Raw genomic sequence first — 144179 nt, 5'->3', positions numbered from 1 at the left:
ATGCACATGGTAAAAATGATAGACTCACTGAGAGTAATGCAGGGTGCATCAGGTGCATTTATTCTCAGAGGACAACATGAGAATGTGTATATTATCAGTTGCATGAAAAAAAGATGTGATCAGCTGTAGGCTGGATGTACTCAGTTGAAGTACAAGTTGTGTGCCGCCCAAAAGGGTGAGGCAGCCAACAAATGAGTCATGCTGCATTATTGCAGCTGTGGGCAGACATGCATACCGTTCCTTTGACTTTATCAGGAAACGTTTGATGCAAAACATATATTTTGCATGGGCTTTAGATCTGCCAGTTACAGATTCATGGTGTCAAAAGAGACTTTTTATCCTTCAATTATTAGAGGTGACATGAACAAAGCCACATGGTGCAAAATATAAACCCTGCAGTTATAAGTTCATTGCACTTTTTCAACCACTTTGAATCTAATTAGATAAAGTCAAAACTCATAAAAAAGTAGACTGCTTTATTACATAATTCATTGGTGACTTTTTTGTTTACCCAATTCATATTTTTCTTTATTGCGGTTCTAATACCATGTAGCCGAGATTAATTAATTCACATGAGTTGTATACCTACCATTTTAATGGAAAGTAGGCTGTGGTTACCACATATTGTAAGGGTGTGTCTGAATGGACACGCCCACATTTTAAAGTACTAGCAGGGATTTTGAATAAAATCAATTATAAGAACTGTTAGACTTTTTATTATTATTAAATAAGAACCATTAAAAGTCTACATCCAAATTTAGCAAATAAAATGTTATTTATTTAGCTTGAAGTTTTTATTAGCCTATTTATTCTGGAAAAGTTCCGCGCATGATCAAAGTGTCTGCAAAGTAGCTAAAGGAATAATGGCAACTATATATTTGTTGTAAATATATATAAAGAGTGAACAGTAGTGTAAAAGCGGTCTGCAGAACTCCACGTCCGCATTTATAATGAAACTTATTTCCTGTGATTCACTTTCCGTCATAAAGCTGGGTTCTGCGTAGGCTATAAAATGCAAGAAAAAAAAAAAAAAAAATCCTCTACCGTGAAACACCCCATAAAGACTCCAGAAAGTTTCATATATATATAAAGTGATAACCCAGATAAATGCATAGTTTATTCTGAACTTAGCTGTCTTTCGGAGACTCAATAAAGTAGCCTAGCCTACGAGACTAAAAGTGATGGTTGTTTAGTTCTCTTACCTTCCTGGTCAAGAAAATGCGCAGAAAGCGATGAAGAACAGATCTGGGTTGAGAAGCTGCTCCTGGTTTATTCCAGATTCAGTTTCACAAGTTTCAATGGATGCAAGCCGACTTTAAATGATCTGCCGTATTTTTAGGGGAGAGGCAGATGCGAGTCCTCAGCCAATAACACTCTCTGTTTCTCTTCCCCTTAGGCTAAACTCTAAACCCACATTATGCAACTTTATGGCACGAAGTCATCTCACTCCCCTCAAACCAAATCACACCATAAACCAGCATTATGCCTTATTCTTTCTTCTTATAGGCCTATAGACACAGAACAGTGCAACAATTAAATGCATTATAAAAACTATGGTGGGTGCAGAAGGCAGTTTAAAAAAGTCAATATAGGCTACTTGATGCTTTTAGATTTTGGGTTTAAATTGATGTGAATGATAAAGGGGATATATTTGTATATTGTGTATATTTTGGGGTATGACTGGTATCTTGTATTATTAATAATAATACATATAAAATGTTTTGCAAAATGCAGTTTGAAAAAATGTGGTCCGATGTTCCATACTTTAAATGGCTCATCACCATAACATAAGCATAGATAAAGTTCAATGTTTTATTTTTATTTTTCTTGTGCATTCCATGTCAATGTCAAATGCATTCTTCATAATGTTGACAATGCAAAATAAATGTAATGTACTAATTATTTGAATGTGTGATTCATGTCATCCGGTCTGAGGTACGGAATTGTAAATGTCTCAAATGCTGTGCAAAAACACGTCAAATATTTTAGTGCATGCAAAGGACAAAGAAAGGTGTTCACCTCTTATATTTTCCTTTTATTTATTGACATGATGTGCATTATGTGTTCATTGTACAGTATCATTCAACATTATTTTTGCAGTTGGCAGTTAAAGTGAAGCATTGTTTTCCAACACATATTTCCAGTGAGATGGCATTCTCTCATCAGTGAAAGTGAGACCACACCTTTCATGTAATTACAGCTCCAGTCAGGTTTACTTGTTTGTGCTTAATGCACCTTAAATTCACAGTACAGCTAACAATTCCCTCTTCCCCAGTCGCACCACAACGCTCTCTGACTATATGCACCGCCCTACCCTGATCTTGCATTTGCCTACACTGTACACTCCTCCACCCAGCCCTCATGGCTCTCCAATGTCATTACAATCTCAAAGCTTTCTCTGAGCTCTGCTACACCTGCAGACCCGAGAATCTTTCTCACAGAAGCTGGCAGAAACAAAAAGCCTGTGATATTTACTGTAATATTCTAGAGAATCTGAAATATTCCATCAAGACACCAAGGAGTGCCCAAGCTTTCTATTTAATATTCTCATCAGATCCGCCCTGTGATGCCCTGAAGCTATCAATAGGATTTCTCAGGCATTCCATAAAGTGAAGGGTAAAGAAATCATAGGCGCATCACTTGAGTTTCGGAAAGCTCAAGGTAAAATCTGCCTAAAGATTTGCTCAAAGGCCTGTGGATTTAAAACATGAAGGTCTGACATGAGGACTGAAATGAGAGAATAACAGGAGGAGTGGCGTGATCTTGAGTGGAGTGAGTGAGTCAGAGTGAGTCAGAGTCACAGGCTCTCTGTGCTAAAGTTAGTCTTGTAGTGGTGTTTCCTCAACTGTCTATGGCTTTTTTCCATAACAGAAACATAGTGCTCACAATTATGCATAAAACAGATTTTTGTCTACAGGGCCAAAACTATGGGCACATACTAAACTTGGTAACATTTTATTTCTATGTTCCACTTTAGACATTCTACTAACTAACTATAAGAAACTTTGCAACTACATAAGTTTGTCACACAATTTGTCCAACAATGTCTAACATTACATGCATCACAGGAGCATTTTGCTATTGTTGCCATTCTGAACAAACAACAAATATAATTTTCACTATTATGTTTTTTTTTTTTTTTTTTTTTTATCATATTCTGTCATGGAAATGATGATGAAGGAAATTACTTTAAACGTGTCAGACTAAGAAAGTGCACTTCCTCAAGTCTTACCTTGAATACTGGTGTTCCACAGGGATGTGTGCTGAGTCCCCTGTTATATGCACTCTTCACTCATGACTTCCTACATGCCCATGTAACAAACACCATTGTAAAATTTGCAGATGATATAACAATCATTGGCTTGATCACGAACAATGATGAGTATGCATACAGGGACGAACTACGAAATCTGACAGCATGGTGTTCCAACAATAATCTCATTCTTAACATCAATCTCATTCTTCCAACATCAATCTCATTCTTAACCCTTCGGGTAGGAGATACAGTTTACTCTCGTACCACAAGACTGAAAAATACCTTTTTTTGCTAGAGCTCTACAACTATTGAACACTTCCTGACTGGTTTCCATTACATTTGTAATTGCACTACACACTTTAAAGGGATAGTTAACTAAAATATTTGATTGAAATTCTGTCATTAATTACTCACCCTCGTGTTGTTTCAAACCCCCCACCCCCCACGCCATAGACTCCAACATAATTGTCACTTTCAAGGCCCAGAAAGTTATAAGACATCATTGAAATAGTGAGTGGTTTAACCTTAATGCTCATGTGAACAGGTTTTTTTCTAGATTTTAAAATGGTACTATTGAATACAGAGGTATGGTGACATAGTTACAGTAATGACAGTAAATTATTACAGAATGTGTAAGACCAGTTTTAGACTCTCTGTAACTTATCTTTAAACATCCTGTTTAAGGAAGCTGTGACATGTGTCTCTTGAAGCTGCTACTGCAATGATACAAACTTACTCTAACCACAGGCACACAAACAAACGTTTCCATTGACTACAATAGAGGGTGTAAACAGAGCGGTTGTAGCATTAATAAAAGTAAACCTACAGGTATAACTGCACTTTTATAGGCTACATTATGTTGCACATTGTATCAATGAATAGCAGACATATTTGGTTAGGTTACACTTTATTTTAAGGTGTCTGTGTTACAGTGTAATAATACATTTAAGTACTGAGTAATAATTATTAACAACAGGTGCTTACTTTAGGGTTAGGTTGTCACTTTGTTAAATGTCACTTTAGTCGATTAATTGGTATTTAAAGGTGGGGTATGTGATTCTATTTTTTGTCCATTTTTTAAAAATCACTTGAAATCCTATTCCTAACCCACTTACAGCCACTGAGCTAGAAGCACTGAAATTAAAATTAAGCAATTTAATCATCGGTGGAACAGGCAGGAAGTCGATCATCGACCTACGGCCTAGGGTGTCCTGGTGCCACGTGCACTGATGGACACCCTTATGCTTGAACATGGTGTTCGTTATGGACAAGCTGTAACTAGCACAGAAGTCCAATAACTGAACACCGCTCGGGTTCAGATCAGGGGGGCCGTTCCTCCCAATCACGCCCCTCCAGGTGTCACTGTCGTTGCCCACGTGGGCGTTGAAGTCCCCCAGTAAAACGGAGCACTTTCCAGCACCCCTCCCAGAGACTCCAAGAAGGCCGGGTACTCTGCACTGCCGTTTGGCCCGTAGGCACAAACGACAATGAGAGACCTATCCCCGACCCGAAGGTGCAGGGAATCGCTTCACCGGGGTGAACTCCAACACATGGCGGCTGAGCTGGGGGGCTATAAGCAAACCCACACCAGCCCGCCGCCTCTCACCATGGGCAACTCCAGAGTGGTGAAGAGTCCATCCTCTCTCGAGGAGTGTGGTTCCAGAGCCCAAGCTGTGCGTGGAGGTGATCCCGACTATCTCTAGTCGGAACCTCTCAACCTCACGCACAATCTCAGGCTCCTTCCCCGCCAGCGAGGTGACATTCCACGTCCCTAGAGCTAGTTTCCGCGTCCAGGGATCGGGCTGTCGAGGCCCCCGCCTTCGACTGCCGCCCGATTCTCTAAGCACCGGCCCCTTACGGTCCCTCCTGTAGGTGGTGAGCCCACGGGAAGGCAGCCCCACGTCGCTCCTTCGGGCTGAGCCCGGCCGGACCCCGTGGGGGGAGGCCCGGCCACCAGGCGCTCGCATATGAGCCCCAACCCCAGGCCTGGCTCCAGGGTGGGGCCCCGGCTGCGCCATACCAGGCGACGTCACGGTCCTTGGATTTAATTTCTTCATAAGGGGTTTCTGAACCGCTCTTAGTCTGACCCGTCGCCTAGGACCTGTTTGCCTTGGGAGACCCTACCAGGGGCATATAGCCCCGGACAACATAGCTATAGGGTCATTCGGGTACTCAAACCCCTCCACCACGTTAAGGTGGCAGTTCAAGGAGGGGATAAAGAATTTCAATTAATAAATATTTTAATAGACTCATTTATTTCATTTTAGACATTTATAAATAGATTCATTTATAACATTAAATAGAATGTCCTTTGTCATTTCGTTTAGTTGTCCAATGTTTTGTTTTCAGAATCGTGGGAGAGCTGTGATCTCTATTTAAAGGCACACTGTGAAACTTTTCAACCTTCATAATATATTTCCAAGACCCTTGTGATGGTACATCGACTTACAATAGGTTGAATGACACGTCTGCCATAGCCTGACGGGGTCTGTATCGCTTTTACTGGCACTATGTAACTTCGGGGTTCGGGTAGTAACCAGAGCACAAAAAGAACTACAAAATACGACTGCTTTACGGGCATACGTCACTTCCCCCACCACTTGTCAAATTTGGATGTGAGAGGCCAACCAGCGTTTGTTTTCGGCTTTCGTGCGTATGTTTTTGTCATGGGGCTGTTTACACCTGGCCACTTCATGCATTTTCTCAGATGGGATAGCTATCCGATCGTGAAAAGACCAGGTGTAAATGCCCTCCGAAACGCATTCGAGACGGATTTGAATCCGATCCCTCAAACCACTTCAGGAGGAGGTCTGAGACGCATTCCAGACGAAACTGGACAAGTGTAAATGCATCTGGTTGTTGAAACCACATATGTAAATTGTACTCCTCTCAAAAATGCTAAAAATAAAAACGTGTGAGAGCGTGTTATAGGCTATATGTTATAGACAGATATGACGATGCTACTGGAACACGCATCACCGCAGATGAGCAACTGAGCATAGGCTATTCATCAAGAGAACATGCAAACTATCGCAAATCAAAGTGAAAGTAAGTCGCAGACGCTTAACACACAATCATCATCATTAAAAGTAAAGAAATGAAGTGATCTTACCAGGGCTGTTACTGCTCTCTCTTATTGCGGTCTTTGATTTTGAAATTTTAGCTGATGATCACTAAAATGCCGTTCATATCTGTTGCTTTCGGTGACGTGCACTCCATTAAATCTGCATATAGCGCGAGAATTGAAGATCGAATTTAAATCCGTTTCGCAAAAACACATTTATGTGACCAGGTGTAAATGGAATTGTTTTGATAAATCAGAAATCCGATCTGAGAAAACGCATGAAGTGGCCAGTAAATAAATCTCTTATTTGTAAACTTGTTTGCATTCTATGTTGTATGTTGTTGCGCTTGTTTGTAGTATGTTTTTTTTATATGCTGTTCATTCATTTATTGCTGATAATTAGACCAGTCCAATAATTTACACATATGTCTAGCTAGCTTTAGATTATCAGAGCTGTTAACAGACTTGCTAACAAACACTCATTTCTCTTACGTGTTTTTTGCGTTATGTTTTATTGCCTAGCTTGCCTCACGAACTAGTTTGCCAGCTGAACTCAGGTGTTGTGAGGTGTATTTATCACGTAGTCCTGAGGGATATCAGACGACGCTGTTGACGTTGATTCTTGCGATTATCATGAGAACAGTTTTTAATATCTCACATAATTATCAGGACATAAATAAGCCTAACGTAGAGATTGTAAATAGTGTAAACGAGTACAATTTGCAAACTATTATGATAAATTGCAATAATCATGTCTTCGGAGTCTATCTGTGCCTATTCCATGCCCGATGCAGGTACCGGTGTACAGGGTGGGAGGTGGAGGGTGGAGGGGTATTTACGACAGTGCAAGTATTCCATAGCGACTCTAGGGGTCGCTGTTTGACAAAAACACAATTCCTTCACAGTGTGCCTTTAAAGGGATAGTTCACTTTGAAATAAATTTTTGGTATGTTTTAGCTTACCTCAAGGGCATCCAAGATGTAGGTGTCTTTTTTTCCGCAGAAGTTTCAATTTTGATATTTTTAAGTCAAACCGTTCTTGTCTGTCAGTCATATAATGCAGGTCTGTGGTCACCACCTCAAAGAGCAAGCACAGAGTCCAAATTAAAACAATTCCACATCGTCCAAATTAAACAATTCCCCATCGTAAGTACACATTGATGGCCTAAGACACGAAACGAGCGGTTTGTGTGAGAAAACGAACAGTATTTATATCGTTGTTACCTCTTGAACACAGCCGCGTCCAAGTGATCTGAGGGCGCGGGCGGGTATAAAGATATACACTAGATTTCGCCTTGGCTACGGTTTCGTTCCAATGAACTGCAGTAGCCAAGGCGAAATTTAGTGTATATATACCCGCCCGCGCCCTCAGATCACTTGGACGCGGCTGTGTTCAAGAGGTAACAACGATATAAATACTGTTCGTTTTCTCACACAAACCGCTCGTTTCGTGAACGGCAAGAACGGTTTGACCTAAAAATATCAAAATTGAAACTACTGCGGAAAAAAAGACACCTACATCTTGGATGCCCTTGAGGTAAGCTAAAACATACCAAAAAATTTATTTCAAAGTGAACTATCCCTTTAAAGAAAAAAAGAAAAAAAGAATAATATCTAGAATCATAAAATTAAGCTTACAGTAGGCTAAAAGAAAATCTATAATATATCTGGCATCTAACTTATACTATTAGCACTGTTTCTAATATTATAATGTACAATCGTACAGACTAGGGTGAAGTCTTTATCTACATTAACAAGAATTTGGGACAATTAATGCATTGCAGGATTCTGAAATGAGGAGAACTAAGGGCTTAAATACAGAAGGAGTGGTAATGAGGAAACGAAATAAACAGCAGGTAAACGTAATCAGTAACTTAGGGAACAAACTGGCACACACTAAAGCTGTGTTTGAAATCGCCCGCTATACCCTCATTTCCTTTTCCCTATCCACTAATATAGTTCACTGAAGGAGTGAATGGAAACAAGTGAGTGAATTCGGACACTTCGGAATTTTGCGTAGTTGGTGCTTGCTGTTTAATTTGAAACGTAGCAAACTGGCAGCTCCAGTAGTAATGAGGTTTATCTCAAACTCTGTCATGGAAACTAGCATGTTAGCACAATTAGCACCTTAATTAAACCATTTAATAATTAATTAAAAATGAATATATACCTGTACGTAATGCGCTAGTAAATGAAACATAACACTGTAAAGTATTACCTAATATTTTAATAATTTTTTAAAATTTAAATATATATATATATTTAAATAGTTTTTTAAGTACAAATGCTATGATAGAAATAGAAATCATGTAGAATATAATATCTGTGAAATCTGCAAAATTTCACGTGTCCTTAATATTGCTGTAGGTTACTTTTTCCCTGTGGTATTGAACAATATGTTTTTCAAGGTAGGTATTGTATCAAAGTTAGAAATTCCAGTATCGTGACACAACACTAATGTGAATTAGGCTTTTTTCATGAGAAGCTCTCCTATTCGTATTCAGTAAATATGAATAATCTACACAGATATTAGTGAATGACACCCATTCTTTTTATTTCCAGATTTAATTTAGATTTGTAATCGCAGATGTTCAAAGTGTCTTCAAACTTTTGGCAAAAAGTGATTTGGTGGATCAGATTTGTCTGTATCTGTCCTGTTTTTTGGCACTTTTCACTTGCCTGTCTGGCAGAGGAATGCGTGCACCTGCATGGGCCGGACCCTCTCATGACTAAACACTAGGGGGAAGGGCTGCAGAATCCCTAAGCCCCTCACCGCAGCCTCAGCATTTTCTACTATTGTCTGCCCTTTAAACACACTCGCCCTTCATACAAGATCACACACACACAGAGGTACATACCTGTACACATGCTTGCACACATGTGTATGTATACACTAAGACACTGACACACACACACATACACCTCCTGAAGTGATCAGTAACACACTCCGGCTGCCAGAACTTACACAAACCCCTTTCACGCAGATATTCACAAATACAAAACTGTGCTCCAGTGCCTAACTGCAACAAAAGACAGGGATTTAATGCTATTGTCTTCAGACCGGAGGAGTGTGAGCAGAGCGTGCCTTTAGGAATGTGGATGAATCAGGCTTTATATACGATTATCCAACAATTCTGATGGATGCTATTTCAAACTAATCAAAAATCTTGTTAGATGTACCAGTTTCAGATCATCATTATATCACAAACTGGCCTGTGAAGCGACTAAACGTCCAATTTCATAAAAGATTTCGAAAGGATTGGATGTGAATCCCTGAAGAAAACGTTTATTCTCTCTGCATCGCTACATTTGTTCCTGGGCCAATGGAAATTTACCCTGGCTCCCTGTCCCCCCCCAAAAATGTACCCCCCTGCCACTGCTGGATTTGATAATATTGTCCATCTCATGTAAAAGAAAATTTAGCTCAAATACAAGACAGCAATGACCCTCCCTATATCGATCCAAATAAATAACGGTTGACCTGTGAGTTTTCAAGTGCTCTGTGTCCTTGTGAATGTGGATCTCAGAGAGATTTGGGAGCAACACGTGTGCGGAATGGCCAACAGATGCTCCAGCACTTTCATTTCCTGTTGCTCATTCGTGGATCTTACGGAACAGCCATACTAATGCCACCAGACTTCACGGCATAGCCATACTAATGCCACGTCTCACTCACACGACCGCCATTTGAACATGTGTGAACAGATAATATGCTGTAATCAGTTCTGACTAGAAATGGAAAACTACTATGACTGTAAAGTTGTATTTTTATTGAGTTCACTAGTACAGGAAGCCTAATTGGTTATTTATGAGGTATTTTGTCAACAAAACAAGAATGCACTCATAAAACATCTGTGAATAATTGAACTATTATAATGCATTGTAATAGCAATAGCAACTTTATATAGCACAATTAAATCAACACAAGTTGACCAATGTGCTTACAATGTCACACAATAAAAACAAGCATCACACAAGCAACACATAATAAAATTGTCACTGATTAAAAGCTATTGAACACAGATGTGTTTTGAGTTGTACTTTAAAATTCTGTACAGTAGCACCGTCTCTAATATGTTTAGGCAAACTGTTCCAAAGTTTAGACGCTGATACAGCAAAGGCGCAATCTCCTTAGATGTGTCGTAGGAATGCAGTCTGTTTACGAAAAATCAAACCATCTAATTAAATGTAAACAGTTATCAAAAGGGCTGGGAAAAGGCTGCTCAAATGTATGACAGATTGTGTGGTTTGTTTTGATGCTAATCTGAGAGACACAAGACCTGTGATCCTACATCTCTTTTCTTGTTCTTCTATAGAACAATTGTATGTCTATTTTGAAGAAAACATGCAACAATGGCCTGATTGTGATCATATGAAGTCACATAACCAAAATGTCTTGGGTCTAAAATTTAGAGTTGTCTTGGGTATTTAAAACCAAAACCAAAACCAAAGTCAAACAATAAACATGCTCATCCACTGGCCCCAAAAAGTAGTTTGACACTTAAGCCCCTACTTGCGTACTGTATGAACGCCACTGCATTTGATACAAAATATCAAAATAACAAAGTGGTATTTGCAAACAAATGATCATAATCAAAATAGCCATTTTTTGCAACATCTACCTAATTGGCCTAAGGTAATTTTAGTGGATGTATGAAGTAGGACACAGGTGCACAGTTTTTTTATGAATATGTAAATTAGCCCCGCCTCCACTTATTCACACCAGCTCAGAGATCCACTCGGTCAACTTTACTCAAGTTACAGCAGTAAACGCTGCACAATGGTATATTGTAACGTTAATTAATATGTTTAGCCTTTTGCTTGACTATGTTATCAAACAGCTAAAAATGTGTGGTAATAATAATTTACACATGGTTAACTGGTCCCATTGACTTCCATAGTATTTTTTTTCCTACTATGGAAGTCAATGGGACCAGTTAACTGTTTGGTTACTGACATTCTTCGAAATATCTTCCTTTGTGTTCAGCAGAAGAAATAAATTCATACAGGTTTGAAACAACTTGAGGGTGAGTAAATGATGACAGAATTTTCATTTTAAAGTGAACTATCCCTTTAAAGCAAATTTAAAACACCACATAGACATATAAACAACATTAAAAAAATTAAAAACTTTTCACCACAGGGGGTCTTTAAAGGTAGAATAGGTAGAACTTCGGAGAGGCTAGCAATAGCAAGCTAGCTTTGAAATCATAAAATCCCACCCCCTCCATTCAGAGCGTCTTCAAAGCCACGCCTCCTCCAAAACACAATCATCGCACAGCCAGAGAAGAGTCTGCAAAGCTCCACGAGAGATGGCATTAAATTGCCTCATGTCTCAAAGCACATAACATTACATCTAGATAGTAAAGTTTGTAGACAAACTTTGATGTTGGCTTGAGAAAGACTAGCCCAAAAAATTTAAGTAGTTTTAACAGCTTTAAGTTTTATGGTTTTAAGTTGAAAGTTTTTAAAATAGTTAAAGTTATTTAAAAGTTTTTAAAATAGTTAATTGCGGCGTTGATAGTATTGCTATAGAAATGCATAATTTCGAGTTCGAGGACGTGCTCAGAGAACAGCTCAGAGTAGAACGTCATTGGTTATCATCTCATAATTACCGTAATTACGACATGGCGTGAACACAGCATGAGCTTAGTTCAGGAGGAACTGTAAAAGATGGCTGCTGTTTGTTTGCGGCGCTCTGTGACTGTCTGTCTACTTCTGCAGAAGGAGTGGCTGCATTGTTCGAAGGCCACATTTGAAGGCCAGTTGTAAGTTGAAGGCACAGCGGTGCGACGAAGGCTGTCCCAATTCGAAAGCTCCTTCAAACGCAGCCTCCAAATGCATCCTACGTTTCCCGTGCAATGAAGGATACAACAGATGGATCCTTCACGGCCTTGCAAACCCCAGAATTCATTGTGTGCCAGTGACGACAGAATTCTTTTTTTTTTTTTTTTGGCACTTTTAAACGCAAGTATTGGGTTTCAGCTTACATAAATATCTAAAAAAAAGAAAAAAAAACTTTAAGCCTTTCACGTTGACATATCTTACTAAGATGCAATTATAAATCGTTTAAACTCTTTATCATAGAGAAATGTACCATGGTGAATATATTTAGACAGTTTGTGAACCAAGTCCCAGTACAAGCTGCCACTCATCAATGGCAGCTGTCACAGGTACTAGGCGACAAGAACAATCCTCCTTATACTAGACCGTCCCATTTAACAACGCTCGGTCCGACCTTCGAAGGATGCAGCCTCTGAATTGGGAAAAAGGTTATAACTATGCATAGCCTTATGGAACGAGCTGATGACATGTGATGTCTGCGCGAGCAGGGCGTGCGGAGGTATGGAAATACAGGTTGACAGGCGGGTATGGACATTCGAATGCAATGCGACCATATTTTGGTCCTGAGACTTCCACAGAAGATATATGCATTTTACATTTTACATTTTATATACATTTTTTTTTTATTTATATATATATTTAGACCACTTCTATTAGTGATTGCTATCAGAATGTGAAGAGAGTTTCAACCAGTATAACAAAAAGTGTTTATGAAAAACATTGCCTATCCTACCTTTAATGAGTCTGAAACCCTTTATGTATGCCAATTGGATTAGGGCCACCATTGTGAAAAAGAAGTGCACTTAAATGTTTTGAATACGTGTCCTTTAAATTTTAAAAGTGTATTTGCACATAATACAACATTAATTTAAAAAAAAGGCCACTTAATTGTGCTTAAAGATAGTACACTTTCATGACTTCATTTTTTTAACACATATACACTCAATCTGAGTCCTTCAGCACATCCACATTAAATACAGCAAACCACACAACATTTCATAGGTGCACTGCAGTGTTGCTTATCAGATATGTTTTAGTGTACACCTCCAATGAAAATTCTTTTACAAATATAGATAAACATTCCTGCATGGTTTTGAACATGTATCAGCATGAATAGTGTCTGGTGCTGCTAACACTGTGTGGAGGCTTTGGATGGTCTAGATTTCTTTCTTTTTTGGAGGCCTTTCATTGTTTGCATGTCCTCTTCCAAATGTTTCATCTCACTCTTAAATCCACAAGACAAATTGATTTACAGTTTTTTTTTTTTTCCCCCATTGTTTTTAGCTATGGACCCAACTCTTGATCAAAAGCACAAACAAATACTCATAACATTATTATGACAATGATGACCATAAAACATTTGATGGAGACCATGGTAGGAGTAGCACATGCAACAAATTATTAAACCCATTATTATTATTTTTAATAATAATTATTACTGGTTTAAAAGCATAGCGTTTGATTTGCAAGAAAAGATCAGAACAAATTTTTCAATATTTTTTTCAAAACATTACTAAAATATTAACAAAGATTATTCAGAATTCGTAAAAATATTAGTCTGAGACAATAGATTGCAAGTCTGAAGTGAAGTTGTTTTAATCAGAAAAAAAATGCTCTATAAGAGTGAGATTTTTTTTCCAGCAGTATAAGAATTAAAGTCATTCTTATAGGAAACTGAAAGATGGGAATGATAGAGGGTGAACAACAGGACTAGCTCCTTGAAACTCTAATTTGGACAAGGCCAAACTGAACATTGCCGCCCTGCTAGCCAGTATATAAATTTATGCAAGGTGAACAACACCAAAACCATGCTTCTCAAGGATTTTTTCTTTTATAATATCAGACTATTTCCTTTCATCACCATTATAATTACAACAAAATAAATAAATAAAATGGGCACAAGTGGCAAGTTACCTGAGAATGACCCAAAGTTTCCAGTATATTAATATTCCATTCTCTAAGCAGTGACCTGAGAGGGTTTAGAGAGTTTGATTTAAATAAAGCACCTGAGATTTTAGTATATATTAATAATATTATGATGATATTCACTTACAGGCCATCCAGAGTTATGTACTTTTGATGCTTATCAGCTAACAGATAAGCTGATATTCTGAGATTCATAATGACCTGCCAGAGGGAAGAATCCTGAAATAGGCATAATGGAATTTATGTAATACTAAAAATTCAATTTATGTAGTCCAAAAGATTATAATAGTTGGATTCATCAGTCCATGATCTCACTGCCCTGCACAACTGTACAACTTAGACCTCATCTGAGCACAAATCATATGCACGTTTTTGAACAATTAAAAAACTACATAAATAAATATAACTTAGAACTATTGAGTCTTGAGAACATACCTTGAATTCATTTTATTTATATATTTATTTTTCATATTTGATTTAAAACTCACTTTCTGGATACAGTTATTGACCACCTGAGTTGTCAGCTCCAGCCTCCAGCTCAAAAACTAATTAATCTTTCCCGTGTCATAAGACTGTTCAGTATTTCACAGGGCTTTATTGATGTCGCTACAAGAAAATGTTATCTAGTGACATCAATACTTACTCTTTCCCAAATATTCTTTTGAGAAAAAACATGGTTTTCAGCTTTTTGTTCAAAATGTTGCTTTTTTAATTAAACTTACCCACATTCAAGTGTTGATAAAAAAGAATGCATGAAGCTAGAATAAAACGTTTTTTAAGCAGAGGGTTAGTTGTTTGTTTTGATATATTGCATGTTCAGATATTCATTCAACAAAATATTCTGGGGACCATTACATTTTTGTGAAAACGATTTATTTTTTTAAATTCATGATTTATTTGTGATGGGCATTAAACTATTGTCCGGTTTCACAGACAAAGCTTAAATCTAGTTCCAGACTAAAATGCATGTTTGACCTGTTTTAACTAAAAGCAACTTGCATTGACATATCTTAAAATATGTCAGTGCCTGTTTTGTCTCGATATGCACACCAAAAAACATTTTTAAGGCCACGTTTATAAAAGCTAAATGTCCTAATTGAACGAAGGCCTAATCCTGGTTTAATCTAATGAATATGTATCATGCAAAAGCAGCAGTTTTCAGATACCAACACCATTGTAGAAAATGCACTTTTCAAAGTGAACCAAGATTAATTCAGTCCACCAACAAAGGCTGGTCTCAACATGTCGACCCCCATGAGGTTACCCGCTCTGTGCAAAGTTTATTAAGCCACTGATGACTGAAGCAATTACTGCAACCATTGCAAGTGAGTGTACTAGATTTGAAAAATATTTGACAAAAAATGAATTAATTTATGTGTAAAACATTTTTATTTATTTTTTAATGAGGGGAAAGTACCATTAACCTTTCAACACAAGGCAAAGTGAGGACAGGTCAGTGTGGTGTTATATCTCTCTATAGCAAGAGTGGAATGAGGCCACAAAGTATGAGAGAACTTCAGTCAAAGCAGAGGATCTGAAAAGTAGATTTAGGATTGAATCTTCTACTAAAGCTCCCGAAAGCAACATGAAAAAGTGATCTTTTGGATATGGGGAGGAAATCCACAACTGAAATGGATATAATGTTTCTGTTTTCTTTTCATAAAGTACAACCTGGAGGACATTTCAATATTTTAATGAACAAAATCATGAATACACACAGCCTTTAAAGTTTACCTGCATTAGTGAATTGGTGCTAATAATGTTGAAACAGCATGTTTAACATTGCAGATCATGTGAAAGTTCACAGGAATAAACCTTTAAATAATAAAAAAAAAGGCAAAAGCAGCTATGAATATAGGTGACTAAGGCATTCATATCAAGAAATGGTGGACTCATTTGCCACTTTCCTTATACTACAGATGTAACAAGACATTATTTGCAATCTGTTGTCTTACAAAACAAATCCTGTGAAGACATAAACTAAAACAAGACGCCATCATATAGTTAATTAGCACAATAAAATGTGTCAAATGTGACAGGGTGTGAAACTGATTTGACAAGTTAACATGGCATTCCGTGGATGTCTATACTTAAATGATCAATTATGGTTTAAGGCTGCATTTCAGTGAAAACAGGATATAAAAACAGGATGCCATGACATCCAAACAACCAAATCTTTGGAGGGTAAACACATGCCCTTTAAATAATTGTGGCATGCTTTAATTATCCAACAGAGATATTACAACAGCATCTGGTTGCACAGGAATGTGTGAACCAATGTGAAACATTATGTCATTCTGGATGTGCAGTCAAACAAACATTTCAGATGAACAGTGGTGTCTTCAAGTCTTCACGACGAGATGAACTGAAGGTGGAGGTGATGTCTCACCTCAGCCCTTCAGCAAGTTTTTGCATGGCTGCTTCCCGCTCTTCTGATTTCTGCTGTGAGCGTCGCAATATGTTGCGCAGTTCCTCCAGGTGGTCCAGCGTGCCCTCGAGCTCACCTCGAACCGTCTTCATCTGACTCTCCAGCAGCTGTGTGCGGTGGAGGGAGTTACGGCGGTCTCGCTTGCTGCGCTGGACCTTCTGCTCCAGATCTGACACTAAGACCAGAGCAAAAACAAGAGTCAGACTCAATACACATTCATTTGTCCAAATGGAAATCATTTAGCTACCAAGCTAATAAAAACATTTCCCCACATTTCCAGTAAGTTTAAAATTCAAAATGTCCAGTTTATTAAAGACATCATGAAATCAAAATGGACAATTCTTATTTTTTATGGAATATTGTCCATCTCTTCTCTGACGATGTGTTTACTGGCATGAGGGCGGGACAACCTGTCACTCACATGAGATTGACCAATAGCAAACCACAACGATCCAATCCTTTTCACTCGGATATGCGTCACAATAGGGAAGGAAAGACTATTGCAATCGACTATTGTTTCATGACGACTTAAAAAAAAAATAAAAAAAAATCTTGGTTATACGAACATTAACGGAACATTCCATATGATAATTTTGCAAACATTATGGGAAAGAAACTTTTACATGGTCTCAGAGCATTCTGAATCAAGTCATTTTAAAAACGTTAAACGAACGTCCGGCTAAAACGTTTCAGGAAAAAAGTTCCATGGAAAATGTATAAATAATGTTTTTGTGCTAATGTTTTGAGAACATAAAAAAAAACATACGTTTGAACAAATATTTTATTAACATTATTGGAACAATGTTTGCTCATAACTTTGAGAGAACTTTGTGAGAATGTTAGCCAAAGTTCTGAGAACGTTCGCTGTTAGCTGGGTATTAAGAGTGGAATGCAGTGCAAAAATGGTTTTTAAATAACGTACATCTTGCTTTCTAATAAAAATATGGAAACATAGCCTACCTAAAATAAATGTACATAAGAAGTAAAACAAATATTAATATATAAGACATTAGAATTTAGAACTGTTGAGTTTGTAATAGAACATGTTTTGAATTCATTTGATTTTCTTATTTCTTTGTGTTTTTGTCTTATTTAAAGAAAATGTGTTTAGAAGTTTTGTTTAAAAAGAGAAACAAATGTAAAATGGATAAGAACAATAAATTCAAGATACATTTTCCAAAAACTGATTATTTTACAATGTTGAAATTTTTCAAGAATGTTTATACATATCATATTGAAATTCAAGAGAATGTATCTTGTTTTAACGATGTCTACATATTTATACTGTAAAACAAGGTACATTATTTTGACTTAGTAATGCAAGGTTCACGTTCAGGGATATTACATTTGAAGATATTCAAAAACACATACCCATAGTGTCACCACATGCTTTGCTTTCTGAATCTGCCTCTGTCTTCTTCTCCAGCAGGCCTTTGGTTTCTTGCAGCATCTTCTCCATATGAGCCAGCTGAGAGGCGTTGGCTCCGCTGGCCCTGCGGATGAGCAACCGTTCTCTCTCTTTCTCACTCAACTCTTTCTTACACTTACTCATCCTCTCGTCAATGCTAAGAGAAAGAAGAAGCTTCCAGATGGATTTAAACTAAATCGTGACTTATATTAAACCTGATTTTCCTGCTACTTCGCACAAACTAATACAAGAAAAACAAAGCCATGCTGTTCAACCAAACACAACCTTGTCATTCTGTTTTCTGTTGATAGTTTCCCATTGCATTTTTTTTTTCTAATGCTTGCTTATTTCCCCTGTCTTTTAGTTCATCTAAAGTCTTCTATATCATCCGCGGCAGTTCTGTAACTGTAAGTATCCTCTTTGATAGAAGGAGAAGATGGTGTTCTTTTATACTTGCTTTGGAGAGCAAATTTAGCCTGCAGGCAAACAAACAAAGAGTGAACAGCAAGTTGTGGCAGTCATGAGACCAGCCTGATTCACAGCCTTCAGCAACACGGCCTTTTACACTTCACCACGCACTGAGGGACAATACATTCTGGTTAACTCAACATTAAAAACACTTTTGGTCAATAAATGCTCCTGCTACATGTCAATACCAGGAGGCAATGATTGACATGTGATGCGAGAGACTCACTTGCACAGCACTTCTCCATCTACTTTCGAAGACATTTCTTCCTCGTTTATTGATCATAAACTCTATGTGCAGAACCTGATTTCACCAAGTGCAACATGGTCCTGGAACAACATTCCAATCAGCCAATCAGATTTGAGGGATAAGTTTACAGTTTATGTCAAGTTTAGGCTTACAACTGCAGGGTTATGTGCTTCTACACCTATCATTTCCCTCTGATTTCAGGGATAACTTATGGATAGGGTTAGGTTTGGGGGTATAGGGATATGGTTAGGATTAAATTTTCGGACAGGTATGTTGTTCCAGGATCAACAAATATGCTGACCCAGGAACACGTCCAATTCGGCAAAATCATGCCTGTCAGACATCGTGAACAGAAGAAAAACCAGACCTTTTGTCTGTTCTCAAGAAAGTTCATAAGAAAGATCATCATGATTTAATGAGGATTTTAAAATGTTTAAATATACAGTGCTGGTGTGTCTCTCACGTACAGTTCTTATGAAGATCTGAACAGGACTTTAAGGCTCTCTCATCTACCCGAGGGCACCACAGCACAGACGCTTTTCATGTCAATATGAACAACAAATAAATGTTCTTAACCATAGGCTATTTATCAAAGAACGCCCTGGCTCTGTCGTGCTTCCCTCTATATTCGATCTCTTATTGAGGACAGTGTAGTCAGTAATAAAACAGTCTTGTGATGAATCACGAACAATGTTGATAGCATGGATGGCCAGCAGGAGACAAAGGATGGGTGTCCTCACATGCTGGGACAATAATTTCAGTATCTGGGACAGCACGAGCACTTTATAGACTTATGTAAGTAATGGCTAAATAATACAGTTTAATAAGTGAATCAGGGGTTTATGGAGCTCTGCCATACTTTTGTTAATGTGAATGTAAAAGTTGTGTTTACTTACTGTGGTGTCAAGTAGACAGGGGGTGTTATTGTTAAACAATTTTCGGTAATTGAAATAAAATAAAATATTAGATGAAAATTTTGAATGAAAATTAGAGTAGGCTACTAAAATGACATTTTTACTAAAAATAGTTAAAGCTATAGTAAAACATTAATAAAAATGAAAAATATACTAAAACTTACACTAAAATTTAAATAAATCTGAAAATATAGATATAAAAGCTAACTCAAATTTTTATTAAACATTTGATACTTAATACTTTTATTAAACACACACACACGCACGCACGCACGCACACACACACACACACACACTCAAACACAAACACACACGCACGCACGCACACACACACACAATAAATTAGTCAAATATAAAATAGTCAAATTATTTCAGGCCTGCCAGAGCTGTGGGTTATTCTGGCTTCCTGATATGAACTGCAGTTGTGTTTGTGAGCTTTTGACTTCTGTGACTCAAACACACATGGACACAGATTTACCTTTAGAGCCATAACCATTCAGATTAATTTCCTTATGGGTGATGATGATAGTTATTGTTGTCCATAAGCTAACCTAAGAAAATGTTGAGAGGGTGAACCAATAAATATTTCTATTCATTCCGTCACACCCACTGAACCCACACTTGGCTTTTCAGCTGAACACTAGGGGTATTATGCCATCACAAATGAGATCTATGATTAAAGGAAAATAGGCAAATTTAGATCAGGGCCTCAGGCTTGTGCTTTCCTGTAAAATGCTGCCTTTATTTACTCTGATAACATTGTAATATCAGTCCTAGTTAAAAGTGGCTGCACATACATGGCAAAACATTTTGAGATGTTGTAAACTCATATAAAAAATAAATATATTTCATAGTTTAACATTGACCAATCAAAACAGTCATGTGTCCAATCTATAAAAGTCTCTCCATTGAACACACCTAGTAATTTCTCATCCTTTGTCGACATCGCAGCTGAAATGTGATTCTTTTGAAAGAACTTGGTTTATTATTTTGGCATTTTCGGAACTTTCTGAATGAAAGTGACTTTTTCACTAACAGGAAATGAGGGATGAATAAGGATGTCCACTTTATTCTTCTCAAGCTAGACTGCAGCTGCTCCAAGCCCGACCTTCACTACATCTTTATTCCATCTGCTCTGTTTCAGGCTCAATTCCTCCTGACAGCGAAACAATGTGGACTTCAGAAACTTCACATGCAATTAAAAAGACAAATGGGTTCAGCCGAACGGCAGCGGGTGTCTCAGTCTTAAAGAGGATTACTGTGTTTTACGAGAGAACAGATCAGATGGAGATTATGTAACTTGCACCATCAGCCTCCTCAGGTGCTCCTCATATTCGGGAATCGGGAGGTGTCATTACATTCAATTATAAATCTAAGTTCTTTCAGGAGAAAAAAATGGATAAAAAGTTGATCAGCGACACTTTAAATTCTATTGTTGCACAATAAGAACATCCAGTTTATACACTGAATCCACTGTGACTGAACGATTCCACTGAGAATAATCTCTGCTATTCTCACCAAAAAGCATTTTTTAACATTCTGCATACTCTTGCAAAATAACATGGGAAGGTCTCCATGGATATCCTAACATAATAACTTTGTTTTGAGTCATTACACTAGATTTTGGATAAGCACATGGATTTTTCCCCATTAGTGTATAGTTAAAGCATTTTTCTCAAACTATCTGTCACGGGCTGCCAATCTTGTGGTCTTCCTCTATAACTGTTAGTAGTAAATAACTCCACTAGGTGGAGGCAAAGTTATAAGACCAGATAGGTAAGGTCACTTTACAGTTTTTTTCTGAATGCTTAAATCCTAACCGTGATTCTTATAGCACAATTTCTAAAACTATTAATACTTATAGCAAAACCACTCACTGAGTTTGCAAAACTAAAAGCACAAACACTGCTTTGCACTCAGTTTGCAATTTTGTAACACACACTTTGCAAAACTGTAGGCCCATAGGTACAATCCACTGCACAGCACTCTTTTTGCGGAACTGTAAGCACAACTCACTGCTTTACACTCAATTTCCAAATGATCAACACACTCCTAGCAAAACTATACAAATGTATGGCTATTATTTACACTATTTTGCCAACTGTCTGGCACACTGTCACATGTGAAAACTGTTTTAGTTAATTAGTTCACTTTGCAATCAGCCTAAGCCACAGGTAAGCTGTCCGTGTGGAGTACAATGGAGGGAGCAGGAAGAGTGAGAATTAGAGGAGGCAGAGGAAGAGGACGTGGAGGTGAAAAAGTAGGAGGAAGAGGAGGAGGAGGAAGAGGACGCAGAGGTGAAGAAGTAGGAGGAAGAGGACGCGGAGGTGAAGAAGCGAGATGGAGAGGACGACAAGGAGGTGAAGTTAGAGGAAGAGGACAAGGAGGAGCAAGAGGAGGACGAGGAGGGGGAAGAGGAAGGGTAAGAAGAGTAAGAAATAGAATTACTGATAACATCAGAGCTACAACAGTGGACCATGGAATGACCCTGAGGGAAGCTGGCCAACGGGTTCAGCCTAACTTGAGCCGCTACACTGTAGCAAGCATCGTAAGGACATTCCGAAATGAGAATCGGTTAGTACAGTCACTTTGCACTAAGTTTTGTAGCACTGCCATACTCTAATGAGAACCACAACAATACCATACATGTAAAAATACTGAAATTGTTACTTTACAGAATTGCTAGACGTCCAGATGCTGGGGTCAGAGGAAGAATGTTCACTGCAGAACAAGAGACCCATATAGTCAATATGGTGATTGCAAATAATTCCATAAGGCTACGAGAAATACAACAGCGCATAACTGAGGATGACACCACCTTCCAAAACACACACAATGTGAGCATTTCTGTATTATGTCGTGTACTTGCCCGCAACAGAATCTGAATGAAACAAATCTACAGAGTCCCTTTTGGAAGAAACAGTGAACGTGTAAAACAACTGCGTTATGACTATGTGCAGGTAAGCTATAGTATCATTGGTATTGAATCTGGAAGTGCATACTGTAGTGCTGTGCATGGGCCTGCTGTGCTGCATTTGTTTGGTCTTGTCCAGAGAGTGATGGAGCTAGAGGCAGATGCCATGGGTCATGAGCTGCTTTTTGTGGATGAGGCAGGTTTTAACCTCACTAAAACAAGGAGACGTGGCAGGAACATTATTGGACACCGTGCCATAATCAATGTCCCAGGACAACGTGGTGGTAACATAACTATGTGTGCAGCTATAAGTCAAAATGGTGTTGTTCACCATCATGCAACCCTAGGCCCATATAACACTGCACACATTATTACATTCCTGGACACCTTACATGACATGCTCACTAATGTTCAGAGACCAGAGCAGACCAGATACCTCATCATATGGGACAATGTTAGTTTCCATAGGGCTGCTTTGGTCCGCAACTGGTTTACAGATCACCCACTCTTCACTGTACTCAACCTCTCCCCATACTCTCCATTCTTGAATCCAATTGAAGAGTTCTTCTCTGCCTGGCGCTGGAAGGTCTATGACCGTCATCCCCATCAACACATAGCCCTTTTACAGGCAATGGAGGAGGCATGTGGGGATATTGACCAGGCATCATGTCAGGCCTGGATACGGCATTCCAGAAGATATTTTCCCCGGTACCTTGGACTAGAGGACATTGCATGTGATGTAGACGAAATTTTGTGGCCCGACCCAGAGAGACGACACGATGTAGACTGATTTTTTTTTTTTTTTTTTTTTACTTGGGGAAAAAACCACTTGTGTTTGTTTTGATGTGTGTAAATAAACACCAATACTTGAAGTTTGGATCCCTGTATGTTTACAGAACTATGACAAAAGTATGACCTCAAACTGACGTAGCTTGTGCACAGAGAAAGCAAAAGCCAGATGTGTTTTTTATTCATACCATCAGTGTGTAGTTGGCGCATTGTGTGCTTATTAATGTGATGGCTTGTGTTAATACGATACGAAAATACCATTTTTACGAAGGTTTGAAGAGTTAAGCAAGGTTTATTAGCTTTTGCCAGAGAACTACAATGTTTTGCTGATTTGGTGAAAGGTTTTCTTATTTGTGTGTAGAGTTTTGCAAAAATAGCCAATAGTTACAAAAAATGTGCTTAAGCCATCAGAAAAAACTGTAATGTTAACCATAAAATGGACCCGTTAAAAACATTGCATGTTTGAAATATAATATAATAATAATATAATATAATATAATATCCTGCGCCAGTCGAAAAGTGAATAAGAATGCTTTCTGCTGATTTGTGTCTATTTACAGTAAGGAACTGCAGCTTGTCCAGTTTCAGCAGTGTTTTTGCAAATTTAGACAAAAGCACATATACAAATTCGGTAGGAGACATTTCAGCAAGTCTCCGTCCGACCTGATTATGTTGTGAGTAATTAACTGTGTAGTCGAACAACATGTTTGATGTTGTCTTTTACTTTTCCTCTGCAAGGACACAGAATGATTTTCCCTTCAGCACTTCATCTGTCACAGTCAGCTAATCTTAGCAATGGAGAACAGACTCATCTTTTTTTGTCCTCAAAGTCCAGTGTCCTAATTTAGCCAAACTGTCCAAGAGATACAGAAATACACCGGCCTTAAAATGCCATTTTCATGTTCAAAGTGACAAGGTAAGATTTTGAAGCATTGTTAGAAGAAGATCTCTGTATAGCATTATTGAAATTTCTGTTAATTTTATCAAATTGAAATCTTCTAGCTTGGGTGTTTTATGTCGTGCTTTTATTTGATGTCACAGAATAATGGAACTGCAGATTTATTTCCAACTCTTTCCCATAACCTAAAGGTGGTCCAATTTATTTTTATAAATTATAAATTAGGTTAAAAAAAAATCAGCAACACTTTATTTTAATGGTCCCTTTTGAACATTTAGTTGACTATGAGTAACTTTGCAACATGTCAATGTCAACTAACTCTCATTATAGTATTAGTAGACTTTCTGCTTAATATTAACTAACTATTTATTATGATGGTTCTCCAACAGACATTCTACTGACTATAAGCATCTTTGCAACTACGTCAACTTATTCTAACCCTAACAGTCTACTAATACTCTATCAATACTCTAATGATAGTTAACAGACATGTAGGTGCAACTTTACTTATAGTCAGCACAGAATGTGTTAAAGGGACCATCAAAATAAAGTGAAACCAAAAAATCTAATAAAATGGGTTATAAATACATCAAACCATATAAACCCATAACACAAAATGTCATTGCCATTCTCTTTTAATGGTTATAGTCCAAATGTATGTGTAATCACAGCTTCTTATCCTTATGCTATTCGTTTTAATGTACATTCAGGATGTTGGGCTCTGCAGAGCAGTCCAGACCAGGCAATACAATGTGATTTTGTAACATAGCCTAATAATCTAATTTAAAAACAAACAAAAACAAATGTAATGTCACTCACTTTATTAACGTTTTTACTCTACATTTGTGCAGTGTTGGGGGGATTTAAAGGACAACTCCAGTGAAAAATGAACCTAGGGGTAATTAACACATGGTTACCGAGTCGATCGTTCCCTGGGATGCGATTTTCTGTTTTCATGAAAATCGAATGTAAAGAGTTTTATCTTTAAAAACAGATTAGCTCATAACACTAGTATATGGGGCACAGAGTAAGTAAAAGTAAATCGCTAGTTAATACCACTAACAAGTGGTAGCCTACATTACGAGTCACGAACGCTGTGCTACGTTAGATTTCACAAACGTAATTCCTATCAACAAGCTCACTTAGCACGGCGTTCGTGACTCGATTAGTCGAGACTGTTTTCCAAGATGGATCCTGTCTGTAAACGCGTAATGTACTGTCTTTATAAAGTCTCTTCTTATTAAACTGTCTGTACACTAACAAAGTTCTCAATGCTTCGGTTTACATGTAGGGACCTTCATTATGCTACCGTGTTAGTGTGAGGCTATTTTGAGCCTTGTTAGTGGTATTAACTAGCGATTTACTTTTACTTACTCTGTGCCCCATATACTAGCGTTATAAGATAATCTGTTTTTAGAGATAAAACTCTTTACATTCGATTTTCATGAAAACGCATCGCAGGGAACGATCGACTCGGTAACCATGTGTTAATTACCCCTAGGTTCATTTTTCACTGGAGTTGTCCTTTAAGTTTTTTGTTTTTTTTTCATGTATATAAATATATAAAAATATATTTTTAAATATATGTTTTTTTTTTTTTTAGATAAAAATATGTATACATTTTTTTTATGTAAAATTCACCATAAAAATCCACATTTCTCATTTTCATTCATGGAGATAACATGGACAATGTGCCATGTGTAATGGAATATTGCTGCCATCAACTGGAGAACAAACACTTTTAAAATTAAAATAACATGAAATTTCAAATACAGATGCTTTAAAGCATTACTCAATGCCTCATTTGCCATTTTCTAATGGGTATACATCTTTTATACACATCAAAGTTTAGCCTTTTTTTTTTTTTTTTTTCAATTATGAGACATTGAAGTCAAACCTGAACATAGTGTTATATATGTGTTTTGTGTTTGCATTTGTTCTTCATCATTTGTTCTTCATTTGTTTTTGACAAATTATGTAACAAAATAAATTTTTTATGGTTTCCAATTTATGTCTATGGCTGATTTTTGGGTGGAGCAGTTTATGTGGGTTTATGAGCACGAGCATTCCCCATTGTGGATGTACTATAGGGTTGCCACTTCACTTCTGTGTATTTGTGTTCTGTGTTGTGGCTGATTTAGTTTTTTTTGTTTGAAAAATATAAAAACAAGTATAGATTTCCCCATTCATCCTATTTAAAAAAATATCATTTACTATTATTATTTAAGTACATTAAATCCCCCCAACACTGCACAAATGTAGAGTAAAAACATTAATAAAGTGGGTGATAATATATTTGTTGTAAAAAAAATACATTATGTTACAAAATCACATTTCATTGTCTGGGGTGTCGGGAGACCCCGAAACATCCTGAGAGGGACTAACATCAGGCTTTTTTTTGTAGCAAAGGTCATTTGGGGTCAAAAAGACCCAGAATAATGGATCTAATTTACTTTGATTTATTGCATGATTATTTATAAAACATTTCACCATTTAAATAGACTAAATTATTGTTTTTCTATCCGAAACGATATAGGCAGATAAAAGTAATAAGATGTATCAATCTATTACCTTTCAAGGAAAAAAGCAACAAAATTCAAACAACACGGCTTTTATTGTTTTAAAACAACAAATGTAAACCAGAACCACTTACATACTCTCTACACTCTGTTCAAAACATTTTAGAAGCGTCATCATTCAGAGACAAAAAGAGCAACAAGAAAATGCATTTTTTGGTATTCTACAAAGATTCAAGCAACACCCATCAAGTAAACAATATAACTTAGAAAATTGCCCACATGCAAAACAACTGCACTGAGGTCATTATTCCAGTCCTTCATATAGTACCTGTACAATGAGTACAAAAAGCCATGTAACTTCGCTCAACTTAAGCTGCAACTGATCTGTCTTTCTCCCCAAAACAAAGAAGAAGCACAGAAAGAAGGAAATGATGCCATAATCCAAAGAGTCCTATCAAAACATTGGCTGTATCCCAGTCCAGGATGCCATCAGTGGTGCGTTTCCAGCTCCACGATAGTCCACTCGCCCTGTGGAGAGGCAGCGTCCTCGGGGGAGAAACTGGTCACAGTGATGCTGGTGGTGGAGTCCTCCAGTGGAGAAATAAGCTCGGCCCAGCGCTTAAACGTGTCCTTTTCGTGATACAAGTAATCCTGTTCATTCAAGCAGTCTCGAGACAAGGACAGTGTCTGCTTTATCAGGTACTGTGCAAGGTTTAAATCCTCTGGGACTGAGTTTATGATGCCCAGATTGGACTCTTGGTCGGACAGTAGCTGTCGAAGCAGACTCCAGTCTTTCTCTGCAAACTTTCCAACTTCATTGTCCACTGTCTCTACTTCTTTACCATTCCAATGGGACTCCTCCTGTTGGGGATCATTGCTCTTGTCTGCATCCATTCTTTGTTCGAGGGCTTCTCCCAGGTCCATCTCGTAAATGGGGGACAGGGCTTTAGACGACCGCCGGTCATGTGTGCAGGTTTGATCCAATGTGTCACAACCATCAATGTCCCCTAAAAATAATTGACAATACTGCACAATGACCAAGTGTTTTATCCGTATGTGGGCTTTAAAAACAAAAAAACAACAACATTTTCTTGAAGACATGCGTTGTTTCTAGCTCCACATGATGTACAGAATCACCCCTAGTGCAACTGTGTCCTCCATGATGCAGTTAAGACAAGCTTGAAGTATGAACCATTTTAAAGACTAAATAGATGAAAAAATATATTCTGTCTTAGGCAGTAATAACTTACAATTGAATTGTCATTAATCAAGATTTGATTCAATGACGCATGCATTACAATTAAGCAGATGTGCAAATCCAAAGTTTTCCATGGAGCAACTCTTGACTTTCCATGAAGTTTCCATGTTATCCATGGAACAACTTCTGAATTTAGGATAAGGATGGACAGATGCCATAAAGGTGATGCACAGAGGAAAACCTACACTGAATGTGTCTCTTTTGTTCACAAGTGCTATAACAGTAAAAGGCATGTTTTTGCCAGCCATTGCATCTCCAGCATAACTTCTGTTTTGTTCACACACAAAATATATGAATTCTCTGGTTCTGATCAAACTTGAGCATTTTCTCTTAAATATACACACTGAAACGTAAGCAAGCACGAGAGCTTTTTAGTTTGTTTCTTAATTTTTAACTTAAAGCTACACTGAAAATATGAGGGACATGCTGGCAAAAGAGTGCTTATTGCTTTACCTGGCAAACTCAAGATATGCTTCTTGTCAAGAAAAACTCAAGCAAAAAACCATTAACAGTGATTGGAATCATAATACAAGTGTGAAAAAAGAGAGACACGAGGACCTTTTTAGATTTTTTTTTTCTTTAAAAACACAACATACAGAAAAAACTACTAATTCTACAGAAATACATTGAATAAAATGAAATCTACAATGTAAAAATCTAGAGTTGCGAAAATTACTACTACAGAACTACAAATGGCTTGATAAATTGTGGATGAGAAATAAAAGAAAAAAATAACACACACGAAGATGGATACAAACATAGATGGGATTTGAACAAAATCAATAACAAAGTCTAGCATTAGCATGCAAGATTCCCTGGTTTGGATGACTAAACAGACAAGAGTCTTGAAAAGTAAGACAGCAACACTCAACATCAATATTGAGTATAAAAAAACATCTAGATCTAACACATTCAAAGCATCATGGCCTCTATAAGGTGTGGTCCTTTATGGGCAGTATTAAAAGGAAGCTTAGCTCACTGTATGTTTGTGCATATATATATATATTTATATATTTGAAGGCCAAGTCACATGGTGCTTGTCTTTTGCGTAAAGATCTCTTATGGAGAAGTCAACGTATAAAGGACTTGGCCTATGAGGAAGAAGCTTACAGCATGGATAATAACAAACAAACAAAAATGATTGAGAACTTGGGTGCCTATATATTAAGTGCAATGGTACAACTGAGACTGCCCAGCCACACCGCATAACAGATGTTCTACACGACAGGCATATCGATATATTAATGTAAAAATAAAGCTTGTAAACTTGTTTGTTGAGTTACTAAAGAGCCTCAGAGAAGCCATTTTAGTTGTGTTTATAGCTTTTTGAAGTATTAGATAGCAAACAATGACATTTAAAGAAAAGGATTAAATGAAGGGAAAAAGGGAGGCAGTAGTGTGCTACTTTCTAAATCAATGAACTATAAGGATTTACCCCACTGGATCTACCTCATTGAAAAAGAATTGTCTGGAAATTTGAGTTGAATGTGTCAGGATGGGAAACTGAGTGGATGTTTCTGAGACTGCAGTCAGGGGGGATGGGCTCTAACATTATACATTACCTGCTGGAGAGTGTGCAGGTGAGCTCACATTCAGCTGCGGCTCAGGTAAGTCTAGCCGCAAGTCAGCTTTCCTGCTGTCTATATGTTTGGTCTGGAGATTGCCATACTGTTCTGCCAGCCGGAGGTCCAGGTGACTAGGACGCTCCTGAGCAGGAACGTCACTGGTGTCTTTATCTTGCACAGGGGCATCTGATTGATCATATGCACAATTCTCCTGTGGAGATCCCCGGACCTCTGTCAGGAATACCACAGGTTTGGGCTCCTGTTCCTTTTCTTGGTGGTTAGATATCACTGTGCTTGTGGATTGCTTGGAGCAGTAGTCTGTCTGAGAATTGTGAGGTTCACTGTCAAAGACATCACCTGTCGAAGTCTGGGCGCATCCTTCTTCGCATCCAAGCTCCTCACACTCATCCACCGAGAGCAAAACAGAGCGACGGAAGTTAGAAGCTGACTGGTACTCTGGTTGCTCATTCTCTTGGTCCGCAGGATCTTCAAATGCGAGGTTGACAATACCTTGAAACTGTGGAGGTTCGTTAAGTGGGGGAGCCATTCCTCTCGGTAGCACCTCAACTTCCGATCTTTCATCTTCAGTCTCTTCCTCTTCTTCTTCCTCCTCCTCCTCTTCTTCTTCTTCCTCAGTGGAGAAAAGTTGGTGGTCCTGTACACTCTTCAAGTTTTTTAATGCGGAATCCATTTCACAAGGTTCCTCCTCCATTGGCACTTCATCTTTTCTAATCCACGATCGTGGTCTTGGACGCCCTACCTCTTCTTCACTTGTAGTCTCTGCCTCCCGTCCTCTGAGCCGTACCTCCACACGTAGTCCAGCCCCGCTCTCGTACATCTTGAGCTCCTCAGGTGTGCTGGTGTCACTGCTGCTGCGGCCCAGAAAGTCAGGGCAACGCATGGTCCCACACTTTGAATTGCCACGCTCATGAGAGCAACAGTCATCATCCTGTGAGCCTCCAGCATCATAATCCTCCGACCGTGGCTTTATGTCATCAGAAGAAGTGGTGGCACTGCCAGTCTCTGACTCTGGACTAACCTGGGGATGAAGCCCATTCCACGAGTCCTCTAGGGGTGTCTCAATGCTCCCTAGACTGCAAGGTGTATCAGGAGGGAAATCCTTTGAAGAGTTCATGGAATTGAGGCCCCGGTCTGATCCAGTGGTATGGGGTGGAACGGCATGGGCTGTGGCCAGTTTACTCCCACTCACCTCACTCTGTTGAGAAGTATATGTATGCATGTCTGGAGTTAGAGTCTTCACCTCTGTGTTACATAATTTACTCACTGGATCACTGTTTTTCTCCATATCATGAACCTTAGTGGAAGTTGCTGATATACCCTTGGGAACCACTTCTGGCTGGTCTAGTATAGCCGGGCTGACTAGTGAATGCTGCTCCTTGGACAAAGGAACTTTGGAACTCTCCAGACAAGATGCAACTACTTCCTTGCTTCTTGTCTTACCTTCGGTAGAAGCTGGATTCTTCGGGGTAACCTTTTTTAAGTGTTTGGGGCTAGATATTGAATCTTTCACAGCAGTGCCTGGTTTTTTAGAGCCAGCAGGAGTTGAGTTTTTGACTGCCCCAAATGATTTAAGAGATGATTTTGTTGAAAGTGTTTCTGGAGCCTTCTGTTTAGGTCCCGTTTTGTTTGGGGCAGCAAGCGACTGCTTAGAGGAAGATGTGGAAGCTTTAATGCTTTGCCTTGATTCTGAGATGGCCTTTGTTGTCTTCTTAATAGCTGAAGGTTTGGATATATCTTTCTCTACCTCTTTTCTTGGGGAGGCAGGCTTTTTAGAGCTAAGGGCTGAACCAGGTCTAGATGAAGCTGTTTAAAAGAGGGAACAGAAAAGACTCCCATTAGTGTTAATAACAGTTTACCATTAGATCCATTCTGAAACCTGACTGTTTCTTACCGTGGTTCTCTGAAAGGCCTGACACAGTGCTCTTGCTCTTTGGATCTGAGCGGGATGCAGGAATTACAGGTACTGCACGGCTAGTTGTGGCAGGTTTAGTCTTGCTTGATTTATTAGTGGGGCTGTAGCAACACAATGAAGGACCAAAGATTGACTATCAACTGGAAGAAATTGACATAGTAAAAAAAAGTGTAAGGATTGCAGGCTGGTTGCGTTCATAGAACAACTCACCTGCTAGTCTTTTCAGTGTCTGTTTTTTGGGCAGGTTTGGTCAGAGGAGATTTTGTTGTTGCCTTGGCTTGAAGTTTTGACCTGAGACCTACAATGTAAAATGATTATTCAGTCTTTATAACAACACAACAATGTTTTTATAAATGACATTGCATAATGACAACATAGAATGTAGTTATTTAGTATTTAGAAGTACATCATATAAAACATTTGTGTGTATATTTTAATGTATAGCCTATTAATCTAATTAAACAGATCATTATCAATTACAATCCTGTTCTCAACACGGTCTACTCAAGAAAATGTATTATGTTTATTTCAAATGTATTAAGTTTTGATATTTGTTGTACCTCATAGTACACTGGCATATCCTGCAGTATCCCTGTGCTATCTAAACCCACATTCCTTAAGAACTGTGAGCAAGGTAACAGGCATGTACAATTTTAGAAGTGCTAAGCAGCTTAATGACAAGCTAACTCTGGCATACCCAGCTAAAACCTACTCTGCTGAGCACAGACTCTCTGACTCACAGGGGAGGCAGTACCAGGCAAACACTAGCTAATGAGCAAAGAAAAGGGGAGAGATACCCCTGGATTTCAAGATTCAGAACTTTAGACAATTCCTTCTCTCTCTATCCTTCCTTTCCCATTCTAATTTTCTAACTTTTATTAAAGGCACACATACTTTTACACATATATACTGTAGCTTTTTACTTACAGTGACAGAAGAGTAAGCAATTGGGGGTAACCTGAGAAACTAAGGATAGCTTCTTGACTTCCATGGACCTAAAGCTCTGTCTTGCTTATTTTATTATAGTGCTGTTTTCAGGACTGATTTTCTGCTTAACAGTTTTACTAAATCTGACTTTGCTGGAAGCAAAGCCAAAAACATTTTTGCTGGAAGCCTCCACTCTTCACAGTAAAAAAAGGGACTAGCTCGAGATGAAGTAGAGTATCATTAAGGGACGTGTGTGGTATGAAGGTAAATTCACCTGTTGGTGTACTGTGGCCATTGTTGCGAGGACTCCCAGCGCTGTTGTCTGGTGAGGTGCTGCCAGAGTTAGATGGAGTAATCTGAGCATTACTGGCTGATTCCTGAGGCAGATCTTTCCCTGACATTGTGTTCTTCTGCAATTTTCCTCCTTTAGCATGGCCTGTTGAGAGATCAGACCCAGCAGAGGAAGACTTTGGCCTTGCTCCTGGGTTTGGCTTCCTGTCCAACACCATCTTCCCTGTAGGTGAACCACGGGCACCTGAAGTGGAGGAATTCTCCCGAGGAGCACAACCACCAGTGCCATTCAACACTGGTTTAACAGTAGATGAAGTCTTGGTTTTAGCTGGCGTGTGAGTTGGCTTAATTTTATCATTCTTGCTTCCAAGTGAGGTGTTGTTACTAGATTTTGTTTTCCCAGAAGGAACCGTGTGAGCTGTTGGCCCTAGAGCATCAGACTTCATGGTGCCTGATGCTGCAGCTACAGATCTTGCAGGGGAAGCACGTGGACCCTGTGATACCTTAATGGGATGATGAGTAGGGCTATCACATGGAGATGAAGTGCCCGAGAGGCATTTTGTAGGTTTCTGTTGCAGTGAGAGATATGGAGAGAGAATGAAAGACTATGATGGCTTTGTACAATATTAATCAGATCAGCAACCCATTTGATAGTAATCTCAGACATATAGGAACAAAGCACTATACCATGAACTTTGGATTAAAGGCTAAAAAGCATTCTTGCAAGTCAAAGAAAATCATAACTGAAGGACAGCTGTTTCTTTAGCCCAAGTTCTTTGTATCCATCTCACTTAGGTCATATACACATATTGTTTTTATTTATTTATTATAGCTCAATAATAAGATCAAAAAAATAAAATAAAAAAATAAACAGATATTCACATCCTCTTAAAGAACACCATTCTCAAATCCTATCCAACTATGTTTTCAGGATCAGCAATTCTGCAGCACAGATTCCCTGAATCAACCTTAAGGTGTGCAGGTGAGCTCACAGGTAAGTCTAGCCGCACTCATCTAACACCCATTTAATGTCAGTTTAATCAGCTTGTCTATCAGTAAAAGAAAACCTTACAAAATCAGAACTCACAGCAAATCACATTATTTTAAGTGGTCAACCGATATTGTTTTTTTAATGGCTGATGCTGATACAGATATCTAGAAAGTAGGTTGGCTGAAATAATACGACTGAATACACAATATCATTTGTTGAATTTATTTGTATACATTTACTAAAGAAAAAAAAATCTGTATATTGGTTGATGCAGACAATCTCAAAATGATTAAATATTGGCTGATTAATCAACCTGGGACAATTTATCTGTCTATAGCCAAACATTTCTCACAGTTTCACCAAAATAAGTAACAGAATAAAAGATCACCTGAGAGCTGGTGAGCACAGGTTTTTTTCCAAGCCTTCTGCAGTCTCCTTTATCAAGAGCAGCTGAGAGGGTTGGCGGAGGGAGGAAGAAAATAAAAACTAATTTTAGATTACAGACAGCTTCAGTTTAATTAGAACATCCACTCCTGCATAATCAACATTTGCTAAACATTTCCTCAATCAGACACGCACATACTTGCACACTTACAATCAGTCACAACCCCAATCAGTAAAATAGGCAGTGCAGCTCTGCAGAGAGCCACTGATTTCCTACTCCTTCATCTCAGATAGAGACAGCGCAGATCTAGCCTTTGATCATCTCACAGCATCCTTAATATCACCATAAAAAAAACAAAGATCTAGCCTTTCGTCCCAGCAATACAATTGAGCTCTGATTTCACTGCTGTCATGCCAGAAAACAGTCCAAATCATGGATCAAATATCTCCTGTGAAGGAATGCAGCTTGAGTGTTTGTGTTCGTTGTTGCACAGCGAATGCTTTGCATATGAGGCACCACATTTGCATATGTGGTGGAATCTTTAGAAAGCAGAATGTAAGCATGATCTTGACACCCAAAGCAATGCATAATTTATGCACAAGCATATATGTTTCCATTTGAAGAATAGAACAACACAAAATCCATTGTATCTAATTGTGGACCCCATTCCCCAGCCCCCTCTGGAAATAATGTTTTGATGTGTTTGGAGTATTCTAGCCTTACTGCTCAAAGCATCACAGGATCATATTAAAAAGATCCGTTATGATGGCTGTGTTGATGGACTGACAGGTGCTGGAGGTTATCCAGCAGGGCTTCTCTCACCAGCACTGGCTACCCACTATCTATGCAAAGGAGGGCTCTTCATCACTGCACTGGACCATTAAAATAAATAAATAAATAAATTAACACTCCCTTCCTCCTCCACACAAGCGCAGTCTGACTGCTGCCTTATGTTCTTCTTTTCTCCTCTGATTTATTCTGTACTTCACATTATTTACATTTAATTTCCATTCCTCTTTCCTTTGCTATTGCTAAAGTCTTACCTTTTCTCATTCGCCTCCTTACCTGCAAGTATTTTTTCCCGATATCTGGGTTGTAGAGTGTCCCATCCTTGAGTGTGCCGCACTGCAAAGAAGGACTGAAACAGGAAGGTCCAGAGCCTCGTGCGCAGCAAACACAGCTCACGCCTGAATGGCTACCAGAGGGACAGAATGAGTGAGAGAGGGTGAGCGAGTCAGTCAGAGAAAGAGAGAGAGCGAAGGAGGGAGGGTGGATACAACAGCAGGAGAAGAGGAGCGAATCCGCAGCTGCTTCAAAGGCTGGTTGTCTTGGCAACGATTGCCGTTGCCTCCCTCTACAGTTAACAGGATCCTCTCCAGCTAAATGGATGATGTCAATAGCAGAGGCTTGTGTTCACGCCTTCTGCATCGAATGTTCATTAAAAAAAAAGAACCTCTGTATTTTTCAGATCCTGCCTCAGTCTTTCCATCCGCAATTCATTTCTCGCCTTGCCCCTCCCTGCTTCCCGCTATAATGGACATAGAGCCAGATTAGACATGGCCACACCCATGACTCTTGGTCTTTCTCAGACTAATCCATTCTGCTATTTCCCCTGGGATGTGAATTAAATCACAAAGAGACAGGAAGCGACAGTGATGGCCAGAGAGAAATAAAGAAAAACATAAAATGACAGAGCGAGACCATAAGCATGCATGAGAGGGGAGGTTGTTTACTATGAGCTTTTCTATTTGTAGTGTCACTTTACTGTAATCCGGCCCAGGCCTGGCCACGTACATTATAGTGAGTTTAAATCCCAGGATCAAATGAAGCACTTTGTACATTAAACACACGGGAAAGTGCTTGCTTGATGAAGCATATGCGATCTATTCATCAAGTATATTAATAACTACAACACTGCTTCAGTTAAAAGATTCAAATAAAAATGTACATGTACATTTTAATGCATATATTTATTAGTGCATGTTATCCTAACTTAAAAAAAAAGTTGTCTTCAATCTAGTATGAAAAATGAATAACTGAAATGGCTGTTCTTTTCAGTCAATGTCACAAATCCCTTTTACTTTTACAACAACTTAAATCCAAACATCCAACCACAATTATGGTATGTAACACGCAATGGACAGAAGTGCCACCATATTTTAAATGTCCTGTTTCAATAGGAAATGAGATTCTAGAAGTAAAACCATATGTGCATACTGTAATTCCAGAATAAATCCAAAAGTAAACATCTTTGTATATGCAAATCCATACAAGATGAATTCTAATGTATTCCTCACATTTACTTTATATATTGACCATAATACAACAGACATTTCTGATCCTGGATTGTTTAAAGTCCCCCTGTGGTGAAAATCAAGCTTTTAATGTTGTTTATATGTCTATATGGTGTTTTAAATATGCTTAGACAAATGTGTAAATTCATAAGTCAACACTTGTATTTTCTCCTTAAAACTGCAGTGAACCAAAGTTTTTCTCAAAAATGCGGTTTGAAATCGCTGGTTCAACTACCTTGTAACCAATCATGTCAACTTGTGATCATCAATGAGTGGATCTCTGAGCTGGTGTGAGTGAGTGGAGGCGAGGCTAATTTGCATATTCATAGAACTGCGTATACTAAATGAGGCAAGGGTGTAGAGTTCATTCAAGCTATTTTAAGGCATGACAATTTTTTTTATTTAATAATTTTTAATAAAATGATTGACTACAGGGGGACTTTAATAAAATAAATGTTTGAATGAAAACTATGTAACCATGTTATAAAATAATGCATCCGGGGCTGTGGTATATTTTTAATATAGTCAAAGCTGAAGGGGTTGCAGGTACTCCTCTGACCATAAGAATACACGTAATTTTTGGATCAGATTTGAGCTTCGGGTGGGTCGAAATAGTTGAACTTTTGCGGTTAGACCATATGTGACTGTTTTAACCTAATGTGATGTATTTGAATCAAAACTATAAAAACAAGGTGAAAAGTACCAATATTTTTGTACTAAAACGTTATTCTTTAAACATTATGAATAATTAAGTCCAAAATAATTATTTTATAATTATTTCTTTTAAACAGAGTTATTTGCCATGTGTGGATATAATCATACATTCAGTATAATTTTACCTTGGTAAATAAGTGATGGAAAAGTTGCCAAAATGCAACAATCGTATGTGATTGTCAGAGATAATGGAAAGATAGCTTAACAATTTCCTTTAACTGTGACTGCATTCACAATTTAGTCATGGCCTCTCATGGTTTGTTTAGATAAAGATAACGTCTCAATATCCATGTACAATTCGATGGAGAAATATAATATAATATAATTAATAATATTATAATATATTGTATCACTTTTTATAATTAATATAAACATTTTACTATTAAATTAAATATGATAAATCACACTAAATTAATGTGTTAAACTGACCTCAGCTTTATTGCAATGACTTATTAAAAGGCTCTGTTAAGATCAGTTTAAATAAATGATTCATTTCCTAATTGAGCTGTAATGAAATGCTGGCTTTTAGTGTCCTGTTTTGTTTACCTCCACTTCCTCCTGATTGGCTTGGTCTTCTGTGATAATGTCTACCTCACTCGGGTCACCACTCAGCCGATTGACAGCAGTAAAGAGGTCACAGCAGTTCTCCACAGTAACACCCTCCCGCACAGCTATGCACACCTTCCTCAGAAGAGTGGGGTCACGTGTAAACTCCTCTCTCTGAAACAGCACACGTCTGACGGTCATAGCTGACAAGACATCTTATATCTTACGTCTAAACTTCATCGATTGGTCGTACCCTTCGGAGATCGTGGAAGGCAGCGGTGTGTGTGACCTGGGCCAGGTGTGTGACAATCATCTGCAGACACTCCTCTTGCAGTTCGCTGGCCAGACTCAGCACCTGCTTGGCCCATTTGACCTCCGGCAGGCTCCCGATCAGCTGCTCGCAGCCACTCAGCACAGACACGACACTCTGCACCGTCTGAAAATCAGAAACACACATTCTCATTCATAGATCCATCTTCCACACAGTGGCAGTACTGTTAGTGACTGCAAATTTCCGAGTGTAATCCAATATGCCTCAGCAGTGGTTTACATCAAGGCTGGAAGTCAGGAGAGGGAAAACCCAATGTTACAACTACACTTGGCAGCTGCTGAAGGTCTAGGTCTGTGTGAGTGAGAAATTTAGGGGACTGCCAGACTATGGATGAAGTTAATGAGCTGTTTGAGGCTTTGCCACACACACACACACACACACACACACACACACACACACACACACACACACACACACACACACACACACACACACACACACACACACACACACACAATTAAGACCTATAATTGCTCTTTAGTCAATGGCCATCCTCAAAACAGAGGCCACAGCTCATCTCATCAATGTCTTATTGAGCAATTAGTTGCAGACAGCAGCAGAGAGACAGTGAACAAAAATTGTTGTCTATGTTGTTTCCCATGAGGAAAACAGCATACAGTATAAAAATACTAAAATATTGTCTTAATGCAAAAAAGTAATTGTGAGTAATAGTTTTACAGTAAGATTCGGGGTCAAAAATCATTGTTAGCTCAAAATACAAACAAAGTGTAAAGTCCCCACCAAAATAGAAAACATATTTTACACACCATGTTTTTGCTGACTGTATTAAGGCAATCTTTCTGTAGTTCTGGAGGGAGGAGGGCAAAATTCCTTTCTGACCAGCACTTCACGAAATGCTCAGCAACCCATCTGTGGATTGAAACGCACATCCATGAGCGTACGCTGTTTTCATTCATTCTTTAAAATCCTATACTAATAAGCAACAGTCAAAAATTATTTCCTAGCAATTCCTACTGACATACAAATGCAGTTATCAGTAAAAAACAACGTTCCTCTCACAAAGCTATTGTACAGCTTTAGAAGACTTGGAATATAGTGCACAAGTCGTAGCACTTTTATTGTGTCGTCTTCTCCTTTTTGGAGTGTATCAGCATTAATTTGTGTCAGTATAACAAAGAGCAGCCCAAATATTGATAAATAGTCATGCTAAAAATATGTGTGCAACAAAATAATTGTTATTTTTGGATTGAATCTCCCAATGATCTAGGTTAGTAACACAAGGACAGTAGGTTCAGCTGATGCTGGACTGGATCTGAACTGAAAGCAGCAGTACTGCGCTGGTCTTATACCATCAGATCCTGATGCGTGATTCTTCACCCTCCTACCCGCAGCCGAGGCGACGGCAACACATCAGAGAAACAACACACACACACACACAGTCTCTCTCTTTCTGTGTCTGAGGCACTGGAAAAATCCCGACCTACATTCACACGCCTCCCTGAGCTGGATTACCGCAGTGCACTGAGTTTAGAGCAAACAGAATTAAATTACAGAGTTGGGTAATTAAGTAATGGTGATGGTACGAAATTATTAAAGGTCAAAGATTTCATTGTTTTGTCAATCAAAGAATCTTTGGAATCTCTGTTACCAGTACAAAATTAGAGTAAAATACAGGAACGATTTTATTGGAAATATTTTTTTCATGGCCACCACAATCTAAAGATGGAAAGAATTTTTCATTCAAATCAATCTTTTTTGCACTTGTCTAGAGGTCCTTTCACACCAAGGGCCCTATCTTGCACCCAGCGCAATTGACTTTTTACACTGACGCATGTATCATTCCTATTTTGCACCCGCGCAAAGCGCGCTTTTCCCTCCACAGAAGCACGTCGCTAAACTAGGGAATGAACTTGCGCTCCCTGGGCGGTTCAGCGCAAAAAAGGAGGCGTGTTCCGGCGCAAACGTTCCTTCATGCTATTTTGCAGGTTTAGAAAACAATTGCGCCACTAACCAGGAAAAAATAGTTTAAAGTCAGTGGCGCGTTGCGCATGTTATTCAGATGCTATTTTAAGGGCGCATGCTTGGCCATAATCAATGTAGCGTGTGCACAACGCGCATACACTTTGATTCTCTCATCTACACAGAAGCAGCAGTTTTCATTTTTGCAAATCATACATTATTATGATAGATAGATAGATAGATAGATAGATAGATAGATAGATAGATAGATAGATAGACAATTTATTATAAAAGCATACATCTAGCTTACACATTTACCCAAATTATCATACACCTTTTTAACCGAAGTTAATTTGGGTGGGTTTCTCCATCCCCAACGTCCCTGACGAGAGCGTTGCTCTCCTTGGCTGTGAACCGCTCCTGGCGCACGTCTGGCAAATACGCCGTTATAATAGGAATCCGCTTTAGAACAAAGCGCGTCTGCTCTTAAAGGGAATGTGAGATGACGCTCTGATTGGTTTATTTCACGTTACGCCCAAACCACACCTATGAATAATGAAGCTACTTCAGACCAACCCATTTTAGATTTGCGCCTGGCGCAAGAGTCATTTATCCCGCTGGGAAAATAGCAACAGCGCCAAGACCCGCCCACAAAGTTACTTGCGCTTTGCGCTTTGACACTTGCGTTTCAGATCGTTAAAATAGGGCCCCAAATGTGAAACGAACAAATTGTTGATGAACAGTCTAATATACCAAGAGCAAAGTCCAATATTTGTTGGTACAATACAGGGTGCAAATACTTTTCAGTTGGTCTGCCATTTGGCAATCACAAACAGCTCAGCTAGAAATTCATTAATTTCCTATTATCAATGTAAAGCTGCTTTGGAACAATCTATATTGTTAAAAGCACTATATAAATGAAGATGACTTGACTTGACTAGAGAAATATAGTATGCAAGATAGGCAAATGAGCTTGAGACTCTTGCCTATTGCCAGCTATTTAAATCACAGCAATAATATTTACTTACTTTTGTGAAGAAACCTTCAGAAATTTTTGTAAAATAGATTTTTTGCTGGTTTGCACAGTTTATTTTTTTTCACATACTGTATGTTTTGAGGTATTGAGAAAAACAGAAATGATTCGGTGCGAGTGAGTATAAACAGCATAATCTGCTTTTGTCTGGTGTCTAGCACATTTATTTTACTGCAAGTCAAATAAATTGCTTGACCCAACCCTTGCAAGTTTTTGTTTTGTTCAAAATGAACGTGTTAACGCATGCAATTATTTTTTCCAGTTTAACGCGTTAAAAATATTTAACACAATTAACATAGCATCCGTTTTTCCGTCATCCTTTAGCTAGCTTTACATTACATGACCACGCTCTTATTCATGCAAATGCTTTTAAATCATTCAAGCACGATAAGACATAAAAGAGGACTCAGTGCGGTACAGCGCGCCAGCCATATTGAGTCTTCTTTAGCGCCTGAACAGACAAAAACCACACAAAATGAGTCGAGTATTCTCGTAAGCACAGTCTTAAATTAGTTAAAGTCTTAAATGGATGTAAAGAGTTGTGAGAAAATAGGACGTGTCAGCTCCGCGTCATATGCGTCAGGTCTTAAAGTGACAGCAGCCTAATAAACCTGCTGCAGTCTGTCATTAATGTTAATCAAAGAACAAAAGAAAAAGAGAAAATCACTCAGTGCTCTTAACTATATAACTTTAGTAGCTTTAATATAAATGTTGTATATATGCAGTGAAGACTATAAAGTGTTTGATAACTTTATTCAAGTTCTGGATATTTCCTACCTGTTAGATCAAATATTTTAAATATACTGTCTTTATGTTGTTTGTACATTAATTCAGAGATTAAATGTTAAGTTATTACAATTTAAAAATATATGAAAAACTTTAATTTTAGGTGTGATTAATCACGATTAATTACAGAAAAAATTATGATTAAGGAGTTAATTTTTTTTTAATCGCTTGACGGCAATCTTTTTCTTTCCTCATAAGTTCTTTCCTGTATGTGTTAACAACAATCTGGTGTTCAAGATTATATTCAAGATTATTTGTCTTTGGTATTTAAAGGCAGTTGGCAAAATAGCCTTCAGTATATTGTTTGACGACAAAATCCACTCACTCACCAAAAATAAAACTTTGCTCTTTTGATGCAAATGCTCGTCCACTCCGGTCAAACTTTTGGGGGGGTTTTTTGTCAAACAATTATGCCAAATATTAACATTTGATGTGAAACTGAAAAGACCTCAAAAATGGGTTTGTTTTAAATGTTGAATAAATATCTGCAAAACTGATTGCATCCACATTTGGACAGAAGCATAACCTCAGAAATAGAAAGCATTTTGGAACATGTATTATTTATTGATATATTTAGTCATTTATTATTTAGTGATTCATTTGCACTGTGCAGTATGACAGTAGATGGAGGAAAGAACTCTAACGGGGCAGTACAATCAGAAAAGTCATTTTAAAAACCATTATTAAAAGCAAAGCATCCATAGAAGTGCAGAAAATGCCTCACCTCACACAGGAGCTGTAGAGATCGTTCAGGCCTATAGAGTGGGTAATGGCAAGGCACTCCAGTATGGATCTCTGAACTCCATCAACAGGCTGCAGAAAATGAGAAGAGGGATATTCACACCTCATCTAACTGTCTTTAGTGGTTCAATAGCCTGGAACTCTAATTTACAGTATAGAGTTCAGCATCTGAACTGGTGAGTTTACTTTCATTTTATACAACTGAAATGACTCTTAATTTGAACAACTTCCTGAAAGCTACAATTTGCAAACTTTTGGATAACGCAGATTATTTATTCAAAAGTTACCACTGCAAAGCACCTGATTACCAGTAAATAATGGAGAAATACCTCTTTATGGGTTATTTATAAATCATTCATAATAAGGGGGAAATTAAAGCCATTGGTACTCTTTGTATGATGAAATTGCATGGTCATTAAAGCTAAACAAGTAAAATAACACCCACGAGTGAATCACCATAAATCAAATAAAATGTCAATGTGAACACCAGAGGAAAACTGCATTTTGACACATGTAGTAGGCAAAAAGTAGAAATATACAATTTGTAAAATAGAATCAAAAGCATTCAAGCCGTGACCATTGAATTATGAACCTAATTACTGAATTAGGTGTTAAGAAATAAGATTTATAAATATACTACATTATGTCCATAAAGTGCGAGCAATGTCATTTTGTTATTAAATTATTCTCGCTATAGTATATATTGCATTTGCAATATATATATATATACAGTGAGGAAAATAAGTATTTGAACACCCTGCTATTTTGCAAGTTCTCCCACTTGGAAATCATGGAGGGGTCTGAAATTGTCATCGTAGGTGCATGTCCACTGTGAGAGACATAATCAAAAAAAAAAAAAATCCAGAAATCACAATATATGATTTTTTAACTATTTATTTGTATGATACAGCTGCAAATAAGTATTTGAACACCTGTCTATCAGCTAGAATTCTGACCCTCAAAGACCTGTTAGTCTGCCTTTAAAATGTCCACCTCCACTCCATTTATTATCCTAAATTAGATGCACCTGTTTGAGGTTGTTAGCTGCATAAAGACACCTGTCCACCCCATACAATCAGTAAGAATCCAACTACTAACATGGCCAAGACCAAAGAGCTGTCCAAAGACACTAGAGACAAAATTGTACACCTCCACAAGGCTGGAAAGGGCTACGGGGAAATTGCCAAGCAGCTTGGTGAAAAAAGGTCCACTGTTGGAGCAATCATTAGAAAATGGAAGAAGCTAAACATGACTGTCAATCTCCCTCGGACTGGGGCTCCATGCAAGATCTCACCTCGTGGGGTCTCAATGATCCTAAGAAAGGTGAGAAATCAGCCCAGAACTACACGGGAGGAGCTGGTCAATGACCTGAAAAGAGCTGGGACCACCGTTTCCAAGGTTACTGTTGGTAATACACTAAGACGTCATGGTTTGAAATCATGCATGGCACGGAAGGTTCCCCTGCTTAAACCAGCACATGTCAAGGCCCGTCTTAAGTTTGCCAATGACCATTTGGATGATCCAGAGGAGTCATGGGAGAAAGTCATGTGGTCAGATGAGACCAAAATAGAACTTTTTGGTCATAATTCCACTAAACGTGTTTGGAGGAAGAAGAATGATGAGTACCATCCCAAGAACACCATCCCTACTGTGAAGCATGGGGGTGGTAGCATCATGCTTTGGGGATGTTTTTCTGCACATGGGACAGGGCGACTGCACTGTATTAAGGAGAGGATGACCGGGGCCATGTATTGCGAGATTTTGGGGAACAACCTCCTTCCCTCAGTTAGAGCATTGAAGATGGGTCGAGGCTGGGTCTTCCAACATGACAGTGACCCGAAGCACACAGCCAGGATAACCAAGGAGTGGCTCTGTAAGAAGCATATCAAGGTTCTGGCGTGGCCTAGCCAGTCTCCAGACCTAAACCCAATAGAGAATCTTTGGAGGGAGCTCAAACTCAGCGACAGCCCAGAAACCTGACTGATCTAGAGAAGATCTGTGTGGAGGAGTGGGCCAAAATCCCTCCTGCAGTGTGTGCAAACCTGGTGAAAAACTACAGGAAACGTTTGACCTCTGTAATTGCAAACAAAGGCTACTGTACCAAATATTAACATTGATTTTCTCAGGTGTTCAAATACTTATTTGCAGCTGTATCATACAAATAAATAGTTAAAAAATCATACATTGTGATTTCTGGATTTTTTTTTTTAGATTATGTCTCTCACAGTGGACATGCACCTACGATGACAATTTCAGACCCCTCCATGATTTCTAAGTGGGAGAACTTGCAAAATAGCAGGGTGTTCAAATACTTATTTTCCTCACTGTATATAAAAGAATGCATTAAATGCTTTGAATTAAACTGAATAAATGAATCCTTTTATTCAACAAGGGCACATTCAACTTTAAAAGTGACAGTAAAGACTATTAAAGTAGTAAAGACAGTTAAGACCATAAGTCATTTCAAATAAATGCTGCTCTTTTAAAATTTCTATTCATTAAAAAAAACTGACAACAGTTTCACAGTTTCCACGTAAATATAAAGCAGCACTGTTTAAACTGTTTAAACATTCATAATAATAAGAACTGTAAGAAGAGCACATTAAGGTTTTTAGAAGTATGACACTTAAGACAGGAGTAATGGATGCTGAAAATTCAGCTTTATCATCCCAGGCATAAAATACATTTTACTGAAATAGATAAAATGAATAAAACAGTTATTTTAAATTGTAGAAATATATAACAACATTACTGTTTTTACTGTATTTTGGATCAAGGACTAGGACTGTCAATCAATTAAAATATTATACTTACACCAGGGCTGGTGAACATAAGAGACTTCTTTCTAAAAAAAATCTTAGTGACCCCAAATTTTTGGACCGTAGTGTGTAAATATAATATTTTAATTGATTGACATTCCTAGTCTAAATCTGTCAAAAGTACTATTAATTTATTTAGGGGGAAAACTAATTCCTCAGCATACCTTGAATCTTTCCTAGACTTAAACAGATGCTAATTATTTTGAAAGAGCAGGGGGAGTGAATGCATTCCTCTTTCATCTCTGTGTACAGTAGGATGAAATTACCGGCTGAAAGGACACAAACTGGACTGGTCTCAAAGCATTTTTGAAAGGTGGGAGTAAGAATGAGAGACTCGAAGCACAAACAAAACAGCCCTTCACGAATTGCAAGAGGGCTGTCAAACACAACGCTTCCTGACTTCCTCTGCCTCCCACTACTGCTTTTGTATCAGAGAGCCAATATTCATGACGATCTGCAGTTACTGTGTAAACATGAGTTGAGTCTGCTGCAGTACTTCAGTACAGTCATTCTAAGAGAAGTAGAAAAATGCCTGAAAAAAATATACATATATGTATCTGAGGAACTTAAATGGGAGGATTCTTCTTTTGGAGCAACACCAGAGGGATAGGGCCATGTACTTTTGGCTGACAAATTGATGCTCTACAAAAGCTGAACGAATGCCCGGACTTTACTCGCTCACAAATACAAATCACATAATGTTTCCCTAAAGGGTAATAAACGACAAGATGATAGTACTATTGGCACAATCTGACAACAGACTCACTGTTTAACAGGACTATTTACACTCCTCACCTCAAATAGACTGAATGTGTAAGCCGTGACTCTTCCCTCTGGTCTTACCTTGGGAAAAAAGCGGCAGTAGTCCCGAGTCAGGACCATCTCGGCCACATCTTTTAGCCCCTCAAGGCCCAACATGTCTGCTGCTAACACAACCTGACTAAGATCAGAGACAAACACACACACATCTTGACATTTGTGCAAAATCTGACAAAGCCATTGGATTTTTGTATTTATCACATTGGAAGATAGGAAATGTCACTACAGAGCGTGCTTACCTGACATTTGTTCCTGGTGGGAAGTCTAGGATGGCACCGTACATGAAATTAAGCAGAATCTCCATCTCATCTGGACCCAGACTGATTGATGGACAAAACAAAAAGCAGACACACATTAAGATTATTTTGACAAATTACAAACTCAGTCCACAGTTACAATCAGTCCAATGGCGAAACAGAACGTCACAGGCGGGTGACGTCATGACCAAGAAAACACATCCGGAATATCCGGCGTTAGCTTCTGAGCCTCAGCAAGCGTTCTGTGTTGAAACTGTGTGTCTTATTTAGTGTTGTCTGTCCCGATATAGTGCAGAATCATAATTCACATTAATATGGCTAGCAAACAGGCATTTAAATCGTGGGATACGGTGTGTTATACAATTGTGTGTTGTTTATTTTGGGAGCGGAGCATGCACAGCCAGCTCTCGAGGGGGCTGACTGTGAGCATTGTGATAGACTACAACTTTGCACGCTCTGCTCTCGGTTGGCACTCTTTGAGGAGGGTGTTTAGGCTTGCGTTCCCCATGGTTCTGGCCCTGCTGCTGCTGAGGCAACGTCGCGACTGAGATTGTGGGGTTTGCAGATGGATCTCGCGAAGGGGTTAGAGACAGCCTTTTCTCTGCCTTTAACCGAGGGATCCAGCGCTCTCTTGCTGGGATCGGAAGCCTGTGCTGCGGCTTCTTGTTTTTCTTTTTTTTTAACGCTTTCTGATCCCAAGACTCAACTAATCGCTGCAATTCTCCATCTGGGATCTTTGGAGAGTCTTTGGCCTCCAGGGATCCAGCGCTCCCGTGCTGGGATCGGAAGCCTGTGCTGTGGCTTCTTCCGCACAGGGAGAGAGCCAGGTGCTTCAGCTGTCCAGCTATGAGGAGTTGGATGTGCTGAGCATCGAAGCGGGGGATTTTGAGAACTCGCCATCTCTATCCCTCTAGTAATAACCGGTGCCATGGCTAAATTAAACCAAGAATCGCTCAACCGAGAAGCAGGGCGCTCATCCTAGAAACAAACTGGATGAGCGTGTCTGCACATGATGGCCATCTTGCAGACGTACCAGGGGGACCTGCTAAGAGACCTTGACGAAGGCAAGGGGGTGGGCCCGACGCAGTTAAAGAGTTACGTCAGGCCACGGTTTTGTCTCTCCGGGCCACCAAAGAGATGGCCAGAGCTATCAGCCGTTCTATGGCAACGGCTATGTCTGTCTGACATCAAAGAGAAAGACAATTTTTTTTCCTGGCCTCTTTGGCAATGCTATGAATACGGTCATCGAGAGTTTTCAGGTGGCAGGCTGGTCCTCTCTGCTCACATTCGTAAGATTTTATGATTTGGACTTCACAATGTGCTCTTGTCTTAGGTGTGCTCGCAGTATTCACACAGACATGTACTTGTAAGCATGGCGGTTTGGGTATTATCGTTCCCATAGCAAGCGTCAATACTATGAGGCAGCCCAAGTTCACTCGAAAGGGAACATCTTAGGTTACGACTGTAACCCTTGTTCCCTGAGAAGGGAACAAGACGCTGCATCGCCCTGTCATACTTCCTGCATCCCTGTGATTGACTTGCTTTGGCTCTTTTGAAGCTAACGCCAGTCATACTGGATAAGATTTTATGCTTTCCTAATCATGACGTCACCCGCCTGTGACGTTCTGTTTCGTCATTGGACTGATTTCACACATGCTTCAGACTTCAGACACTTGCTTCATGCTTCAGACGCAATAGCAAAGAGGCGTCCCCAAAGCGTCAATACTATGACTTTACTACTTCTCAGGGAACAAGGGTAACAATCGTAACCCGTGACGTTTTACAGAACCAAAATATGCTGTTGTTGTTGTTGAATCACAGCTGATTCATCCATAATCATTTGAGCTGTTAGTCGTTGCCTTGTCGTTGCATACTAGCATGTTCATGTTTGGGGGGGAGGAGCAATGAAGGGAGGGAGGGGTGTGTTTCTTTTGGGTAGTGGTGTGTTTGTTTGGGAGTTGATTTTCAAATATCAACAGTGTTTCTCATAAATTGTTTACTGCACCTTTAATGCATTTACATGGTAACATTACTTGATACTAAATTTTTATAGCATTTATCTAGCTTTGTTAAAGGTGCTGTATGTAACTTTTTTACTCTACTAAAGCATAACAATACCATAATATGTTTGCAGATATTTAGAAGTTCACATTCTCGTTTCTCTGAAAAACACTTCTACAGTGTTACTTCTACAATTGTATTTATTATTTTGTCAGTCGGGTTTTGTTTTGGTCTGTGTGATCTCGCCCACTGCCTGTTCACCCAATAGTATTTCGACACCCCGGGATGCCAGTTGGCAGGAAACACAGCGTATCGCAGCCTTGGAAACGAGCAAACAAACTGGTCAGAGATAGCAGATTCCACACAACCTAAAAAGCCTTGGTATCCATCTAAAAATCTCTATGAACGAGAGCATATTAAAACGTGGATAAATCAACTCATTAACTTACAGTCTACTCGGTTTTCGTCGTCAATTGCATTCGTTCTGTTGGGTGTCCTAAAACTGGCAACTCTCGTGAGCGTCGAGTCTGAGGAGGAGGGGGCGGGGGAAACAACGTTCTCTGATATTTTGAATTTGGACTGCAGTACCTATTTATCTTTATCTATCATTCTTACATACAGCACCTTTAATGTTAAATAAAAAATGATATTAAAATGTTACAAATAACATTAACTAAGATTAATAAATACCAATATGTGTTTTTGAAAATTTGCTGTGATAGACGGCATGAAATTATTTACAGAACACAATTTTCAGTTCTGTGTTGACATAATTTCTATTGAAAAACAAAGTTTAGGTGGACATAGTCTAGTTTATGTCAATGCCTGGCAAAACAAAGACAATTTAGATTCAATCATTGGCACTACCTTCTCTTCACCTACACTTGTAGAAAAGCCAGAATCAGAGATCAAACTATGAGAAAAAGATCCAAAGATGTAAGAGGCCTAAATCTTCTAATGAAGAATGATTTATCAAAATTAAAAAACTATCAAAATTAATAAAATAAAAGGGCATTCACGTTTTTCTTGTTTTGTTTTTTGTCACAGAGCTCAGAAAAATCAGCATCAGGTATTTTATTCTTCTCAATATTGTGTTTTGATAATAGTATAGTAAAAGCTAAGTGCGGTTTTAGAATAGACAGACAGGTGCAAGAAGGAGCGCTACCGCAGGTCCTTCCTTCCAACAGCAGTTAGTCTCTTTAATTGCAGTAACAACACTATTTAGCACTTATTTATCTATTACTTCTATCTAGTATTTTTATTCAATGTGTTTTTCTGTACTTGTTTTTTTTTTTTGTTTTTTTTTTGGAGCTGCTGTAATAAGTGAATTTCCCCGGTGTGGGATTAATAAAGTCTACTTACTTACTTACTTAAATCCACAAAAGTCTATTTTTGATACACATCATGGACTGAACTGCTCAGCATGAAACACTACACACAGTATCCTGGTTTTCCCAGACACAGACTGAGCAATGAATAATTGATTGCTGGTGGCTGGAATATCCTCCTCCGGGAGAAGGTCTGACTAAGTACTCATGCTGAACTCTGCGACAAATCAGATCACACATATGGCCTAACTTAACACACAGAGTCTGGATTTTTAAATGACATGGACTGCAAGCACAAGGGCCACAGGTTCAATCTAAAACATTATTAAAAGAAAAATACATGAACTATAGATCTTCTTAAATTGAAGCCCTGCTTTGTCATCTTAAATGCAGGAAGTCCCAGGCTCTCAGAGATATCTTACTAGAAAAAATTCTGTTTTGGAGTTTTGGAGAAAAACATTTATTTCACAATGTGATTTTCCCCCTACTTTCAATTATTTTACTTCAATGAAAGGTTAGATTTTTGCGAATTATTTTAATTAAAGATCAAAAGGATAAACGATGCAGATTTATTTTTACAGCCATCTTTGATCATATTTACCAGGGGTGCCAATAATTCCGACCACAACTGTACACATATACCCGGAACCGGTAAAATAATAAACAGCAAGAGCTAGAGTTTAATATAATGACTGGCTTGCTGTACATTATCCTTTACATACCTTTAAATGATGACAAAAACTAAACATGACAGAGTATTTGATACTTGTATTTGTACTATGTGTCTGTGTATGTGTGTTATGTCTTTGGAGGCTAGATGATGAGTTGCAGTGATTTGTCCCGTTTTGATGGTTATACGGCATAACCTACCCCTGCAGAGTGATACACTGACGCAAACTCTCCATCCAACTGCCACACAACATCGCTCGGAAATACTGCGAGCGTGCGCACAGAATGGCCCTATGGGAAAGGAAAAAAACATACAGACAACGTCAGTTTCCCCTATCACTCACACACGCTTCACGCCACATTACCCAGGATCGATATTTGTAAAACAGCCGCAGGAAAAATGTGTGTGCTATTCAGTGTGTGTTATTCACTGAATGATATGCTTGGGCATGTAGAAAAAAAAATCAAGAATATAAAGAGGACTTTGAAATGGAGGGAGGAAGATGTAATAGTTTGTTGAATATTTTAGAAGATGGTGATGACTGTGGCTCTGACTCAAACCTAGTGAGCTGATTACCTTCACAGACACATCCCGATGGCTGTCATGTTCCAAGTTCTTAGAAAAGTACTTCTTCTGAAAGTCTTCTGTACAGCTGATTTATAGCTGAATTGAATTTGTTTCATAATTGATGAACTGCAACACCAGCACTGTTATTGAACACTGAACTGACTTGAGCTGAATAATGACACTATTGCTGTCTATAAAGCTGCTTATAGCTGAATTAAGCTTATTGCATAATTTAATATACTTAGTTATTTAATATTAGTTATTTAACTAGTTAAGTGAACTACATTTAGCTGAATATTGACACTATTGTCTTTTTAGAGCTGCTTTACAGCTAAAATTGTATTTGTTTCATAATTAAAGAAATTCAAGAACACTGTTATTTTCTTATTACTGTGAAGCTTCTTTGAGAAAATCTGTATTGTATGAAGTGCTATATAAATAAATTTGACTTGACTAATCATGTGGATTTCATATGGGTTTGAAAACCTTAATGTTTATCATTTTACTGTCATTATTAAACAGTTTTAAATATGTTGCTATCATCACACCTTTCTAGCATGGTACAATGTTAATGTACATGGTCTTGGTGGATCAGATCTGATGGTATGCTGCTGCAGAGCAAGTATGGAGATTGGCTACTGCCAATACATTCAGAGACACGCTGCTGTGAGCATGTAGCACATACTGATAGCATACATTAAATTACCCATAGCAGATCTATACAGGTGGAGCAGGGGGAGGTGGAGGGTCTCTGATAGCATACTGCAAGACTTGCTAACAGCAACTTTAAGGAACTATCATCCTGCGCCGCCGCCATCTAGTGTTTCACAACAAGATTACGCTTAATATATCTACTCTATTAGCATAGTTTACAAGTTTTTTCTTCGTTGTGATATCAGGATGATACATGTAGCATTAAGTAAAAATGTCAGGGTCATACAACTATATATATATATAAAATATATATATTTAAAATTACATAAATCTATTTTAATTCAGAAATTTAAAAAAAAATGATGCATCTAAGGCGAGACACGGCAGGCAAAAACATCAATTTTCATGCAGTGGTCAGTTTTGAGATTTTGGGCTAGTTTACTCCTTCAATATGTGTTCTTTCAAGCTGCTATAAAGAAAACGTTGAAAATATACATTAAGATGTTTATTTTATTACATATTGTTTACTTGCGGCAGTAAGTTTCTCCCGAATTTACCAGGAAGTTAGCATTCCAACGTGACATGCCGAGTTCTGTCTGTTTACTGAAGTCTGTCATGACCGGTATCACTGTAAAGCTCTGAGTCTCCTGCACAACGCTATGTAACCCAAATATGGGCATTTCCTTTCTATCAGTAACCAATCGTGAATGTCCAAAGGGGGATTTAAAGGACGATTTCTCATTTAGAGCTATTTAAATCTTTAACTGCCGTTTTCTCAAAATGAGTTTTTCATTCTCCAGTATAAACATCTCAGCCTGTGTAGCACCTGTGCACACCAAACTTTCCAGTTATACACTTAGCAGTATTCTGAAGATATTTTCAGAGGGATTTGTTAATAAATCATTCCTGGCCCGATTTATGTGACATTTTAATAAAAAAAATATGGCGAAAATCAATTTTTTATGGCTATGGACAGTATATTTTGATTTCCTAGGTAATGAAAGCATATCCTGAAATCCCTCTGAGTTTTTATTTTCATCTTGTGTGTAAACAAAACGAAAAAAGAATGTTGCACCTGGCTTTATCATATGTTCAGTTCTATCTACCGAAAATATATGCAAAATCGTGCATATTTAATGAGATAATGCCTAATCTGCATAATTAAACATACAAATTTCTAAAACTTGTAATACATTTTTTTTTATATACTTGTGTAAGTAATCAACTGAGGAAGTTTCATGGTGATATCTATTATTTCAAAATTTTACCCTATTCACCTGTAGTGTCTCGCCTTAAGAGGATCTTCAAGTCATGTTGATTATAAAATAAACTTGTATGCAGGGCTCCAAACAAAAAAATCAATTAAGGAGCCAATGGCTCCTATAGGGGAAAAAAACAGGCGCCAAATAATTTTTTTAAGAGCCACATAACAATGCACTTACTTTTAGTCACCCTGTTGTGTGCATGTCTCTCCTCTTCTTACAGTTTCAGCATTTTCATCTAGTGAATGTTCTGGGAACTGGAGCTTATTTGGTAACTGAATATCACTTGCGACTTATGAACTATTTCATAAGTTCATATTTTGGCGCTTTCACTCAGTGAAACGTTCACGCAAATCATCTCATTTCATGACGTTAACAAAACAAATGAAGCGATAGGCTAGGGGTGGGCGATATGGCAAAAATATCATATCACGATTTTTTTCAGGAAAATCACAATTCACGATTTTATCACGATTCTTTTTTATGTTGGTTTTACTATTTTGTGACTGAGCATTACAGCCAAACTAATGTCCATATTTTAAAAACAAAGCCTTAGGTAACAAAATATAAAATAAAAAAGAATGGCAGAAAGGGGCGAAGATAAAAAATGTAGTCATTTTCTTTGTTATTAAATATTAAGATCAAAGGTAAACATTACACATAAACACTTTATATACAAATGAAATAGTGTTTTGTTTTCAGCTACAGTAGGTGTATTTAACAGTAGCATTGAAGAAAGTAATTAAAACAAAACATAGACTTCACTGTATAAATTATAAATTGATACTTATTAAAGCTACTATTAAAGTTATCAGTCAAGAGCAGTGAGTAATTTTCTCTTTGCATTTTGTTGTTTCATTAACATTAAAGGGATAGTTCTCCTAAAAATTCAAATTGTCATAATTTACTCTCAAGTTGTTTTAAACTTGAATACATTTTTTTTTTCTTCTGTTGAAAATAAAAGTTATTTGGACGAATGTGGGTAACCAAACAGTTGATGTACCCCAGTGACTTCCATAGTATATTTTTCTCCTTTGGGACCAGCTACTGTTTGGTTACCCACATTCTTCAAATTATTAATATTAGAAAATATTAGAAGGAAATTAATACAGTTTTGGAACAACATTAGAGTGCGTAAATAATGAGATAATTTTTATTTTTGGGTGAACTATCCCTTTAAGGACAAGCGGCAGCGTGTTTACAATTGCTACTGTCTCTTTAAGAGCTGAGCGCGACGCGTCTAATGTACACGCATTTGACAAGCAGATTTTCTCTCAATTTTCTCAAGTTTGCTTTCACTTTAGACATAACCGACTTTGTTTATGTAAACCTTGTGTGTATTTAACAGTATTAGCACAATAAGACTCGAAAGATAACTTAGTCCAGTATCCAGGCGCTGGTAGACAGGCTTTTCCATACTTTTAGTGCATGTGAGCTTCACATGTACGCGCTGAGAAACGCACACGTTAGAACAGCGCATCAGCACGCGAATTAAATGTTTAACCGACAAAAAATTAAAGCACATGCAAATTATTAACTTTTGTGAACTGCAGCACTGTCCCGTTCCGCTATGTTAACATTTTATGTGAACATACGTCGCGTTGTTCAGTATGTTGGGACAGAGGCGCCAGAACAGCAACTAGAAAGCACGATACGATATTTCTTCAAAAGCAGATCGTGGAGACATTTTAATCGTCCACGATCAAAAATCGTCATATCGCACACCCCTACGATAGGCTACTGGTTAAAACATGCAGGTAGGATGCAAATTTTTCAATCAAAGGGAGTAAATTTGTATTGTCGCCAATGGCGACCTTGGCAGAAATTTCACTCGCAAATAAATATTTTTGGTCGCAAATGCGACCATTTTAGTCGCAGTTTGGAGCCCTGTGTATGTACTTTTTAACAAATTAAAAGAACCGGATAAAAAAAAATGTTTAGTAGCATAAAAGCATAAAAATAGCATAAATCCATAAAGACAAAAAAATGATCTAATCTAACTGGTTTATGAGGCAGACTACATGTCCCATCAGGCAAAACAAGAATGATAAAATACATAGATAACACATGAATTACACACTAAATGCACATCATTTGCTCTTAATTTGTTGCACCAAATCATAATTACGATTTCCGAAGCCACAAATAAAATCTTCCCTGAAGGCAGGATTAGACACAGCTGGTGACACTTCATATGATCTACAGTCTTACGCTCTCTTATGTCCCTCGCCTCATCTTCTCCCTCTCAGTCCTCCTCATCTCTCTCAACCAACAGCCCCATTATTCTCTATCTGCCATAAACATTCGCTATAAATAGATTCTTATTTTACAACGTGTCACTTCTGGTCTCCTCTCAGAACAAACTGCAGCTCTAAGAGTGATGACTGAGGGAGGCTAAGAATAACGCTTAAAAAAAAAAATGGTATAACACATTATTTTTCGGACAGATCTGCACGCCCCTGCTAATAGGGGTCTTTTTGTCATAGTAAATTTTGCAGTCAATTTCACATGATGGCAGTGATGGATCTATTTCAGAGGAAGCATCTCCATTTGTAGAGCATTTTGTTCATGTGTCATACAGTCCACATGTGCACTCCATTCTATTGCTTTTCCATTTCCATTGAAATTATAAAACAAAATTCTGCTTTTGACATATATGCCATTTTGGGTTCTATTTTTTGGTTACATTAAGACAGCCTAAATGTCTAACATTCAAAGAGGAAATACCACAGATCCAACAAGTCATATTTTATACAGCATTAAATTGATGACACACATTTATCGACTGACCTACAACAGTCAGGGACTGTCAGCGGCTGTGGATGATGTTGTAAAATTAAGTATGTCACAATTTTATTTATTAAAGCACAATAACTGGCTAATAGGATTTATTTCTCCCTCTAAAATATGTTTAAGTTGCTTTATGTTGAAATATAGCAATTCAATTTGCCATAGAAGTTGTTTAAATGAATTTTGCATTTCTAATTGTACTGTTATCATTTCAGTTTCAAGTTAGAAAAATCCATTTTAATAAATTATCTACTTAAAACCGGGATTTTAAATGATAATATTCATAAGATAGCCATGTGTGAAGTCATAACTAGCACACCTGTGCAAATGACCAGTGCTGTTCTGGTGTATGTATCCTGCAGTGAGACTGACAGATCTGCAGCAGTCACCTCAAGCCTGACATACTGATCAGGACTGCAGATCTCTCTCTCTCCATCCATACAACCTAAACCCGCAGAGATGCAGCTCCCGGCTGATGATGACGGAGCGCCTGTTGCTATAGTAACAGGTCATGGCAACTGCTCTAACCTCTGCAGCACCAAACAAAGATGCTAACAAGATAATGAATGACAGAAAACTACCCAAATACAACAATGCTGTAATTCATCTTCATAACATGATCGTGTCGCATTGCTAATATCATCAGCATTCACTACAAATTGGTGTGTTGTATGCAAAATATCATTTTTTTGGTATTTTGGTTTTCAATGTCAGATTATATTCACTTAGTTTCTTTCGGATTAGCTTTGACTTTGCCGTTTCACGTAGGAGAAACTGTACTTCTGCCACCTCCTGGGAATTTATGATACAGCAACTTTTGCTGGTTCCACTTAAGTCAGACCATCCAGCACTGAATATCAGAGATGCACAGTACCATATATCGGGTGATACCTGGGATTTTTTTTACTTTTTAATCGGTATCAAGCTATATTGCAGGGGTGTCCAAACTCGGTCCTGGAAGGCCACGGTCCAGTACAGTTTAGCTCTAACTTGCAAATAAACGAGTAAATGGCCATTTATCTTGTGGACGGACTTTACTGGAAGATAGTGATTACAGTTTATAAGTTCTTACAAAAATCGCTTCGCTTCAGAAGGTCTTTATCAACCCTCTGGAGTCGTATTGATTACTTTTATGATGGATGAATGCACTTTTTTGGGCTTCAAAAAAAAAAAATGGTACCATTCACTCCCATTACAAAGCCAGGAAGAGCCAGGATATTTTTAATATAACTCCGATTGTGTTTGGCTGAAAGAAGAAAGTCATATTCACCTAGGATGGCTTGAGTACAATCCTTTGAGTACATTATGGAATATTTTTCCTTTTTGGGAGAACTAACCCCTTTAACATATCGGACAGAATTTTTATTTCAGCGCATCTCTATTGAAAATACAAAAGTACTTTGTAATTCTTTTTACAGTTTGTTATAGTATGAGTTTAGCGTGGGACTACCTGTTTGTCTAAACAACAGTAGACCGCAGTAGGGCTGTGCTGCTAGTAGCATAACAATCCATTTTTGTTACTGTTCATCTATTTTTTAATGTTTTCATTAAAAAAAAATTGTTGCTGACAAGTGTCTTCATGCAGGTGTTGAATCTCTGCATAAAGTACTGAGGCTACTGTAATATCACTGGGTTTGAATGAAAAACCATAGTGTGTTGAATTTTCACACAATAGTGAAAGAGAAAAAGAATGTCATGGTTGAACAGCTGGTTAAATGATACATTTAGAATTAGTGAAACTCCATGTAATAGAGACCAAATGTCTAAGACCACTACAGTGAAAATGCTTCTATTTTGCATTATTTACATTCTTTTCAAATGTAAATGGTATTTTCAATTGTCAGGATTTTACATTTTTACATGTATTTAGAATGTATTACTATTTGGTATGTCCCACTTTTACTTTATTGACAGCAGCACTCTAGCTGCATGAACTCCACAAGTTTGAGTAAAACCTGATCATCATGTTGTTCAATATAATTTGAGAATGTTTAAAGGGTCACAAATTCACTTATTTGATTACTATGCAAGAATTTTTAATCCTTAAAAATCGCTTCATGATTTTACATCACAACAAGTTTTAATTTTTCAAAAATCCTACAGCTGTTTATTTCCTTGTTTAAAGGAAAAACATACCACATTTTCAAAATGGTCTGCAACTTCTGAATCCTGCTACATAAACGATTTAAGAAAAGTGAGACACAAGCACATTGGTAATTTTATGCAAAAGCTGCAGAAATCTGGTCATGATGATTTTACCTGTGTGCTGAAAAGACTCTATCTGCCACCTGAATGCTGATGTCAGACATATCAGCCATGTGATACAGAGCCAAAAGATCTGCCCCAAGCCCAGATGCTGACTCGAAATTCTCTGAACCTGACAAACAAAGAGAAATTAAGCAGAATGAGCAACAAAGCCACAACGTGCAATCGTGTGGCTATTACTACTCATAAATAGAGAGCAGCGCTAATGCAGCTCCAGTAAAGAACAATTTGATTTCTGCAATGTAACTGGAAATGTTGTCCTTACCCGAGTCAGAGCTGACCTGAGAGTCAACATCAGGGCCGTCTTCAGCAGTGCCGTTCACTACCAGCGAATGGCCATTGTGAATATTTAAGGCAGTGCTTTCCTTTGCCAGGCGCTTGTCATCTGTGTACACGTTTCTGTTATAGCAAGAGCAACATGTAACATTTTACCAAACACGTATAGCTCAACTCTTTTACAGTTACAGGTACAACATTGATCCATGGTTTTATTTTACATTTATGAACATTTTTTAAAAACAGCTTTAGCTTTACTGCAATAATAATATTTACAATAATAATACTGATTAGGTCGGTTGTGAAGAGTAATACAGAAATGCCATTATGTACTGTATGAAGTGCTTGAGGGCTGCAGGTTCAATCCCCTGCAGGTGTATGACAGGTGTAGTTAGTTCGGTTCCCAGCAGGAGGTGAGGAGCTCGGGCCAGCAGCACCGCTCTGTGGGCCTTCAGCCGAACAACAGAACCCACACACAGAGTGACGTCAGTCTCCTGCTCCTCCTGCAGCAGCCTATTGTAGAAAGAGATCACAATTATTGCAGGAGGGGGTTTTTATGTTCTCTCTGTTTGTTAGTGCGGGGTGCTTTTTTTTCCCCTGGAATAACATTTTGTCTTGTAACAAATTAATTGCTCAATGCCTCTTACTATTTTGTTGCATTTAGCAACACACTGCTGAGAGTCTTTCTAGATGCTACATTAAAGGCACACTATGCAAGATTTGTACCGTAATATAACAGCTTCGAAATAATTTCGATGGTAAACGAACTCGTAGTAGGGTGAATCATCCCGATAGCAAAGCAGGCAGTGCAGGTTTGAGAGGTGGCGGCCCGACAAATCTCGCGAGAATCACGACTTGCTTTACGGCACAACGTCACATACATCAACAACAGCCTCTATGGAAGACACTAGCACGCATTTCAGACGTGAATTGTGGCAGAGTTGACGAAGAAAACGAAGAAAGAGCGGTCGGAAGAGTGCAGAGACGGCTCTGCGTGAGTGGTATTTACGACAGTGACGTTAAATACAAGTACTCCACAGCGACTCTAGGGGTCGCTGTTTGAGAAAAACGGAAACTGCATAGTGTGCCTTTAAGTATTTATATATATATATATATATATATATATATATTAGTGCTGTCAAAGTTAGCGCGTTAATAACGCGTTAACGCAAAATCATATTAACGGCACTATTTTTTTTAACGCGCGATTAACGCAGCACGTATTTTCTGTTTGACCCGTGGCCCAACCCCTAGTTGGAGAAATGGAGATACACAGTGTTGCCAACTTAGCAACATTGCAGACCCCTTTCGCGATTTTTCCCCTTCAAAAAAGCGCCCAAACCTTATTTAGTTTCTGAGAATCTACCGGTACCGCTCTCCCAGCATGCACGCACCTCTCTCTCTCTCTCTCTCTCTCTCTCTGCGTCTCGCGCTGGAGAGAGGAGCAGCGCTTTAATTCATTCAGTTAAACACAGATATTATGTTGCTTCTCTAATTTTACATGCAAGTATAGCGGAAATCACAGCACATATATTGTTTTTATCTTATGTGTATTTGATTTCATCAGACGACGGCTCGATTATCAGGATTTTTGTGCAGATTAACATCTTGGAAGGGAGAGCTGGTTATGTCTTAATGGGTCGCGTTTCAGTCACTATTTCATATTCATTCCGTTGTTTGACAACAGAAACAGTAAAATATACCAATAAAAGCAGTTTTATTGATAATTTAGCTTCATCAAAATGGGCACAGAGAGAGACAAACTAATGTAATAATAAATAATAAATGTACATTTAGCATTTTCAGAAGAGCTGCCCTGTCATGCAAAAATCTAAACATGTTTGTGTTAGTAAATTGCTCAGTGCAAAGAAAGAGAAGTAATGGTGGGAACCTGGTATTTCTTTCTACATGTATCTAATAGACATGAACAAGTTCTTTGAAAAACATCTATGACCTTTGAAACATGTCTTGTCTTCATGCTCTATGTTGACTATGGTTTCAATAATAAACATACATTTGCATAAAGCATCCATATTTATCCATGCCCATGTTGATTAGAGTATTACAAACTTGAAAAGTATTAATTTAAGGTACATTTAGAACAAATAAAAAATGTGCAATTAAATGCGATTAATCGCGAGTTAACTCATGACAATCATGCGATTAATCGCGATTAAATTTTTTAATTGATTGACAGCCCTAATATATATATATATATATATATATATATATATACAGACCCTTTCCAAAAAATTTGAATATCATGGAAAAGTTTATTTATTTCCATAATTCCATTCAAAACGTTAAACTTCCATAGACTATAGATTCAGGGCCCACAACTTAAACGATTTCAAGTATTTAGTTGTTTATTTGTACATAATGTGGGCTTCCAGCTCATAAAACCCACGAAAACAGGATTTCAAAAAATTAGAATATTACATGAAATCACACTGTAATTACACAGTGATACCATGGTCATTGAACCAGGTTTTGGTTATTTTGGCAGTGTTGGCAGGTGCAAATCCTGCTGGAAAATGAAGTCAGCATCTCCATAAAGCTTGTCTGCTGAAGGAAGCATGAAGTGCTCTGAAAATGTACTGGTAGACGGCTGCGTTGAGTGGACAGCACAGTGGACCAACACCAGCCGATGACATGGCTCCCCAAACCAACATAGACCGTGGAAACTTCACACTGGACTTCAAGCATCTTGGATTGTGTGCCTCTCCATTCTTCCTCCAGACTCTGGGACCTTGGTTTCCAAATGAGATGCAAAATTTGCTCTCATCAGAAAAGAGGACTTTGGTCCACTGTGCTTTATTAAATCCAGAGTCAACGCAGCCGTCTACCAGGACATTTTCAGAGCACTTCATGCTTCCTTCATTTTCCAGCAGGATTTGCACCTGCCCACACTGCCAAAAGAACCAAAACCTGGTTCAATGACCATGGTATCACTGTGTAATTACTGTGTGATTTTCATGTAATATTCTAATTTTTTTAAATCCTGTTTTCGTGGGTTTTATGAGCTGGAAGCCCAAATTATGTACAAATAAACAACTAAATACTTGAAATTGTTTAAGTTGTGGGCCCTGAATCTATAATCTATGGAAGTTTAACGTTTTGAAAGGAATTATGGAAATAAATAAACTTTTCATGATATTCTAATTTTTTGGAAAGGGTCTGTATGTATATATATATATATATATATATATATATATATATATATATATATTAAAAAATATGTGGTAGTGTAGCCTAGTGGTTGTAGATCTGGGATGGAAACTAAAAGGACTGAACCCCAGAAAGACTAACACCAACTAACAATCTTTACATAAAAATACATACATTGCTTTTCTAAGGATCTGTAGTGTTTTGATAAAAAAAGAAAGAAAAAAAAGGCAATCCTATGTGTAAAATAAGAAATAAAGTCACACTATGAGATATAGAGTCGAAATCATAAAATAAAGTCTCTCTCAATTACAATAAATACAATTAAAAAAAAGAAATAAAGTCACAAAGATATAAAGCCGCAATTACCTTTTTATTATTTATTTATTTATCAGATTTTAACACTTTTCATAATTGCGATATCTCAGTGACATTATCTCTTTTAAACGTTTTAAACGTTATATCTCAGTTAGACAAATATTTTACTGAAACAGGCTTTCAGCGTTGAAACAGGCTGACTAACTGCACAATAAAAACACACAACACCACTAATGTGTCTCAAGAGAATACAAGAACTATCACTAAAGCATCACTGAGGCACTAAATCTAAAAAGAGTCTTTACTGACGGAGGCTCTTCCTCCAACTTCACATCAACATCACTGTCAGCCTCATTTTGGCATCTTCTGCTGCAGTGTGCTTAATCTGGGTGACCCAGAATCCTCTGTTGCCCTAGGCCTTTGTGCTGGGCATTGGTGTGGCTGAAGTCCTCTCTCCTCCGATGAGAGCACAGAGAGATGAAGAAGTGGGAGAAAGAGAGTTGCATTTCCATCCTAAATAAAACTGCGGTGTGGACCATGAGTAATAACTACAGTTCCCGTGATGCCACAAGCTTCAGATGGCAGAAGTGCACAGCACACTACAGGTTGGAATGAAAAGGAGGACATAACCTTTTAAAAGAAAATATGTTTGCTTTCTTCTTTCAAGACTAGTAGTGCATTGAGTAGTCCTCATCTCGCAAAACAACAATAGCTGGGATGTACTGGCATTACAGTTCTGGACGATACTGATTCAATATAGATTAGTCGATAATCATTTTCATATTCAATTCAAATACTAATTTTGTCTAAATAAATTAAAAATAAAACACTGCAAACTAAAATCAATTCCAAATGAATTTAGGCATCACAGCATATTAATGTGCCGTATCAAAAAATAATCATTCTGAGATTCGCTTAAGATTACAAATCAACAATGTTTAAATTATTACTAATAATATATTTTTTTGTGGTTTTAAAGATTAACTTAATTGAGTGCCAAATGACGGAAAAAGTATAAATCTAAAAAAAAGGAATGAGAATGCACAAATAAATCCAATGCTGACAGAAAAAAACTGTAAAATCAGATGTTTGTACCAATATATTGTGCATGCATAAACAAAAGAACAATTTTTCTAGAGAAATATGTTTCTTTTTAGATTCTGACAGCAGTTTTGATCAATGCTATGAACAGAATTATCCATTTCTTTTAAAAATGTCTAAAATATTTTTGTTAGAAAATAAAAATGTATTTTTATTTAATTCACACTTTCGAATGGCAGCGTATGTTCACATAAAGCAAATGATCAGAGTTTGCATACAGTATGAAATCAGCAAAGGGAGTGGCATAAGCTGTGCAAACATTAAAGCAGGTCGGCGTGATTTGACTACACTGGTTGCTAAGAGTGCGTCATATAACAACAGTGATGCTCTATGCTACTATTTGCAATTCATACAAGTTTTGAAAAAGCATAACAAATGTCTTTCATGTTGAAGGTGATAATTACCGGTTCAGGTCTCCTGACAAAGCATTTGCCAGTCGCTTCTTCAGCTGGTTTCTGTATTTGCGCTCTTTAGCTTGGAACTCCCTGGCAGCCTCGGTGGATGACATGTTATTGCCAAACTGCTGAGCACAAACGTCAGCACATTTCTGTCATGACGAACATCTAATGAGAGAAATAAGAAACACAATTCAGTCTCCTAACCACATCTTCACTATCTTTTTTTCTACAAGAAATAAATGAGGGACGCTTTTGTCTGAAGTGTCCTATAGTGTGCACTTATAACAACAACAATCTTCATGGTCAATCAATGCATTTTTTAAATGTATTTATTTGTTTGTATATTTTGTCATTGTTTCATTTTAGTTTTGTTCTAGAAGGGTAATATAATAATAAATAAAAAAACTTTTAAAAAAACTAGCTCCATATAGGATAAAACAAAAGATATTTCCAATGTTCCAATGTGGAAAGAATATCTATGAAATAAATGAATAAAATAAACAACAATTACATGTCTTACAAGTAAGCCGAGAAACAATATTAACTCGGGAATAAAAGGATGTTGAACACTGTAAAAGTAAATGTAACCGACATCAAACAACATGTTTGGCTGCAGTCAATATATGGGTTTTCTGAAGCTAATATTTAGAAGCAGAATGGGGTATGGTATAAATATGGACATTTTACTTTGCATGTTTTCCTAAACCCAATCATATTTAATTGTTTAATATTTATGTGGACAATTAGGTATGCATGTGCAAAAGAAATGCTATGCCCAATATTGCTGTCATTATATTAAAGGTATAGCGGAGGATTTTTTACTTCCGGGTGGATCACCTATACTATTGGTCCTCCTAATTGTCAATCATTCTGGTGAATCAATCAAACTTATTCAAAAAGTGGAGAGGGCGGGTCTTATCTAAAATTCGGAAAGATCCTCCACTATACCTTTAAGTATAGCAAACCTTTGTTTAGAAAACAATTGAGATTTTTCCAGATAAGGTTGATGTATGGTTATTATGGAGATAAGAAGTGAAAGGGTTGCACAATATACACACACAAACACACACACACACACACACATATATATATATATATATATATATATATATATATATATGAAAACATTTAATTATCCACTGACAAGGCTTTTAGATTTAGAACTGACACATGGGGTTTGAACGCCTACACCTTCAGTTCCCCTGTCAGATCTTTGACCACCAAGTGAAACATGGGTCAGCAGCTGTGAGTATGCACAATTATAATCAAGTAAATTATTGATTATTAAAGGTTAGGCTCAACTGACGAAAAGTATAGGCTATTATAAAGCTTAGAGATGGACAAATATAATCTGTTAGCATGATTAGCATTCACACCATAAGAGTTTTCATATCAGACAGCAATCAAAACAAGCGTGCTTTCATAAACCAGTCATACAATAATACTATTTACACAAAATCACTTTATCTATCACATCCTGTGCGCTAAGTTAAATGTTTAAATAAAGGATGTGGGTGTGTATTTAATGATCCATTCCAGACTGCTAGCCATTAGCCTATAAACTGTCATTAACCACAAAGAGATAAACTTCGCTATGAATAATAGAAATATTATCTGCATTTTCCTACAAGAAAAATAATAATAATATTGATATCGCGCTGGAGACGATAAAACTAACAGACCACTCACTGAGGCACAATGACATTTCAAAAGCATCATGAGACTGTCGTGTTGTCAATGACAACTGGATGAGGACACTTACCTCACACTTTATCAAACTGAACAACGCGTCATCCTCACAGTTAAACATCCGCATCTGCACTTAGACGTTCACAAATGATTCTGATAGCGAAAGTAAATTTAAACAGTCCATGGAAAGCTGACACAACCTTCACAATTTACATGAGGAGTGCTGTGCTGTCTGGCAGTTGGGAGTATTTCTGACTTTGTTATGCTGCCCTCATGCGGTGCAGATGTGAAATGTAGCCTATGGCATGCAAAGTAGGTGAAGGTTGTGTGAGGTTATTAGATGTGTGCCATGGCAAATGTAATACAACGAAACTTTTCAAGAAACAAAGCAAATTATAAGTAAAAAAAATCTTATTTTTATGGACTAGTATTTATAAATTATTTATCCAAGCATATATATATATATATATATATATATATATATATATATATATATATATATTTAGTTGGTAACACTTTATTTCGATGGTCCGCTTTAGACATTCTACTAACTTTGCAACTACATGTCAATTTACACCTAACACTAACCTAGTCTAAAACGTCTAAAGTTGAGCATCGAAAAATAAAAGTGTAACCATTTAGTTTTTTTCAGAAAATGAAACACTACCTTCAACTAAGATACTGTTTGCTAGGACCTCTATTAGAAATCCGTTTATATTATATTTAAAAATAATAAAAGTCATGACTTTACATTTAAAATGTAAAAAAAAAAAAAAAAAAAAAAAGTGTCAAAAGTAATAATAAAGAAAATGTGACATTTTATACAATTAGTTGATGATTTATTTAGTAGAGACTGTGCGTTCATTTGATTAAACTGGAAGTGCTTGGCTGCTAACTCATTTGGTCTGGCAACATTAGTAGAGTTTATTGCATTACCCTACTAACTTGGACTGAAAACATGGTTGAGCGTGTTATGTTTAATGGGATTTGTTGGATAAACCAATTACAGAATAAGAATTTTATTTTTTATTTTTACATCCTTAAGTAAATTTAATATACTTACTGACCACATTTCAATGTTATAAGCAGCATTAAACTAATAAAGTGAGGTTCTGCCTTCCCTTTTTTAATTTCCCTTATTTGAAATCAAAATTTGCCTGATGTCTGTATAGTGACTTAAATATTTATAGTGAAATATTCCACATCTTAAAATATGCTGCATCTTGTTAAATATGCACATATTGCATATTACATATAAAGTAATACCCCACGGAAAAGGTCACACCTTTTATTTTTGGTTTAAAGCTTCAGTTGGTAACTTTTGTAAAAAAATATTTTTTACATATTTGTTAAAACTGTCATTATTTCCTGACAGTAGAATATGAGACAGATAATCTGTGAAAAAATTAAGCTCCTCAGGCTCCTCCCAGTGGTCCTATTGCCATTTGCAGAAATACACCGCTCCCGGTAAGAAACAACCAATCAGAGCCAGGAGGAGTGTCTTAGCAGTGTCAATCAAGCTCGTGTACGCGCTGATCACCCCCTCTCTCGCACAGTCAGCGCGCACCGTCGTTCAAAATCAAGATAGCCGGTGTGCCGCGCAGCTGTGCTAATGGCGGATAACTAAACAACTAAAACTGGCAATTTCTCGAGTGGCACCTGCTCATACAACAAAGACAGGTAAACAGAAAAAGACCGATGACGATAAACAAGCGCGTCGGAGCCCATTGACTCAGTGTCAAAACTCTAGCCGCATAGCATACAGATAAAATGTCACGCACTGTGCAAAGCAACAATTGAAACCTGCTAATTCACTGGCTTGTCATGTTGCTGAAATAATGTACTAGCAAACCTTATTTAGCATTACACATCGCTAGAATAATTACTTACATACTGTAACATTACCATTATATTATCTTGCTAGCTATTTATAACTTATAGAAAGAGTGCAACGTTATGAAGTTACATTACATGTATTGCAAAATACGTAATGATTTGAGGACCAAGTTTGTAGTCAAAGTATGGGCAGGCCATAGTCAATGTAAAGCATATTGTTGATGTTTCGTCCCTACCAGTGAATGTGCGATAACTGTTTATCCGCCGTCATCAGTGGCCCTGCATAGTTTACTAGCCTGCGCGTTCACGGCAGGCTCCGTTGTGGGGGAGGAGCTGTGGAGGGAGGGCTGTAGCGCAGCAGAGAGCGAGGGGGAGTGACCTGTAGCTGTGCTTGTTCAAATTTTCAGGCTAAGTCAACGTTTTCTAAAAGTTCCCTACTGTAGCTTTAATGCCATCAACAAATATTGTTGTTTAACAAAATATAAAAAAAGTTAATAATATCATAATTGTATCATTATTGAAAGACTACTTTTGAAATATGACTTTATTGAAAATATTTACTACTAAATAAACAAAGTGTCAATTTAAGAACAAAGCCTTTAAAAAATGATAATGATTGCTATGTAACTGACCAAGGCGGTACAAAGTATGAAATATTAAAATGTAATTAAAGTGTCTATGAATTCTGGAAATGCTTACTGAAAATTTGGTAGATGCAGTTGCAAATTATTCTGACAAGACTTTTTGACTTTCCACAATAATTTGTAACAGCAACCTTTTATTTCCGCAAGACCAGACATTTGTAGATCTTACGCCTATTTGTAGATCCTTCTTATCATCAATAACCAAAGGTAACAGAGAGTTCAAGTGAGTAAGTTCCCACTATAGGCCTATTTATTTGCTTATAAAATCAAAATGTCACAGAGCTGGTTCTATTGTCTAAGATGCAATGTTTAGGAAGAGATACAAAAAAAGTGTACAATATTGAAACATCACTTTGTTTTATCATACAGGAGGATCAAAATAATGACATTCTCAAACGTTTAAGCCAAATATTGTCAAAAATACAAAAAAGAAGAGGAACAATATTTTCCACTAAGACAACACTACCTGATAGAGATGTGGAGGGGTTAAGGACTCCCTTAAGACTGTGTCACGTGTTAGAGAGTATCAAAACTGATGATACAAATGTCTGACAACCCCACAGCTCGGCCTCAAAAAGATATGGCACATCTTTTACGCTGCAAAATGGTATGTTGAAAGGCACCACACTTTACAACTTACTCACAGATATTTTGCAACACACTTTTAAACACTGTCACCAAGAAACCTTAAGGCGAATGTCATGTGCAAACTTGAGAAAAATAGATTAAACGTACTACCCTCTACGTAACCCCTTCAATTAAAATGTGCTTTTGTTCTTTTCCGCTTCACAGAATTTTGATTTCTTTCTATATCTTAAATGTATCAAATTTAAAACGAGGATTGCATTAATCATTACATTGGTTTTTGTTCACAGGCATTTCCCTGGTCCCCCTCTTCAGACAAGCTCAGAGGGCGAAGGACCCCATTATAAGTTCCTGTAGTTTTTCCGTCCTTCTCCCTCCTTAATGAAAGTCCATATGAGTGTGTTGACGATGTCGGGCTGGTCTTGTTGCAGCCAGTGACTGGCTCCAGAGATGATGTTGAGACGGAAATGGTTTCTGATGTACAGACGGCAGGCCTCGGCCATGTCCTGCTCCAGGAAGGCATCTCTCTCTCCCCACAGCAGCAATACAGGAGACTTCACCTCACTCTGACTCAGAGGGAGGACACTGCCGAATACAAATAATACAAAAATGAGGACTGTCAATTGATTCAAAATGTTAAATGTCAAATGAATTACATGATATGATGATTTATTAATCGATAGCATTTTACAACAAGGTCTCTTTAACGCAAGTTAATGCATTAATTAACATAAACAACAAACAATATATTTGCGACAGTATTTATTAATATTTGTTAACTGTTCATTGATGGTTCATGTTAGCCCAGGTCCATTATATAATCTAAACAAATACTACTTAATGAATGACTAAATGCTGAAATTAACATTAACGAAGATTAATACATTCTGTAGAAATATTTGTATTGTTAGTTCATGTTAAATGATGTAGTTATCTAATGTTAACAAATTAAACCTTATAGTAAAGTGTTACCAATTAAATTGTTGCCAATCAATCTGTCATGGCTGGGCTGGCAATGAAGAGGAGAAGAGGATCTAATGCAGCACTTTTAATTTATACTTAAACCAAAAACAAAGGAGATAATCAACTCAGGAAACAACAAAGAATAAACAGAGAAAATGTGTGGCAGCATAAACAACACAAGAAAAAGAATGAAACAAAATGAAGACTTTGGCCACATCCACACGAAGCCAGAGCTTTCCCTATCCAAACTTTTTTTTCCTCATTCTAAAAAAAATAAATATGTAAACATGGCGTCATCTCAAGAAATATCTGCGTTCACACGAAACCACTGAATGATGTATGAATTTTTTTTTTTTTTTTTGTAAAAGGAGCCATTCCAAGACACTGAAAACACTGTATCATGAGCTGCTAGCATGTACCACTGCCACGCTTCACTCTTCACTCTGTCCCGCACACAGCCACTAGATCAGGGGTGCCCAATCCTGCTCCTGCCGATCGACTGTCCTACACAGTTCATCTCCAACCCTAATCAAACACATCTGCCTTTAATTTTCAAGTGATCCTGAAGACGTTAATTGGTTGCTTCAGGTGTGTTTGATTAGAGGTGGAGATGAACTGTGCAGGACAGTCGATCGGCAGGAGCAGGATTGGACACCCCTGCACTAGATGATGCTGATCTTTTTTTTTTTTCAGTGCTGTCGGAAGCAATTAATGCATTAAATGAAAGTATTTGAGAATGCAGCATTTTGCAGTTTGTTTAGAAATTGTTTAATGCTATTTGATGGCTCACATGGTCCATACCTCTCATAAAATATGGAAATCCATATAAATATGAAATAATCACATTCCTTAAAATGTCACACCTTTTTATTTTAGTTTCAAATTATGAAAATTATGTTTAACAAAATATTTATAACAATGACATATTTAAAAAAATAATAATAATAAAGTTATAATAATATAATAACTTTTTTTTTTTTAAAAGCCCCAAAATGACAAACAGAAAAACCTTCTGACAATTTATAAGATAATTTTTGTCTACCAATACAAACTGGCTCTGACATAATGATGACGAAAGCGATGAAGAACAACACTAGGTCAGTTTATTGAGGCAGCAGGAACAGACACAGCAGAAGGTAAGTCATAACATTGGTAAATGCCAGTCTTGTCTTTGATGGCAGGAGGAGGGTGACCCACACACACTAGGGATCAGACGAGAAGAGAAGATGACAGGGAAGATGAGACGAATTTGATTTCTAGACGATTACTTGAAGAAGGCTTGAGGATAAAACTAGATGCTTACGGCTGTTATCCAAAGTTAAGTAATCCAGGTAAGTGAGTCCGTGTTTTCTTGACGAGGCCAGACAACTTGTGATGGTATGCTATATAGTGCTTATGATGAGGGCTGATTAGTGACAGGTGTGCATGGTTAAGTGCCAGGGAGGCCCAGGCGTAGCCGAAGATCAGGGGTGACACCGATGGACTGGAAGGCCGAGGAGTACCCGCAGGCTCGTGGGACCAAGGTGGAGATGGGGGCTTGGCAGACCGGGGTTGAGCCAGTGGGAGTGATGACAATGTGGAGCAGAGGGAAAGAAGGGCCTGATGGGATGAGGTGTAGCCGGAGGGAGCCTGGCAGAGCCTATAGGATTACGGACCATGGTGGAGCAGAGGGAGCGTTGAGCCAAGGTGGAGCTGATGGGTCGGAAGGCCGAGGTGGAGTCGGGAGCTCGGAGGCTTGAGGTGGAGCTGGAGCTGAGGGATTCATGCACCAAGGCGGAGCTGACGACTGGGAAGCCCAAGGAGGATCTGAGCAACACGTCGGAAACACTGGAGGAGCCAAAGGGCTGAAAGGAGACAGCAGAGGCAAGGCCGAAGAACTGGATGGTTTTGCCAGAGGAGGAGAGAGTTGAGAGTGGGAGGCTGAGTTGGACCATCCGTGGCGACAGAGTCTTGGTGTTGGACAATGAAGGAGACTTGGTACTGGCTTGACTCAATGGCCACGAAGACCACTTGGAACTGGGCTTAACCAACAATGACAAAAACTACTTTGGACTAGACGGGACCAAAGTGGAAACAAGGCTTGTATGTATCAGGGAATCAGGGTATAAAGGAGTTCACATGAGGAGTTCACATGAGGAGGAATATACTTCAGGTGTAGGAAAATGAGTGGAACTCCGCTCCATGATGTCCAACTCCACCAGCACTCTCTCAGGGGTGAACATTGATACATTAAGCGCTTTGAGTGCAGAGAAAAGCGCTATATAAATGTAAGGAATTATTATTATTATTATTACCTGTCGTCAGACGTGGCAGGGTTCGGCTCTGGGTTTGCGGTGGGCTCTGGCTTGTGGTTCATGGATGTGGCGAGTGCAGGTAAGGGCTCCAGGACAAACACTGGCTCAGGCTCGAGCTCCAAAACGGATGTTGTGGCCAACTCATAAACCTGGACAGACTCGACGTGCTCTGGGTCTATGGTGGGCTCGGGCTTTAGGCCCTTAGAGGGCTTTGGTACTGGCTCTGGGGTTGTTGTTGCGGACATGAGGAGGAATGAAGAAATACTAGGGAGGAGTTCTGAGGAGGAGTTAAGACGAGAGTGATACAGGTCGAAGCACGCGACGATGAACACCACGCACGCCACTATGCCCAGACAGTCACTGGATACAAGCTGTTTTTCAAGTGTTCTTTTTGTTGTCTTTGATCTAATGCATATATTGTTGACTTCTCCCTTTAAGGGTGAAGTTTGTGAAGTTGTCTTGATTTTGGTTTGGTCAATTTGATCACATTTGTATTTTTCTCTTCATTTGTTTGAATGTTAGGAAACGTGAGTTTGAGTGCATTCATTATTTTTGGTCTATAATAAATGTTATTGGTTAGAATGCACCTCATTTAATGTGTCCTTTTTAAGTTGCTTACCCTTTTAGTGTTTGATTGAGGGTTCGTCAGATGCCAGAATGATCATAGGGAAAGCAGTCAATAAACATGAAATTGTTATATGTATAGTCTGTCTCCTATGTTTTCATTGTGTTTTTGGTTTAGTCCTGTGGCTTAGTTTTCCCCAGTCTGTTTAATTAGTTATGTAATTAACCTTTGCCCTGTTCATTTACTAATTAGGTTCCTTTGTCTGCTCTATACTTAAACCCTCTGTCTACTAAACGTCTCTGTCTGTTCTCATTAATGTTTGTGTGGTTTTCCCCTGGTTTCTGAGTGTTTGTGATTAAAGTCTGTTTCCTAGAATTATTCCACGTCGTGCAGGTTTCTAATATACCAAGTTACGTAACAGAAATATTACATTTACAAATATCAGTGCCATTTTAAGAATAGTATATAGCTGGGGTTTTCAAACTTTTTGATGGTATGGATGCCCATACATGATGATTCCCTTGCAAGAGACCCCCTTCCTAAAATATGAAGGCAGCTAGAATATGTATAAAGACCTATTTGTACTATGTGAGAAAAAGTGTGCTATTATGCTAAATTAAATAATTAGCTTTTATATTATTACTGCACTGAAGCCAAAGCAAAATATTATCTGACTTTATATTGTATCTTTTTTCTACGCTCTATAAGATGTATTGTAATGTTTCCATATATCTTCAATTCAGCTAAATATTTTTATATTGTTTTTCATAATAAATCTCATTCCACATTGACAGTATTAAAAATACATTTTGTAAAATCTTTATTTTTTTCTCTATAATGTTTCCACTAAACCCTCCGGCTTTCTGACAGCCCTAAAAACCCACCATGGACACACCAGTTAGTTAAAGAGGTAAAGACATGTTCAAAGGTTTGGACACCTTAGGCTCCTCTCCTCAGTTCTCTGATATGGACTTATGTGTTTCTGGTTTCCGTAGAAACTGTTATGTCAGCGCCCTCCTACACACACCCACCTGCCCACCTACACACTCACTCGCACACACACAAACACAGTCAGCACAGCTCTGCCCTGAGACATAATCAAAGTGTGCTTCAGGAGCAGATGGAGGGCTCAGTCATGCGTGCACGTCTCACATGTTTCAAACACATGCACTCCCCAAGCAGATTAAAGCAAGAGTATTTCCTCAAATGTCAGAGGTATATTAAAATGAACTGAAACACCAATTTTGATTGTTTAGTACTCTCAGAGATACACCCAGCAGTTGATCTGTTGCTGATATGAACTCAATATGAATGAATATCATTACTACATCAGCAGTGAGTTAATGGCTGCTCATGCACAGTTCAGAGAGCATGAAATCAATCTCTTTCCTTCTTGACAGGGACACATGCACTTATGAAATGAGTTCCCATTCTGTCCACCTAAATCATGATGATAACGATTTCTTTTATGTCTATAACATTTTGAAATAGTTATATAATCTTTTTTTCTTTATAAGAAAACAATGATGTTATAGGAATTACTGCTGCAATAGCCGAAAAAAAAAAAAAAAAAAAAAAAAAAACAGCTCCTCAAAAAAGTTGCTTAGTAGGCCTACATAATATTTAAAAAAACAAATATGCATTTCAGGCACTAGAGGGCGACATTTTCTGACAGTAACTAAGCAGCATTTTTGTGTGTTAAAGGGATGATTCGGAGTAAAATCAACCTAGGGTCCTTTGCACCATAACCTCGAGCCAAACACCCCCCCAGAAGCCTTTTTTCCCTTGCTCGAACATTATTAAAGTTAGAGCTTATTTAGAGATATCAGCCGAATGGCTTAGTGCAGGCGCTAATGGATCCTATGATGTATCTTGTAAATTACCCCACTAATAATGCCCAGAATGGTACCAAACTTCTACAGTAGTACAAATAGGTTCTGTACTCATAAAACGAGGCATTGGAAAGTTTGTAAGTACATCAGGAGTTTATTTAAATAACACTTGCCTGACGGCTCATGCCACTGCTAACCTTGACGTCAACGTCACTTCAGTGGTTTGGGAAAAGCACGTAAAAGTCCTGGTAGAAAGCGATGCATAAGGATGTAGTGTAACAACGAATTATTATTTTTTCCGAAGTGTTGACAACTTAGTGTTAACTCATAATTGTTGCAAACTGGTACTACCAACAAAATATTAGTGCATTCCTGGAACTGGGCGTCGTTACACTTCATCCTTATGCTCCTGAGGTACTTACAAACTTTCCAATGCCTCGTTTTATGAGTACAGAACCTATTTGTACTACTGTATATTAGTGGGGTAATTTACGAGATACAACATAGGATCCATTAGCGCCTGCACTAAGCCATCCGGCTGATTTCTCTAAATAAGCTCTAACTTTAATAATGTTGGACCAAGGGAAAAAAGGCTTCTGGGGGGTGTTTGGCTCGAGGTTATGGTGCAAAGGACCCTAGGTTGATTTTACTCCGAACCATCCCTTTAAGACACCAACAAACCAGTTAAAAGACATAATTTGTTCATAATAAGATTTTTTAAATAAGAAACACAAGTACCTGAAGACATTTCTGAAGTAGTTGAGGGCCCCTGTGAGGGCCCCTGGCTGTGAGAGGGCATACAGGTATGCTTCGAGGTCTTCTGTGGTGAGCCAGCGGCCTTTACAACTGATGCCTGTGCTGCGGCTGGTGAATAGATTCTTCAGCGCCTGTAAATCCACATTAGCAAGCAATGAGAAAGAAGTCATAATTTGGTCCCACTTTATATTAGGTGTCTTTAACTACTATGTACTTACAGGGTTTGGATAACAAAACTGAAAGACCTGGTTTAAGACCACAATCATTTATTAGTTTATTATTATTAATTGTGCGGCCAATGCAGCATGAATTCATCTTGGGAATGACAGATACAAGTCCTGCACAGTGGCCAGAGCGATTTTGTGCCATTCCTCTTGCAGAACTGTGGGTCACTACGTGATGCTGGTGGAGGAAAATGTTTCCTTACTTGCTTATCCAAAACAAGCCAAAGTGTTAGTTAAAGAGCTGATTCATAATGACTCAGCTGTGTGTGTTGAAGACAGATGGATATACTTGGCCTACTGATTTACTCTGTATTAGTAATTCTGACAAACAAATTTACATACTGGACCGAAAAGCTGTTCAGTTATGAAGAATCATCCAGAATGATGGGTAATTAAAACAATAGATATAGCATCAACCCACACTCTAGTAATTTAGCATTTCTAAGCTTATAAGCAACATATGTATAGTTCCTTATATGAAATTCTTAAATCAGTCCAGAAATTCAGAATCTATTGTTTGCTGTACATTCATTACATTAATTTATTACATAAAGGTTTATCAAGTGACAAAAGTATATACAACTATTTTGAGTCACTAAGATTTTTAAGTAGTCTCTTATGCCCACCAAGGCTTTATTTGTTCAAAAACACAGTAAAAATAGTAATACAATATTATTGTTTTAATAATTTAATTATATAATGTTTTCTATATTTGTATATATTTTACAGCTAAATTTGTTCATGTGTCACCAAAACTGTATTTCCAGCAGCCTGAATTTTTTTTCCAGGATTCTTTGATGAAAGTTCAAGAGAACAGCATTTATTTGACACATTTTATTGTAACAATGTCTTAACTGTCACTTTAAATCAATTTAATGCATATGCATATTTACTGAATAGTATGCTCTTAATTTCAAAAAAAAAAAAAAAAAAAACCTTACTGACCCCTAACCTTTAAACAGTATTGTATTCTGTCAAGCTCACCTTGAAATCGTTGATGGAGAGCATTAGCTCTGGAAAATGTGGCAACTGGAAGAAAAAGTAGTAACTTGACTTGAGCATCTGACTGGGGTGACGAAGGGCATAATCTGGACAGAGAAGAGAGAAAATTAAGAAAAAGCACTTGCTTACCAGTCTCGGTTCCCATTGACTTGTCCATACAGTGGAATTCAATGGAAACCAAAACTGTTTGCATACCAACATTCTTCAAAATATCATTCTTTTGTGTCTTGCAGAAAAAAAAAAGTCACAGGTTTGGAACAACATAAGTGTGAGTAAATGATGACAGATTTTTCATTTTCTGGTGGACTATCCCTTTAACCCACCATTGTGGTGCGGGACAAGGTTTGATAGGCTGGAGGAGGCAGGAAGACACTTCTGTGTGGGAAGCGGGAAGCGCGGGTCTCTACCTCACAAATCCTTTTTTTTTTTTTTTTAAGCACATACAGTGCTATGCATAAGTTTAGACACCCATGCTAAAGTTGACTAAAAGAGGAATAAAAAATCATCTTTTGGAAATTGAACTTAATGCCTTAATTAAAAAAATTAGGAAAAATCCAACCTTTAAGGACACCAATTTTCTTTGTGAATGAATAATGTATCGTAAATAAATAAATGTTCTTCCTTAAAATACAGGGTGCATAAGTCTGGACACCCCTATGTTAAATTCCCATAGAGGCAGGCAGATTTTTATTTTTAAAGGCCAGTTACTTCATGGATCCAGGATACTATGCATCCTGATAAAGTTCCCTTGGCCTTTGGAATTAAAATAGCCCCACATCATCACATAGCCTTCACCATACCTAGAGATTGGCATGGTTTTATTTCAGTTAGCCTAATAGCTGGTTTGATTTGCATTGAGAGATGATCTTATGGAAAGTACTCCATGCCAATCTCTAGGTATGGTGAAGGCTATGTGATGATGTGGGGCTATTTTAATTCCAAAGGCCAAGGGAACTTTATCAGGATGCATAGTATCCTGGATCCATGAAGTAACTGGCCTTTAAAAATAAAAATCTGCCTGCCTCTATAGGAATTTAACATAGGGGTGTCCAAACTTATGCACCCTGTATTTTAAGGAAGAACATTTATTTATTTACGATACATTATTCATTCACAAAGAAAATTGGTGTCCTTAAAGGTTGGATTTTTCCTAATTTTTTTAATTAAGGCATCAAGTTCAATTTCCAAAAGATGATTTTTTATTCCTCTTTTTAGTCAACTTTAGCATGGGTGTCTAAACTTATGTATAGCACTGTATATAAAATGGCAATGAAATGGTTTTGGATTTAGATTTGAAATAAATGAGTAAAGAGATTTTTTTGGTCACACTATATCCTGGTAGTCGTTTTAAAATAATTTAAAATCTCCAATGCATGGAGGACACACATTTTTACTCTGGAGAACTGCTCTCAGAGAAGCAAATTGCATTGATTTTTCAGCCATCATAAAATACGATTCACTTTTGTTAGTAGATAAACCTAATTGTAAAACATTTAGAGTCTTTTACATTATCTACATGTTAAAATATGTTATATAGATAATATCTACCTTTTAAGTATTTACATTTTTTTAATTAAAAGATGAGCTAAGAGCCAATTTTGTTTACTTCTGTCATGTTGCAGGTAGTTTCTATTATCATTCTTTGCTTATTTTTTTCCACAGCGTTGTCTCTAGGCAACATACCTTTTGATTTCAGTAATGAGATCCAGCTTATGTAAGAAAATTGAATCAAACGTGCTTCATAACGTGCATTACAGGGTTGAAACTGAAGACACCCCATTTAGAGGAGATACATATCAAAAGAACAGGAAAATCAAAAGGTGTATTAGTGTATGTGTCACTCTAGGCAAGTACTGAGTGTTATTATAAGAGGGTCCTGTGTCTCTGCCAAAAGCCAGCCTGTAATTACCTCCTCCTCCAGGCTGGAGTGCACAAGACAGATGGAGGCCAAAGCCCCATGATTCCCTGGGCAAAACCACAATATTTCATTGTGAATGATGCAGGTCATACTAATGAGCCCTTAAAACAAGGCAGAGCCTCTGGAACTGGCATATTTGAACAGGAAGACTGTTTGTCAGGTGTATAGGGCTCTTACCAGTGAACACACAGGGGTGAGGACTGTTCAGCACTATGAGTTTTGTCACCATTTCAGGGTAGTGAATTGCACAGAGCCATGCGATGATGCCACCCCAGTCATGCCCCACGAGAAAACATCTGTTGTATCCTGAGGAGAGGATCAGAAGGAGGAAGCTGACATGTTTGTGTTTGTTGTGCATGTATGCCTCATAATTAATAGGAAAAGTGAGAGACAAGATGGGAAATGATAGTGAAAACAGGGGGAATGGGATTGAGAAATGACTCAAACCAAACTCAAACTCATATTTTTCCAAATAAGCACCATAACCATTTTATTGTGAAATAAAATTGATATTTGGGATTTAAGTTAAAACAGCTGTACTTCAGAGTTTACTTATAATTGGTATTCAGTGACATTTTATATGATTTAATATTTTTTCATGACATGCAGGGGTTGGAAAAATAATTTTTTTTGTTGCCATGAATTAAGCATTGAACCATGACTTATTAATAGGATCGGGAAATTACACAAGCTAAACTCAAACTCATATTTTCCAATTGAGCACCATAGCATAATGTCTAACCACTAGGCCACAGTTCCAACCAAAAATGTTGTCCTCTAATTTGAAAGCCCAAATTTTTTTTTTCAAAAAAACATTAGGAATTCGTTCCTGCTAGAGATGCGCGGATGGGCTATTATTTCATCCGCAACCGCATCACAAAACTCATCATCCGTCCGCCATCCAGCCGCACCAACGTTTTTGACCGATTTTCAAAACCGCACCCGCCCGCCATCCGCTGATTGCTGTATACGTAATATTTTTCATTTGATTGGTTCAGCCGCCCGCCACCCGCCCGAATTGAATTAAAATATTATTTTTCGTCACGTCATCCGCCCGATCCGCGGTAACTGTAACTGCCAACCACGCATCTCTAGTTCCTGCATCTTATTAATTCCTGGACAATTGTATCATTAATTTGTTTCCTTGTTTTAGCTAAAACATGGTTATGTTTTAACTAAATTAAAATGAGGGAATGAATACAATGTGGCCACGTTTGACCTGAAAAGAGGGAACAAATTATTAAAACATGAATTAGGCTACTTTTTACCCGCGTGTCATATGGGGCTCCATAATTTTGAACTTAAAAATAAATATTTAAATTTACATTCAGCATAAAATTTTAAGTAGGAACTGTAGCTTAGTGGTTAGACACATTGCACAATGGTGCTCATTCGGACAATAGTTTTGGTTTGTGTGCATGTCACGTGCGGGGATCTGTAGATTAGAATATAAATTAAATCATATAAAATATGGCACAGAAAGCCAATTAATTAAAATCTAGAAATCTAGAACTATTTCTTCTTTTTTATGTAACAATATATATAAAAAAAAGAAATAAAAAAAAAGTATGTTGGGCCTAATGTTTTACTTAGCAATATTGTTTACACTGTCCTCTCTTTTGCAATAATATCATGTTGCAGTTCATTTAGTGTCATATCAAGGACTGACTAAGGATGAATGACTCCAGGGTTGCTGTGAGCCAGGGTGGAAGTTTCCACCGTCTGCAATATAGTGATTCCAATGTCAAGGAGCTGAGACCCTGGAGCAAGACATCATCATGAATCCTAATAACGTGTCGTTGACGGCCTGTCATAATACACCACCAGCCGCTTACACACATGCCACTGTGTGCAAGCAGACAAGATGAATTTAACTTTGCCATGATATACAGTGTTCATCCACAATTGTCCTTGTCCTTGAGTCACGCTGTAACGTAGCGCAACTAGTAATTCTGTATTTAAAATCTAGAGATAATTAGCAGCCTAAACTGACAATACGCATCTAAAAAGCCAAGGACATCTGTGAACGGGTCACCTTCACATTACAGACTATTGGGAAGAACGCTACATTAGCATTCACCACTACAACAGCCTTATCAAAACCTCTAGACAGGCTGGAATGTGAAATGGAAATAGGGCTGAGATAATGGAGGCAGTCTGTTCTTACCCAGATACTCAACAATGTCCTTGATGTCGGTGACAAGGTAGTCCAGTCGGTAGCTCTCAGCGGAGGAGGGCAGGTCAGACTCCCCGTAGCCTCGCATATCCACGGCAACGACACGGAACTCGCTCTTAAATTCCCTCAGCTGGTGACGCCAGGAGAACCTGGAAAAACATGGGTACATTTTGTTTTTTTTTAATGATTTCTACAAGTTACACAAGCATACTGTTTGCTATTCAATTTAGATCAAAAGGTTGAGATGTCTGAACATTCACTCTCTCTTTTCTACATTCTTTATTTTTTTGTTAAATCCATAAGATAGTATAGAGCGGGGATTTTCAAAGTGGGTCCCAGGGAGTCACAATGGGGAGCTGGGGAGTCCATGGAAAAGTAAGAAAAAAATAAATAATGAAAAATTAGTGAATGATTGAGTGAATGAATGAGTGAGTGAGTGAGTGAATGAATGAATGAATGAATGAATGAATAATCATAATTATTTTACTGTACACTATACTGACAGTCAGTTTCATATTTCAGTTTTATTCACTAACATTCAAAAGTCTGGGATTAGATTTAAAAAAGAAAAGAAATTAATACTTTTTTTTATACGAGGATGCACTACATTGATCTAAAGTGACAGTAAAAACAATGTTTAAAGTATAAAAACACTTCTACTTTTCTGTTCATCAAAGAACTCTGAAAAAAGTATCACAGTTTACACAAAAAAGCGACAACTGTTTTCAACATTGGTAATGTTTCTTGAGCAATAAATCAGCATTAGAATAATTTCTGTAGGATCATGTGATACTAAAAACTGGAGTAATGATGCTGAAAATTCAGCTTTGCATCACAGAAAAAAAATTACATTTTTAAAATATTACAGTTATAGTTGTTTTAATTATATTTTACAATATTACAGCTTTGACTGTATACTTGGTTAGCATAAGAGACTTCTTTCAAAAACGTTTTTACAAATTTTACAGAAAACTTTTTAAAACTTTTAAACAGTTGTGCACATGTAACAAGTCTCTAATAACGGGTAAAAAAAAAATACAGTGTAAACCTAATATGAAGTAAATATTTAATTACAGGTATAAAATAATATTTCCAATATTTTACTTTTCCCCCCCATAGTGTTAATGTAAATATAGCTCATAAACGTAAATATGACAGCCTTTATATTTTAGAGGATCTTGCAAGTTTCTATGCAAAAGACAAGGTGGTGTCAGACAGACAATGACGAATGATAAAGAGTTTTTAATTGTAATCCACAGCATAAAACAGAAGAACAGGAAGTTACTAACGCCTGCAAGTACAGGCCTGACGCCAAACACAGGAGAAGGCTGAACTTAAGGATGCTGTCAAACGAGGTCATTAATGTAACACAGCTGAACTAAACAAATGTACTAATGACATTAGTAACCATGAAAACACAAGAGAAACGGGAAAAGAACAACGGAACACAGGAAACTCATGAATACAAGTCCACGAAAACGAAACTAAGGACAAACACAACTGAAAGATGGAGAAGAGAGAGAGAGAGAGAGAGAGAGAGAAAGTTGAGGAAAAGCAGAAGAAAGCCTATGATTCTGACGAGTCAGGAGAGAAGAGGCTCTCATGACCCAAACCCAATTAACACACACACACACACACACACACAAACACGCCCTATAATAACCTCAACACTTCCCTATTGCTCAGAAGTGAGGGAAATCTTTGACTTGCAATTTTGAATGCAGCAAACTAAAGTGGAGCAGAAGTCAGAAAAAAGGGCGTCCTCCAGGTCTCCTCTGCTCGTCCAAGAGTTCATCACTGATTCTGGAGCAGTGGAATGGCTAGTGAAGCAGAAAGGAGCCATGCCACATTAATTAGGCACAGTCCTGTCCTGATCGCAGTTCTGCTGTCTGGCAGCTCACTGAAACGACAGCTTCACTGGTCCCAAGATAGTCTGAATGTCACGACACTCCATATCACAATACATCAGTAATACAATATATCAGCCGTTTTACATTTCATAACAATAGTACAGCACACCTCGGAATCTCAAGAGGATATTAATAGCATTAGGTTGATATTTTTAGACATTGTGTCTTGAAAAGAGAGAAGCATGTGTTGAAAGGAAAGGTTTGTGTCTCAGATATTATCTCTGACTCCATGTGCATAATGTGGACTGATTCCACAACAACATATTTCCGATCTGTGTCTGGCAGCATCCCAGTAGAGAAGTGTTTTCCCTTGTGTGTGCGAGTGTGTTTTGAGTCTCACCAAAACTCAGGGAATCCATGCAGAAACAGCATAAGTGGCTTTCCTCGTTCCCCGGCAGCAACATAGTGAAATCTGAGCCCAGACTCCTAAAACACAGAGACCACAGGCAGTTATTCTTCACTGTTCACGGAGGATTTCATAAAAGCTGCCCGGTTCCTTTAATCACTCGGGCATGTCCATCCTGATGTAAAATCCATTCTCACATCACTCTCTGCTTTATAGAGCCATAAAATGTATCAGGGAGAGAGGGAGCGTTGTCCGCAGGCTTCAGCTAATATTAAAGCAATATCTTCCATTGACATTTATGATAAAATTCATGCCCTGTTAAATGACAGCCTGCATCAAATTGCATGTAATAGTATCCTCGGGTTGTGTGGCTATTTAAAAGAGAATGTTGTTTGCAATGCAAAATTGTCCTTTTGAAAAAAGTTTTGGGTTCCTACTTAAATACAGAAAACATCCCAATAACTTATAACTATATAAAGTTCTTTTTTTTTAACTCTTTTTTAAAATTTGGATATTACTTATTTAAGGTCAATTGTTATTTTACTTTTATACAGAAATCATGAGTTGATGCAAGAGTTTTTCTATACCAAATTCCTCACTCCCAGTAGTTTCAGGGACCGTTTTACAATATTTTTCCTCCTTTACAAAAAGGATTACACATATACTCCGTAACAAAACTTGAAGTGGTTGGATGCCACTTTCTAGAGAAAGGTGCATACAATTAGAATAACATTTGAACGCTATAAAGCTCTGCAGGTATATACATCACAGCTATCTCGAGACTGCCTAAGGAGATGTTTTCAGCACCACTTGGGCGGACAGCAAAGTCCAATGACTATTATTTTGTGGGAAACTGATCACACTGCTGTCCACCCAAATGGTGCTGAATTTATGTTCACCGATGGTCACTGCTTTCTTCCAGGAGAAAACCCATTAGGACAAAAATCACAAATGCAATCTCTTTAAAGGGATACCTTATGAAACAAAAAATATGAACATTATATCATCGTACCCTCATGGCATTCCAAACCGGCATGACTTTTTTTCTTCTTCTGCAGAACACAAAATATATTTTTTTTTAAAGTTACCATTGACTTCCATTGTATGGACAAAAGTCATGCAGGTTTGGAATTACATGAGGGTGAGCATATATAAATATATATAGGCCTATATGCTATATATGACAGAATTTTCATTTTGGGTGATATATCACTTGAATGTCTCAAATGTTTCTCAATGAGATTAAAAGGAGTTCAAATCAGTTTCACACATCTTCTCAACAATTTTAACATTGTTCTCAACAATGTCTCAAACTGGTTTGGCAAGATACAAAATCTGTGAATATGATCTAAATACACAAATATCTGTCTTCAAATTTATCATTAGGGTGATTTTTTTTCTTGTTTATATAGCCTGCTCTTACTGTGCGACTGAGACAATAAAGTTAATATTTTTAAAAGAAATATAACTGAGGAGGAATTTGCAACAGTAACATCTGAGCAATAAAAAATCCTATGGGAAGCACTGAAGGGTAAAGTTCTACATTCTTACATATAGGCTACTGTCATGCATCCATCTTACACCGATGCTTAACGAAATCTCTTACCTTGATTCTAACATAACAGTGGGTTCCCAAGGACGTGTCATTCAGGCACGCGGGGGGTGTCTCACGAACCGTCCACTGAAAGGTTGTTGACGGTCGTAGGATGATATTCCAGCCAAGTTTGAGCAGCGCTACGCCCGTGCATAGCGCGCAATATCCATAGATGAGAGACCAGTATCCCATAACTCTGATCTTTAGCGTCAGCGCGACTGTCAACAACAGCAAGTTATGAAGCAGTCTCGCCATCTTTACATTACTGCAAAAATGCGCTTGTTGATCACGGCTTCTATTGATTTGTTTACTCAACTGCCTGTGTTTCAAAAACGACGTGCATCGTAATAGCCCTGTCGCACCGTCACGAGCGCTTCCTGACAGGGGAGGATCCCTGATTCCCTGTGTAGACGGTGCGGAGTCGCGCTTACGTGACAGGAGAGATGCTCAGTCAGTCCCAAAGGTGTTTGCACCTCGGACTAAACCATTACACCCCATATACACTGACAAACAAAACTAGAAGGCTCCCATTATAATAGTAAACGCAGCAGCCTGGGCCCACCTCGCGCTCAAGCGCGAGCTCATAGACTGTCCGCGCGCAGAGTTCTCTGGACTCTCGCGAACGCTCCCGGTAATAATGAGCAGAAGCTTCGTCAGTCATGAGAGATCTCGTTTTAGTCGCGCTCGCAGAGAAAACGAGGTTTATCTCTCTTTCTATATTTTACCTACAAAAGTATACAGTGCCTCATCATGGTGCATAGAAATAACGATTATTTGAGACCAATTTAAAGTCCGCCTAGAGAATATTAGATATTCTTACTTGGTCTTATACTAAATGAGATGTATGGACACAAAGTTGTAGGCAACAATCTTACTATTCTGCTGTTGACTTAGTTAAGAAATAAAATATTGTTAAAGACAAGGACCGTCCAAATAACACATATGGACATTTTATTAATTACTGCTTGATGATTATTTAAATGAAATGGATGGAACCTGATAAAACGGAAAAGGAACCAAAGTTGTGCAGTGAAATAGTACTTGGATCAATTTCGAAATTTCATATAGGCCTACCATTTTTTTTTTTTTTTTTGGGTGTGATTTTAGGCTATCTAATATAATGTTTATATAATAGAAACCTAGGAAATGATTATCAGTTCGAACAATATTCTCTAAAAAATATATTTTTGTTTGGAACACGTTTTAAAATAAACACCTGGAAAATCTCTAAATTGCTTTTCACGTTGTGACAACAGATGGTCTAGCCAAAGTTCATTCCCATGTTAAAATAATCAGTAAAAACAGTAATATTGTGAAATAAAAATAACTTTTCTATTTTAATACATAATAAAATGTCATTTATTCCTGTGATGACAAGCTGAATTTTCAGCATCATCACTCCAGTCTCCAGTGTCACACGATCCTTCAGAAATCATTATCATATGGTGATCTGGTGCTCAGGGAACATTTCTTCTTATTAACCAATATTGAAAACAGCTTTTCTGCTTTAATATTTGTTGCAGAAACTGTAAACCCTTTTTCTCAGGATCATTTGATGAATAAAAAGTTCAGAGGAACAGCATTGATTTGATATACACACGTTTTTTTATAACATAAATGGCATCACTGTCATTTACATATAATGTCCTTGTAGAATAGTAGTATTACTTTCCTAAACTTTTGAACAGTATAGCGATTATATGATGGGGACGAATATGTACTGGGAAACAAGAATGACCCAAATATAAATATTTTTTCAACATAATTATAAATGACCACAACACAAATTTTAATGAAAATACTTAATTTCTTTTATTGATTTAACTTTTAGAATGTGATTTCTTTGAAATAATGTCTTTCCCTCACTAGCCTGTGACACCTCAGCATGGCGGTGTAATGAATAAAGTGCTTGGGATGAAAACTGTCACAACCATCATAGTCAGAGAAACGATTTTTGAACATGTTTTCAGTGCAGTTACAATCACCAGATCACACATTGGAATCAACATGGCTCTGGAGAACCCACTAACTTTAGGCACAGAGAACTGCCTATCATCTCCAGGAGAGAAACATATGGCACTGCACTTCCAAGTGGATACAAATAGAAATACAGGAAGTGCAATAACTCCTCTAAATAAGTCCGATTCGTCGAAGACTGACACCAGAAAAATAAAATAAAAAATAATAATTGTCCCCCAGTAAAAAAAACAAAAAAAGCTAAATATTTATACACACATGCTTACATTACATTTCTGACACTACAGAAATACTTTTTTTTTATATATATGTATATATATATATATAACTTAAACAGGACAAGTTTAACGCAGCCAGCTCATTTTCTGTTTAAAATGCTGCATTAAGTCAAATATATGAAATACTAGCTAATAGGATAAACAGGGACGGGGCCCTGCACAGGAATATCCTTTACAGTTCTGACAACAGCTAGCGCAAGACGACCAGCTATGCAATATTCATACAGCAGAAGGGGTGATGGAATGTGTCAAAGATTCAGATGGCAATAATAATCAAGAGAAGTAAACATTCTTCTTTATAAACAAAAATACAGAATAACAAAAACTGTTGTGAAACGTCAAGACATGTTTCTCTTTCAAAACTGCCTCAGACAATCAGCAGCGTTTCAGTGCAGGCATTTCTGGATCCAAGCATCAAACTTATCAAAATATTTAAAAAAACTCAAAAAATATACACAACACTGTTAATGGTGCAAATATTGGTCTTACAACATTGTACAATGCCCACTACTGTATTCTCATTTTTACAAGAGCTAATTTAGTACAAATGTCAAGTGATGCAGCTGTATTGCAGTATTTTTTTTTGCCTGTCAAAACACCAAGACCCGTTTCAGTCACCAGGACTCATGGAGCAAGTATGGGAAGGGAAAAGACGGCCTGCACTGTTCACTGAACAGAAGCGCAACACAAACAAGCACATTTTTTATTTGTTTATATCTCAGTCCAAGTTCTTCTCAAAGGTGGCCATTATGTCACTCTGCATGGTCATATCAATGACTCCTGACATCTAGAGAAAGAGCATTAAAAAGATAAGTATGTGTCAATAAAACATCATTATTACTACTACTATTATTAAAACACATTGTATGAGTTAATAACCATTATTGTTATTGCAAAATAATGACAGACAATATAATCCCTGAAGATATATTACGGTAACACTTCACAATAAGGTTCATTAGCTAACATAAGTTAACTAACTAAGAATGAACAATATTTTTTCAGCATTTATTAATCTTCATTCATATTAATTTCAACATTTACTATACGTTATTAAAATCAAAGGTTGTATTTGATAACATTAGTTAATGCACTGCAAAAAAAAAAAAAAAAAAAAAAAAAAAAAAAAAACGATTATTTTTTACAGTGTGTAAATTACCATGAACAGCTGTTTTTTTATTAACTAACATTAACAAAGATTAATAAATACTGTAACAAATGTATTGCTCATTGTTAGTTAATACATTAACTAATGTTAACTAATGAACCTTACTTTAAAGTGTTACCTATATTACTTATTAATCATTACAACAAACAACTCTTAATTACAGTAATACCAATAATAGTATCAATGGGTGTGTTTTAATGCACACTCATAATGCAATTATAATGGGATTTTGGCAATATTATTATAAGATACAATCAGGTATGATTTTAAAACCGTTTAATCTGAAATCAAATATCTCTCTTATCTCCATAATTATTTATGTGGCAAAATGCTGTGTAATAAGCTGTATGACTGTAAACCGTATGTCTTAAATGTCAGTCTTGCTTGAACTTGCCCTGCTAGCAACAGCTCTCTCCGCGGAAGCTTTGCTTTTAAAGACCTAAAACATTTCTACTCAGATCAATATTTCGTGTCTAATTATTTACTTATGTAGCAAGTAGCCGTGTAATAAGCAGGATAATGTACATCCAGCCGGTTGTTATCTCAGAATAAACCCCCGACAGGGTGATGAGGACCCCGACGTGAAGATTATATAAGGTACAGTACATGTCAAATTTTCTAAAGGAGAAAAAAAAATAAAAATTCTCAACTAATGCTGTAAACTATACAGGGAGTCAGTTGGTACTACATTATTAAAATATAAGGTTCAAATTAACTGATTTGTATACAAACACAAATTACACATTTAAAGTCCCCCTGTAGTCAATAATTGTATCCCTTAAAACTCATCTTTGATCACCAAAATTACATATTTAAAGTTTTTTTTTTTCCTGTGAAAAAAAATATATTTTTGTTTGGAACACGTTTTAAAATAAACACCTGGAAAATCTCTAAATTGCTTTTCACGTTGTGACAACAGATGGTCTAGCCAAAGTTCATTCCCATGTTAAAATAATCAGTAAAAACAGTAATATTGTGAAATAAAAATAACTTTTCTATTTTAATACATAATAAAATGTCATTTATTCCTGTGATGACAAGCTGAATTTTCAGCATCATCACTCCAGTCTCCAGTGTCACACGATCCTTCAGAAATCATTATCATATGGTGATCTGGTGCTCAGGGAACATTTCTTCTTATTAACCAATATTGAAAACAGCTTTTCTGCTTTAATATTTGTTGCAGAAACTGTAAACCCTTTTTCTCAGGATCATTTGATGAATAAAAAGTTCAGAGGAACAGCATTGATTTGATATACACACGTTTTTTTATAACATAAATGGCATCACTGTCATTTACATATAATGTCCTTGTAGAATAGTAGTATTACTTTCCTAAACTTTTGAACAGTATAGCGATTATATGATGGGGACGAATATGTACTGGGAAACAAGAATGACCCAAATATAAATATTTTTTCAACATAATTATAAATGACCACAACACAAATTTTAATGAAAATACTTAATTTCTTTTATTGATTTAACTTTTAGAATGTGATTTCTTTGAAATAATGTCTTTCCCTCACTAGCCTGTGACACCTCAGCATGGCGGTGTAATGAATAAAGTGCTTGGGATGAAAACTGTCACAACCATCATAGTCAGAGAAACGATTTTTGAACATGTTTTCAGTGCAGTTACAATCACCAGATCACACATTGGAATCAACATGGCTCTGGAGAACCCACTAACTTTAGGCACAGAGAACTGCCTATCATCTCCAGGAGAGAAACATATGGCACTGCACTTCCAAGTGGATACAAATAGAAATACAGGAAGTGCAATAACTCCTCTAAATAAGTCCGATTCGTCGAAGACTGACACCAGAAAAATAAAATAAAAAATAATAATTGTCCCCCAGTAAAAAAAACAAAAAAAGCTAAATATTTATACACACATGCTTACATTACATTTCTGACACTACAGAAATACTTTTTTTTTATATATATGTATATATATATATATAACTTAAACAGGACAAGTTTAACGCAGCCAGCTCATTTTCTGTTTAAAATGCTGCATTAAGTCAAATATATGAAATACTAGCTAATAGGATAAACAGGGACGGGGCCCTGCACAGGAATATCCTTTACAGTTCTGACAACAGCTAGCGCAAGACGACCAGCTATGCAATATTCATACAGCAGAAGGGGTGATGGAATGTGTCAAAGATTCAGATGGCAATAATAATCAAGAGAAGTAAACATTCTTCTTTATAAACAAAAATACAGAATAACAAAAACTGTTGTGAAACGTCAAGACATGTTTCTCTTTCAAAACTGCCTCAGACAATCAGCAGCGTTTCAGTGCAGGCATTTCTGGATCCAAGCATCAAACTTATCAAAATATTTAAAAAAACTCAAAAAATATACACAACACTGTTAATGGTGCAAATATTGGTCTTACAACATTGTACAATGCCCACTACTGTATTCTCATTTTTACAAGAGCTAATTTAGTACAAATGTCAAGTGATGCAGCTGTATTGCAGTATTTTTTTTTGCCTGTCAAAACACCAAGACCCGTTTCAGTCACCAGGACTCATGGAGCAAGTATGGGAAGGGAAAAGACGGCCTGCACTGTTCACTGAACAGAAGCGCAACACAAACAAGCACATTTTTTATTTGTTTATATCTCAGTCCAAGTTCTTCTCAAAGGTGGCCATTATGTCACTCTGCATGGTCATATCAATGACTCCTGACATCTAGAGAAAGAGCATTAAAAAGATAAGTATGTGTCAATAAAACATCATTATTACTACTACTATTATTAAAACACATTGTATGAGTTAATAACCATTATTGTTATTGCAAAATAATGACAGACAATATAATCCCTGAAGATATATTACGGTAACACTTCACAATAAGGTTCATTAGCTAACATAAGTTAACTAACTAAGAATGAACAATATTTTTTCAGCATTTATTAATCTTCATTCATATTAATTTCAACATTTACTATACGTTATTAAAATCAAAGGTTGTATTTGATAACATTAGTTAATGCACTGCAAAAAAAAAAAAAAAAAAAAAAAAAAAAAAAAAACGATTATTTTTTACAGTGTGTAAATTACCATGAACAGCTGTTTTTTTATTAACTAACATTAACAAAGATTAATAAATACTGTAACAAATGTATTGCTCATTGTTAGTTAATACATTAACTAATGTTAACTAATGAACCTTACTTTAAAGTGTTACCTATATTACTTATTAATCATTACAACAAACAACTCTTAATTACAGTAATACCAATAATAGTATCAATGGGTGTGTTTTAATGCACACTCATAATGCAATTATAATGGGATTTTGGCAATATTATTATAAGATACAATCAGGTATGATTTTAAAACCGTTTAATCTGAAATCAAATATCTCTCTTATCTCCATAATTATTTATGTGGCAAAATGCTGTGTAATAAGCTGTATGACTGTAAACCGTATGTCTTAAATGTCAGTCTTGCTTGAACTTGCCCTGCTAGCAACAGCTCTCTCCGCGGAAGCTTTGCTTTTAAAGACCTAAAACATTTCTACTCAGATCAATATTTCGTGTCTAATTATTTACTTATGTAGCAAGTAGCCGTGTAATAAGCAGGATAATGTACATCCAGCCGGTTGTTATCTCAGAATAAACCCCCGACAGGGTGATGAGGACCCCGACGTGAAGATTATATAAGGTACAGTACATGTCAAATTTTCTAAAGGAGAAAAAAAAATAAAAATTCTCAACTAATGCTGTAAACTATACAGGGAGTCAGTTGGTACTACATTATTAAAATATAAGGTTCAAATTAACTGATTTGTATACAAACACAAATTACACATTTAAAGTCCCCCTGTAGTCAATAATTGTATCCCTTAAAACTCATCTTTGATCACCAAAATTACATATTTAAAGTTTTTTTTTTTCCTGTGAAAAAAAATTCGTCATGCCTTAAAATAGCTTGAATGTAACTCTACACCCTTGCCTCATTTATTATGCGGTTCTATGAATATGCAAATTAACCCCTCCTCCACTCACTCACACCAGCTCAGAGACTTGGTTTGATTGGTTACAAGGTAGTTTGTGACATCAGAAACACCAGGTCACTGAATGGCTTTGAGTTAAATATAACATTATTATTATAAATAATAATAATAAAATAATAATAATAATAATAATAAATAATAATAATAATAATAAAACCATAACATTTAATAATCAAAACAAACAACAAAGGACAATTCTTTGATTCATAAAATATCCTAATCACTATTTGGATTAAATATTTTAACATTTTTAATTGAATATCTAAATACTTAGTGTGTGAAGTACTTACGGCCTCTCTTCTGCGGCGTTCCTGCTCTCTCCTGCGGGCCATCTCTCGTTCTCTGTCTACAGAGCTCTGCGGAAGAGAGCAGGGCTCAGGTGCTTTGGGGGGATCCAAGATGTCTGCCATCAGAGGCAGCTCTGCTGACTCCACTTCTGGCTTTGAAGGCTGGCAGTCTAGCTTAGTCTTTTGGAGCTGCTGCGTCAGACTAGAAATCATTAAAAGGAAACACTGTCAGCTAGTTCAGCGAGAACAGTCGTACAATAATCAAATGTGGGCTATGGGGATACGAGTATAAATTAATAATAGAAATGAAATTTTGAATGCATTATGCATACTCGCTAGGTTTTGAAACAGAGCCATGGGAAGCTGTGGTCAGCTGGAATCATGTCTCCAGCCAGCCAGGCAGAGATTGAAACTCCTCCAAATTGAAATTTACGTAACACAACTTTATACACTGTGTTGCCTGAAAACTAAGAATCCGTTTATACCTGCTTTTGTCTGTGCCGCTCTTCTCTCGACCAGCCTCCAGCTGCAGTTTACGAGCTCTCTCTCGTTCCTCTTTTTCGATGGCAACTTTGCGAAACTGCTGGAAACTTTCCTTTGACGATTTGATGGGGCAAGGAGTTTGAGTAGCCATCTTACCCAGGCTTGTCCAGGAGTCGGCATGCTTAAGGACAATATCCTTAAACGCATATGAATAGGTCCAGGTTATCAGAGAGAACTAAAGATTGAGGGCATATTTTGCTTGGTACCCCATGTAAAGCATCTGTACCTTTTTAGGCAGGGAGGATTTGGCATCTTGAATAGACTTGCATAGTTCACTGGAATCGTGTTTTGCTCCTAGAAAATGTGACAATAACTCATTTCAAGAAACCATTGAGAAAAAGGAAAAGAGAAAGGACTCCGGAGGAAAACGGCAGAGGAAATGCTGACCGTGCATTTTGTGCAGCTGAACAGAGTGCTCTTCCAGTGTCTCAGGGCTGCTCTGCTCATCCCTCACATTTGTTAATGGACTCTCGTGCAGAGGTGACAACAATGTACATTGCTGCAGAGAGAAAGATAGTACAAAAAGTAATTTGTGGTTGAACATTATTTTTCAGTAGAACCACACCATACCATGATTGTATATTAGTACGGTTTGTTGTTTTATTTTGGGATCTGATCTGCATTTGAACCCAGAAATGGAGACGCCAAACTTAACCAGATTGTTCTAATGAGAATAGGGAAGTCCAAACCACAGCTATGCACCTTATTTTGCAACTGTGAATGTGTGAGATTATATTAGTGGCTATAGGCAAATATATAGAATAATAAAATGTAGTAAATGGTAAAACTATTTGCTACAAACCAGTGTTTATTAGGGCTGGGAGAAAAAAACGATTCACCTAGCTATCGCGATTTTTTTTTTTTTACGATTCTAAAATGATTTTTTTATTCCAGAATCGAAATTAATTAAAATTCAATTGCTTTATTTTTGTCCTTGCTTGTAGATTAGGTTGACAGAAGTTAGCCACTTTCATTCCAACAGAGGATAAAATTTGTTGAGTGACGTAATATCCCAAGTGGACGCGTGGAAGAGACGCGAGACTGAAAAGCCCTCGCGCTACTCATGCTGAGAGAGAGATAAGACAATAGAGCTGCACAATTCATCTTTAAAAAACTGTGATCTAGATTCAAACACCCACGCGATCTTTCAATTCGTCCGTCTATTAAACTTTGACAAAATCATATCGCAACATTCAAAGCTGTGCTGGCGCTGCCGCTGACCCAGAGAGTTGTCATGAAACAGCTTCACAAACAGTCTTTTCAACCTCATAGTATCATTATTTCTGTGATGCAATAGTTAAAATTATCATAGAAGTACTTGGATAAAAGTTTAAAAGTTCAAATATGAACACCGATGTCTACGATAGCGATCAAAAATCAGCTTTTGATAGAAACTTGGTGCTTAAAATAATGCATTTATCGATTACATTGTTTGGCCATTGTCATTTATTCAAGAGAATGTAGTATTGTATGATGCTTCTGAAATAAAAGTCAGAAAGATGTGATGATTTGTTTTTGTAAATATGACTCATCTTATACATCATGTACAGTCTGTATAAGTGTGTTATTTAACTTTTCCCGATGGTCTAGTTGATGATTTTTAGTGATTTTTAGGCGCACAAGCAGAACATTTAGGGGCACACCTTAAATCAACCTGCATCGCATGCAGTTATTCAGATTTTCCCCCATTTTGACTGTATTACTGACAAATGCCTTGGTAATAAATGGACTTAAATTATATAGATTACAATGTGCAGTTTTATTTTAAGTTTGCAAGGTTCCAGAATAACATTTGAGGTCAGCATTTTTATTCATAATGTCAAAATAATAATTGCGCATGTGCGGGGGGACATTTAATATTTTAAGACATTTATGAAAATGAATGTTGACAAATAAAAATATGACATGAAAACATGTCTATGAAAACATGAACGTATGAATAGAAAAAAAAACTGCTAGATTATGATGCATCAATGTTATCGAAAAAAGAAATTAATCTAAAAGGAATAGCTGCTTGAGGTAAAGCAGAAGAGTAAAAGCTCTCCAGTAAACTGAAGCCCGTTCTATGACACATCCTATGAGATTAATAATCAGATAACCTAGATACATAACATTAACTGTAATATTACGTAATATTGTGCATCCGCACAAAAGGACGCGAATGCATGTGAACTAGTTTTTAGTGATTTTAGGCGCACAAGCAGAACATTTAGGGGCACACCTTAAATCAACCTGCATCGCATGCAGTTATTTGCAGCTGTATCATACAAATAAATAGTTAAAAAATCATATATTGTGATTTCTGGATTTTTTTTTTTTAGATTATGTCTCTCACAGTGGACATGCACCTACGATGACAATTTCAGACTCCTCCATGATTTCCAAGTGGGAGAAGTGAAGTGAGTTTTGAAGTGCTGGAAAAAGATGCGTGACATGCTTGAAAGCATTTTCCTATACCTGCCAAACTTCCACGGTTACAGTTAGTGTTACTACATTAAATCCATGTTGAATGTTGCTGATTTGTGGACTTAAGGCCTAACTAATTCATTCATGGCACAATGTTTCTCCTGGTTTCCACATCAGCGCTATTTTATCTAATAGAAATCTACGGTTAATAACGGAGAAATTTGAATGCTTCTAAATCGGAGCGATGTTATTACTTCTGTGGAAAATTCGAATGCTTTCTTTACTGGATTTCTTAGCGCTGTGTTGTAACAGTGTCGCTTGATCGAGATCGGCTGGACATTGGTCCAAAATGATAAACGATCCGTGAAGCACACGAGTAGCACAGTTTTGTTCCGCTTTCATTACGTTTGCCATTTGATGTTGGGCAATGTTATGGTGGTCGCTCCAGCACGACTGCTAATAAAATATTGGTCAGCAGGAAAAATGGTCGAACGAATCGTTCGGTAGGCCTATACATGTATCGTTATACCCCTAATCAAAATAATACAAGAATTTCCAGTTTGCAATTACAAGCAGCATAAAAATATATTTTTTTTACAGCCAAATATAATTGAAAGCGTATGCCACCGGAAGCCTCACACATTCAAGTAACAAATGGCCGCACCCACTCTTACGTAACAAATAAAGTGGATAACGATAACAAGTAATGATGATATCGCTGGAATCACGTTTAGAAAAACATTTTATCAGCTGTTGATAATAACATTGACAGCTAATCAGAATACACACCGACCCAAAAGAGCTTGAGCGTCCATTGGCGTGGATGCTAATATAGGGCTCTGGATAAGCACCGCCCATTTAGACAGGTGGACTCCTCCTAACTGACACAGTGACCAACCACATTTTTTATTAGGTCATATTTAGTGGTAAGTATCCCACAATTAGATAAAATGATAGACAGTGCTGCACCATTATTTGAGCTACCACTGTTGCACAACAGTCAAAGAAATATTCTTCAGGCTTTGAATGTAGTCAGAATTCATATGCAACCCTCCAAAAGCAGTAAGACTGGACTGTTTCTTTTGATTAACACCTGGGCAGACTGCAGATTTTCATTAGCTCTTGACAGAAACAAAGCCTCAGTCTTTAAAGTCTCCGGCGTTGACTGTGGGATACAACAAGGATCAATGCATTGACCGCTTCTTTTCTCAGCTACACCAATTACTTTGAATAATCATAATTGCAGACGACCTTTTAGATTTCATTCCTTCTATTACCGTCACTGGTCTAGTCCCTTCCCTTCATCAAACCATGTACAACTGTTACAATCAGCCCCTCATCATGGGCCCAATAAATGTCAGCTAGCTTGAAAACAACATCCAATGGTGAAAAAAAAAGATGAATCAAATCCTCAAATTACATTACCAATACCCTGTCACATCTTGGTCACATATTAGGTAGTGACATGGTTATAGCAATAAGCCCCAAGAAGCTTTGGTTTACAGTGAATTGAACAGCTAAGAGGTGTTGTTAGGCACGGCGCGGAGCATTCTGAACTCTGTAAACCATGGCTTTAGAGGACTTATTGCCGTTATTAAACTGATACTACATAACTGCCAAAGTTTCATAAAATGAACGCACTGCAACACCACCACCACACAAAAAACACTGATAACATAATTCTTTTGCCATGCAATGTTTAGCAGAATGGCTGCCAAGGAAAACAGACACAGCACAACTCAGGATTTTCAGAGGTGCCGACAACTCAAGGATTTAAAACTGAGCCAGAAATGGCCTTTATCTTGCTCAACAGGTAAGATATATAGCAATCATTTTGTTGAATGTCAGTGTTGCCTTTTTTTGTTATTTATTGGAAACAGTTTTCAAGAAGTCAAAACAGTGGAGGGCAGTTAACTGCTCAAAACAAATTACACATTTTCCTCATATCCTTTTAGAAGGGTACAAGTTGACTTGTGATAACATTTACTCTGATAAAATGTTTGCCGGTAACCACATACGCCACAAGTCATAATTCGAGCTGAAGAGCTGAGCCAAAGCCCAATTTACATAATTACCACCAAAAGTTGCGTAGCATACCTTTAAGAAAGTGTCTACAACAAACCACTATATTTTAAAGCCCCTTTTCCCTTAATGACAATAACCTTATTTAACTAAATGAATGAGATAAACTGTACAAAATAGTGTCTCTTCATATTGATATGTTCAGCAGAAAGAGCATTACCTCGAACAGAGAGCTGGAGGTAGGCTGGGGTCCTGTGACAGGCATGGCTGCAGGAGGTGAGGTCAGTGGTGACAGAAGAGGAGGGATGCCTGCAAGATTGAGAAGGAGAGATAAACAGAGAGAGATGGGAGTTTGCCTTGAATGGTATCCTGTTTTATACGTACATTCAAGCGGAGACAGCAATGACATGCAGCTTGGGAGAGAAAAACTAAATCGATGACAAGACTCAGCGACAAACCACCAGTTAATGACGAACATACAATGCTAACCTACAATGGAAGGGGAAAGTTGCAGATGCACATCGTTAACAGAGCGAGGGAAGAGAGAGTGAGGGACGGACTTCGGCGGGAGTCGAGTCGACACATCAAGCGACCTCTTACCTTCCCGCTCAGACTTATGTGGAGGCTTCTCTGCAGCAGAAGGTGATGGGGGGCCAACCTGAGATACCTGCGGGTCAAGGGGACTGAGCGTGGGACTACAGGGGAACAATGGGTCTGAAAGGAGTGTGGCGGGTGGCTGTGGGGTGATTGAAATGTGGGAAACTTTGGGTGGGGTGGTTGTGTCGTCTTTACAGGGGGAGGTGGCGGAAATGTTATGTAAAGGGCTGAGAGCCTGGTCTGGAGGTGGGCTGAGCGGTATGGGGGCAGTGCAGGTTTTACGAGGTAGTGGGGCAGCTTTGCCACTAGGTCTGGATGGCTGAGGAGGCAGCCGGCTGTGTAACGCTGTTGTGGAAGCAGAGGGATGGACAGAAAGGTGTTAAACTGATAAATCAAAGTTGCAGATATTCATCTGGTCTCCAAATGCAGTTTTAGATTTAGACGAGGCATTAAAAACAAGAAACCGTTTTCATTTTTGGAGCTCATTTCATTCTTTTTGTGCAATGTGGCCACAGAAAACACATTAAGATGAACTGAAGTGTGAACAAAGGCAGTGAGCCTAACCTGGGAATGCTGTGATGGTGTCCTCGGCAGGATGATTTGCTTGCTGTGACGCAAGCAGGTCTTTGGAGTCTGCCTCTGAGACTAGTGACACTAGGCGAGACTGGCACGTCACGACTGAGGCAGAAAAAGAGTCCTTTACCTCAGCAACGGCCTGCCGCATTGCCTGTTTGGGGAGGGGGACAATGGGGCAATATTTCACTCAGGAAAAATCTGGCCCTACATGAAGTGAAATGCTCCATGTGCCATCATCAATGAGTGGGAGTAGGCCATTTAATAATGGTTGTGGACTCTTATTGGCTTGTGTGGTTTTTTTTTACCTTGTTTTTTTTTTTGTTGGCATGACCAGGGGCTTTGCTTTGCTTCCTCTTAGCTTTCTTTTCTGTAAGACACGCACAATGCACACTGAGGTCATTTCACTTCAGTCGTGGCTGAGGGAAAGGCCAACCCCATCCCATGGGCATTTCTGCTGATTTACCCAGTTTGTTTGAGCTCCACTAATAAAAAATAAACTGTATGCATATTAAGTGCTATAAGTGTCAATCACTGAAATAATAATAAATACAAATAATAATAATAATAATAAACAAGTTTAATTTCAAGTGGTTGAAATTTGGGTATTTTCAAGTAATATGTGCACAATGTGTGAAAAGTGTTTTGTGACGGGTGAAGAAAAAAAAAAAAGTGAAATGACAAAAGGGGAAGAAATCACAACACTAATCTTAATATACAACAGTTGTCTACAAAAAACGTTTTATTTAAATCTCTGGGTGTCGAACACCAAGCTCAATGGTTAAGCTTTATACCCGTTTAGGTAAGTAAAATGCACACATCTACAAAATATACAATAGGTTTAAAACAGGACAAGTGGTTGCTTATGACAAGCTTGTTTTGGTCCTAGCTTCCATGTTCCAACTATAGTTTACAATCCAAGTACCTCACATACAACATATTGACGTATGCTTTTACAATCTATTGTAGATTATCATTACATATACATCTCTGCATAACCTATCACACAAGTACAAAAGGTGAAATTACAAAGCAATGGAATCACATAATAATGAATGAATGCAGCAGTTTAAAACAGACCAGCCGGGACAATAGCACAAACTACTGTGCCCTCAGCTATGTTTGATGAAGGTCCGAATTAAAAACTGGCCTTTCTTCTAAGTGTTTTTAACCAAAATACTAAATCAACTTCAGGAAAAATGCCACACTAAGATCCAACTGGTCTCAAGCTTAAACTACAGCACCAACATAAATAAGTGATTGTGATGAAAACAAGAACAAAATATCGAACACAGGAAAACAACAAATAAATAATAGCACCCAAATAAAAAAAACAACTGAAAGAGTGAGGGACCCCTTACGTGACTAATAATTTTATCATTATTTGGAGCCAAAAGTGCACAATTTTATTACAAAAAAAGAGAGACGGGACAAGTAGTGAAAAAAAGGAACAAACACCAATTTTTTTTAAAAATTGATTAGAGAGAGAGAGAGAGAGAGAAAAAAAAAAAAACTGTTTAACGTTTCATGTACTTGAACTTTGTTGTCCAGTAGTGAAATAAATTGAAGAGTTTATAACACTGGGGGTGTCCAAGTAAGCTTTACAATTTTTGGTTTGTTTTCTGCATCAGTGGCCAGGGGCACAGACTGGCCTGAGAGACAGTGAGTGAATAAAAGGGTTGGTGGGAAGGTGTGAAGCAGCTAACCTGAATCAGAGTCACAGCTATCAGAGGAGCTAGAGTCACTACTACTGCTGTCAGAGCTGGACGAGCTGCTGCTGCTTTCACTCAGGCGAGACGGACGGGTCGTGTCTTTAAACTCACTTTCTGTTTCAACTGCACAGAGAAAGAGAAAAATACATGTTTATATTTGCATTTATACAATTACATTTTTTATTAAATAAATATTTTTTTTTAAATATACTCACTTTTGGCCTTTTTATTGGAGTTTGGTTCTCCAGTTGTGTGCTGCAGCTCTTTATCCATTTCCTTGGTTTTAGACTTCTTTTGTGACTTCGTTTCTAAAAATGTAAACAGATTACCCATAAATTTAAGCTAAACTTTTTCCCTTTACACACATAAATTTGTCTTTCTTGAAGTCTGTTTTACAGTGTTTTTTTATGTACGTCCAAATTAAAAATGAAGAGCATGAGGCAGTGCTGCTCTACAAAATTGTAAAACAAGGTTGCCCGTAACCTTGTATTTTCAAATAATAACGAGAAGGAAAATAAATAAATAAATACAATTATCTAGAGTATGTGCCTGTTTTGTACAGAAAAATAACCCTCGTTGTGCAAATTCAGGATACATGGAGGCCAAAACACTGTTCAACAAAGATTTCTGGGGTTTTTTCCCTATAATGATAACTTTCTTTTTTTTTTTGCATTACTCTGAACGTATATTTTATATTTGCATGCGTTTAGTCATATCACACGTGGTGTGAACAGGCTTTTAGTACTACTTCTCACATCATTTCAGTCACATAGATTTCCATAAAATATGTCCCAGCATGAAAAGCTGTTAATAATGACTGAATATTACTCACTGTCTGTTTCTTTCGGTTTCTTCCGAAGGCAAGTTACAACGTAGCACTCAAGAGCTCGAAGAGTTGAAGGTTTAAGAGTCTCAAAGTCGATCTCAATCTCCTCAGGGTCTGTGTCTCTGAGCAGGGGTTCTCGAGCCTTGATGATGTTCACTACTTTGCCAAGCTTGTCCCCAGGAAGCTTGTTAATGTCTAGACTCAGTTGCCGTTTCTCCTCATAAGACATGGGTACAGTGTTCATCTCTTCTTCGGTGTCACATGCTCTACTCTCCTTCCGCCTGAGAACAGAGTTGAAATAATTTTGATTTCTCAGCGAATAATGTGCCAGAGTAAAAAAATAAATAAATTCCATACATTATTTTTAGTGTGGAAACAGCCAGGAAATATGTGCGCACCAACACACACAAATAAAATGTATCCTTACCCTGATGACTTGCTGCTGTTTGACCTTTTCTGTATTTTTGCAGATTTCTTCGTTTCTTCACCTTTTCGCTTACTGGACTCTCTCTCTTTCTTCCTCTTCTTCTTGGACTTTTCCCTTTTCTTTGGCTTCAAGAGAGGTGTTTGGGTCAGTAACTGCAGCTGCTCTCGTACTGCTTTCAGCTGGAGAATAAAAAAACAGAAATGGCATAAAGAAAAAATTCGCCCAATCTATAGTTCAAAACCCTGCAACCTACCTCTCACTGCCTACAGTACAAAAGCATCCAAACCATCATGAAACTTCATAACTGACTGATTTTGAATGCTCACATTGGCATATAAGACTAAATTTCAACAGGGTTTGACATTAACAGCTAGGGTTGGGCGGTATTACGGTAATATCGTATACCGCGGGATCTTAAAATAGCAACGGTATCAGTTTCAATACCGTCATTACCGGCACTTATATATAATATATAAATATAATTTATTTAATGCCTAAAATGCTTATGTGTGGTTGTCATCAAGTGACAGTGTGGAGGAGAAAGAGAGAGAGAGAGAGAAGGGAGAGGCGGTAAATACTTAGGAGGCAATTTGTAAATTGTGCAATAAAAAGGTGAACGCGAGAGATGGAAACACCTCTAACCTAATGTCACATCTCCGAAACAACCACCCACTCACTGCTGCGAGGATGCATTTTGCCCCGAGTTCATTAAATAAGCGCATTAGTTCATATTTGTTAAAATATTATAATGTTTTTTTTTTCTTTCATCTATGTTGATAATGAAAAGTGAACAGCACGAGTAAGATGGGATGCATCGGGAGTCAGACATTTTGACCACTTAATTAAGTTTCGTTTGGTAAAAGGCCTTTCTTGAAGTGAATTTCGTTTTGTATAAATTGTATCTTAATTTTAATACATTTTTCATCAACCAATTGCTTGGATTTAATAAATATGAATAAAGTATAGCAGACAATAATCATGACATGATCGTGCGCTGGCGCGGCGCAGTCACTTGCATTGAAATCTTATCATAAATTAACCGAAACTCAGTGTATGCCTCACAGACATGACAGATATGCCTATATCTAAATAAAGCTTGAAATTTCATTAAACGAAACAATTCAGAACGAAAAGAAATAGGCTAGACTACTCTCTGATTATGTAATCCATGATGTACATTTCTCTCTATCGTTCACTATGGAGATGGCGATCGTAAATTTCTTTAAACGAAACAATACAAAACGAAAAGAAATATAGGCAGCATCTCTGATTAATCCATGATGTGCATTTCTCTCTATAGGCGCGCGCGCGCGTTCACTACGGAGATAGCAATCGTCAATTTCTTTAAACGAAACAATTCAAAACGAAATGAAAAAGGCTATCCTATACCTTCTGATTATGTAATCCATGATTTGCATTTCTCTCTATATATGCGCGTTCACTAGGAGATGGCGATCGTCAACTTAATCTTTGCAGCAGACGCTGACAGAAAAGTTGTATTAATAAAAATCAATGGACGCGTGTCACCAGATTTACAAATGCACTTCTTGCTTGTTGCACGCACACATTTCAAAATAATGAGATATTATGTTGAAAAAATTTATTAATAATAATAAATCTTTAATAATATTTGATTGAATGTTGAATGTTGTGCTTGTTTAATTTAATAAAATTAATACTTTAATTGTGATAATTAAAATAATTAAATATATTAAGTGTCCCATTTTTGCTCATTTATTAATGGTATTTATATCTAGCACCCCCTCAGCACCTGCGTTAAAAATTATTTGGCGCCGCCATATTATAACGGCCCACGTATTAAAAATAGTCAAGTCTAAATCGGGCTCGGGCTCATAATTACATTTAATGCCGTCAGCCGGGCTCGGACACAACGTGCAGGGGTTGGGCTTGATTTTATTTATTTATTTATTTTGCCTGATCTGGTATTCAGTTTCTGAACGGTGTAGGCACAAGCCAACAGTTTGGTGACGCTGTCTGAGCCTTATGTCATAATTTTTAATTAGTCACGGTAATACCGTATACCCCGGTAAAATAGGGAGGGGGTTTGACAGTATCAAAATTTGGATACCGCCCAAGCCTATTAACAGCACAATAGCTAAGCTAACAGCACAAAACTGTAATAAGCATAATAATACACGCGTATGTGCACGATATCACAATTTTAGATTGTGAGCAATGTCTTCACGATCTGCCTCTGTAGCATGATACGAACAGTCTCTCTTCAGGGCACATTCTATCAGCTGCAGTTCTTTGCCATCACAAACGTTTATTATTTGCAAGCGTTTTAAAACCCTGCCAGTTAAACCTTCAAATGTTTACTCGCACACTGTTCTGTAATGGTTCAAAGGATCATAAAACTTACGATTCTTATCATATTATGGTTTTTGAGTCAAAGATCGGATAAATTTTCGGATCAGCAAGAAAAAAAAATAACTTGAGGGGGGTGGGGGGCACACACTTTTAGTATTTCGATACCACAGCAAAAACTACTAGCCTAACTAATAAAGTTCAAACATTATTAAAGACAATTAACAGTCAGTAAAAAAACAACAAATACACCAATTACAAGCACAGACAAATACAATATAATAAAGTTACAAATAATGAAAACTGTAGTATTCAGATATAGAAATGTAATAATTGGACCGGAGTGTAAAATAACACTATAGTGTTCATGTATGAAAGATATAAATTAATGTTTGTTAAAGCTGTGTTTTTTGTTTGATAATCAAATGACAGGTAACAATGCATGAGTACCGAAGTTCTCTTTTCCCTCTTCTTGTGCTGGAATGGTTTAAAAATGCTTGAATGTGTCAAATGGCAGCATAAAACACATGTAAATGATAAACTTTCACTATATGATGGTTAAACTTTGTAATTAATCCGTGAATCACATGCATGCCTAACTGTGGCGCCGGGCCGTTTGATCCGTTTAACCCCTACCGTTTTCTGAGCGCAACACCTGAAGCTTGTGAAAGTTCTGAACCAAGTTATATTTCACATCTTATTGCGCTTAAACTGACAAATACACACAAGGTTTACATAAACACAGTCGGTTGGGTCTAGAGCTGCACGATTCCAGACAATTTGAAAATCACGTTTTTTTGCTTCAAACAAACCTCTTTAAGACCTTTTAGATTGTTAACAGGATTCTTAACATAAAAAAAAAAAAAAGTAAAAAAAAAAAAAGTAAAAGTAAAATGTTTAATCCGAATAATTTTTTTTAAATATATAATTCAGTGACAACCATAAATACTTTACTTGTTTCATTACTGGATGAATCAGCGTTTTTGAAAGAATCTCTGATTCAATGACAAATAAATTTAACAGTCACTTGTCGCCACCTGGTGGTGTAACGATTTAATCGATACAGTAGTTACTTTCAAAAAGTGATGCTCTATTTTTTTTTTTTTATTATTTATTTATTTATATAGCACACATAATACAACAGACGCTGCCCAAGGTGCTTTACAGACAGTAGAATAAAACACTTAATTAAAACTATACATACAAACAAGCAATAGAAAGTAAACATAAGACAGGAGACAGCTACATACTATATCACACAAAGGGCCAAGCCACTTCAGACTGCACCCCATGCTACATCTAATAAATAGGTTTTTAACAACGACTTAAAGACAGCCAACGACTTTGCTGATCTGACAGAGTGCGGGAGGTTATTCCACAGTGTAGGACCGACTCGAGAAAACGCTCTGTCACCTTTACGTTTAGAATTTGTTCTGACAGTTACAAGGAGATTTAAATTTTCCGATCTCAGTGACCTAGACGGAATGTATACAGACAACAACTCAGAAAGGTATGGTGGTGCCAAATTATGTAGTGCTTTAAAAACCAAAACAATGATCTTGTAATGCACTCTATACTCGACTGGGAGCCAATTTAAGGATCTCAATAGTGGTGTAACATGATCCGTTTTCTTCGCTGACTTAATCAATCTGGCTGCAGCATTTTGTATGTTATGCAAGCGTGCCAGAGCTTTTTTGTCAATCCCACCATACAGTGAATTACAATAATCCATTCTCGAGAAAACGACCGCAGAAATAGCTCTCTCAAAATCTGTTGGAGATAAAAATGGTTTGGTTTTTGCTAAAAGCTTTAAATGAAAAAAACTAGATCTAACCACCAAATTTATTTGTTTATCCATCTTTAGCTCAGAGTCCAAGATAAAACCAAGGCTTTTAACCTTTTCAGAGATTGCAACTGCCAGGGGGGTATCTTTTAGTCGCTCGGACACTAAGTGGGACTTTGGGCCAAAAACTATAACCTTAGTTTTCTCTTCATTTAGTTTTAAAAAATTAGCTGCCAGCCAGTCTTTTACCTCCTGAATACAGGCTAATAGGTTACCGAAAGTATTACTGTTTGACTGTTTTACCGAAAAATAAATCTGTACGTCATCCGCGTAGCAGTGAAAAGACATATTGTGTTTCCGAAAAATAAACCCAAGGGGTAGCATATATAAAGAGAATAAAATAGGAGCTAAAATCGAACCCTGGGGAACCCCACACAATAACAGAGACCTCCGGGACATGCAATCTTTTACACACACAGAGACAGATTTTGATCACTTTTGAGAGCAAATGAAAAAGAGAAAATCACTCATTGCCCTTGACTGAATAGCTTTAGCTTTAATAAGAATAAATGTATAATTTATACAATTTATGCAGTAAAACTGCATACACGTCTATGCAGTTATATTTTTACATTTTATTTTTCTTCATTTCTTGCTTGACTGCTACTGTTAAATGGATCTACTGTAGCAAAAAAAAAGAAAAAAAAAAAAGAAAAAAAAAAGTAAAGCACTGTTTGTTTTATTTGTATCTTGTATTTAACTTATTTGTAATTTGTATCTTTGATCTCATTTTTAATAACAAAGATAAAATAATATTAAGTGAAATAAGATTTTGACCCACCCCTACTTTGGCCTAAATAGTCTGTCAGTTTTCTTCTATATTTTGTTAACTTGTAAGGATAAATATTAGCTTTACATGAAAGCTTACGCTTGCTATTGAGTCTGGGATGCGGATCAGTCTCTCATCTCGGTGCACCTCCGTGTCGAACAAAGAAAAGAAGAGAGGAATATATTTAGCATTTAACAGCAGTGGTGGTGAGGTGAGCGCCCTAAACGCGTGGCAGCTGGGCGGCAATCAAATGGACAGGGCGCCGCTGTCAAGAGCGGAGATAGTCACTCAGCAAATAATGCCAGTTATTTTTTCTTACCTCGGTTGTTTTGTCATAAGTTATGCTGCCATATTACTCCATTAATTGACACTTTAAATATAATTTCCAGGCTTATGAAATCCACACACGCTGCCGCAATGTTTTCATTGCCTGCTTGATCAGCCCTTTATTCTAACAGTCTCTCTGCGTAGCAGTTTATAAGACAGCTGACATTTTAGAAGTTTATTTCCTTTGTCGGCAAGAGCTACTTGTGTCAGAGATAGATTTTCTGGTGGTCAATAAAGAAGGAAATGGAATTAATTACAATGGCGAATCCATCATGGCGGAGAAAATCACAGTTTTAAATTAGTTTAGAATCCTATTCCCTGATTTGTTAATCTGTGTTTAAAATTAAGTGGTGCAACAACTCGATTTAAAATAAAACCCAGATCAACAAATCCTTGATTAGCACTAAACTTTGCTTAATTTAATCCTTATAGGTGCAACACACCCTTAAAAATCAACATGGAAGATTGTGGATCGTGATCCTGCATGATAAAACAAACAATTTATGATATTTTTTTTTGCCAAATCGTCCACTCCTATACAGAAGTAAAAATTTATCCTGTACTTATTTGTGAAGACTTTTCAGTTTAGAGTGTATTCATTATCACCTCTTTCGCTTCTTGGCGAAGAACATCTGGAATGGCTTTCGCTACCAAGGATGCATTCAACGCTGCCATAGAATTTGTTGGAGGCAGCGTAATGTTGATACAAACCTTTTGCAAGAGTCGTCACATCGGGACGTGCCAATGATTAACTGTTTTGGAACAGCAAATTTATGCATGAAAGGACTCAAATGTCTACATGCAAGTCTTACCTGTTCCTCCAGGTTGACGAGCCTCTGCGCTCTCTCCTCTTCATCCTCCTCTGCGTCTGAGGAGTCTTCTGATGGAGACGATGATTCGCTGTCACTGCTCTCAGAGCTGGACGGACTGTGTGCTCTCTCCTTCTTTACTCTGTTCTGACTCGAGGTTGCGGCTGCATTCCTCGGCTCGTCAGGAATCTTAGAGAAGCGAAACTCAAAAACATCCTGAAAGAAAAAAAACAAAACAAAAAAAACAAAAAAAAATTCAGCCTGTGAGGAAAAACTTAATTTTCCTGAGAATTATCTACAGATATTGCATTTCTAAAAGGAAACAGGAAGATAAGACAAGCAATGGTTTTGAAGAATGATCAAACCACCAAAAGACACACCTGGAGTTTCCTTGCCATTCCCACAACCTCATGGCCTGGTGGATTGTATTTGTAGCAGTTTGAGAACATGAGCCGCATATCTGCTGCAAATTGCAATGCATCCATGTACTCACGGCTTTCCATCTTTTTCTGTAAAAAAAAAAAAAAAGCAAATTACATAGCACAATAATAGTGAGCAAAGATTTTCCAGTTATATTAACACAATAGTGGTACTCACTTTTATGGTACTCATATCCATGGGTTGGTGAATGATTTCATGATAATCATCAAGGCCCAGTGACTTAGCATCCACAGGCTTATAAAAGGGCCAGGCATAAGCGGAATGCTTTTTGGCAAACATCTCTTTTAGGATGGCACAGCAGTATTTGAGTCTCTCAGAGAGTTTGGTCCTTCTGCCCACTTGATGCTGTGGTGGTGATTCAGGAAGGTCTTTACAGGGAGGTTTGATGGGTCGACCACTGCCTCGCCTGGAGAATAACTTCAGGACTTTTGGTTCGGTTACACAAGGGGATGACTCACAGCTGGTGATGGAAGAGGCAGTAGGGGTCGTAGTGTCCGCTTTTCTTTTCACGCCATTTTTCAACTGAAAGAAAATGAGACCATTGATTTAGATAGATGTGGCTTATGGTTAAAACAACTAATGCTCAAATATTTTCTCCTAATATCCCACCTTTAGCATACCATTTCCATAATTGACACACACCAAGTGACTTAGATGAAAGCTACTTTGTTTGCTATCTCTCCTGAGTCAAAGAGGCATAACTACACCATTTAATCCTTGCCAAACATTGGGTCTCATTTACTAATAAATATGTGGATCATTCATATTTATATACGCAGGAGAACTTTCACAAATTTCTGCCTAGTTAGTTATTTGATGCTATAAAAATGGGAATGTGACGTCATGATTGACAGCTTCTCTAAACAAAGTAGTCACTAAGGTACCAATCGTAAGGTACTCGGGAGGAGACTGGATATACGTCCATAACTGTTTATTTCACACTGACATAATGAGTTGTTCTGCAGTAAACTGTACTAACGGTTTCTGCGAGAGTGAGGGCGGGACCTTGATCTGGCGGCTCCACTTCACGCTCACTACTGCGCAGACTCGGGTCCCGCGTTCACTCCTGTGCAGAATCAGGTCAGCGCCATATTAGCACTTTTAGGCTTTTAACATCCTTCTGCGTACCCCCTCACTGCAGGTCACACCTTTTTCCATAAGGGACACTATTTGCCCCCTTAAATGGATTTTTCCAGTGCATTTTTTACCTTTACAAATTCAATAAAAAAAATAAAAATGTTCAATAGATAAATATGCAATGATGGTAAAAAAACGAAGTGATGCTTTTAAATATTAAAGGTGCCATAGAATGGATTATTTTATTATTTTATAATGTTTCCTGGGGTGCCCTTATAATGTTAGTATGTTTTTTAGATCAAAATTTGTTATAATTTAGAAATAAAAGGCATATTTCCTAGCCTGATTTCATCCATTGATTTGAACACTCAGTTTGAAGGGGCGTGTCTGCTGTGAGACTTAAGTGTTGTTGCCCACTGCTGTGATTGGCTGACATGCTTGCATATGAAATATCTGGCATTACATGTAGAGCTATCTGGAAAACTTTTACTATTACAGCTTTTATATGTTTTTACTATTACAGCTATCGGGATTAACGAATCATGAGAAGTTTTTTGTTAAGTATTTAGATCTATTCCCATCACATAAAAGGTTTCAGTGATGAGCACTGAGCAGATGACAGCCTGTTGATCGCGTGAATGAAGATCTTATCATTGCAACGCGATATACTGATGCATAAACAGTGTTGAATGACTTTGAAAGAAAGATTATCTGTCTGAATTTGAACAATTACACATCAGAAATTCACATAACCCACTGGTTCTCCAGAGGCTCGGATGAAGGAGCAAAAAAATATTTTTGTGTTCATTTGTACAACCAAACACTGAGCAACTGCCATGCTTCGTTCGCTCGTTTGCAAGCCATGATGTCTCTCGAGGAAAAAACAATATCGCGCTGGATCTAGATAACACAGTGTAAATTATCGTTAATAAAATCCCTACTTGCCGCTTGCGGGAATATAACGTTAGTTGAAATTGCCCCCTTCGTCCGTCTGAGACGCCGAGAGAAGCCTGGCTGCTTGATATTGTTGTAACAGTCCGTGGTGAAATGGGCAGAGCAACTAAACAACTTCGAATTAAACTGTAGCGGTATCCGATTATAGATAGATAGATTATAGATAGATAGATAGATAGATTATAGATAGATCTGCCATTTTCCCTATGATCCTCCTCCTGCTTGTTTCTTCACCTGCAGAACTTCTGATGATTCGGCTGTGCAGTTTCGCCTGGCACTGAGCATGGGCTGGCATATGCAAATTTTTAGAGGCGTACATATTAATGATCCCATCGGTTTCGTCACAGTTGGTGTTATGTGGAGATTCGCCCGTTTTTCAGGGGTGTTTTTCAAAAACGAGATTTAAATAAGAAAGAGAAAACTATGGTGTTTGAGACTCACTGTATGTCATGTCCATGTACTGAACTCTTGTTATTTAACTATGCCAAGATAAATTCAATTTCACATTCTATGGCACCTTTAAATTAAAACCGCCAGTAGGTGGCAGCAAGTCACTCACATGTCTTTATGAGTGAGTCAGAGTCATTCATTCATAACGAAGCATGTACAGGCGCATTTATGAATGAATCACCGACTCTCACGATTTGTTCAAAGCCGCGGATTCGTTCACAAACACTGCGGTGTGCTGTAGTGGCTTTCGTTGGAACTATTATTTTGTGTAAAATGAACATCACTTAATATTAATACCTTTCGTTTGTTGAACTTTTGTATAAAATCAATGTCAGGTCAATGTCAATGTCATCGTGTGGATATTCGTATAATGTGATCAACATTAAACACAGGAACTCACACAGGGTATATTTTTGTATCGAAGAGAGTTTGAATCTTAAATAAATTTCTGCACAGTATGTGTCTATATTTGTTCTTCATGCTAGTAAGTGCTAAATCCCCACTTTCACAAAGGTACATTGTCGAGAAGGGCAGTATAGCGCGATTTGCCAAGGCAGCATAATCTGCACGCAACCCATCATACAGTATTCACGCTGCTTGTGTGAATGCAGTCAGTTTTGACCCGCAAAAGATGAGGTAATTTGATCGGATGTCATGTTTTTACGTCATTTTACAGTACTGACATAAACACAGTCTTGCTCATCCTGATTTAAAATCCCAAATATCAAACAGGTTTGATATGATCGGGGCGGGCGAATATGCGGCGAACCGATCGAGGTCCTCGACAAGATTTTTTTTCTCAGATTCTCGGGAGGGGAAAATCAGGGTTATAATGGCCTAAAACTCATGTAGTATGAGTCAGGCATTAGAAGCTGCTAAATGTATTCCGGCAACACACTTACTTTTTTCTTATTCCGGTCTATGTTGCAGTTGCAGGTCTATTAGTCTGCATTTACACTACAACACGTAATGCACATGAATGCTTAATTTGACATCGGCTTGTCAGATGTTTTATCCAGTCTTCGGTTAACACTGTCAGTCATAGCAATTTCAGGAGAGACTCGCGGAACAATTTAGCAGAATAATTTGCATAATTAAATTTGCAGTGTAAGTAGATTTTGGTCCTCTTGAAAGCATGACAACCAAAACTTTTCTTTAAATTGTGAATGGATTATATACAGAAAGCACGCAAAGAGTTCTCCATTTATAGCACGACTGACTGAGCTCACTCACGCGAAAACTACTCTTTACATCATGTCTACGCTTTGGTGTAATTATGAGAGGATTTGCGAGCATGTAGAATGTAGTCAGTGAACTTGAGTTAACCAAAAACTCCTTCAGAAAGGATTGACTTAGCTACAGTAAACAATTGGCCATTGTTTTCAACAGAGATGCCTGTGATTGGCTACAATCATCAACACTGCAAAAACATGTTGAAAATAGAAACCCTTGCCTTTGTGCCACACACAAATATGCACAGAAGCGTTTGAAAGCAGTTGTACACACAGAAACATAACCCCATACCATTTTAAAAACTCATCGGATCTGCACAAATCATATATGACCTATTTTGGATTCAAAACTGGCAATTGCAACGAAAGGTGACAAGTTTGCATCCCTGTCTGGAGGAGGAGTGGCTTTAGAGAGCGTTCTGAAGGGAGGGTGGGATCTTATGCTTTCAAAGCTAGCTAGCTAGCTACTGCTAGCCTGTCCAGCAGCCCAGACCCAGTGCGTTGTGATTGGCCAAACGCCTCAAGCGTGTGTAGGAAAACACCCCTTACCATAATCGAGTGCTTCAGCTTCCATAGCTTTAAGCGGTTGTAAAAACACATTAATAATGTTGTCGGTTTTCTGAAAATGGTTTTCATCGTATTCTGAAAATGCAGATGACCAAGCCAATCAATTGGAACTTGAGCAGAACATTTCACAGTGGCATGTAGTCTGTGTATAGCTGGTGTTGTACTCTCCCAGGTTCAGGAAGATGAAAAAAAAAATGCACTTGTAATGTAAACTTTTGGGATGTACTGCTCAGGAACAGCTTTATAAATAAATCTTAACCTATGAATCCTAATTTCATTTCATTTCATTTTTTGGAAGGCCAAAGTAAGTGGTTTTGCTTTAGCATCCAAACACACAGTGTCTCCGCGACATGACGACAAATCACAGAAACATCGCTTTCTTGCTTTGTGTATGCCTTTGGGTGGGCATAATGCTAATCTTTCACATTGTGACAGATGTATGAGGAAGTAATATCTGGACTTCGATCAAGGTGTTTTAGGCAGGTTTGGAGCAGTGTTTTTAGATAAAATAATGATTTAAAAAAAATCCCTTTGTGGGAGACTATGAGCTTTGTAATTGCAGATCTTGTACGTGCGAAAACAGATACATCACACATTAAGAGAAAAGAAAAACATTAAAAAGCATCATATGACACCATCAATGAATTGGGAGTATTCTAAATGAGCAACCTCATGCATCATGCAAAGTAGTAAGCCCAATAGGTTTCCTGCGGTAGTCTGCGTTACACAGAGTTCGGCCATAACAGATTAAAGTGACTTGGCCACCGCGGTACTGTTGTTTAGCTTTTTTATAGAAATAAAAACCATTTACTTCAGTTGGACAATGGATGCTACAATTATAAGAGGCTCTGCTCAAAACAGCACAAGCTGCAGAGTCGTAGCACAGTGCAGCAGAGGTCAGATTTCACTTATGTGACAAGATCAAGGGGGAGATGAATCAAAAGAGGATGGCGGATGATTTGGTGGACAAATATCTTATCTACATCTTATCTTGTAAATCGTATAGTCAGTAAAGCTGCTCCCTATGCACCATGTGAGACCATGTGATCACAAATTCTAAAGCGAAAGTGAAAAGCATCCTCCCTCCACCCGTTATTGTCGGTAATGGCAGTTTATTTACCAGTCTGAAAATTTCTTCACAGTGACATCCCTAATGCCCAAGGTTGGTAATAGAGATGCACCGATTACAATTTTCTGGGCCGATTCCGATTTTTCATGAAGTTTGACCTGCCGATACCGATTTTAGCCGATTCCGATTTCATTTTTTCTAACCACTTTACAGCACACACAAATATTTATTTTATATCTTTTCTGTAATAGAACATTTTACAATTTGTATAGTTCACACACATCTAAAGTGCAGTGTTATGGAAGAACCATTTCCTTTTCACATTCAATATCCAATATTTTTTTATATATGTATTTAACAAACTAAACGTCTGTATGGAAACAGGGAATGGCAATAAAATAATATATAAATAAAAAATAAAATAATATAGCCTTGCAGTATAAAGATATTTCTCAAAGCACACACACACAGGCCTATTGCAATCACTTGTACAAACTGAATAATAAAACAAGTTTAAATGGGTACATTTTCTATAAATATTAGTCTTCGTTTTCTTTTCTGACATAGCCTACTCTAGTTCTTGTTAAAACACGCAAAGTCTGTGCATTTTGGGCACTTTTTTGGTTAAACCCTATTTAGGCTATTTTGTCCATCAAAAGTGTGCTTTCCCTTTAATTGAGCGTGAGCAGTGCAGCAAATGGACTCGGCGCCGAAACGCGCTTCACTGCTCGCGACGCTCCTGCTTGACGCTCACGTGCTGCTCCTGCTCCCGTTGTGAATGCACTCATTGATTAACATGCACGCCGAAAAAAAATACGCGCTTGCGGTCTGAACGGATGTAATTCACAAGGTTTTCTACATGTGTGTACCGTGTGCACGTGTGATGCTGATGTTGCGCAATGTTAATCATGCGGCGCCCGAGATTTACCGGCATAAAATCGGCATTTGTCAGACTGACCGGCCGGTCACGGCCGATCACGTGAAAATCGTCCAATTCCGGTCACCAGCCGATCAATCGGTGCATCTCTAGTTGGTAATTTGCATAAAACACACCAAATGAGACCAAATATTCTTAATTATTTGCATTTTATCATATAAATTCAGGAAGTAATAGAATGTTTTTATCAAATCACTGTAATTACAAGGCTTACAAAGAGGAACAATGCCTTGAGTTCTAGGAGGTCACTTGGTAAGGACACTTATGATACTGATAAGAGATGACATGTTAAAAGTGCAGGTGGTTTGGAACTGACTTTGGCTGTTAGCTGTGCAGACAAGGGAGCAGAGGGAATTGTGTGTAGAGCATCTGGAGGGATGACAGTCACTGTTTGCTGGAAAACAACCTCAGACACAGGAGACTGCGGCCTCATCTTTAACCCTGCAGAAACATGCAAAGGTAAATTTAGTTTCCACTGTCAACTGCCAAACACAACGCAAAAACCTGAAATGTTTAGTAATTTGGCATTAATCTATTTAAACAGAAAAATCTTAGGGTGAGAATACCTGTTGTAGACTTCCTTCCCCCTTTTAGAGGAGCTTTAGTTGTCAGAGCAGAGATCTCAAACTCATCCTGAGGCATCTGTGCCACCTTCTCCAAAAAATACTTCTCAAGGTCCTGAGCCATCTTAACAATATCATCTCCTGGCTGGAATCACACAAATACACAATGTCTGAGACCAAATGTTGAAAATCAAATCTTCAACAACAAGACCAAGGTCCTCACCCGATTGTACACGTAACAGTTTGTGAACATGGTGTTGAAGTCTTCTACACACTCCATTGCCTTCCAGTAGTAATTGTTCTCAAGACGCTTTCTAATGGTAGTCAAGTCCATTGGGTTCTTGATGATTAAATAATAATCCTAAATTAAATATAAATACCATTTTAAAGCATGTTACTAAAGATTAGCACATACAAACTGTAATCAGTAAAATAGCTAAAAATATATATATTTTTTAGTAAAAAAAAAAAAAGGGGGGGTGGGGGGGGGATGAGAGCACTGCGAGACTTACAGGCAAATTGAGTCTGACTGCATCCACAGGCTGTCTGAAAGGCCAGGAGAAGTGGTGTCTCCACAGGGACTTAATCACCACTTTTTCTAGATACTGCAACTGATTGGTGAGGCGTCCAGGCTTTTTGGGGTTCTTGAACTGAGGGGGAGGGGGGTTCCCATTCATGGTGAAATTCTGTGGGGGTCTCGCAGCAGACATCGCCAGAACTGATCCAGGGAGAGGTGACCAGTATGGAAAGGGTTTTTGCAGCTACGCCTAGGCAGCTCAGCGAGCATTACACATCCACTGTCTGTGCCACTGTAAACAGGGAGAGCAGTGTCAACATACTCATGGTATTCTGCACTGCTGTTTATTATCTCTAGGCAAATCAGAACAAGCCTATTTGAATCACACAAATCCTATTTACAAGTATAAAACTCAATGTAATAGCTTTGAAAATGTCTAGTTAATCAAATACTGCACTGTAGTCCAGTGCTCAGGACTATTGCAGGTTAGCTGTGGTATGCACTGCCCTCTATTGCCCAATTAACAAATATTATAATGCCTTTTAGCTCCACTAGACATCAAGTCATCTTTATAAGTTGAAGTACAAGATCAGTCTTACTCCACCCAAAATAACTTAAACACATATCCCTACATAAACTTGAGTTAAAATGCAGTAATTTGAACATGCTGACCATTTTTTCTCCCATAAAGGAAGATTATCCAGTAAATAAAAAATGAATGTGTATATACCAGTGCTGTTTAGCTGTGACATTTATCAAAAACTAAACTTCAAACTTTTTAAAAATGTAAATAAAGAAACCTCAGAAATGTTTCCAAGGCAAATAGTACTAAAAGCTAGTAGTAATACAAATGTATCCCAAATTAATTTTCACTTCACTTACCAACTTAAAATACTCTTCAAGACTTAAGTTACCCATTAGTAAACCGATAAATGAAAACACCTTCAGACTCTTACTTTTACAGTGAAAAACATGTGCTTAAAGTCACAGAATTATTTTAGTAGTCTCTGAGCAAGCTTTATTCAGCTCAACTGCAGAGGTTATCCTTCATCACACTTACCCCAAACTAAAAGGTCATCGTCCCACTCAGTAAAATAATATTTTGATTTCTCATACTCAAAAACAAGTTACATTGATCATTATGTGTACTTTATTTAGATAAAAGAAAAAGGGGGGGAAAAATCATTGTACATGAAACCTAAGGACTTACAAATATATTTATACAAGAAAAACAATTAAAAAAAAAAAAAAAAAAAAAGGTAAATGCCATTTTATTTATTTTTTTGTAAGCTAACTTATATAAAAACATTTAGATTCACATTGGTTTGCTTATGATTGGGAAGGGAGACGCATTTCTGTTTCTGGAGGGGAGAGAAGGAAAGGTTGTCCATTGGAAGGAAAAATGATTGTTTCGTGATTATTTTCAAACAAATTTTACAATTAACGCTAGTCTATACAGATACAGCGACGTTGTGACAATTTGTATGTGTATTGTGGTCAAGAGCATGCCAACTGAACAAATTTGAGAGTGCACACATGAGAATAACATTCATCTATTCAGGCCAGAAAGAGACTTCGTAGGTTAACAAAATTGTCCAGCAATATAATATTGAAGTGAAAATAGCTCCCTATGCTCAGAGAGTTAAATATGCAGTGTGTTGTGTTTATATGCAAAATGTTGTTTGTTCCTTTACTCAATCCAGGGACATGCGTTACATAAACCCGATGACCTTCTTATGGGTGACGCAATAGCAACTCTTCCGGCTCAATACGAATGCCACAGAAGTGTCGCATCTGCTTAAATTATAAGTATTAGAAACTTACACAAGCATATAACACAATTTAGGTAATAAAGACACATGTTTACATTAATTCCCCGATAACCAGTCATCAAGCCTCGAGCTACAAAATGGCGCCTGGCTAGCTTTAGCACGGCTAGCCACACATTACCCCGCCCCGTCAGATGCTGACATTGAGTTCAGTTAACAGTCCCTCCCCTAACCATTCCGCTAGCTAAATGAAGCTAGTTCAACTTGGACCCAAAATTTTACCTTTCCGTCTCGGACACAACAAAGAAAGTTTAAACTGCCGAACTGAGACAGACGCTGCAGTGCAGGAGGAGCTCTGCTGGAGAACTTCACCAATCGAAGAATCTTGTTGATGCTTTGCGCCCGAAAAAAACTCTTTGAAAACGACTGAAAGATTTTTGAGCTTAGTTTTCAACGCCAATAGAACAACTTAACATCATATATATTTGAAATAACTCTGTTTCTTTGAAAGGTTAGTCATCAATGGCGGATGTCTCTCACGGCAACCGCCTGGTATTTATACCCTCCTGCTGAAAGCGCCCAATCCCATTGGACAAGACCCCTCACGTGCTCTCTTCTTCCCCCTCGCGCCTCTAACACCGAGAAAATATTCCTTTAAAATGTATCTCACGGAAACCTCACTCTGTTTTATACCCGAAATAACTCCGAAACGCTGTTTTACAGTTGATCACATTTATTTTTACGACGACGAACGAACTCCAGTAAGAAACAGACACGTACGTCAGAATATTTTTTTTTAAAGTGCGACATAACTGGTCTCCGGACATCACATGACCATTCTAGAACATTCTGTCGATTTCTATAACTCAATTCCCCTTTTAATGTCTGTTAAATGGTTACATTGTGGCTCTTTTCCGTAGCTTTGGTTGTCAGCTTCTGGCGACTGTCGGACATCGGTCATCTCTGCAGCATGAAAATCTCACAAAGAGAACTATAATGATATGATAGAGCAAGAGCACTGAGCAATGCTGAGGGGAGGCGAACACGAACTAATGCGCATGCGTACTTTCTTGACAGCGATTGGCTTCTAAATGACGCTGTCCTCGTCTTTTGTGTAAGAAGCTCCGTTTTTAATAAAGAAATAAAGTAAAATAATAATCATACATTATCATTGTTAAACACAAACACATTATCATTGTTTTTTTTTATTAAACCTCTTGAAGTAATAATCAGGAATTATCATTGTTAAACCCAAACAAAGGAAAAAAGATGTTTTAACACTTCTTTATATACACACATATATATATATATATATATATATATATATATATATATATATATATATATATATATATATATATACATACATATATATAAGTGTTAAAACATTTTTTTTTCCTTTTCTGCTGTTTTAACGATCGTACATAAAGTTTTTCTCCGTACATTATACCAGTGGCATCATTTTTTTTTTTTACTTTTTTTTTTTTTTTTTTTTTTTACTGGATGGGACATGAATGTGTGTGAGGGGGGAAATAAATGCACAAAACACAACATTACGATGTCCTGAAAACAACTTCAACAGTAGGCTGTGCCAACAGTTTCATTTACAGAACTTCTGTTTAATGCGCTAGTTTCATCCTATAGCCTACATCTGGCTACTTTAATACTATATTGATACTATCAAGAGTAGCCTATAGTCAATAAATATGTTGATCCGCACTAATGTTTGTCATATATGGACTGGTAGTAGAATGTTTGTTAAGCGTGCGAGGTCCGTGTTCTAATCTGTCCTCTTGTTTATTTATTTTTTTCTCATTTAAAACCAAAGATGCATTTAGTGATTGTATATCAAGAACAGGGTTTGTGATTTCACCGGAACGAAGATTCAAAAATCGTTTAAAAAAATGATGGGGACCATGTCGACTCTGGGAAAAAGTAGTGGGGACATGTCCCACCCGCAAATTACGCAATAGCCTACGCATGCATACAATTATGATTGGAGAGATAGGCCTACGCGGATTGTGCCATTGTAGGAAAAATGTTTCATTTAGGTTGGTGGTTGAAAGTTTAGTTTAAATTACGTGCATGATAGTGTTGGGAAGCATATTATTTAAACAACGTGTTGCCTACATTCTCTAAATTATATACATTTTTGTCAACATATCGTAATTGATCCTTAAGGAACATATTGAAGAGTGCAGCTCTGAATATATTTTATTATTTGTTTTAAATAGCCTCTAAGTTTGCCCAAAAATGAAAATGTGCACCCTCATGTTGCTGCAAATCGAAATTCCTTCTAAGAGAAGACTTTTGTAGGTATAGAATGACAGCCTCGGTCACTATTCACTTTCATTGCATCTTTTATAAAAGTAAATGGATTTGGTGACTGAGAACATTATTGTATTTCAAAAAAGAAAGAAAAATCATAAGGATTTGATTGGAACGACTTGGGAGTGATTGAAAAAGTGATGACAAAATTTTCCTTTTAGATGAACTATCCTTTTATTTCACTAAATTAAAAACATGATTAAAAATAAACCTTCCACAAGAGGGCAGCAAATGACTTATTTTGGATTAAAAAAAAACTTCCATTATGTTTTCTAGCTTGCATTTACCAAAAGGTTAAAAAATAAAAATAAATAGACGCTGTCCTCTGTTTATCTTTGCTTTTATAAATAGTGAGAGCTATATAACTTATGTCAAATGTGTTGATTCATGTTTGTTTTTTATTCTCATTTTTGTCTTTAAGAAAACTTTAAGGGAATCTGAAGTAACTATACATAAACATCCCCTGTATATGCTCATACTTCAGATGAAAGGCTTCATCATACCATGTGGCTCCAAGGTCAAGAGTTCAGCACCGGACATTCCTCATGGGTCACTTCTCATACATGAGAAAGTGTTATACATGAAAGCACTTTCACAACTAAATATTGAGAGAGAACAGGCCATGACCAAGACGGGAGAAGGGATATATGTGTCTTTGCAGCTATTACAGTATGTAGAAGATGTGGTGAGCCATTCCATTTTTAAATGCAATACAGCCAGTGCATTGTCATAGGCTTTACAATGCATTGGTTGTATTGCGTTAAAAACAAAATCTACAGATGGTTTTCTTATTTTCTTTTCATTTTTTAAAGAACAATTTAATGCAAAGGGTTTGACAAAGATCACATATGCAAGCAAAACAAAGGAAATCAAAGAATTAGGGCAGAGATTCATGTTCAGGACTAGATTTTGTCACGTCTCTCTCTCCCCGTCTGTGCGGATGCTTTGAGTAGGCCTGCATGGTTCTAAGACATACATATGTATGAGAAGTGAAAAATGACATGAAGCTTCTGAGTACATCTTCATTGACACTCAAAAGCAGCATATCACTGTTTTCAAGACAGCAAGAAGCTCCAAATCAAAGTTTTCAATCTTGCAAGGGTGCTGTCTCATTAGTGGCAAATCACGACTCTGACATTTACACTGTAAGCAATGGTAATGCGTTTCCATTTCCTTTAGAGCGGAGCGGAACATTTCAGTCAGACAGCAAAAGTCTGTTTGTTCGGGAAAACAAGCCAGGGGAGGAGGCAGAGGCAATACAAATAAATAAAAAGTAAACAAAAATATCCTGCAAATACAAATACACACAAACATATATCTGTACAGGAGTTTAACTCACAGACAACCATACAAAGGATCTTGCATTTTTCCTTTGTTCATGTTTAAAACTTGAAACTGCAATTGTAAATGGAAACCAACAGGACAATACAATTCTTATTTTATGGCAGTTGATTGTCAGTGGCTTAGTTAATCCCACAATCAACAACTCTTTAGTAAACTAAAGGCAGCTTTTGGTCCAGAAAGAGGTTTTAGTCCCTATAAGGAAAGGCCAGTCTGAGTCAGGACAGCATGTTCTTTGCCTTGAATCAAATCAGTTGGCAATGAGTGATACTGCTATCACTAAATCATGTAAGATAAGATAAAACACATGCTCACTACTCTGCCGTGCAAAGGCAAAAGACCTTAACTTCAATTTTGGTCCAAATTAGTTATTGCCATTTTTGGAACAATGGACATCAGTTTTATCATGTGGAAAAATATCTTGAGTCAATTTTGTTCTTTTCTGCTAAAAATAAGATGTTGTTTTTGTCATAACTTCCAAAAGCAGAGGGAAAGCAAAGGCAGAAGCCCTTAACATCAGTTACGGTCTTTTAGCTTAGTTCCGCTGCACTCTAGAATGCTGGAATCAAGTTACAGTTGGAGTTAAGGCACTCTGCCTTTGTTTTACCAACGTTAAATTTTTGCCGCGCTGAAGTTACGGTGTAATGTTAATGCCTATATATGTAATTGAAAACAACGCGAGTGGGTTGGGGACGCCTCACGATAAGTAAGGGGAGGAGAAAACATTACCACGCAAACAAACAAACCCAGCAGATATAACTTAGATTGCAGCTTACCTTTTTTTTAACATGGTCAAACTCAAAATCCATGTAAAACGACATCCACTGAGAAGACAATCCATTGTTTAAATCCATCATGTGCCGGCTGGCTAACCTAATCTATCAAAATGCAAGTTGTCCGGAGGTTGACATTTTAAGTGTCGCTGTAGGTAAGTTAGGCTATTAGTAGGCAGACGTCCGGTTAAACAGTTAAAATTAGGGTGACCCAAACGTCCTGTTTTCCCAGGACATGTCATGGTTTCACGTCTTGTCCTGGCCGTCGTGGCTGTTTTTTTAATTTTTTTTATAAAGTGATGAAAATGTCCTGGTTTTTGGGCCGTTAAGCATATACTTTAAATTTACTGGCGCTTATCTTTGCACACACAACATATGAAACCGGCTAATCAGCGCGTTCCTCAATCCGCAACGGCAAGCAGAGAGCACGTCAGAAAACAGAGGCCTCTGTGTGTGTGTGTGTGTGTGTCAAATCAAATCTTTCAAATGTAAGAAATATTTGTGAAAGGTTACTTTAACTTCTTCTTTGGTGTTTTTTTACTTAAATTAAGAACACCGATAAAGTTTTAAACCGATCCAGTACAGTAGCCTTCACATTATTTTTTATTTTATAATATTCTATTGATGTAATATTAAGCCTTCTAAACAGAACTTACTAAATGTTATTTTAAGACTATCATTGTTATCATATAAATGTTTTTATAGAGTGATAAAAGTCAAAATGGTCAATAAATTAGAAGTTAAGGTACTTTGCCTTTGTATGAGCCATTATTGTTTTGCAGATAATGCAAAGGCAGAATGCAGTAACTTCCAAATAAGGGTCAAAGGTCAAGTTTGAGCTCAATTTTTTTTTATGTAGATAAATATATTCATTATGACAACTACTTGGCAAATTTTCAGTGTCCTACCTATCATACAATTGGCTGGACAACAAAACAACTTTAAAGTCATTTTTCTCAGTTTCACACTCTGGTGAGTTAAGGTCTTTTGCCTTTGTAGGGCAGTACTGCGGAAGATCTGATTTAGTTCTATATCTATATCAGAGAAAAAAAAAACTGGTCTGGTGAAAGATATTAGTTTGAATTTCACTCCGAATTTCATCTTAATTCATGAAAACAGCATTTTTCATAAAGTCTTGAATTGCTGCATATCAGCTAAATTCTGAATTTAATAAATTTATACACTCTCAGAAAAAAAGGTACAAAAAGCTGTCACTGGGGCAAAAACTTTCTATTTAATCCTATAAGGGTGCATATTAGTACCTTAAAGGTGCATATTAGTTGTGAAAGTGTATTAGTACCTAAATGGTCCAAATTAGAAAGGGTACCGTCTCATTGATAGCTTTTGTAAAATAAATAAATAAAAAATAAATAAATCTGAGTGTATGAAAATAAGGCAGAGTTGTTTCAGAATTATTTTAGTTAATTCTATACATTTTAAATATGTGTAGATAATTTTGAGGGTTGTGGAACTACATACTAATGAGATGTATTGACACTATCTAATCGATAGTGCTTGGTGTAGATGACACTGACATCACTTTACCTTAGATTAGTTTATGGCTGAGGTCAAACTCATAGACGGGGGCTCAAGCACATGGAAATTAATGAAATTCAATCACTTTATCCAATAAAAAAATTGAGATTCAAGAACCTCTCTGATTGGTGGATTTCACATTGGGTACCGTTATGTTTATAGTTACAAAATAACAACCTGACCCAAAAGTTTTGCTTTATGTTTTTTTTATTATTTTTTTTGCACTATGATAAATTGCATTTTTTGTAATTAACTCCAAAATCATCAGGTATCAGCGAGAGAGCGACTCACGACAACACTAATGGAAATAATTTGTGCTTTAGTTTGGTTGGTAATCTATTGGCTTCATTGCTCAATACTGCAAAACACTTTGTAAATACACTCTAAATTGACCCCCAATTTTGGGTCAAATATAAACAAACCTAAACGTTGGATTAAAAATGCAATTTATAAATGTAACCCAACAGCTGGGTTTGTCTTACACAAAAAAAAAAAAAAAAAAAAACAATAAGTAAAATGTACTTATTTTTTCTTTGGCAAGTTTTTGCACGCATATTTTTAAGTAAACTCTTAACTAAGTTAATGAAAGAATAAGTCATTTTAACTTGGCTAGTAAAAGGTTGAGTAAAATCTATTTATTTGAAGTTTCCTTTGCAATACATTTGATTTCACTCAAGAAATATAACATTGAATCAAACCACACTTTTAAAGTATAATCTTTAATTAGAAACATCTAAGTAATTAATACAATAGATATTCTACAAATAAGAAGTTCACGTTGTATGTGAATGCAGAGAACTCAATACCAGGTAGACAATACAAAATGACGGTAACATTTGATGGATCGTTTTTGTGTTTGAATGTGCCATTTTGAGTGGAAAATGTCACAAAATGGCAAGTTACTAATCCTAACAACAAAAGCAATGATGAAACAGTGTAAATACAGCTGGAAAACAGTGAAAAATCAACCTCATTAATTATTCAAGGCCCAGTGCATGATGGGAACACCAGAATCAGAAAAGTTAAGTAATTTTACTTAATTTTATAACGCTGATATTTACGCTTTCATTTCTACATGCTTGAATTGAGTATACTAATATATTAGAATTTACTTAGTTTTTTTTATTCATGCCTGAACTAACCTTTTCATGTAAATTCTATTGTTTTTTTCTGTAGTATTTACTTCACCACAAAATCATTGTATTGTATCAGTGTACTGACCTAAAATTGGGTTAAAACAGCCCAGCATTTTTTAGTGTAGAAACCTTTGACACTCTTTAGAGTGCAAACACAGATAGGCACTGGAAAGTTTGCTAAATCTTTTTCACCAAAATACTATTATTTCAGAGAAAACTGATCCTAGACCTCTTTGACTACGTTGGTAGTCCATGTTTTTCCTCTTTGCGAGACACACATAACTTTTGTGTAATGAATTAATCAAGCGCACCATCACAAAGTGAGCTGTGGACTGGGATGGAGTGTGGCACCCACCAGCAGAAACTTAAATCGCTGGCTATAGCTCAAACTCTTACAAGGGAAATAGTCCTATTTAAATGAGATTAAACATCTCACACATGGATATAGGGCTTTCAAATGAATAAAGTAGAAATAATAAAATAATAACCTTATAATAGTGTTCATTAAATTGTAAAACATTGCTCAACAGATCAAAAATGCATTCAAATATGAATAAATAAACTTTTTAAATGTTGCTTGTTCGTGTTATTAAGGCAAGTGAATATTTTAACATTTACAAAACATGGGCACTTTACTTTGTTTTAAATTATTATTATTTTATTTTTTTAATGTACAGTAGACTATTATTAATTGTGTTGTTTAAACCAATGTTGTAAACCAATTTGTGTGGAGTGCAAAATCCATTTCTAAATGGCTCCTGAATGGAGAATCTTGGAAATGTTGCTATGATTAAAGGTGCAATAGGTGATCTGGGAAATGCTAACTTTAGCCTAGCATTGAAAGCATACGATCCCACCCTCCCTGCAAATCGAGATGACCAGAGACAACGTTATTGGATTACATTATGTATAATTCCCAGTGAGAAAACGTTACAGTACAGTGAGTACTACAATAATGAACGTAAACAACTGTTTGCCTGCCATTCTCGCTCTGTCTGCACAGCCTACGTGAAACTCGCTGATGACGTATGATGTCTGCGTGAACAGGCTGCTCAATGGGAACGCATGCTTTCATTTCATTCGGACCGAATACAATGATTGAACGAACATTTTATGGCCATAAGCCTTCCACAGACGATATATTTATAAAAATATATTTAGACCGCTTAACATAGTGATTGCTATCAAGATATAAGGAGACTTTCAACCAGCATAACAAAAATGTTTCTGTAAAGAATCACCTATTGCACCTTTAACACAAAAGACATTTTTTTTAAAGCTTGGAAGAACGTTGCCTCTTTCGGTTTTAATAGCTACTGTATAAAGTAGCCTATGTGGAAGTATTACTATGTAGATTAATATTCAGCCTTACAGTCTGTCACCTCCACGTAATAAAAAGAGACATTTTCAGCATTATAGCCCAAAGTGTAAAATAGGTAAAAGCTTGTTAGTGCAGATGCTAGGTGGGAGCCAGCAAGTTGTGAGATATTACACTCCATTTCAAACTAATTTAAACAGCGTTGTTCTAACACTAAGCTTTATTATCATTTTTATGACCTCGTTTTAATTGAGAGACTTCATGGAATATGCTATGTGTAAAAAAATTAAGTAATTAAAGTGCTAATAAAGGAAATATTATTTTTTTTTATAATGCTATATATTTAAAAATGTAAAAAATACATGGATCTTTTTTAAATACTGTCAACTACCCTATAATTTCATATAGCAATAATAATAACAATAATAATTATAATAATAACAATAACAACAATATGTATTTTTTTTATTATTATTGGTAACAATATGTATTATTATTATTATTCTAATTCAAGTAAACTCACGTGTCATCATGGCTGCGGAAGTTGATGGTTTTTCAAGCTCACTTCATCCTCTTATTCTTGATAGATGTGAATCGCAGCCTCCTCCTACTGGCCCCTCCCACTGAAACACACACAGACACACAGAAAGCGGGAGAGGTATTTAAAACTTTTTGAGATCTGTCACAGGCTTTGTCATCCCGAAAATCGTGGTGTTTGTCGCATCACTATCCTGAGAGAAGATTTTGAGCAGGTCCTTTTACTATATCAGCCGAAGGAAACGTTATACCGTGAACTCCCTGAGAAAGTTTTCCTCCGCATTACTGAAGATTCGCTGGTATGTCACTTTGTTTCTATCGTTGCTGTAGTTTTGACGTGTACATTGTATCAGGATTATTGGAAGACCAGTTTAGGGTCCTTGCAAAAATGTTGTTTTATAGCATGTTTACAGTCGCATGCTCATTCCATAGACGCGCATGCACGTTTCAGAGCAGCATGTTGAGTCTGAGTCTCGCGACGAGACAAAACCAGAACTCTTCTACTATAATCTATGAAGTTGTTGTCTTCTATGCAAAGTGACGAGTCAAGTGCAAGATTTAAAGCCCATTAGAATTCAATGTGATTGTAAAATGTGTTAAAAAAACAAACAAAAACTGAACTCTAAAGAGTTTTGTGAGGCTGCACGAGCTCTGCAGATGCTGTGATGTGGTCAGGATGAGCTGTGAAACTTGAGGTGCATGTGGTGCCATCTGACAGCTGAACTACTATGTGCTGTCCAACACAGAACAACTTTTTTGTCCATTAACTTCAAGCCTGACTCTTTTTCAGGGTGAGTGGACTGCCCTGCACAGGAATTTCATTTAATCAAATTAATGTACATAGTTCACATAACACTGGAGGTACAGTCATGACATGAATCTCTTTCAGTGCGTGTAAAGACAAAAGCCTCTTCCATTTACTAGTTGCAGGTATTGTGAAATCCTCAAGCAGGCCTGTGAGTGTATTACACAATTGGGAATGGTATTATGTAAAACATCACAAAACTTCAAGGCATACCTTTCTTGGATTTCTGTCACTGAGCTTGAGACTATGTGTGATACTTAAACAGCAGGAAATACTCATAAATATGATGTCTTGTGTCATCATTTGGTTGTGTGCATGGTGATTGTTCTTCTGCAAAATGAACAGCAGAGAAGTTCTTACATTGTTGATCATTTTCAGCAGATGTAGAATTCCAGACTAGTGGTTCATAACTGCAGACTAAAATGTGTTCTGACTGGGTTGCAGTCGTAGGCAACAAATAAAACAATGCAAATAACAAAATGCACCTAAAGTAAGTTTGTATGTCAACTTTTAATAGGGAGGACAAACCGCTTCCCATATATTTTGGTCATGACGTCTAATAATGTGCAACAAATCAAGCCTTTGTAGAGCTGCTTTACAGCAGAATTTGAATTAGTCTCATATTTGATGAAGTTTGCATTATTGATTCTTTTGTATTCCTGTTTATTACTCCGACCTGCTTATTACTCCGAAGCTGCTTTAAAACAATCTGTTTTGTATCAAGTGCTATATAAATAAATGTGTCTTGACTTGACACGACACATTCATTTGTCACTTGGTTGAAGCTTGATAAATTAGACAGATCTATCTATCTATCTATGTGTCTATCTATCTTTGTGTTATCATAAATTTGTTTATTAATATAGCTTTGCTGTTAATTAAACATAGCATTAGTATATTTATTAAACATAGTATTTATTAATCTAGTATTAAACATTTTCTAACCATGAAACAATGGACGTCCTTGTTGTTATGCTTCTGTGTTTGTTTATCAGAGAGACAGTTTTCACCTTATCAGTTTGGCAAAGTGTCTTAATTTAATTTTATAACCTAATCCATAACCTATTCGTGTTTACTAGTTACAAATTTATAAAAGTAATATCTTTAGTTGAGTCCGTTAGCTGTGCGTCACTTTCATTATTGGTGCGTGGCTGATCTCCTCAGGAGGATTTGTTCTGGGTCCCGGTCAGGCTTTTCATTCTTGTCAGACTCGGGCATTAGATGATCTCTGCAAGTGTCTTTGCGTGAGAAAACGAGGGTGTCTGGGCAGTGAGTTCCATGGGAAAGTCTAATCAGAGCTCTTGAAAGTACTTTAAGACTGTTCATATAGTGATTTTTGTAGTGGAGAGATGAGGTGTAGACGAGTGAAGGTGGTTTCATGAGGACAACATACCTGTGACTGTTATCTGATTCAAGACCCCTGTTGATTCGGGTCCTCAGGGTTCGCGATCACTCACTCTCAACTTATTACTTTCTAGTCTCAAAGATAGAGGGAGACAGAGAAAGTTCAGTGCTTTTTGGAGGGAACTAAATTCATTGCACATAGCTGAGTAGATTAACAAGAGATGATGCATTTGCACAACTTTTTCTTCTCTGTCTTTGTCACATTGCCGTTCGTGAGTAGAGCCAGTGATTCATAACTAGAGGCGTATGAGTAAAAATGCATGTTGGTGCAAGTGTATGTGTGTCACTTTTGCATGTTCTGATGTGACTCACAAATAAAGGTTACATATACGCAGATCTGCAGATGTTCCATATAAGTGTGTGTGTGCAAGTGTGTGTGCTCCGTGGTGTTAGCGGCCGCCCTGAGGTGTGATTTAGTGTGTGTTTGTCTGCATGCTGTCTGAATGAATGTGTCCGGTGCTAAAGATGTGCAATTGGCCCAGTGAGCCGATTAGATTGATCAATTTGTATCACTGTTGGAGGTTGTGGTTTTGTTTTAGTGCAGCTGGCCACTTCATGTCCCTAGTGTGTCACTGTTTGACACGTGGCTACGCTCACAGCCAACACGGAGTGGATCCATTTGGGCCGACGAGCACATCTTCCATTATAAACATGTCAAAGAGGCTCCCGTCACCGTTGACTTGCGCAAACGGGAAACCACACTCTGTTTAGGCTGGATGACTTAATCCAAATAGGATTCATTAGCAGGCAGCCAAGAGGCCCGTGTTGGACATCATTATAGCTTTCGGGAGGCCTCCACTACCAAAGTGCCCCTATATGATGCACTCACACTCAGGTACCCACATTTTCAGAAACTCATGCCATGTTTCTTAGCTTGAACAATGTAGGCTGGAGTGAGTTATGTTATATTTATACATGACTGGAAATAGTTGTGGTGTTATTCTCTAGAGGTCATGATGTATTCTGGTCTATCCTCTCATGCTGAGATGGTTTTCCGAAGGACATGGTCAAACATACCGTAAATAAAAATCAGTTTTATGACTTTTAGTCCGTGTCTGTTAGCTTTGACGTTGTCTGTAAACCTGTGTGCTTTTAAAGATTGGAAATTACAAATATAAAACAGTCTTTTCTTTGAAGAAAATGGATCATAAATATTCATAAATCACCTTGTTTGGAAGGATGAATGCAAATCTGTCTTTACACTCTTAAGCTTAAAGTTCACCCAAAAATGTTGTCAGTAATTACTCACCTTCATGTTGTTCCCACCCCGTAAGACTTTTGTTCATCTTCGGAACACAAATTAAGATATTTTTGATGAAATCTGAGAGCTGTCTCACTCCTTCATAGGCTGCTAGGTAATTGATATCTGCCATCCCAGAAAAGTTAGTAAAGACATTGTTAAAATAGTCCAAGTGATTACAATGGCTCAACCTTCAGTTTATCAAGCGATGAGAATACTTTTTGTGTGCAAAATAAATAAAAATAACAAGTGAGTTAGACCTCTGAGTGAGTTCACGTAGTGTAACATCGCAGTGCTTCTGGGTTGTACGTCAGAACGTAGGCTCACTATTGGCCGACACTGGTCATGTGTGTGATGCTGGCCAATAGTGAGCCTACGTTCTGACGTACAACCCAGAAGCGCTGCGTGAACTCACTCAGAGGCCCACACAGAAGAAAATGAATAGTTGAATAAAGTCGTTATTTTAGTTTTTTTTGCGCACAAAAAGAATTCTCGTCGCTTGATAAACTGAAGGTTGAGCCATTGTAATCACTTGGACTATTTTAACAATGTCTTTACTAACTTTTCTGGGATGGCAGATACTGATTACCTAGCAGCCTATGGAGGAGGGAGACAGCTCCAGATTTCATCAAAAATATCTAAATTTGTGTTCTGAAGATGAATGAAAGTCTTACGGGGTTGGAACAACATGAGGGTGAGTAATTACTGACAGAATTTTCATTTTTGGGTGAACTAACCCTTTTAAGGTTCTTTATTGGCATATATGATTCCATGAAGTAACTTTAACATCCATGGAACCTTTCCATTGCAGAAAAGATTCCTTGTAGTGGAAAAAGGTTCTTTGGATTATTAAAATGTTCTTTACACTTGGAGAAATATTGTCTGCATAAGGTTCTTTGGGGAACCCAGAATGTTTCTTCTATGGTGTCGTTGTGAAAACCCCATTTTGGAACCGTTATTTTTAAGAGTATTGAATGAGCATTTCCCACCTAATACCACTTGTAGAAAATAGCCTATCATGTTGAAAACCATGGTAAAAATACAAGTTTGTAATGAAATGAGGAACATTTCATTACAAACTGGTATGGAACAAAACATGAGAAATTTAATTTTGTTGGTGAACTATCTCTAAGTCTATTGGAAACTTAAAAAAAGAAGGAAGCCATTTGAAATGTGTCATCCCAACTTATTGTTTCAGTAGGAAATACATTAACAAAGGAAAGAAAAATGCATTCATCAAACCATTTCTTTTGCTCTTTAAAGCATAGCTTTTGACATTGAATAGATTGGCATGGGAACAGTTTGCCCTTGATTTTATACAGAATATACGTTTGCACACTGAAGAAACCGAATATGATCAAAACTAATGTGTTGATTTTGAATGATCTGTATCTTTCATTAAGTCAGTGTCTCATTTTGAACTGAATATGGATATAGCTTTAAGGCACGCTTCTTCCTCCAGAGTGAAGTGGCTCTTTGAGTTCAGACCGAGGCTGCGTATTAAACCATATGGTGTTCGACACTCCACCTACACAGTAATAGTGTGGAGTAGCTACTTATTATGTTCAGTCTGGGGTCTGCTGCCTTGAATTTGCTAATGACTTTTCCAGACTGTTTCTGAATGTTATTGTACTATATCTTTCTACCGAGAAATAGAGGGAGAGACACAATCTTTCAGCTGGAATCATATGAGGTGATCGGTAAACTGAAACAAATACACTTTTATTTTATATCTAACCACAACCAATCAAGTTGTATAGAATCGACCTGCCCGCGTTCCCATGGTTTAAGTTTGCTTCTTCACTGATCTGCTTTTGGTTGACATGCTAAGAAAGTTCAAGTTTAGTTTTGTATTTTGTTTTGCTCTAACCAGGCCTGGAGAAAATTATTTCCCATTAAGCTATTTATTTATTTATCTATTTATTTATTTATTTAACTAGGCTATATAGGACAGCTGAAAAATATTGTTGTTGGTTTTTTGTTCTCATTTATTTTGTATTTTGTCTGTTTTTGTTTTTGTTTTGTTTTTGCCCCAACTAGGCCAGATTATTTATTTTTTTAAGAACTCTTGTTTAGTTTTTTTTTTTTTTTGATTAGTTTTGCCCCATTTTTTATTGTTTTTTATTTGTTTTTTGTTTGTTTGTTTTTGCTTTGATTTCTGTTTTACTTTGTTTTGCCCTTGATGATGTCCTCTTTGATCTCAGGAATCCAAAATGCTCCTACCATTAGTGTGAGAATGGCAAGATAGGGGGACATCGAATCAAAGGCAGAGGGGCACTGGCTTGGGGCCCCTGTGCTGGAAGTGCAATATTTGTTGAGATCCTCCAAAATGACTTCCCAGCCTCAGCAGCTGCCCGTGTGTGAATGGCTCTTTGTTCCTGCAGCTGTTTGCCGAGAGAGAGAGAGAGAGAGAGAGCGTGCTCTCCTCACCTTACTGAGAGAGAATGAGAAAAAGGCAGAAAGACAGGAGAAGGAAGGAAGCAGAGAGAGTGAGTTAGTGACAGTTTTAGATACTGATGAAGCTGTGGCTTTCATTCCCCCGGTGTAGCATGTGGTTGTTCTTAACCATTGATGTTTTGATTGACATTTGAGGTTTTAATCCACCTGTGCCACTGTGCATCTTTGTGTGAATTTGACACATTGATTCCCCATAATGCACTTTAGTAGCATGTGGTGGTGGGTTCAGGGACCGTGCCTCACCCGTTGCTGCACGGTTGGATGCTTGCTCTGAATGTAACTGCTAAACCCATTAGTGAAATGCGTCTGTAAACTAGCGTGACGAACCTGTGATGTTGTTTGGTCAGGATAATAAAGTGTTATTGGCCTGTGTATACGTATTCTGCGCACAATGTGTGGCATGGTGATGTATGCCTCTTAAAATCTGCTACTTTCATTATAGGTAATCTTTACGAGCTGATGAAAAAAACAGGAGAGATAAAGCCATGTCGAAACTGGCCAGTTGTGCAACCTGCGACAAAGGATAAATTCTTAGAAATATGACACTTTAAGGTGATGTTATCACAGTGTAATTACAATAAATACTGAGTAATATTAATTAACTACATGTTCTTACTATAAGGTTTAGCTTAGGGTTTGGTTTAGGGTTAGTTACTTGTAATTATGCATCATTCACTGTTATTACCATAGTAAGTAACTAGTAATATTGTAAAATACATGTGTTACCATAATACTAAACAGTCTAAAAACAATTGGAAATTGCTTTTAGGATACGGTTTTGCTGATGTTTGCCTTCAGAAGGAATTGATTTTAACCTAAAATCACCATTACTTACTCCAAAAACCCTGAATCTCTATCTCAGATTTGGGATGATTGCCATTGAAAACTAAACTATTCATTTTGTCAGAATGGAATTAATCAAACTGAATCGAGTCTGATGTGACATTTCAGGTTCTCTGGGCAGACGTAAATGTTTAAATGCCAGTGTAGATTTGTTTGAAAGGTTTTTAATTTGATGACTCAATATCTGTCACGATGCAGATGATAAGTTTATTACTGTCCCGTTTTGTCAGGTAGTGGAGCAAGCGAAACTTCGTGTGGATAATGCATGTTGTATTTAAGCTCTATTGGTGTGGCATGTGTTGGGATTAGCCCACCCTGCAGTGAACTCGGGTTGGCTTCTTCATCTCTCGAGTTCAGTTGTGGTCGTGTTAATTAGCTGTCGTCTGTTAATGCTCTTAAAGGCAAACTCCAGGTGTCTAATCGGACTGTTATCTTCACTTCAGGATTTCTTTTATTGTCTTGTTATTCATTTGAAACTGGCCTTTTTTCATACAGCAGTTAAAGTTGTTAAATGATGAACCATCGCTTGTTCTCCTCATTCCCACCGTTCTCATGAGGCTTAATTAGTGGGTTGCGAATAACAGCGACCAGAGCCCTGCTGTCTCGTCCCATCTAAGCCCACATGTGACCCTAATACCTTGCTGCTTGGTCACTGACTGACATCTTTCTCTCTTTCATTCTACAGAGTGTGTGGGGACCATTCAAGAAGACACCCCGCTGCTTCTGTTTCTGCCACGTCTGGCTTCAGGAAAGCGTTCTCTTCCAGCCATGCGGCAAACGGCACACATACACCCCTCCGCCATCCTGTTTTTGACCCTCAGCAGCTTGGCCTCTGCAGGTAAGCACTGTTATCCTTGTAACCCATCATCTCTCTCCTGGGCTTTTGGAATAACAGGTCAAGAGTGAGTGAATGTGGCATGACGTAGCATGAGCCGTCTATATCCTATGTTCCGTTTGCCTTATGAAGATGAAGGAAAGGCTGAGAATTTACGAGGGGTGTTTTAAACGCCTTTCAAAAGTGCTGCTGTGTAATGGCTCATGATGAAGTGAATACCTTGGCTAATTTTGCTGTTTTAAAGTGTGTGTTTATAGGTAAATTGTACATTTCTGGTCACCAAGCAGTGCCAAATGGACCCAATCTGCATTTTTTTTGACAAAAAGTTAGTCAGGCAAAGTTAGTTAGGCAAAAGATGACATGTCAGACAGTTGAACATGCTTGACGGGGACAAGCCTCAGTGCTTAAAGGGGAAGTTCACCCAGCAATGAAAATTCTGTCATCATTTGCTCACCCTCAAGTTGTTCCAAACCTGTATGAAGTTCTTTCTTTTGGGTTATGATGAACACAAAAGATTTTTTTGAAGAATATGAGTAACCAAATGTTGACTTCTATTGACTTTTATAGTATGGAAAAAATACTATGGAAGTCAATTGGGCCCATTAACTGTTTGGGTGCTGACATTCTTCAAAATATCTTCTTCTGTGTTCAGCAGAAGAAAGAACTTCATACAGGTTTGGAACAACTTGAGCGTGAGTAAATGAGGACAGAATTTTCATTTAATTTAAACTATCCCTTTAAGGGGGCGTTTAAAGTTACCTTCAAACGTTTGTTCCGGTAAAATCAATATTTTATTTTTCATGTAGCTACAATTGTGGCCAGAATTATTGGCACCCCTGGTAGATATGATCAAAGATGGCTGTAAAAATAAATCTGCGTTGTTTATCCTTTTGATCTTTCATTCAAAAAAAAGTAAAAGAATTGAAAGTGGGGTAGAGAGCACGTTATGAAATAAATGCTTTTATGAACCTTCAGAAATCATTCTAACATACTGATTTGGTTCTCAATAAATATTTCGTATTATCAATGTTGTAAAAACTTGCGCAGTCTTTGATGAATAAAAAGTTCAAAAGAACAGAATTTATTTAAAATATTTTGTGACATTATAAATTCACTTTGATCAATTTAATTAAAACTGTATTCTGACCCCAGACTTGTGAAAGGTAGAGTATCTGATTAATGTAAATGTATGTATATGATGTGTTACTAGCTCTTCCGTTGAATTATTATGATGTGCTTGCTTGCTGCCTCATCGATTACGAAATCAAAGACATAGCGTTGGTTAATGATATGAAGGGTCATTAACCAACATATTCATCAATAATATGATGAAATGACACTATTATTGACCGCAAGCGTGCCTGCATCTAGTCTAACACAGAAAACGGGGCATGTTCTTTGCCGGGACTCTTCGCAGGGCGTGTTCTCGATAAGCTGTGCCTCGGCGCTCATTGTCTTGACAGAGCGAGGCAGTGTTGCCTGTTTTGTCAGGCAATCACGATTCGCCCCCTGTGTTCGGAATTTCCCCGGTTCCTCCCAGCATGAGTCTTCTAGATCTGGCTGTCAGAGAGCAAAGGCCGGGGGGATTTGCATTAAGAAAGTGCTGACAGCCTCAATCTCTCAGCCCGAAACACCAGTGCCGCACGTCAGCAATGCGTCCTCTAACCCGACTCATGCAGCTCTATCTGTGTGATTGATCAGGGCTTGTTGGCTCAGTCTCTTCAGAAGAGTGATGATTTGTTCCCCTCTGGCACAACAGCCTGACAGATAGTTGCATGCCAAGAGAAAAAGGGAAAGAAAACAATATGGCAGCAACCAAACAAACAGAGGGAACAGGCAAAATTGTGACAATCATCAAGCCTGGGTTGTCGGAATGGGGTGTTATGACTTAAGAGTGCATGTATTTCACACCGTCCTGTGATTTTACTTTCACTTGTTCTGTCGAATGTCTCTTTGTTGGTAACAGATCCCACTGGCCATTCTCAACAGTTTTCAAATTTTTCTGTCACTCAAACCAAATGCTTTTCTTCTCGAGAAAAAAAGAGAGAAAGGAAAGTAGTGTAAATATTTGATGGAAAGACGTTCATTTATTGTGGAGGGGGCATGATTAAATCTATGGTTTTTATACTTTTTTTTTCTCTTGTACATCAAAAAGTTGATGTGTTAAACTTTGACACATGAGGTGAGAATTATGCCATATATAAATAAGCTAAGAAAGTAGAGGACTTTTTAATAATGCTATCTGAATTGTCGGTCAGCGTAACGCTAACATAGGACAAACACCTCCATCAACACGGCTGGTAAAGCGAGATGTTTGACCCGAGTCTCGACCTGCTCAAAGCGGAACGGTTCCTGTTAGTGATGGTAAAGCAGGAGGACAAAGGCTACTGTGTCAGAATGTCCCTTGAGTTTAGTGAAATTTGGCCAGAAAACAATCCTACCTACCCTTTCCTTTAATACTCTTGAGCGAGCATTGTTGTTTTGCACTAAATATTTGCTTCTTAGAGTCTTTCTCAAGACATGTTGGCACATTTACCTGGAGCGCATTTATTGAGGCTCTGCCTTCTTTTAATTATTATTTGTATTGTTGATGAAGCTGTTCCAAACCCTTGTTTTGGGTCATGTTGATTTTGATCAAATTGGAGTCTAAACAAACTTTATGGGTGTCATATCTGGGCATGCTCAATATTTTCCTTGTACTCTATTTTTTCCTTTTGTTTTAGAGCATAGCGGCCTCCCTGAAGTCTCTTGTTTTCTAAAAAAAAACAAGGACATTATCTAATCTGCAGCATCAGAGTGTCTGCAGCCCTGAGCCCTTTCCACAGTGACTTCAAATCACTTCCAGTCATAACCTGCGTTCAGCTTTAGTCATCTGATTCTAGAGATGATGAGGTGTGATATATGAACATCTCCATGTCTTCTGAGACCTTGTCATCAGAACGTCTCTTCCACAACACTGAATCTCCTGTGACAGTGGAGAATGTGTAATCTATATAATAGATTAGAAAGAAGATCTGTCCCACTGCGTCCCAGGCTGGTTCTCTCTCATGTGATGTGAATGATAGAGCAGAAATAGTGTTCACAGGTGACATGTATTATTTTTAGGTCTTGTAATGAGCACAAGTTAATGAGACTCACATTTAAAAGGTCATGAAACCCTAAACTAAATTTTCTGAGGTTTTAACAGAGGTATGCGTGTTGAACATCATTGCAGACAATGTTAGCATATGTTAGATATAATTGTAAGGGAAAACTGGTTAATTTTGAGTTTTTCCCATGGAAAAATTTTCGTCTTCCGGATTTAAAATCTACATCGTGTCCACGTCACAGGTTGTGATGTGGCAGTACAATATAATACTTTGATGATGCGTCGGTGTCTCATATGACAGGTATTATGGGAGAGGAAAATAAGGGTCATCGTTGTACCTTGGCGAAATGCATCATGGGTAATGTAGTTCATATCAAGCGTGCTCGTGCGAGGGACGTGAATACTCTCGCTGTGCTGTGCAAGAAAGTTTCTGTGTTGCTTTTCTGTTTGTTTATTTAAGTCAATCCACCCGGGAGTTATCGTGAACTGTAACTCTGACAACTTAACCTTGCAAGAATGAGTAAAATGGCATACATTGGCAAACTTTGTCCCTCTCATCATTGCCCGAACGTGAACTAAAGAGTCATTATGCTGCCGCTGTGAATGGGCGAAGCGTTCAATGAAACATAGGCTTTAAGATTTTGAATAATGTTGAAATAGTCTGATTAATATGTTCAACTTTAAATAATTACACCAAAAATTTTTATTCTGTCATATTTACTCCCCCACATGTCATTCAGTCATGGCTGTCACACAAGATTTTCAAGGCAAGATTAAAGTGAATGGCAACTTACATTTCTGTCTTTTCATATGAAGATCTCTTATGAATTTAGAGGATGCTCACTGGTCATATGAAGGACTTATATAGTGCTTTTTGTGAAAAAGCACTGACCATGGTCCCCATCCACTTTCATTGTATGGGAAAACTGTTAAATATCTCCGTTGGTGTTCCACGAAAAAGTACACCGGTTGAATATATGATGCTAGAATTTTCATTTTCTGGATGAACTTTCTCTTTAATAAGTATTTTTAAATAAGCTGTCTGCTCTTCAATACATTTTCTCTCTCTCTCTCTCACTGCCTCTTTTCATCCCTTCATTTGTCAGACATTCCTTTCTAAGCACTTTTTGTACATCTGAGTTGCCTTTTTTTGGTCTTGGTTTTGCCAAGCTGTAGATTCTCAGTACGGTCTGTTATTATGGGATGGCAGGGCTTTTGGAAGCCTTCAAGTTTCACTGGTGAAGTGGAGAATGGAGCAGAAATCCTGCCAGATATTAATTTGCAGCACTTGCCAAAAACAGCTCTTGCAGGATGCTGGTTACGCCGAGGGCCGAGCGTGTGGCCTGTGGGGCGGCTGCAGGAACACGCGTTGGCTCATGTACACGGGTGAAACGCCTCACTTTCCCCTCAGAGCTCCATCGTTTTTTACCCTCCCACAGCTCACAGGGATGAGTGACAGTTTCGTCATGCCTGTAGGCCCCATACAGATTGATAGTCTATCCTTCCATTCTGTCATGTGACAAAGACATAGAATTAGTGCTGAAAGGTGAGTTTACAGTAATATACCTGCAGTTATGTTCAGCTTAATGACACGCTTTAAAGGGGATCAGTCCTTCATCCTCATTTTAAAACAATAAAGGCTCTGCTTTGTGGAGATAAATGACCCTAAACACTGAATAATCCATATCAAGGCAGGGCTCAACATTAGGCATGGATCAGAGCCAGTGTGAGAAAGATTCAGGTCTGTTTATGAAACTGTTGTGTGTGTTTTACTGCATCTTAGGTTCATTGATAATGTGCATGCGCTTAAATGATTTATTCATGAATTTTGAACAATACCCATTCTTGTCTTAGGACAACTTTAACTTTTTTGATCCACTTCAAATGTTGACTACTGAATATATATATATATATATATATATATATATATATATATATATATATATATTCAAATGTAATTTATTCCTGTCATAGCAAAGCTGAATAATCAATTGGCATTACTCTTCATGATTCTTTAAAAATTATCACACGTCATCCTTCTGAAACCGTTCTAATATGCTGATTTGGTACTCAAGTAACATTTCTTATTATCAATGTTGAAAACAGTGCTGCTTAATATTTTTTGTGGTAACTGTGATAAAAAAAATGTCAGGATTATTTGATGAATAGAAAGCTCAAAAGAAAAGCATTTATTTTAAATATACTTTTTTGTAACAATGTAAAAGTCTTTACTGTCACTTAAAAAAAAAAAAAAAAAAAGTATTAGGCCCTATATTTTTATAGTAGAATTTAATACAATTCAATTGTAATGTAAAAATTTATTTAAGTTTATCACTATTGGTCAACCAAGTTAAAACATTGGCAAGGCAGGTAAAATATATTATGGAGAAAAAAAATCCTTATTGTTGAGCCCTGCAATGGATAAGACATGTTTGTTTAGTCTCTTGCTCTGAGAAACGACCCCAAACAAACATTTTATTTTCATATTCTCATTTAAAATGACTCGTCTGCTTTTCCTCTATTAAGAACCAGGCACAGAATCAGACAGACTATATAGTGCCTCTCCAAATGTTTGAGGTCAAATGATCTATGTGCTGTTTTATGGTTTGTGTGACGGACTACGTCTGAATGTGCGTACGTCTCTGTGTGTGTGTGTATATGAGGGCCTCCAAATTGTATTGCGCAACCGCTGCAATCTGAGCCGTGGTGCTGTGGAGGCAGTGAGATCCAAACCACCACACGACTCCACACTCTGCTCCAAACTGGAAGGAACGAGAGCGAGAGAGATCTCCTTCCTAAACCAGATGTTGCTCGGTGATTTAAGTGTTAGTAACCAGACTCCTTCACTGCTCTTGGGTTGGCACGAGGGAGAGGTGTAGGGATGTTTACATAGCAACAGCAACCCGTCATTGGCTTAATTACAGGTTACTGCAATCTACACCACGGCTCGCAATCACTTCGAGTCGGTCTGATACTCTCTCTCTCTCTCTATCTCTTTCCCCTCCACCACAACCGTTATGCCAGTAAGTGAGTGTGTTGACGACCTCAGCCAGAAACCTAATGGAGAACAGCTGGGGTGACCCTGCATTTTCCATTGTGTTTCATAGAGTGCTGGAAAAAAGAAAAGAAAACGAAAAACACAGGCCACAAGATTTGGAGAGGTCTAGGGAGCGTGCCGTGAATTCATTGAAAAAGACGAGAAGAATCGTATCGCTACAGTTAACTCATTTTGTGCTGGTTGTGCGAAAAACAAATAGATAGAACTGGCGGATGAAATCTGAAATAATTATCTAAGAGGAGAGATGAAATCCTAATGTGTGTGTATGTATGTATATATATGTATATATATATACAGTGGTGGTCAGAATTAATGGCACCCCTGGTAAATATGATCAAAAATGGCTGTAAAAAATAAATCTGCATTGTTTATCCTTTTGATCTTTCATTCAAAAAAATTTCACAAATCTAACCTTTCATTGAAGTAAAATAATTGAATGAGGGGGGTAAATCAAATTATAAAATAAATGCTTTTCTCCAAAACACGCTGGCCATAATTATTGGCACCCTGTTATTAAATACTTTTTGCAACCTCCTTTTGCCAAGATGGACAGATCTGAGTTTTCTATAATGCCTGATGAGTTTGGAGAACACCTGACAAGAGATCAGAGACCATTCCCATTCCTGTATACAGAATCTCTCCAGATCCTTCAGATTCACAAGTTCATGTTGGTGCTTCTTCTCTTCAGTTCACCCAACTCATTTTCTATAGGGTTCAGTTTAGGGGACTGGGAACGGTCATGGCAGAAGCTTCATTTTGTGCTCAGTTACCCATTTTTGTGTTGATTTTGATGTTTGTTTTGGACCGTTGTCCTGATGAAAGATCCAACCACGGCCCATTATAAGATTTCTAGCAGAGGCAGTCAGGTTTTGATTTTTTATTTGTTGGTATTTGCTAGAATCCATAATACCATGTATCTGAACAAGATGTCCAGGACCTCCAGCAAAAAAATAGGCCCACAACATATAAGATCCAGCAGTATATTTAACCGTAAGCATGGGGTACTTTTTATCCCTGTTTGCACCAAACACATCTGGTGGGTTTGCTGCCAAAAAGCCCTTTTTTTGTTTCATCTGACCATAGAATCCAGTCCCTTTTGAAGTTCCAGTCATGTCTGAAAACTGAATATGCTGGAGTTTATTTTTGGAGGAGCGAGGAGGATTTTTCTTGAAACCCTCCCAAACAACATGTGGTTGTGTAAGGGTTGTTTGATAATTTTTTTTAGGCTGTCTAACCCCCAAGACTCAACCAACTCTCTGCAATTCTCCATCTATGATCCTTGGAGAGTCTTTTGCCACTCAAACTTTCCTCCTCACCGTGCATTAAGACAATATAGACACACGTCATCTTCCTGGCAGATTCGTAACATCTTTAGTTAATTGGAACTTCTTAATTATTGCCCTGATGGTCAAAATGGAGATTTTCAATTTTTTTGCTATTTTCTTACAGCCACTTTCTATTTTGTGATGCTCAACAATCTTTTGATGCACATCAGAACTATATTCTTTGGTTTTACTCATTTTGATGGATGATTCAGGGAATTTGGCCTTTGTGTATTCGTCATATTTAAACTCCTGTGAAACAAGAAGTCATAGCTAGACAATTTCATGTTCCTAGTCCCCCTGGTGTGCTAAATAAAGGTAAATATTAATGGAAATATATTTCAGAGATATTTTACTCGTAAAAAATTCTAGGGGTGCCAATAATTGTGGCCGATGTGCTTTGGAGAAAAACATTTATTTCATAATGTGATTTCCTCCTCACTTTCAATTCTTTTACTTCAATGAAAGGTTCGATTTTTGCAAATTTTTTGAATGAAAGATCAAAAGAATAAACAATGCAGATTAATTTTTTTACAGCCATTTTTGATCATATTTACCAGGGTTGTATAAAGTACTTTATATATATATAAAGTGTTAAAAGTTGTTTTTCCTTTTCTGCTGTTTTAACAATCGTACATAAAGTTTTGTTAATCTTATTTGGCGTAATGAGAAAAATAAATAAAAATTTACCTGAATTTTTTGCTGGTCTAGAAATTAAACTTCAAATTATGCATTTTCAATATTTAGTTGTTTTAGCGGAGTTTAATTCTTGTTATATCTTATTTTAAATCATGTTAAATCATCTTGAGCCTGGTTGGAAGTTTGCTGAGGCCCCGTGGTTGAGAAGCACTGCATTATGTACACTTTTAGACAGGATTACGGTCTAAAATAATTTTTTATTTTATATTTGCAAAATATATATGTAAATATCTTTTTTGTCAAACAGGTGTATTAAAAACAAAACATGTTATTTGATCTGTCTAATAAGTTTACATAACCCTTACAGAATTCTTTACAAATAATAAAGAAAACTATATGTATTACTATATTGCACAGGTGTATGTGATCCATTAACATAATGAAGTTTATTATGGGCACAACTTTGCATGCATATTTAACTTTAGACCTGTGCTAAACTAGATCTTTATTAATTGAAAATCTTCCCATGCAATCATATTAAGTGAGTAAAAGTGAATAGAAGTTGTTGTTTTACTGCCTCTAGTGTTAATTAAATTGTATGTATGTTTTTGGAATTGTTTTTTTCCAATGTGACTTTGAAGTGACCACTTGGACAAGTAAACAACAGTTTAGCGATCACCTATAACACCCTAGCTACCACATAGCAGTATGCTAAAAAATTATATTATTAAAAAAAAAAGCTTGTCACCCTTTTTTGACTGGTTTTTGCAACAAAAAGCCCCAATTTGCAGCCCATGTACTGTAGTTGCAGACAAACTGATCTGAAATCTAGATGGTCATTCCTCAGCGTAGGAAGGGTTTAGGGTGCCATTTGGGACAGGGCCTATATGTCATCCTGACTAAAACACTTCACACTTCATCCAACCTTTTGTACTTTTTTCTGCTGAGCACAAAAGACTGTTATGTGCTTGGAAGAAGGAGGGCTGACTTTTGACTTGTCTTCCATTGACAGCCTGCCCTCTGACCTTAAAAGGGCTGATGGTATGCCCTCTGAGTGTTTTACAGCTTGTGAAACACTGATTCAACATGCTCATGCCCTCAGCTTGCCCTTCCTGACCCACACTTACAGAATGGTCTTTATTTCCTCCGTGCCCACTCTGGCAGGCTTGTCATTGGTGCCATCAATCATTGAGACAGGTGGGAGCAAAAAACGCTTCTATAGATTTATATATATATATATATATATATATATATATATATATATATATTTATTTATTTATTTATATATTTATTTATATATATTTTTTTATTATTATATATATATATATATATATTTTTTTTTTACTTTGGGTTGCTACACCCAAATCCAGTATCCAATTTGTAGATAATTTAAAATGTATAACACACATTCACCGATAAGCCTGTTTAGCTTGAGCCATTTTGAAGATTAACTTCTCAAACAAATGACCAGACCCATATGGATGGCAAGTTTTTTTTTGCTGTTGTTGTTTTTTGTTTTTGCATTTTCTGTGCTGATTTAGTGAGAAAATCTAAATAGTCACAGAACTCTCTTATTAGTAGCTGAAAACTAAAATATTAATATATATTAACCCTTAAACGCATACCTTGGGTATTTAGTGATCCACAACGTCATTCAAGTTAGACATCAACCTTCTTAGTATTCCTCAATCAATTCATTATAAACAATATATGACACAATAAGATTTTATTTTTATTTTTATAAAAGAATCCCTGTTTTCCCATTGTTTTTTGTTAAAATTGTATAGATTTGGAAGGTTTGGAGCATATCTTCAGAGAGGATGTGGTGGCTCTAACCGATGACTCGAGAAACATGACGTCTTTGTTTATCTGGGGAGAGTCCTAGTAGAAGAGCTGCCATGGAGGGAAGAAGAATCGCTGTCCAAATAGCCACAGGACTTGAAGTGTTTACTCTGATATTGGACCCTCTCTTTCCCTGTTTATGTGCTACAGACAACAGTTGCCTCAAGTTTATTCAGGTGCTATTACATAAGAGACTCTTCTACGTGTGTGCATGTGTGTTTCTTTGTGAACATTACTGATGAAATTTACACATTCTTGAACTACTTCATGAAGAAATTTAGTCTTGGCTTGAATCATTGTATGTTAAAACAAGAAATCTATACTTGAAGTATATCCAAGGACCTCAAAGAGGGACTGTTTTCTGATTGAAAAAAGAAAAGGTATCTGCTAAAAACTAGTGAGAAGGCATGTTCCCCTTTGTGCACCCCATTTTCGAGGAGTCAGCCAGTAGTTGTGCTGTGCTGTTCTTATGCTGACAATGCAGTGAGGTCAGAGGAATGTTTAGTTTGCCATTACTGTAAGAGGCACTACAGGGAACAAGCTGTACAAGTATCATTGAAAAGCACTCTTCCCTGCCTGACTGAATGGAGGACTATTTTCTACCAATCAAACACCATGAATGTCCTGCTGTTCCATGGTGGTTTTGATTGATAAACTATTGATTTTGATCATGTGACTGCCAAATCAATAGCATTCTTAGAGAGATTGTGTGTCTGTTATTGTCTTTCTCTGTTGATCTTGGTGATCTATTGCAATCCTTTGTATTCTGCCCTACAAAGGCAAAAGACCTTAAAGGAACACGCCGACTTTTTGGGACTTTATCTTATTCACCGTATCCCCCAGAGTTAGATAAATCCATACCCTTTTCATCTCCGTGCGTGCCGTAACTCTTGTCTGACGCACTCACCGCTAGTCTAGCTTAGCACAAAGACTGGAGGTAAACGGCTCCAGCTAGCATACTGCTCCCAATAAGTGACAAAATAACGCCAACATTTTCCTATTTACATGTTGTGATTTGTATAGTCACAGTGTGTACAAATAACAAGGTCACATGAGACACAGCCGTCTTCTAACCGTATACATACTGGGAACTATATTCTCAGAAGGTGAAGCACTGCTACATGGGCGGAGTGATTTGCTCGCAGCACCTGAGAAGCCCCGTGGTGAGGAGCAGAGAGTTCGCTCAGAGTTGGAGTAAATCACTCCACAGAAGTAGCAGTGCTTCCTTTAACTCGCTAGAGTGTGGAACTGAGAAAAATGACTTTAAAGATTTTTAGTTGTCCCGCCAAATTAATTATAGGTAGGACACTGGAAATCTGGCAATTAGATGTTTTAGTAATGAAAATTATCTACATAAAAAAAATCTTGAGCTCAAACTTGACTTTTGACCTCTATTTTAAAGTTACTGTACTCTGCCTTTGGATTGTCAGCAAAAAGTAAGAAGTCATGATAAGGCAAAAGGCAGTAACTTCCACATTATCAATATTTGGTTGCTGATCACCATTAACAACATCATTATAGTAACACCTGTATAAAATCTAGTGATCATGGCATTTATTTTGTATGATTTACAATTACTTATAGCCATCTACTTATTGCTATCCTGTGCTTTGGTTGCATTCTGATGGCATTATTAATACATTAGACATGACAAAATACCTCCATAGCAGTAAAGAGTATCTTCAATTGGTACAGAGTGGCATAAGACTTGCTAAGTAACTGTTGGTCTGATGTTGTATGCACCAGCACTTGCTTCATTAT

General features: G+C 37.4%; 6 protein-coding genes across 7 annotated transcripts in view; 1 reads left to right on the top strand and 5 right to left on the bottom strand.

Annotated features, from left to right (window-relative positions):
* Window positions 1-1403, bottom strand: part of scinla (scinderin like a) — a 10066-nt gene extending 8663 nt beyond the window's left edge. The window contains exon 1 of the mRNA XM_084127889.1: window positions 1203-1403. The gene's annotated coding sequence lies outside the window, so the exon portion shown is untranslated. The remainder of the gene's footprint in view (window positions 1-1202) is intronic.
* Window positions 1404-15766: 14363 nt separating this feature from the next.
* Window positions 15767-18347, bottom strand: LOC311092952 (uncharacterized protein). The gene is made up of 2 exons (XM_084129986.1): window positions 17889-18347; window positions 15767-16692 (listed from the first exon to the last, which is right to left on the bottom strand). Exons 1-2 carry the CDS (start codon window positions 18067-18069, stop codon window positions 16475-16477), a joined length of 399 nt encoding a protein of 132 aa, XP_083986112.1. The 5' UTR covers window positions 18070-18347; the 3' UTR covers window positions 15767-16474.
* Window positions 18348-26750: 8403 nt separating this feature from the next.
* On the bottom strand, window positions 26751-65035 carry btbd8 (BTB domain containing 8). The gene is made up of 19 exons (XM_084128319.1): window positions 64842-65035; window positions 63086-63244; window positions 58431-58610; window positions 58087-58220; window positions 57816-57933; window positions 50484-50573; window positions 46267-46347; window positions 46052-46148; window positions 42373-42461; window positions 38677-38779; window positions 37832-38014; window positions 37579-37752; window positions 35090-35219; window positions 34028-34089; window positions 32632-33217; window positions 31641-31728; window positions 31410-31531; window positions 29495-31321; window positions 26751-27681 (listed from the first exon to the last, which is right to left on the bottom strand). The coding sequence occupies exons 2-19, from the start codon at window positions 63187-63189 to the stop codon at window positions 27164-27166; spliced, it is 4686 nt and encodes a 1561-aa protein (XP_083984445.1). The 5' UTR covers window positions 63190-63244; window positions 64842-65035; the 3' UTR covers window positions 26751-27163.
* A 2007-nt stretch (window positions 65036-67042) lies between these two features.
* ephx4 (epoxide hydrolase 4) lies at window positions 67043-84023 on the bottom strand. The gene is made up of 7 exons (XM_084128318.1): window positions 83426-84023; window positions 81814-81899; window positions 79555-79712; window positions 77565-77693; window positions 75452-75555; window positions 74226-74374; window positions 67043-68418 (listed from the first exon to the last, which is right to left on the bottom strand). Exons 1-7 carry the CDS (start codon window positions 83666-83668, stop codon window positions 68175-68177), a joined length of 1113 nt encoding a protein of 370 aa, XP_083984444.1. The 5' UTR covers window positions 83669-84023; the 3' UTR covers window positions 67043-68174.
* A 5004-nt stretch (window positions 84024-89027) lies between these two features.
* Window positions 89028-116978, bottom strand: brdt (bromodomain, testis-specific). Of its 2 annotated transcripts, none has more exons than XM_084127776.1 (21): window positions 116817-116978; window positions 114143-114439; window positions 113854-113991; window positions 113634-113775; window positions 113384-113508; window positions 106938-107303; window positions 106721-106849; window positions 106344-106556; window positions 100265-100443; window positions 99844-100118; window positions 99227-99319; window positions 99006-99134; window positions 97608-97669; window positions 97291-97453; window positions 96730-97071; window positions 96350-96438; window positions 92089-92200; window positions 91928-91995; window positions 91644-91837; window positions 91162-91360; window positions 89028-89541 (listed from the first exon to the last, which is right to left on the bottom strand). In XM_084127776.1, exons 2-21 carry the CDS (start codon window positions 114338-114340, stop codon window positions 89473-89475), a joined length of 3285 nt encoding a protein of 1094 aa, XP_083983902.1. In that variant the 5' UTR covers window positions 114341-114439; window positions 116817-116978; the 3' UTR covers window positions 89028-89472. The 2 variants fall into 2 exon arrangements, with proteins under 2 accessions (XP_083983902.1, XP_083983901.1); XM_084127775.1 differs by lacking the exon at window positions 116817-116978 and adding an exon at window positions 116199-116721.
* Window positions 116979-124970: 7992 nt separating this feature from the next.
* tgfbr3 (transforming growth factor, beta receptor III) overlaps window positions 124971-144179 on the top strand; it is a 109167-nt gene continuing 89958 nt past the window's right edge. The window contains exons 1-2 of the mRNA XM_084129511.1: window positions 124971-125184; window positions 132320-132472. Coding sequence (XP_083985637.1) covers window positions 132403-132472 — 70 coding nt within the window. The 5' untranslated portion in view covers window positions 124971-125184; window positions 132320-132402. The remainder of the gene's footprint in view (window positions 125185-132319; window positions 132473-144179) is intronic.

The sequence above is a fragment of the Abramis brama genome (genome assembly GCF_963993115.1).
Source record: "Abramis brama genome assembly, chromosome: 11".
Classification (NCBI taxonomy): Eukaryota; Metazoa; Chordata; class Actinopteri; order Cypriniformes; family Leuciscidae; genus Abramis; species Abramis brama.
Note: the sequence above shows the minus strand (reverse complement) of the source record. Positions and strands in the feature narration are given on the sequence as shown.

Excerpts from the sequence above, each read along its gene's own strand:
- ephx4 (XM_084128318.1), bottom strand. The coding sequence starts at position 83,668 with ATGGCGAGACTGCTTCATAACTTGCTGTTGTTGACAGTCGCGCTGACG. Across the intron at positions 77,694-79,554 it reads GGACATTGTTGAGTATCTGG|GATACAACAGATGTTTTCTC; the intron begins GTAAGAACAGAC and ends TCCTCTCCTCAG. Across the intron at positions 75,556-77,564 it reads TCACCCCTGTGTGTTCACTG|ATTATGCCCTTCGTCACCCC; the intron begins GTAAGAGCCCTA and ends TTCTCTGTCCAG.
- btbd8 (XM_084128319.1), bottom strand. The coding sequence starts at position 63,189 with ATGTCATCCACCGAGGCTGCCAGGGAGTTCCAAGCTAAAGAGCGCAAA. Across the intron at positions 34,090-35,089 it reads TCGGGAAAAAATACTTGCAG|CTGCTCTTGATAAAGGAGAC; the intron begins GTAAGGAGGCGA and ends CAACCCTCTCAG. Across the intron at positions 33,218-34,027 it reads CTGTGCTCACCAGCTCTCAG|AAACCTACAAAATGCCTCTC; the intron begins GTGATCTTTTAT and ends TCACTGCAACAG.
- LOC311092952 (XM_084129986.1), bottom strand. The coding sequence starts at position 18,069 with ATGAGTAAGTGTAAGAAAGAGTTGAGTGAGAAAGAGAGAGAACGGTTG. Across the intron at positions 16,693-17,888 it reads AGCATGTGGTGACACTATGG|TGTCAGATCTGGAGCAGAAG; the intron begins GTATGTGTTTTT and ends CTCTGGTCTTAG.
- brdt (XM_084127776.1), bottom strand. The coding sequence starts at position 114,340 with ATGTCTGCTGCGAGACCCCCACAGAATTTCACCATGAATGGGAACCCC. Across the intron at positions 100,119-100,264 it reads AACAGCAGCAAGTCATCAGG|GCGGAAGGAGAGTAGAGCAT; the intron begins GTAAGGATACAT and ends CTCTGTTCTCAG. Across the intron at positions 99,135-99,226 it reads CTCCAATAAAAAGGCCAAAA|TTGAAACAGAAAGTGAGTTT; the intron begins GTGAGTATATTT and ends TTCTCTGTGCAG.